Source organism: Malaclemys terrapin, chromosome 5, assembly GCF_027887155.1.
Source record: "Malaclemys terrapin pileata isolate rMalTer1 chromosome 5, rMalTer1.hap1, whole genome shotgun sequence".
In the NCBI taxonomy this organism is placed as follows: domain Eukaryota; kingdom Metazoa; phylum Chordata; order Testudines; family Emydidae; genus Malaclemys; species Malaclemys terrapin.
In genome coordinates this window covers 30,420,172-30,550,425 of record NC_071509.1, presented here as the reverse complement: position 1 = coordinate 30,550,425, position 130,254 = coordinate 30,420,172, and the positions used below count along the sequence as shown (strand labels likewise).

Sequence of the window (130,254 nt, the reverse complement as noted above, 5' to 3'; positions counted from 1 at the left end):
CCTAGTAAGAAACTGCAAGTGGAAATCAGAGGGGACTCCATATAGTCTGCCTTTCAGATCCCAGCCAGCCAAAATGGGGGAAGAACCCATCACTGAATGTTAGAGGAGTCCAAATAAAAACTGAGCTTTCTAATCAATTAAAACTAAAGGCTAGAAATGAAAGAGGACTGCACAATCTTAGTTGGAATTATCATTTTTGACACAGTATGAAACCTCTGGCTTCCTAAAACTTCACAGTTATGCTGGACATGATGGCCACTTGAAGCTTCAAAGAAGCAGTGGAATAGAGTTCTGGTCCAGCTGCTACCACCTGAGCCAAAAGAGAGTCCCCATTAGCTCTGGAATAGAATTTTTGTTGTTCCTATGGAGCTTTCTAGACTTCATACAGCTATGTAAAAGCACCAACTTCTATCAATAAATTAAACAAATTAAGATGATAGGATCTATCTACTAAAAATTGGGCTGTGTCACAATAGCTTCATCCCTTTGTCTCCTCCCTCAACAACTCCACATAGAAGAAGTCTAAGTAAAAACAGATGAGTGAAGAGTGCCTTGAAGGGTCAACAAATCTAGCTTCTGTTGAAGTAGGAGGGAAAGTGAGCTCTGTGGCCAGGAGCCCTTCACAGTGGAAAACCCTGCTGCTAGCGTGCTCCCAATTAAGCAAGTGGGCCTGTTAGTTTGAGTACTTCTATTGATAGCAGCTGCCATGGTGGTATGCTCAGAAGGCCTGATCCAAAGCCCATGGAAGTTCCAAATAATTTCAGTGGATTTTGGATCTGATCTAGAGAGGTGGGGCTGTCCTACAAGGAGCTAGAAGCCCAAACTATATAGAGCTTTATAGGTCAAAGCGAACTGCATCTAGAAATCAACATGCAGCCAGTGCAGCTCATAAGTATATTATGCTTGTGTGAAAATACTGATTAATAAGCAGTCTGCCAAATACCACACGGCTTACAGTTTCCAGTTGGTCTGAAGATGTAGCCACATATAGGTCACAGTGCAGTCGTCTAGCTTTGAAGTGAAGGAAGCATGTAGTGCTCTAGTATGGTTTGCCACAGCAAGAAGAGGATGCAACTTGTTCTTGCCAAGTGCAAATGAATAAGTACTTTTGGGAATTGTAGCTATCCTCTTATCCAGAAGGAGCTGGGGGTTGATGACTCTCAGGCTACGAACCTTGTAATGGGGTGCAGATGAAATTTCCTTTTGGGTGGGGGGCTGTTTTCTTTCTTGCCCTCTCTGTCTGTAAGCAATCTCCACCTCTTCTGGATGGAGTCTTAGCCACGTTCCAATCTCCGTGAGAACATTCCATTACCCTGAGAGGTTAGGAAGAGAGCTGGGTGTCATCAATTCACCAAAGAAACCATAATGCTATTAAGCCTTCTCTCCCCTTGTATACATTGAACAGGAGGGAGGACAAGACAGGCCCCTACCACATGATCTGTGTGATGTAAAACAGTATAGGGCCTATGACACACATTTGAACACCTTATTCTGAAAAACAGAGGGCACTTTGATACCAGGTGGTAGGCACCTTCAATCAGTTAGATTACATTAGGCAATGGTACGTGTACACAGCAGTCAGGTAATTATTATAATCTTGCTTTCAAACATTATAAAATTGGCTATGTTCTATTCTCTAATAACATAATTGTATCAATTAAATTTCCATTTAATTGCTTGTGTTTAAAACTGCAAATGCACTGTTATGAAACTAGCTACCATTTTGGTATGAAAGTGCCATTCATTCATGAAAGGAGCATTTCAAAACTGTTTGCTATAAGTTCAGTGCAGTTTGCAAGAACTCTGTGAATGAATGAACCCTCCTTTGTTTGTTTTAAGTTAACCTGTTGGTCCCCACACTAGACAGGGAAATCCACACAAGTGGAGATGCAGTCTCTCTTATTTTCTTGGCAGACAACTGAAGAGTGCTGGGAACCAGGAAGACCTGAGTTCCAGACATAGTTTTCACCACTGACTCAGAGTTGTCAGGCAAGCCATGTGACCTTTGGGTGTCTCCTTATCTGTAAAATGAGGTTGGTAACAGTCTTACATGGGTAAGTGCCATGAAGACTTGCAGTATTTTGAAACGGTAAAGCACTCAATAAATGCCAACTATTTTTAAAAAGCACAATAAAATACCCAGAAAGGATATGTGTATTACACACGTAATTGAGAATGAAGTGGAGAAAATATGAGAGCGTTTAAAGATTCCACTTATTAAATATTGAATTCCTCTGTCAATCTGTGTGTATTCACAAAGAACTTGTTGGATCAGCTGTTTTATCCTGAATAGAGTAGAGGAAAGATTTTCTTCAATTTCATTTATCTCAGTGGTTCCATACTGTGCAGTTCTATGGACTCATTCATGTGATCTTGGGTGTTAATATCTATGTTTACAAAAGTCTCCTAATTTTGAATGCGTCCAATTTTGGTGCCTAATTTGACACAACCGGGGCCTGATTTTAAGAGGTACTGAGCATCTGTACATCCTAGTGAAGTCAGCAAGGCTTTCAGGTACTGAGCACCGCTGGAAATTAAGTCTTGGCTCTCTTAAATGGGGTATTCAAACACTGAGGCAATTCATACTCTCAAGCTAGGACCTGCCAGTGCTTAAGCCCCTCATATTAAAAAGCAGCTCAAGTGTATGCCTAGATAATACGTTATTGCTTCAAGCTGTTTTTCTGTTAAGCAGCCATTAAATTAGCTTGCCTATGCAATAGTGCACTTTGGTGATTTTTGAGAGACGTATTTAATTTTGTTCTTCTTGGTCACAGCCTTTTTCTGCTTATCAGGTTACAAGCTTGTGTTTTGTGTGTCTAATTTTTCAACTGATATTATCATTTCCAGTAAGGCATTTTTCCATCCACAGAACATATCCTGAAACTAAGTGTGAGAAAGAGGGGTTGGGGAAAATGTTCCTTTCTGTCTCTAGTTGCTGCTGCTTTCTGTTTTCTTTCCAATTGGTCTAGTCTGCACTACACAGGCTGTGTCAATACAGCTATTCTAGTATAGCCCCCAAGTATAGATGCAATGTTTATGATGACATAAGGAGTTTTTCCGCCAGTATAGTAACACTATCTCCCTGAACAATATCAGCCATGCTGACAGAAGCACTCTTTTGTCAGCAGAGCTGCATCTACACTGGAGGTGTTGCTGGCATAGCTATGTTGGCTAAGGAATGTGAGGTTTTTTCACAGCATAGCTACAGTGACAAAACTTTGTAGTTTAGACGTGCTTCTGTCATGCAGTTGCTTTTTCCCCCATTTTTCTTTGTTTTCTTTGGGTTAAATAGGATATAGCAAAATAACAAAAATGCCTCAGCCGTTTCTTTTCAGATCACAAATACATTTTCACAGTGGCACTTGCATGTTGTGTGCTGAATTACATACTACTAGGGACAAAGCACAGAGGAGACAATAGGTATCATCAAACCGCTCCATTGTTAGCTAGTGGACAAGAAATTGTTGTGCTGACAACCTATTCTCAAACTCTTAACGGCTTGCATATACAAAGTTTATTGGTTTCAGAGTAGCAGCCGTGTTAATCTGTATCCACAAAAAGAACAGGAGTACTTCTGGCACCTTAGAGACTAACAAATTTATTAGAGCATAAGCTTTCGTGGGCTACTAGGCAAGAGGCCAGTTATGGATTTTTCAGAACAGTTACCCTACTGTATGTATAAGGCAGCTAGGATGCTTGAATTATGAAGCCCAGAGCCTGTTGGTGAAATATGTTATAAAACAGTTTGCCTAACAAACTACTTGCAGTATGTAGTCAAGCTGTAATAAGTTTCCAATTCCTTTAGACCTACAAAGATTATAGTCAAGAAAGAGAACAAAGAATCCTTTTTAGGACTGGCTACCTCACAAACTAAGCTAGTCCATTATGATTTTGAAGGCTGCATGTCAACTCATGACTGCTGCTGCAAGTAAACATTAACATGTAAACTGTGAGATTTTCCCCCTATTCTTGCACTATGCATGTAATAATGTTGGGTCCTCTCCACCTGGTGGCAGATGGGTTTCTGATGAGATTAAAGAAGAGATCCATCTTCCCCTTTCAGATAACTTTCCACCTATGAGTCAAGAGACACCAGGAAGGCCAGAGTCTTCCTGTAACAGAAAAGGTTTAACAATATCCAGATGCTGATCCCCACAGTTTCATACATCCATTTTACCTGCCGCAAATGGGTCTCCTAGTATAATGCATAGAAGAGTGTTCCATGGACAAAACAGCATGTGCAGGTGCATTAGGGATTGCTCTTATGAGCCTGGAACCATTTCCAACATGAGATACAAAGCACAGTGAAGATATCCTTTGGAGTGACTCAGTCTCTCATTGGGTGGAAATGGAAAGCCCTTATCTAATAGTAGAATCCTCTCTTCACAGTCCACACCCCAAATTCCTGCCCATGGATGAGGAGCTCATTTGATATACCACAGTACACAGGGAATGAGGTCAAGGTTAGAGAGGCTTCAGAACGCTCGTTTCCTATAGAGAGGATTGGTTATGCTAAGACTTCCAGGCTCATGTGTGGAAAAAGCACATCTTGATACAACACAAAACTGTGAAATACCTCCAGAGGCACAGAAAGCTGACGTGTAAATGCTGAAGTGAGATAGATCTTCTGTTAGTCGGAATATCACTCAATCTCCACAGGGCAATCCACATAAAAGCAACACTGAACGCACAGCAAACTGACAGACCACACTGGGTGTCTCTGAAGCAGGAAGTTTCCAGTAGTCAGTGAGCTGGACTACTCCCAAGCAGATCTGTTCAAACATGTGAAACACAACTTCTTAGGTACCAGAGAAGCAGACCAGAAATCACTGGGAATGGATGGTCTGGCTCACAGATGGCAAAATCAAACTTTCCTTCCTCTTCTGTTACTATGAAGAGTGATTTAGAAGATCGAAAAGGAGGAAGACACAGTCATTCTTGACACTCTAAAATGACTAAGATGGCTTTGGTTGTCAGACCTGGCAGAGCTATCCCAGAGTCCTCCAATTCATCTTCTCAGCTGGCAGAATCTGCTTCAGCATCCCTCCTAGGTGCCCTCCTAGCCTCTTGTTGGCCTATAAGTATCTACATGGGGACCAAACATTTAATAATAGGCTCTTGAATCTAGCAGAGAAGGGTATAATGTGATCCAATGGCTGGAAGCTACAACTGGACAAATTCAGGTTGGAAATTTTTGACAGTGAGGGTAATTAGCCATTGGAACAATTTACTAAGGGTCGTGGTGGATTCGCCATCACTGACCATTTTTAAATCAAGATTGGATGTTTTTATAAAAGATCTGCTCTGGAAAATATTTTGGGGAAGTTCTAAGGCCTGTGTTGTAGAGGAGCTCAGACTAGATCACAATGGTCCCTTCTGGCCTTGAAATCTATGAAATATGTTTGTCTGGAGTTGCTTATGCTGCTGTTATCACCATAGCATAAACAGCTCTGACAAACGGTCACCGCAGTCACTGCATTTTCTGGCAGCCTCCTGAGCAGAAGGGTCAACAGCTACTACCAAATAAATCTGCAAAGCTGTCGCTTGGGCATCCTAAACACCTTTTATAAGCACTATAGGCTGCTCCTCCAATCCGCAGTGTAGCAGCATCCTTTGTCAGGAAGTTGTTCTATGCAAAAGTCCATAATAAATTAACAGCACTGATTTTAGGGAATGGAGAACATTTTACTTTTTTTGTCCTATTGCTCTCCCTCACTGCTAGTTTTTCTTTACTGCTCACCACATTGCAAATGTTTCCAATTTGGGAAGAGGTCAGGATCTAGAATGGAAAATTGTTTCCTGATCATTTCTTTTTGGGATTGACCACTACTCTTCTCCCCCCCCCCCCCCCCGCAACACCCACATAATAAATTATTCATGTATATCTGATGGCCTTTTCTGAGGTGTGTATATAGTTAAATATGTTTGACTGATGAATTAGTTACAAGTTTGTTTAATCTTCAAATAAGAATAAGCACTGAAACCCATGGGCAAGATTGCGCTGCCTCCAGTATTTGCAGGAAGAGTGGCACACTCTAAATATATCAGGTAGGGGAAGAGGTTGGCCCCAATAAGGAAATCAGGTAACTGATTTTGTATTTGTTCATTCTTTGTTGTTTATTCTAGTATAATGCAAAAGTTATTCAGCAAATTCAGTTATAATGCAAAAGTACATTGTTGCTGGAGAAACACAATTTAATATTATTTTGCTTTATGAAAACAGCTTTGTTATGAGCACATTACTTTTAGTTGTAGTTCCAAAAGAGGGTAAGAGAATAATTTTAATAGGACAATGATGGTATTGTGGTGGTGATGGTATTGCTCAGTTGTGGAAATTGCCTTTAATAACAATACCTTATACTTCTATAGTATTTGCATATTTCAAAGCATTTTATAAGCAGTAATTAATTTTGTTTTTTAATACCCCTGTGAGATAGGTGAATATTATCCACATTGTAAAGATTAGGAAACCAAGGAACAAAGAAATTTAAGAGCCACATTTTTAACTGGACCTCAACTAGGCTTTTATTTAAGTACATGCAAATATTTGCATAAACATTTTGGAGCACTGTCATCTGAAAGATTCTCTCACTAATACACACAGGTGACAGAACTTGCATATGCAAACAAATGTGGACAAACATAATTCACTCAAGCAGAAGACATCACCTCTATGTGAAGATGATTGTGCTGGAAAAAAATGAATGAGCATCTGTTTGCAGGCTCTCCAATGGAGGCCATGTTTTGAAACAAGTGACAATCAAAGCCACATGGGGATGTAACCCTGGCACTGTTAAAATCAATGGAAGTTTTGCCAATGACTTCTGGGTACTAGGATTTTACCCATGGTCTCTCTGGCAGAGCTAGGAATAGGATCTGATATGGAGACCAGGATTAGACCTATGTGAGGGGCAGGTTACCTCACATCTGCATACTGTGGGGTTCTTGCATCTTCTTCTGAGCCATCTGGTACTGGCTACCATCAGAGACGGGATACTGGACTACATTGAACTTAGTCTGACCCGGTCCGACAATTCCTGTCTCCTCACTCTTAGTCCTTAGCCACAAAACATCCTTCCACTTCTGTTTTAGAATGAACAGATGAAGGGCTACAGTACTTAACTTCTGATTGTGTCTGTGCTATTCTTCCATAGAGGGGAAATCTTAAAAAAATAAAATAAGTTCAGAACTGTGCCAATATTATAATCAATGGATTGTGCACATTAGAAATGAGAGAGGAATTCTGCACCGCAAGCACCGTTTTTTCCCCCAGGTCCTGCTGCCTATAATTTTATTTTTTGAAGTATAAGGATGTGTTCATCTGTTTGCAGTTCTCCTCTCTCTCTCTCTCCATCTCATTAATGCTTTCTTCCTACAGTAAATCTGTCATGGTGCAAAGCAGAGCCAGATATATACAGTATGCCCAATGAATACAAACTCTTCTGTGTGCTAGCATATAGATTACTGTAATTCATGTATCTGAATGCAACAGTGTTTTCTTGGGTTAGTGGTGTTTATATTTAATTAAACGGTTTACCCTTTGATCCTTTTTCCTATAGTATCCTTCATTACTTTAGATATGTTGAAGTATAAAAACAAGCTGATAAGGACTGGATATAAGTAATAATAAAACTGAAGACCTACTTTTTACATTTTCAACCGTTGTACAAACATTGAGGAGTTAGTATTTCTGGGATGGTTAGAGAAACAAAATAAGTATTGGTGGGCTGACAGAAGAGTTGTAAGGAAAGCCAAGAAACAATGTTGTCTGTGACTGTACAGTATGCACCTATATCTAAACTGTACATGTAAAGCCAGGAGCAGGGATCAAAGGATTAAATCTCTCTTGCCCTTCACAGTAATTCTTGTTTGTATCTAGCACCTTTATAATAAATTAGTGTTTTAAAAAATATTTTGAGAGGCCACTGAATAATTTTGCTCATCTTTGAACCCTTTTTACTCCTCCAATCCTGGGACTGCCTGGGCATTAATCTGGTCCCTGGAGTAAATTAGAGCAATCATCAGGGTATTGCTGGACTGCAAGATGTTCTGGCCACAGCAGCAGGGGAGGCACAGAGCCAGTAAGCACTGCACTCCTCCTGTGGGGAGTCCTCCAGAGGCCAGCTCCTCCGACTCTAGGCTTTTAGCAAAATGAAAAAACACCAGAACAGCCAAGAATTGGATCTGCCAAGAATTGGGAACTCCTCTCTCCTTGAAGTTACAAATTAAATACTATCTTTAGAAAAACCGTACTTGGATAAATATGTTTGAAAAACTTAAGGACAAATGGAAGTAGGATCAGAGCAGGAAGAGTTAATTCCGTCACTGTCCCTGGCAGTGCTGAGGTTTAGCACACAGGTAGACACTGTGGAAGTAATAGGGAAAAGTCAGTTCCACCGCATGTGAAATGCATTCTTGCCCTGCTGGTTGGTCAAAAACCAGTGAGGAGTGCCTGGGACCATTGCATCTGAAGATCGTTAATGCCTTGCTGAGAGAGGACAAATTTAGCATTTGAACATGGGCTGGCCCAGCCCAGGCTCAAGAAACCATAACTTTGTCCACAATCGTGCCTATCCTTATATAATATCTGAAAATTTCTTGAGGTGTTAGTGGCAGGCCAACAACTTCAGCAGCACCTAACTTCATCTATATCCTTTCCTATCTAGCTTCAGACCTGGAATTGATTGTGCTCATGGCTATGGAGAGAGGTCAGATAGTCATGCTATTATCATTAGATATTTGGGCAGCCATTCAGAATGCTGACCATGGAGTATTTCTAACTCACCTGCAGGAATTGGTAGGGGCTGGACTGTGTCTCTTTAAACCAATTATCTTCCTTTTGGAGGGATCCCAGAGGGTTGTGATTGGTAGTTGCTAGTCTCCAGAAATCTCCACCTGGGGAGTCAGAGAGGTTTCAGTTTTGTTGTCTCTCTAGTTCCTTTCATATGGGCTGCATGCCCTCAACCACCATCAACCTGCAGGTCAAATTCAAGTTATTTATAGCCCTAATGTTCTAGCACGCCATTACCCCAGACATCAACTCTCTCTCTCTCTCTCCTCCCATCTTGACAGCTAAGACCCTGGGGACGGTTTGGCTCTTGGTTCACAGGATGGAATGTGAGCGGACTAGGCTAAGGCTTTCTTTGAGGTTGGCCTGTGGCTGGAAGTCACTCCCCCCAGACACCCAGCTGAGCTGGAGGCCTACCACATTCAGGACACCTTTCATGGCTCAGGTTCCCCCTAATGGAGGAGTTGTTGAATCATTTGAGCAATGTTAATCCAGCAAATGGATCTATTCTCTCTTAAAGGGGATCGTGCCTTTAGGTTCAGCCCTGATGAGAGGATGGTGTATAGTCCTGCTGCCTCAGGAAGAGCACTGGGAAGGAATTGCCTCTGAGGCACAGTTCCTCTGGAACTCCCTTTTCTGCTGGACGGGTAAGGGGGGGGCAGTGTGTACAGGGGATGTGCTGAGTCATCCCTTTACCAGATGAAGCATAAAATCCCCCTCATAATCTCTGCACAACTGTGTAGGAGAAGGGTTCCAACTAGCCCTCTCCCACCTCCCACCCCATGATCTCTTGCTTTTTGTGGAAGATACTGGGCATGCAACCCCTGCTCTCCCCATCCCACACCCAGGTCTAGGATCCTATGGAGCCATGCAGAGGTGTGGCGATGGGAGCCTTGTACCCTCTTCCTAAATGGCTGTGCCAGGGAATAACTTGCCTTTATGTATGTTTCTGAATGAGGGAGGGAAGGAAAGTGTCATTCATTCCCTTTATAGGAACTCATTGCATCACTAGCTCATTTTTTGCACACCCAGATACTGCAGTGATGGACAGCTTGGGCAAGTTTCTACACTAGAAGCGGTTTTGTTTAGTAAATGTATTAATAAACAGCAAAAGTGAGTGAGCTGTGAAATGGCAAAGTTTGCAGATGACACAAAATTATTTAGATAATTCAAGACAGGAGAAGCCTGGGAGGACCTAACGCATCTAGGGAGTGGGGCAACATGACAGAACATGAAAATTCAATGTTGACAAACGCAGAGTAGTACATGTTGGAAAAGGGCTTGCAAATTAAAAATATTATACCTGTAGCAAAATGAAACACTCCCACTGATCTCATATCACTGTCACAGTTCTCAAAAGAGATATATTGGAATTGAAAAAGGTACAGAAAAGGGCAACAAAAATGATCATGGGTATTGAACAGCTTCCATATGAGGAGAGATTAATAAGACTGGGACTTTTCAGTTTGGAAAAGAGACGACTAAGGGGGGATATGATAGAGGTCTATAAAATCGTGACTGTTGTGGAGAAAGGAAGGAAGGAAGTATTATTTAATCCTCATAACACAAGAACCGGGGGTCACCAAATGAAATTAATAGGCAACAGGTTTAAAACCAATAAAAGGAAGTATTTCATCGCACAGTCAACCTGTGAAACTCTTTGCCAGAGGATTTTGTGATCGCTAAGACTATAATAGGGTTCAAAAAAGAGCTAGATACATTCATGGAGGATAGGTCCATCAATGGCTATTAGACAGGATGGGCAGAAGCTGGGCATGGGCGACAGGGAATGGATCACTTGATGATTACATGTTCTGTTCATTCCCTCTGAAGCACCTGGCATTGGCCACTGTTGGAAGACAGGACACCAAGCTAGATGGACATTGGTCTGACCCAGTATGGATGTTCTTATGTTCTTAAATAAAAAAAGGGTAAGTTAACATTTAGGACTATGTGAGTGACTGTTCATTTCTTGATTGTTAATGGTCTCCAAATGAAGGAGCTGTAGAGTTAAAAATTATCATAGAAAAAAATTGTTAAACAATTTGAAAGAAACATTATAACAAAAGAGCAGCTTTAACTTCCATAACTCTAGTGAGCTGAAACTGAAAACCCAAAGCATCTCTGTTACAAACTCTAGAAGGGAGAGTTGTTTAAGTTTTACTAATGGGTCAGAACAAGTTGCTTTAAAACTAGGAAAACATGAACGTTACTGAGCAATATTTTTTGTAATTTTTCTTTTTTCTTTAACAAATTCTGGAATATCTCAGTATGGACATTTTTGAAAACCTATTTTTCATCATTTAAAATGGTGCAAGCCCATAATATAGCTAAAAACTTCGATATTTATAATACTTTGAACTTACAGTGCTTTCAACAGAGCATCCCAACTTATTTTCCAAACATCAGCTTGAGTCTCACAATGCAAAGGTGAGGAAATGTTATATGTACTAATTATGGAGGGGAACCTGAGGTACAAGGAGGGTGAGCTGCCGTACGTAAACACTTACATGTGTGCTTAACTTTCCTCACAGGAGTGGTCCCAATGAAATCAATGTTTAAGTTAAGTATTTGCACAAGTGTTTGCAGGATCGGGCTCTTAGGTAGCAGTACAGCCCATTGGGTCCCAGTCCCCTGCTCTAATTATATAAAAAAGCACATAATTAAATTTAATGCTGTTTCCACAGTAAGCTCTATGAAGTTGCTATTGCACTCGGCACCTGGTCATGAGAGGTACCAGGGATCCACAACTCATTGATATCAATGGGCCAGATTCTATTGAGAATAAGGGACGTGTTATGTAACTGTTCTTGCAGTCAATAGTGGTTGCACGTACCAATCTGAGGACAGAATTCAGCACAAGTCCTTTATTATAATAATTAATAATAATGCCTGTCACTCATATTCAAGGAAAACTACAATGGAAATCAGTTTCCACGTGTAAGGTTCAGGAGCTGTGCCAGAACAAGTTCGTGTCTACATTCCCTACTACTGTCTCCCCTCTTCCATGCAAAGTTTCAAAACATCAACATGTCGGTTTGGTTTTCAGACAGTTTTCAATTTAGAACTATGAATCCTGATATTCAGTTTAGTATGGATAAGCTGGTGATCCATAAAGCATTCTGTACCTTGCATAGTCTAGATAATGCTTAGTCCTGCTGTGAGTGCAGGGTACTGGACTAGATGACCTCTCAAGGTCCCTCCAGTCCTATGATTCTATGATAGCTCTGGTAATGTAAACATCCCTCAGGTCTTTACAACGAGTGATGACATAGTGTAGAAGGTGCCATCGTTTTGACCGAGGTGTTTGTAACAGCAAGAGCAAACTCTGTGCAGAGTGTTAGGAGTAGTTCTCAATTTGTATTTAAAGACCCATGTCCGAATTTCCCCATGACTCTGTTCCAGGTGCTATAACCATCTCCAGTGCGAACATTGAAGTCACCCAGTAATATGATTTTGTCATTGTTGGGTATGTTTCTTAGAGTGTCACTCAACTGGCTATAGAACAGTCTTTTCATTTGTTCGGGAGCAAGTTGCCTTGGGGCATAGTCACTTATTGTTGTCAGAAAGTTGTTGTGGGACAGTCGTATCCGCAATATTATTAGGCGCTAAGCTATTAACACAGGTTGCTGCGGAATTTTATTAGTGATGGAGTTTTCTATTGTGAGACCTATCCCGTGTAGGCTGGTGTTTTGATCTACCTTATAACCTGACCAGTAGAAAGTGTATTCTTTTTCTCTAGTGTGCCACCGTCATGTAGCCTAGTCTTCGATAGGGAGCAATATCTATTTGATAGCTGTGTAGCTCTTTCGCTACTAATGCAGTTCTGCGGGCTCAATTTTCCTTTGAGTCGAGTAGTATGTAAACGTTCCAACATCCGATTGTCAGTTTCTGTCCATTTTTGTGATTGTTTCTCCCACTTAGAAATGGAGATCCCACTGATCATGGAAAACTATCCAGGAGTCAGTGAGATGTGAGCCTTTTTTACCCCCAAAATTTTTAGGGGCCTCCTTGGATTGAGCCAGGTGGGGCCTTCCAGAATAGGGCCTGCCCTGGTCCTCTTCTCTCAACCAGTGAGAGTCATGCGATCATCACACCTAGGATGCTTCTGTGAAGATTATTGGCTACCGGCTTCCAGCTTCTCAGGCCTGTTGGCACTGCCTATGAAACTAATGCCATGAGTCTTTTGTTAAGGGTTGGTGAATGATGATGGTGAGGTACTGGGAAGGTGGAAACTGTTGATATTAGTAGATTATCCATGCAGAATAGTTTTATGTGCAACCTGTGGTGCCTATCAGGATGCATGCTCTGGGATGCTATAATGTTTATCCAACAGAGATCCATTGGAGAAGGGGAAATCCCATTCCTAGAGCCTCACCCTGGAGGCCACCCCTGCTTTTCATCTGGGCTAAACATCTAGTATCTGGATCTGGGACAGGTGAATCTAGGTGTACACCTTTCATCAACAGCGGGGAGAACAGTTAGGGCTCAAATAACTGAGGGAATCCTAATATGGATCAACAACCATCAAGCCTCAGGTGCCTGGAGGACGACCCTCTTTGGACAACTACAGGAGTCACATAATCAAGTTAGCAGGCATTGGGGGCAGACACAGCACTCTCCAGCTGTCAAGCCTTTATTATTTATTTATTCTAGTCCATTTTATAATTCTTTCTTTTAGTACACTTTGTGAAAGTGTTCGACTTTGTTCAAAATGCAGCCTGTAGTTGTATAGAGAAGTTATGCTATAAGGCTCTTTTGGTCAGACAGGCTGTCACCCATATTGCATCAAACCATAAAAATCTCAATAGACTAAATAATTCAGACAGCAACTAGTCAACAATTAATCTCCCCTGGCTGCCAAAACAATGGTAAACTTATCCTAACAAATTAAGCAGCATGGTCACTGAAATAAAACCTATAAGACATTAAAATTATTGTAATTGGAGAATATTTAGTCATATGTGAAACAAATAATGTACTATCAGGTCACAATTGCCACCAGAGTCCAAACTGAAGCTAATATACAAAAATGGAGATTTTAAAATTAGAACCAATTACATATGGGAAAATAATAACAGATCTATACAAAATTCTGTGTTACATCTATCTGTAGCACATGACTTTTATTTCAGTGTCCTTTCTTCTTGCTCAGTGCTGCTAAATTCCTGAGGAGGGAAAACAGATGCACTTTAGAGAATACCATTCTGAACAAATATCACATTGTTTCATATTTTGAAACAACAAGCTCTGAACTATAGGAGCTGCATCCTACTATAGCATAAATTCAGTGATCTTTTGGCATCATCAAATGCAAATATGGATGGGCAAGGCTGTTAGGGTATGCTTACACTGGGGATATACAAGTGTTAGTAAACATGGTAACTAGCATGTTAGACATGACTTAGTAGCTAGTGAAGACAAGGACAGTCATATTTCAATGTTTTAGCTGGGTCAGAGTTAATCCTAGCTGGTTGTGATTTATTGATAACCCTAAAGTCTCTTACGGTTCACCACAACCATCAACAACTTTTTAAAAGCACAACTGCTCTTGCTTACTTCATGTAAAATCATGTTAGAAAACATGTTAACTACTAAGCCCATGTCTACACAACCACTTATGTTGGCAAAACACACTTCTGAGCAACATAAGTTTCGCTGGTATAAGTGATAGTATGCACAGCGCTATGTGAGCGGGAGATAGCTGACGTAGCTATCACCACTCATTGGGGCTGGTTTAATTATGCCGAGGGGAAAGCCTTCTCCCTTTGGCACAGAGCTGCTACACGAGAGCTCTTCCAGTGGTGGAGCTGCATTGGTACAGCTGTGCGCTGTAAGCTCTCTAGAGTAGACATGGCCTAAGTCTTTGTTTTATTTTCTGCTTTTTATTTTCTCTCTATTTGTATGACATTCTGCTGGAAAATATGAGGCGGTTGGTTAGTTTATGGTCATTTAGTGAAAGGTGTGGACATGACTAAAGAGAAATTAAGAGGGACTGGTGGCTCAGGGAATTGGCAATGGGCTCTAGAGTCTTTTTTGACTTGTGTTACCAATATGAATCCAGCCCCAGATCAAAAGTGACTGAAAATGATTGCTATCTGAAGATATTTCTGTGGTCTCCATGTGAAATGTATCCTTGATTTTAAAGCAGTTACTAATGGACACTTGTCATGTACAAAGTCATCACCACAGTTGACACTAATTAACTCCTGTGTTAGCAGCTTCAGCAGATAGGACAATGGGCAGAATCAGCCACGGAGCCTGAATTCTCTTGGCGGTGTTCCTTATCAATATGGAAATGTAGAGAAGCTTGTGCTGCTGCTGCCTCCATGTGTAACAGGATGGTCTGCACCTTTAAGGGTCTGGGGCCAACCAAGCTTGTTCAATTATCAGATCCAGAGGTGAAGGGGTCAGATGATCCCTATAAAGTTCTGAGAGAGTTGCAAAAGGTAGATGAGTTCCTGTAGTAGGCCCTGAAGTGGGGAGATTGAAGGAAAGGGTGTGTCCTTCCAGCACTGGGAAACACCTCAGGGACCTGTACCTCATAGTGCTCAAGGAACTGCTTTGATTTGGTGTTTGTCTAAGTGTTATGTTTAAAGAATAAAACTGTGCCCTGAGGAAAGGGCCTGAAAGAGACCTGGGTTCAAGGGGAGAGGCTAGCAGCCTTACTATGTTCTTAGGCCAGATAAGAGGGTTTCAGTATTTAGGGTTGTCAAGCCAGTGTCTGTCACGGTTACTAAATTCTTTGAATTAATAAAAAGAAAAAAAGAGTTCTTTGTTTTAAACTTGTTTACTGAGCAGGGTGGGAGAGATGCCAAAAATCCATACATTTCCATAATAGGAAGGATATTGCTCTTGGATTTAAACATACCAATGGCATTTGTAAAGTATAAACAGCCTTAGTCTTTCTGTAAATGTCTTCAGCAGATAGGTGTGGAGTATTGCACCCTTCTTGACTGAGTAATTAAACCCCTTTAATTACTAGAACATGAACAGATTAGCCTGTTTTAATTGTGACATTAATAGTGGCTCCACATATTATAACAGTGCCTGTATTCTAAGGACAGTTTTCTGTGTGCCTCAAATATAAATTAAATCTATTTACTTTGGAAAAAATCTTGACATTAACATTAGACAGCTGCTTAATGTCATTCCTTCAGGCAGTCCAATAAATTTTAAAGGCACACTGGGATGCATTGTACAGTTCTGAATGTCATTCCTCCTTCTGGTCACTCAACAAATTTTAAAAACACACTAGGATTTATTGTATATTTTAAAGTGATGTGTAGGAGATACTTGTATATGTACATTTCCATTCTCTTTTAACAAGATTTGGGTGCATAACCTCCGTGCATTGCTGTAAAATATATTGCCCCAGGTGCCCATGCCTTCAAGTAAACCTACTGCAAACCTGTTAAACTAAAAGGAAAGCTTTGTGGTAGAGAGACTATTCCTGAAGCTGCCCCTTACATCCTGTTAGAGTAAAAGCTTCCTTTTACATCCTTGAAACAGACACCTTATGTGGTGACTAACTCTCACACAGACCACATTGTGCCATCATTAGAGCTGCTCAAATGCTGCAAAACAGTATTCGTGGACATTCGTTTAAATTCCAAATGGCTGTTCACTTCACTCACATTTGTGTCCCTTTGAATTTGCTATTTGTGAATATTTGCATGAATGGCAGGTAGGGCAGGGTCAACATAAATGATTGGGGAATAGCTGCTCTTCATATAAATATTAATATTTGCATGTGGTTAAAGGAATTCATGCATTCTCAAACAAAAACATCCATTATTCACTATTTGCTATTCTCCTGTTTAAAAACATATCCACTTGTGAACAGGAACAATGGCATGTCAGGTAGGTGACACCACAAGTAATCAGGAAATAGTCAAAGTGTATAGTTTGCTGACAACCCAGAGGTTGCAATTAACAAACTGTTCAACTACTAGTTACCCCTCTCCATTCTGAAAATTTACCATTTATTCCTACCCTTTGTTCCCTGTCTTTTAACCAGTTCTCAATCCATGAAAGGAACTTCCCTCTTATCCCATGACAACTTATTCCATGACAGGGAAAACTGTCAAAATCAGCAAACAGTTTGGGGGCTTTGTTTACAATCTGGTGAATTTTAGCATTTAAATAACTCTTTACAAACACCCACTAATTAATCATCACAGCAACTCTGTGAGGTAAGTGGTGTTATCTTCATTTTATGGCTGAAGGAAATATGGCAGAGGGATTAAGTTACTTGATGAAGGCCACAGAGGAAATTAGTGTCAGAGACAGGATTAGACTGCAGAATTCCTTGTTCTTAATCCTGTGTTTAGTCCACTAGACTAGACCATGATGATACGTGTATATCATTGAATTAGGGGGAGGTGTGAATGTGGCCATGGGGGCTGCAGGCCCCAAAAGTCAACTCTAGCAATGGACTTTGTATAAGGACTATAGAGAACGACTGACTGATTTTACAGGTGCCAGATCTACCATGTTTTTATTTAGTTCCAGTATATAACTTATTTTAGTGAGAACTAGGTCAGGTGAGATTCCCAAACCACGCCTTTTCCTTGCTTCTAATCTGTCATTTCCTATGTTTTTTCTGATTCCCAGTCTGTGCCAGCTAGTTTCACAATCTCAACTGGTTCTGTGATCACTGCACTGCCTAACTTCGCCTCATTTCATTAACTCTTGGTGGGAATTCAGCACTAACCACAAACCTTTCTGATTACTTCATTTTCAGTTAAGTAGTATGATTAGCTTCCCAATTGCTTCATCAAACTCAGGCCTGGTCTACACGGGGGGGTTGGGGTGGATCAATCTAAGATACGCAACTTCAGCTACAAGAATAGCATAGCTGAAGTCGATGTATCTTAGATCGACTTAGAATCACTTACTTCGTGTCCTTGCGGCACGGGATCGATGGCCGCCGCTCCCCATCGACTTTGCTTCCGCCTCTCGCCGAGCTGGAGTTCAGCAGTCAACAGGAGAGCGATCAGGGATCGATTTATTGCGTCTACACTACACGCGATAAATCGATCCCCAAGAGATCGATCGCTACCCGCCGATCCGGCAGGTAGTGTAGACATACCCTCAGAGTGCACTTTGCAGCTCCAAAGGCTGAATGGGGCCAGAAGGATGTACCAAAGGTAACTAAATATCAGTGGGTGCATTGGCAGGCAGTTGGGGGCTAACAGCTGGGATGCTGTAACATGTCCCCTTCCCCAGTTTCTTTTCGATGTGCTGCAAAAAATTAAGCAAATTGAACTCCCACGTCTCTCCCTTTTCTGTATCTCTGCCTTGGCTTCCTTCCTTTTTCACACAAACATGTCCTTACCTTTCAAACCACTTCACACACTGGCCCTACCTATATCTTGATCTTTATCTCCTCCTAGTCTCCCATTCTATTTGCACCTGAAGGTGAGGAGGGGAAGCAGAAGACATGCCTCCTGTCCCTTACACCAATTCCCAGTTCATCCCATCACCCATGCTACTTTTTACCCTTGTAAATACCTGCCTACCACTATATGTCAAATGCCCTTCTGCCCATTCAAAAAAAGCTTTCATGAAGCATTCCAGCTAGAGTGCCCACTATCCACTTTGTCTGTTCTTTATGATAGAGTTGATGGAGTCCCATTCCTAATTCTTAACTTATTTGCTTTTGTGCATTTGTCAGATGCTCACAACTTCATTTTCATATTCTTTTGCAGATTAATATAAATTAGAGATGTGGCCCATACTGAAACTCCATAACCAAACGACCCAAGATTTAGGGGAAAGTTTTAGATTTGGACTTTGTGACTCCTTGCTCTCCCTAATGGGCTGATCCAAATTCCCAGATTCAGATCTCAAATATAAAAGATAATATCTACCCATTACATTGAAACATTTTCTTTTATTAAATGCATGTTTTAAACCTTTGGTTGATAGATTATAAAAGCTACCACAAACAGTGTAGCAAACCGCCCATGATGGGCTTGATCCTATAAGGTGCTGTGCACCCAACTCCCATTGAACTCAGTGAGAGTTAAGGGGACTCAGCCCCTTGCAAGATCCAGCCCTTAGTGGATAGGGAAAAGTTATTTAAAGACTTAACAAAACTCTTGGTACTATATGAGAAAAGGTAAGGACTTGGCTGATGTAACATCTAATTTACTCAACCACACCTCTGTCACCCCACTGTAGCTGATTTCATTTGTACTGCTATAAGCAATCACTGGCATCTTTTCAAGAAGGTGTGTCAAGAGTAAATGAATAAGTCACTGAAGCATTCAATTGTGTTGTAATAACCTTGTTGAAGGGATAAAGGTGTGTCTCTGCCTTCATAAATAGCACACTGCTTTACAACTAAGCATGACACTTTTGAAAGAGCCAATATTCCACTTGAATTGCAGTTGGATAAATCCAAGCACTGTGCAAGGTATGTGTTCTACTTATCTTACATTTTCAGTATTAAATTTGCAGTAGAATGTTAATGTCACATAATTTATAGACAAGGTTTTGTGGGTTTCATCATTTGATTTGCCTGTTAAGAAGTATTAGAGCTGTAAATAATGTGCAATGTTTTCTATGGAGATCTAGCTATCATAGGTTTTCATACAGTGCCAATCTCTGTAGTGGGACAAGGAAAAGAAGAGATGTACAAAAGTGATCTCTTCTCTCATATTCTGGAGTCTTCACATTCAGATGAGTAAATCTGCAGGATTAAATTTAAGTATTTACAGATAAGTAAATGCTGAAATACCTTCCTTGATGGAATGCCCTCCCAAGAATATTTAGCTTGCTCACATGGAAACTTAGCTACTGGACGGGGTCTGGTGCAAGTATATGAACTGTTCATCTAGGAATCGCATCCATTGAAGACCAGATTATAAATTACCTACACATATTGTAAATTCCATCATATCATTAGGTCCTGACCTTGCAAGCTGCTTAATATAGCTGGACCTCATTGAAATGAATAAAGAACAGGAGTCCTTGTGGCACCTTAGAGACTAACAAATTTATTAGAGCATAAGCTTTCGTGGACTACAGCCCACTTCTTCGGATGCATAAGTCTCTAAGGTGCCACAAGTACTCCTGTTCGTTTTGCGGATACAGACTAACACGGCTGCGACTCTGAAATTGAAATGAATGGGACTCTGTGCAGATGCCAGGATCCAGCTATACAGAGCAGCTTGCAGGATATGGACTTTAATTTTAAAATTGTGTTTGGCCCACCTTGAATTTGCTGGACATCTACATTTAAAATTGAAGTTATACATAATAAATTAATTTATATTTTCTAGATTTGAGTAGTTTTAGATTGACTCAATATATTGCAAACATATTCAAAAGTGAAACTAGATCTATTTCTTATTCCAAAGTGAAGACCCAATGATTCAAGATACAGCCACTGTCTAGTAACCCAATCCTGCCACTCTGATTCATTTGAGTTGCCCTTACTCTAGTTGTCACATTGAACTAAATAGGACTACTCCTTTGTGTGAGAATTGCAGGATCAGACTCCAATTTCCCAAGAATGAGGTTAAGGCTTTTTATGTGCTGCCCATTAGGAAAGGATTAATTAAATGGTGTGAATGGGTATATCCCATGCATAGCTTTATTCCTCAAATACAATATGAACTAACTTTGAGATGATTTCCAGACAATTTTGTAGATTTTACCAGTAACGTGTCATTTTAATACCATTGTCAGTGAGCAATATGCTATTATTCCTAAAAACTTTAAAAATGCAGCAACTGGATGAACTCCAACATTGTGTGTGGATTTTTTAATTAATTGTTATTTTCAAAATAGGTTACAAGAAAAGCGGAGATCATGAATATCAGAAGTTTTGCACTGCTTTGTGTGTTGATTCTGGTCTCTCAGACCCTAGTAGTTGATGGTGAAACACAGAAGGAAAGAAAAAAAGAAAGACAAAACGGTGGAAAAGGTAGAAAAAAACAAACTGGAACTAAACAAGAGAATAAGAAAGGACAGGAATCCAAAGGAGGTAAATCTTCACTTAAAGGCAAGTTTACAACCAAAGATAATTCTGACTGCACCTGGGCAGTAACTGAAGTAGACACTGTTACCCTAAAAGTAGAATGCAAGAAAGGTGAAAGCAGCTTCCGGTGTGATTTTTCAGGAAGTCCTTCCACCTGTCCTCAATTTGCAGCAAATCAAAAACCATACTGGAAACAAATCTCCCGATCTCTAAAGAAACAGAAGAATATCTGTCAAGACGCAAAAGGTATTCTAAAATCTAAAGTATGTAAGAAGGGGCCACAAAGTGCCCATCTCACCTTGACCAGCTCAAGCTTGATAACGCTACAAGACTCCAGAAAAGACAAGACTGCTCACCATAGAAAAGAGATCACACAGACTTCAGCACCTGCTATTACACCTGAAAATCAGCCAGGGAAAAGTTCCAATGACTGCGTTGAAGATATAGATTACATTGATCAGCAAAAGGTGGCTGAAGAATACTGTTCAGAAACATGGAGATCTTGGTGCAACTTCTTTATCACAATGATACAGGATAAAAAATGCCGATAAGATAATAGAATTCTAGAGTATTGGTAAAATTCTTAGTTACTGAAAGTTTGGTCCGATCTACTTCTTGCATACTGTTCTAGATTTTATATAATGCCTCTGATTTTATATAATGTATATAAGAGCAAAAGAGAACAACTGCAATTTCTGACTTGTATTTCATGCAATGCTCTGTACTTGGTGTTGCTGGAAATGCTGTAGACCTTATTTGTATATAGATTGCTATGCAAATGTTACCAATGGATGTTACAAACTCTGTAAAGATGTATATAAAGCAAAGTCTTCTAATTTTTTCTCTTTGAGCTGTGTTGGCCAAAGTGATGATTTCAATGCTATGCACTTTTTCATGGTGTACAGTACTTTTGACTTCAAAATTGCTAAGGATAATAAACTTCAAAATATATTAAAAATGATTGTTTTTTGTTTTGTTTTTGTGTGTGTGTTAAAACAGATTTCTCTTGCAGTTTAGATATTTGTAGAGGACATATAATTCATAGTAGCAAGGCACTGAGGTGCCTAGATAGCAGTTTTAATAATAATACTTTTGCAGCTTTGCAAAATTGTACTTCCACTCACAGTCAGGGTAAGTATTTTTTTAAATGGGCAATTAAGTTATTGTTTGTTCATTATCCTCAAAGTAAAGAGTAACAAGATTTTGTGCCTGGGCTGATACATTTTCAGGACAATTTTGCAAAGCTTTGCATTGTACTTTCATCCAAGAATCACAGAGATAGAGCACATGTAAATATTATATGCATTTTTGATGGGTAAACTGAGGCACAGAGATTAAGTGACTTGTCCAAGCTCACACAGTAAGTTAATTGAGGAGCAAGAAATAGGCCCCAGGAGTTGACTCCCAGTCTCTGGCTCTAAGAACTAGACCACATGTACTGCACATTGATTATATGTTCTGTCCAAACTTTAACGAAGATTAAATGCCTCACTTATAACTATTATATTTTTACAAAAAACTAAATTCAGTGCATTAAAAATTGCATAACTTTCACTTCAGCTGGGTCTTACAGATTTTATCTGTACTTTTTGACAATGTAGTGAAATTGTGAGAGAATAGAACTTTTAGAAATTAATGTTGAATAATGACAAGTGATTATTGGTAACCATTGGAAAATAAATTAGAAGCAATTAAATGTATAAATCATACATTTCCTGTGGGCTTGGGGTGGGAATCATTATTTGGTCTTATAGCTGGTTTATCGTTGGTCTTATAGCTGATTTCAGCTCTGCAATATGGGTATACTTGGAAAGAGCTGAACATTTTAACAAGCAGAGTTGCCCTGAGCCTTTTTGGGTGGGTTGCAAACCATTTATTTCTGCTTCTCCCCAAAACATAAGCAGTTCCCCTCCATAATGATCACAATGCTTTCCCCAGGGCTGACCTAAAGATTTTTGGGGAGGATCAGTTAGATGATTATTTAACTACCATGGTATTAATTCCATGGGATGCCCACATTGTTACCCAGAGTTGTTTTAACCCAAAGCTCTCGGTAACTTTTACTCTGTGCGAGGTGGTATTAGGAAATAAATCAAGGGCGACACGGCCGTCTGACCGATCGATGGCTGGCACAAACAGAACAACACGAGTGCTTTTACTTAAAGCTAAACTTTACTTAGTCTCAAGCACTTACACACGTCCATAACAGATTAGTGAAACACCCCCAACCCTCGATAATTATCGAACCCGAGCGTGGCTTTTGAGTGGCACTGTGACAGGCTTCAGCTGGCCAGGCTTCCATCTGCCGGTGGGGACCCGAAGATGCATCCCAGAAGAAGCGTCCCTGAAGAGCCCCTCCTGAGAAGTCCAATTACCTCAAACTTTTCCCCCTTATTTATACGTTAGTAATACAATGACATATCCCTTAAAGAAAACTTGATAAGTAAGCAGGGTTAAAAGGTCAGACTCCTTCTGATTGCCAATTAACCAGCGAGATTTCTTTTTCAGAGTGTCCATGACTTTGGGCCCTGACAAACATTCCCGGGGGCACATATAAACAGACTTCTTGGTTTTTTTACAATACACACATCAGCAATTTTAACACTCTTAGCAGGAAGGGTGCGGGGTCAAGCTGTCCTGTCTGTGGCACCCGAAACCCCCGCCTCTCCTGTCTTGTTACACTGAGGCCGCTGCATGACCAATTTACGACTTGCTGACTTAGCTATTTTTGTTAGCAATAAGCAAGAATGGTTCAGTATGGCCTGTTAACTTGACTACTGTTAGCAATACATAATAGTGGTTTAGGCACTTTACTGGTTTTCCAAAATCTCCCCGAACAACATCTTGACCACATCTGCATGCAGTATTCATCCCATCTCAAAAAAGATGTATTGGAATGGGAAAAGGTTCAGAAAAGATCAACAAAAATGATTAGGGGTATGGAACGGCTGCCATATGAGGAGAGATTAATAAGACTGGGACTTTTCAGCTTGAAAAAAAGACGACTAAGGGGGGGATATGATAGAGGTCTATAAAATCATGACTGGTGTGGAGAAAGAAAATAAGAAAGTGTTATTTACTCCTTCTCATAACACAAGAACTAAGGGTCACCAAATGAAATTAGTACGCAGCAGGTTTCAAACAAACAAAAGGAAGTATTTTTTCACACAACACACAGTCAACCTCTGGAACTCCTTGCCAGAGGATGGTGTGAAGGCCAAGACTATAACAGGGTTCAAAAAAGAACTAGATACATTAATGGAGGATAGGTCCATCAATGGCTATTAGCCAGGATGGGCAGGGATGGTGTCCCTATCCTCTGTTTGCTAGAAGCTGGGACTGGGTGACAAGGAATGTATCACTTCATGATTGTTGTTCATTCCCTCTGGGGCACCTGGCATTGGCCACGGTCAGAAGACAGGATACTGGATTAGAACCAGTATGGCCATTCTTATGTATCGCGCCCCCCCCCATTCTGTTTCTGCAACAATAGAGCCCAGTTGCATGTACCTTTCAGTCTCAGCAATCAATTAATATCAGTTTCCATTTACATTGAAAAAGACTAGATATATACTGGTTTTTTTAGTGAAAAAAAAACCCACATTCTTTCATACAAATATCCTCAGTAAGAAGACACTGGTGCTATAGGCTGAATTGTTTCTAAGCAGGATGTTTCCAAAAGTTTGCTCTTGAAAGGCGACCACACTGGTTGAGACTTGAATCCACCATATCACACAGGGTTGAGTTGCTTTTGGCAGAGCAGAACAGAAAAGGAATTTGCTTCAGTAGTCACAGTTTTCTGTTGGCTTTACTCTGAAAGCTCACACATGTACATGGTTTTGCACCTGATTATATTTTATGCCACTTCTTATATCACTACAGGCAAACAAATCCTTTATATTGCAGATTGGCAAAGGCATGATGCTGCTGATGTGGCAGCATGTGCGCACACACACAATTTCTTACTACTATTTTACTTAATGGACACAATTTTATTTACAAAGTCCATCTGACAAGAGAAGGCTTAACCTACATTTGCATTTGCCCCTAATGCCCACTGCAAAGCATCACTATAGAGGAATTGCTGCCACTTGCTGAGGAGACTGGGGAGACAGTATTTCAGGCTCCTTAGAAAGGGGTGGAAGACTAATAATCAGTTATCCCAATCTTATGTGTAGGGATCTTAAGGTGCACGCTGTACCCTCACTCCTGGATTTGAATTCTAGCTGCTAACCATCCTTTTTTGGCAAAGACTACCTGCTATTAGGAGACTGTTTTGACAAGAAACAAAATCAGAAGTGAAGAAAGCATTAGCAGCAGCATTTGGCTCAGGCAATCATACGCTGAGGCAAGCTTGTATGAGTAACTATACAGTAGAGACAAGATGGGTGAGGTAATATCTTGTATTAGCCCAACTTCTGTTACTGGGAGAGATGAGCTGTTAAGCTCACCCAGAGCTCTTCTTCAGGTCTGGGAAATGCTGCACAATAAAAAGATGTACCAGATGCAGCCAGCAACCTATATGATAGTTTCAACTCATAGACAGATGAGCATGTTGAGCTGTGGGCAGGGCTGTCTCTAGGGGTTCCGCTGTTCTAGGCATGCTGGCAAACATCCATCCTTAACTAGCTACACGACCAGTCAATGAATGTCTTGTTACCTTAAGCCTATTCTATCTCTGCCTATCTGTGCACAGTATTGCTCCTTTTATGGCTGCTTGCCAGGTGAAGCTAGGACTAAGCCAGAATGGCACAGCCCAGTGCATGCTCCAGCCTGAGACCCCTCCATGTAGTTAAGCTTGGAAGCATTATATTTTTATCAGTAAATGTCGGTTTCACTGTGTACACACACACACACACGGATGAAAACACATTCCATTGATACTAATCAAAATTTACAGATAGACAAAGTAAGACAAATGCTACTTGAAAACTTACTAGAATTTGATTTAAGTTTATATACTTTGTATATTTTGGCATGTGATGTTGACAATTTGTATTTTAACGGTTTATAAAGCTTTTTTTTGAACCTCAGCATCTACTGTCATTAAATAATTGTCTGACACCCCACCTATAATTTGGCACTCTGTGATAAATGAGATGAGGTGTGCCCTAAAAATCTTACCATCTAAAGGGAGAGGTTAATCCCACTGAGTTCCATGGGGCTATTTGCATGAGTAATGATTTGCAGGATTAGGTTCTTAGTCCTCATTTATTTTCAGGCAGTTATTAAAGGCCCACTACTGCAACTCATGCTGAGAAACTTTACTTACATAACTAAATGCAATGGGCCCACTTACGTAGGATTTATTGACCCACCGAGATGTGCACATGACTACAGTGACTATCCGTACAATGCTTTTGCTCCCTCTATCAATTTTTTCCCTACTGTTAGATAATCTCTCTTCGCTGACTTGTTGCATCGTCTAGTTAGTAAGTATTAATATGGTTCTTCTCTCCATAACTAAGCACCTCACAAAGCACTTGTGGATTTTGTCCTCACAACACCCCCTGTGAGGAAGGGAAGTATTACCCCCATTTAAAATGGGGAAATAAGACACAGGATAGATTAAATGGTTTGGCCAAGGTCACACAGGAAGTCTGTGCCTGAACTAGGAATTAAACACAGGTCTCTTGAGTCCCAGATCAAGAGCTGGCTCATATTAGATTATTAGCTCTTTGGGGCAGGGACTATTGTAAAAAAAGAATATACTGATTAGCAATATCTCTGTAAGAACTGTGGTTTCTTTTTCAATGAAACATAGTTTACTGTGTTTTTATTTTTTTAACTCATGATTTATAACTTGCATCTCTTGCTGAGAAAGAGGTGTAGAATTGGCAGACTTGGAAAATTCATTCTAGTTTCAGAGGCAGTAAAGGTTTCAGAGGGATTTCCTTAAAATGGGGAATAGTCCCAGAACTAGTACCTGCAACCTGTGAACATCAATGAACTTCTTAACTATGCCCATTGTATATGAGATGAAAAAATAAACAAACACCCACAACCAAGAACCCTCAAAGCTTTGTAGTGAAATATAACGTGGAATCGGTGCTGCATCCTATCCAATAGTGTTACATTGTTTAAAATAATTTCCAGTCATCTTGACACACACAAAGTTATCCTTATTTTAAGGGAAATTTTGGGACTGATTTTCAAAAACAGCCTCCAATTGTATGAAAAAACTTTCTGCACATTTTTACACCTGCAATTAATTTTGTGGGCTCAGAAGCTAGCTCATATACATCTGTCAGTGCACCCTGTACACCAGGCACAGAGACTGCTCAGTGTTTTTATTGGTGCCTGCATTTACTGTGGTGCAGCATTGGAGGCCTGAGCTAAGGCTCGTTGAAATGTCAGGTCCTTTTAGCTTTAGTTCCTTTCTAGTTTATTTGTTTCAATGTGTTTTTCACTCACTTTCACTACAGGACACATTTTCTTCAATAACTTTTCATTCCTTTCATGCCCGGCTTTACTCATTCCTCTATTTGGCAGCAGTACCGGTTACACACCTAATCTCACAACATGTTGCTTAATTGCCCTCGAGAGACCAGAATGTGAGTGACTCACCCTTCCTGCTTCCAACAAAACCCAACCTTCCCAAGGGAGCCAACAAGTACCTACCACCTGATATCACCTCACCTGTACCTGGCCAATCAGCGCAGAGGATCAATCTTCAGGCACTACACATTTTACACCATTGCTGTCAGTTCATGTGGACATGACTGAGCTCAGATAACGAACTCTCCTCCCTTTTCCGCCTCTACCTTCTGCTGCTGATGCCCTAGGCAGAGCAGCTTCTTACTTGTTAGTGGCTGCTGCACCTCTCCTGTTCTTGGCACACTTTCCAGTCCGTTTCCATACACTGTTTTGTTTGTTTCCTCCAGGCTATCTCCAAGGGTGATATTAATTTGGTTAGCAAATGAGGCTTAGCTCAAACCCTACATGAAAAAAATCCTACTTAAAAAGGAGGGGAAATGTCACGAGCTTCAGCTCAGAGTCTCCTTGCAATCATAGCATCAGGGTGGTGCAGTTTTATTCCCCCTGTGGAGCATAGGTCGGCCTTTTCCCTTCACCACTATGAATGGGCCAGGGAATCCTATTGATCGCAAGGCCATGGCAGGGAGCCAGGGATTCTGTGCAGAGGTCTAGTGTGTCTGCATGGCTCCTCTATGCTATGTCAGCACAGATTCCTTAGAAGCCAGAGGATACCTCAACCCCATCTGCTACCCTAAAGCCCCCTGAAGGGAAAGTAGAATGAGAGAATTCTGAGGTCAGTGCTATGTACCCTGACAAATCCTTATGGGTTTGAATGGGGATGGTGCTGCAGAATGGCCAAGACCCCCAGCTTGCTCCCTCCAATGCCATGACTCTGCAGATTTGGGCTCTAGAGACTTCTATATTAAGAAGCAACAGGAGGCCATAGCACAAAGCCCCCTTCCACTCACCCCCATCCTAGCTCTGCCCTGCTTAGAAAGCCACTACAAGCGGAAAAGGGAAGGAGAATTGGGGCTCAATTTCTTTAATTAACAAGGCTGTATTTGTCACTGTTTTCTTTGGAAGGCTGCTCCTGTCCCAGGTGAGGGATTTATTAGGCTTCGTTAACCGCTGGTACAGTTTGCTCTGGCTTCCTTCCAAGCTTACTTACTTATTGCCATTGAGAAAGCTAGTTCTCAAGATAGAGCAGTGATAAAGAGCTGGGGAAGAAATGGGGTAGCTTACATGCGAAGACAGTCCATAGGGTTGTTGCCACGTGGCTGTTTTTTAACTGGGTCAGCCTTTGATCATGTCTATCATGGTGTAGTCATGATACATTTAATTAACTTGAAGTTCCCAGTCCACCATGGAAATCACAAACTGACTTACAGATAGTAGACACCTCAAAAAGATTATGTGAAAGGCTGAAACGTGTTCAAAACTGGTTATTTGTACCACAGCTCTATGATGGGTTTGCTTGTGTCAGGCTGGAAAAGGGTTGCACCAGTGAGCCAGAATGTTTTAAACTAGATATTAAATTAAAATCCAGAAATTCTTTCAATCAAATATTATCTTTTAAAGGTGACATACTCTGTACTTCTATGATATTCAAACAGAGAGAGGGTAATAGGATATTATATATAAAAACTAAGATCAGGGAATAAGGTATGTGAAGGTATAATTCTTTTTGCTGTGTGGTGCACTTTTAAATGTGAAGAGACTTCTTGCCTTTCTGCTGGGTTAGGTAAAACCATGAAGTGAATTAAGATGGTGGTTTTTATGGGCTACTTTCTCTTCATGGGGTATTCTGGTTGTTTTGTTCTCTGTTGGTTCCCCTCGCCCCCACCTTGATCTGAAGTAAACCACCCCTGTGGAAAGTCACATTTTGGTTGAGAATCTGTACTGTGCCTCCAGGAGGGGCAGCCCGGGGAGAGGAAAGGCAAAGGTGGCTTTAGGCTGCCCTTGTGCCTGTCCCATTCTGGGTTGCTATGGGGATGCTGTGCCCCTGGCCAAGCCTAGGACTGCCTTTGGGCTATTCTGCAGGAGCTGAGAATACCCTCAGCTGTGGATGCTATAGGAATTCCCCTTCTGCCCCTTGTCCTAAGGTTTGTGAGAGGGTATCCTATCCAGTGCTTGCATTGGGGGAGTTGTCTCCTGGTCAGCTAAGGGACTTTGTACAGCTGCAGCAGTGTACAATGGCTGTAGTAGTGGGGAGAATCCCACTCTTTGTGTATGGAAAGCATAGCAGTGTTAACACACTGTACAGTACTATGCACTCCAGGAAAGCTTTGAATTCACAAATTTTGCATTTTAAACCCTTAACAAACCCTTTAAACCCTTAAACCCTGTACAAATGACACAGAAGCAAGATGATAATGATGATGCCAGTTTATGGACAGGGAAGCAGGAGGTTGACATTAGGATGTTGGACTCCATTTTATATCAGATGGAACTCTCTCTCTTCTGAATTGATACTGAAATAATTCTCTAGCACAGTGTTAGGAGGTCACACTGCTACAGACGGAGTCTTTTAGATAATGACATCTAAAAAGCAAAGTATTGATTAAACTGTGGTCATCAGAGGCCTCACGTTGCTAGCTTTGTAAGAGTAACTGACACTTTTAAGCCCAGGTGAGGGCAATTTACCACAGCCCCCCAAAGCTGAGGGAGCCCTCCCCCCCATTTAGAAAGAATGAAAGAAGACAAGAGAAAGAAAGGTGTAAAAAGGAAGAAAAAAAACCCAACCATGTGGTTAGAGGTCTTAAATATTGTAAGCTAGAGTCACAATGTTGTCAACTTGCAGTTTTCTCTCAAGTCTTGTCATCTTTGGTGTTTCTCTAAAAGGCCCAACTCCTGGAGTGCCGTGATTAGGGGAGAATTTCCAAATTCAGTAAAATAAAGTAAGATTCTAGCATTTATGATTAAAGAGAAAAGCTGGAAAAGGTGACCAAATGCACCCTGTGGCTCAAAGAACAGAAGGCAAATGAAAAGAAGTCCAAATCGATTCATTTTTAAAACTGGCATGATTTGTAAGCCAATCTCATGATTTCTGAACATGTAGAATGTGTCCACACTACAGTTGAGAGGTCTGGTTGCAACATATATAAGCTGGCTGTTCTAAAATTACAAGGTGAGGGCCACCTTCACCCCAGATAGACAGGGCTTCAAGCCCAAATATGTCCCTGGCTCATGCCCCTCCCCACTCTCCAAAGTCCAGGCCCTAGAGGCACTGTCAAGCTGGCAATTCTGTCACCTCAGACTTCTCCAGAAGAAGTAATTTCTTTCCAGTGAGGGCAGGAGGGGTAGATCAAGAGGGCTTGTCTGACCCTGGAATGTAACAGGCCACGCCATGTTTATAAGGTAATGACAGTTGTACAAATTAATGGACTGACACATAACAAGCTTTAGTGGATTTGGACTGTGATAAGGGAAGGCCTGTGAAAAGAGGAGGGGGACGGTGGGGGGGGCTTCCTTCCAAGGTGGAACAATGGCCTCAGTTCCTGGACAGTAGAGTGGAAGGGGTTCTCCTTCGATTAAAACTTCCCCTCCAGCACCGAGTTCAGGTTGGCAGCCTGCAGTGGAGCAATAGCCCTCCTACAGTTGCTGCTAGCACAGGGGTGGCCAAACTGTGGCTCATGAGCCACATGTGGCTCTTTTATCGTTAAAGTGCGGCTTGCAGAGCCCCCACTTCCACCCCCATTCTCCACCTACCAGAATGGGTGAGGGGAGCTCGGGATCTCTGCCTTGCAGTGGGGTGGTGGGATAGAGGCTTCTGCCCAGCAGGGAGGGGGGTTTCAGGGCTTCAGCCCTGCCGGGTGCACCTGCCAGGGCTCGGGGCTTCAGCAGGAGCAGGGTGAAGCCCCAGGCCCCATCAGGTGTGTTGTGGTTCTCGAACTTTTGAAGATTGTCATATGTGGTTCGGAGGGTAAGTAAGTTTGGCCACCCCTGTGCTTGTATATCACAATATCCTTCCTAATGTACATACAGAAGCAGAGTTTATTGTTTGTATCAGGTTCAAAAAGTTTGCTTCCATTAGACAGGTCTAAACCAGCCTAAATACATCATTTTGGTACAGCAAACAGCAATCAATCTTGTCCAATTGCAAGCTTTCACTGCCTTGTTACAATCACCTCACATTTCATCTGCCAATTGCAGGAGCACAGGAGATGACAGTTTAATCTCCTGATTGTTAGAAACACCTTGTGACTGCAGCATTTGTTTGATGTATTGTTGCTCAGATGCTTGGGGTGATGTCCAATTCTGTGATTGGAAAAAGGTGCTTTCATATTTTTATGGGGCCTGATTCAAAGCCTACATTGACGCCCATAGTGACTATAATATTTAATGAGTCTCTTCAAACAAGTCCAGTTCCAGAGGACCTAATCCTGGTCTCTAGGATCTGTGAAGGCCATATGAAAAATAAAGGGTAGCCTTCTAAAATCCAGGAGACTTTGAGCTTAATCTATCTGCTAGTGTAGTGCCAATGTTTGAGTTCTGTTGTTGTCTCTGAGAATGCAAGGAGCTCTTTGGAGCAGAGATCATCTCCTTATATGGTTTTAAAGCACCAAGCACACTGATGGTGCTCAATATACAACAAATAATGGGCAGGTTTTGAAAAGTGTGTTTTTTTCATGCACAAAGCAGGAGTTTTCAGTGCTCAAGCTGGCGATGTGTAAAACCTCTCCTTCAAAAAATCAAGAGTAAGCAACATATCACTACGTCACACTGGGAAAATATTATTAACATATCCTCTCCAAGATTACTTATCGCAAGCAGGGTTTAAATTCAGACAGAGCCGTCCGGAGCAGAGCTCTGATAAATATTTTCAAACTCGTGGGAGCCAAGGCGTGTCCAGAGGGCTGGAGCCCTGGGGTCCTGGGAAATATTTGGTGAGAATTTAAGCCCTGATTGCAAGCCAGATGCACCCCCTGTTGCCCATATTTTCAAAAATGTGCATACCGTAGAACCTTAGAGTTACAAACACCTTGGGAATGCAGGTTGTTCGTAACTCTGAAATGTTCATAACTCTGAACAAAATGTTATGGTAGTTCTTTCAAAAGTTTACAGCTGAACATTGACTTAAACTTTACTATTCAGAAGAAAAAATGCTGATTTTAACCATCTTAATTTAAATGAAACAAGCACAGAAACAATTTCTTTACCATGTCACATCTTTTTTTAACTTTCCCTTTTTTTAGTAGTTCATGTTTAGCACAGTACTGTACTGTATTTGCTTTTTTGGGTCCCTGCTGCTGCCTGACTGTATACTTTCGATTCCAAATGAGGTGTGTGGTTGACCAGTCAGTTTGTAACTCGGGTGTTCAAAACTCTGAGGTTCTACTGTATATTTACTACAGTTGTGTGTGAAATTATTTTTGCATACATAGATGATTGCTGTTACATAGTTTTGAACATTTGGCCCTGTATGTTATACTGTACTGTCTTTCTTTGGCTCCAACATACAGAGTGGCACCTTCCAGTGGGGTGTACCAAAACACACCTTACTTCAGAGAAACTCCCGGATCGGTAGGGGGAGCATGTCCACTATCATACTCTTTCAAGGTGTGCACAGATTGCTGCTGCAGCAGAGAGGACATGGTTTGCCTGGGTTCAGCTTTAAGATAGTCTGAGTATCAGACATACCATAGTTCATTCTCTACTGAAAATCTTATAATAAGAAATAATGGTGGCAACTGTGTGGTACCTGTTGCCAAGTGTTGCATTTTCATGGCAACCGCTGTTAGTAGAAATGGGTCTGATTAGGAATTCAACATCCAAACACCCAGCACTTTGGGGGGAGTTTAGATTCAAAGCCTAACATTGCAAACCTAGCTCATCTCAAATGACAAGGCAATGGTTTTATTATAGTTATTTATTATTTGTATTACTGTACTGCCAAAGAACCCTAGTCATGGACCAGAACCCTGTGGTGTTAGGTGCTGTACAAATAGGTATGTGCTGTCATCTGAATTTCCTTTGGGCTATACAAGGATACACAGCAAACATATAGTGCACTGATGAATTTACAGCCTCTTCAGAACACAGTGACCCAAATTCTCATCTAATTCATGCCACTCACAGTTTGGATTAATGCCATTGCATAGTATGCTTTTCTGGTGGAGTTTGTCTTGGTGCCTGTAGATAACAGAATGAAATGGCCCAGTTTCATCCTGAGTAACACCTGTGTGAGACCAATGGAAGGACTAGTCCAAAACATAAAATATTTCTTAGGCTTTAGTGCTAATTTTATAGACAGAAACACCCCAAGAAACACATTTTTTTCCCCCAGTTGCTAGCAGACACTGGTATTTCTGTTGCTAAGTGTGATGAGGCATTGCACCCATCACAGGGAAATAAAGTGGCTGTAATAATGTAAGAGTTGTACGTGCTTGCCAAGAAAGGCTGTCATTAAAATTATTCTCATGCTAGTAGATTTCATTAAGGCATTCAATTCGGATTTAACTTCTAGACTCCCATCAACATGCAGAGTGTCTCACAAATATCTCCAAGAATGCATGAAAAACGCTGAATTGTTACAAAAACCACAAACCAGCCTGACCAGCTGAGCTCCTCAATCAGCCAAAAAGCCTGCTGACTTCATTGCAGTGTAGTTGTAGCTGTGTCTGTCATTCCCAGGATATGAGAGAGACAAGCTGGGTGAAGTAATATCTTTTATTGGACCAACTTTTGTTGGTGAGCGAGACAAGCTGTGATGCTCGGAGTACCTTTCCCAGACTTGAAGAAGAGCTCTGTGTGGCACAAAAGCTTGTCTTTCTCACCAACAGCAGTTGGTCCAATAAAAGATATTATCTCACCCACCTTGTCTCTCTACAGACTTTGTGGGCAGTTTTGCCTGATTAAGGTCTGCATGATAAAGCTCTGCAGTTTATAAGTTTGTGCACTTATAAACACTTTCTAATGCTGTATCTAGGACCTCTAAATCCTTATGGATATTGCCATTCCTAGTTTCCAACAATGGTATATAAAAATATATCAAAAGATGGCTGAAAATCCTGGTACAGATTTAATGGGAAAAATACAGTACTACTGCTGCATTTTACTCATCCATTTGCTGTCAATGTTGCAAACCACAACAGGGCACTTGGGCTTTTCACTGCTGGAAAATAAAGGGCCAGATCCTCAGCTATGTTGCTGCACTATAGGAACCATACAAGGCCACTGAAGGAGTTCTCCTGCATAGAAGAATCCAGGGTGGCTCCTATTTTGTCCCTTCTCACCCCAGGATGCCAGCACAGGTGCTATAACTAAAGAAAAAGGGGCATGGTGAAGTAGGGTTGCCAACCCTCCCAGAAATGGCCAGGAGTCTCCCAGAATCAGTCTCAATCTCCCAGTTGCTATTGAAAGCAATCCAGGATATTTTAATAGGTCAAAAGTCTGGTCAGTGGCACAGCGAGGCTAAGGCAGGCTCCCTACCTGCCCTGGCTCCGCGCAGCTCCCGGAAGTGGCTGGCATGTCCCTGCAGCCCCTAGGCACAGTGGCAATCAGGGAGGCTCTGCGCACTGCCCCTGCCCTTAGCGCCTGCTCCGCAGCTCCCATTGGCTGAGAACCGTGGCCAATGGGAGCTATGGGGGAGGTGCCTGCAGGCAGGGGCAGTGCGCAGAGCCACCTGGCTGCCTAGAAGCCGCAGGGACATGACGGTCACTTCTGGGAGCTGCCTGAGGTAAGCATCGCCTGGCCAGAGCCTGCATCCCACAGCCCCTCCCACAGCCCAAACCCCAGTCCCAGCCCTGAGCCCCCTTCCTCCCCCAAACTCCCTCCCAGAGCTCGCACCACTCACCTCCTCCCACACCCCAACCCCTTGCCACAGCCCTGAGTCCCCTCCTGCACCCAAACTCCCTCCCAGAGCCTGCACCCCAACCCCATTCCCCAGGCTCAGCCCGGAGCCCCCTCCCACACTCCGAATCCCTTGGCCCCACCCCCCAGCCCAGAGCCTGCATCCCCTACTGCACCCCAACCTCCTTAGGGATCTGAGGAGAGGGAGGGGCAACACACTAATGTTTTGCCTACGGTGGCAGACCGTTCTGAGCTGCCTCTGTCTTACTGCTACCACCTTCATGAAATTTCAGTTCAAATCATCGGCTGGTGAAAATTTTAATGTTATTAAAGATAAGTCATTTCTCCCATTTCTGACTCACTGCATTAAGCATGACAGTGCTAAGACACACCCAGTATAACTTTGCCTAAGCTAATTGAACATAACGTCCGTGAACATATTGGCAATTTTAGGAATGCAAAATGATTTTCTGCTATGACTGTACAATTTTCCAGATGCGGTAATTAGGAATTAAAAAGCACTTACCTTGCAGTCCTGACACATTTTGTGATGCTGTCCATCTGGGGATCAAATTCAACCAGAACCACACAAAAAAGGCCATTAACTTCTTTAAGGTAAGGTTGTTATACTCTATTTACCACCAGCCCAAGAGGTAAAAAGCATGGGAATAAGCAATGAAATCATTCAGCTCCCCATCTACACTTTGCTGATCCATTCATCAGCTCAACCTCAACTGCTTTCCAGTATCCATAGCCCACCTAGCTCCACCCACCACCTGGACTCCCACTGGGCATCCTTGAACTCCAGGCTTTGAGGGTGGATGGGCAAGGGGAAGCAGGAATTTGGTGTGGGCAGGTAGAGTAACTGAGGCAAACTCCTCAGGCCAAGTTTTACCCACTCTTACATCCTTGAAGCCCCAGTGAAATCAATGGGGTTGTGTAACTATTGGACCAAAGACCTCCAGAGCTGAAATATTAGTCTCTAGAGCTGGAGCTAAAGGACTAAATTCCGTATGTGAGAGCTGTAGCAGACTGATATCCTCTGTAGCTCAGGCACAGAGAGGGATACATGATGCACCCTGAAGAATGGATTACAGATACTCTGGTGTACCTGAGAAACAAATCTGGCCCCATCTTCAGAGCTAAATCCGGTGGTTGAAGTATGTTACACAGGAGGTGCGAGTTGGCCAGGAAACAGGTGGATGGTCCTGATGCTGATCCCACTGAAGACAAATGCCCATTAAGTTCAGTGTGAGGCTGTGTCTACATTTACATAGTCGGATGCCAGCAGGAGAGGGTTGCGAAGGGTGGTAGGCAGAAGTGAATCATACAAAGAACAGAGTACTATTAGGGATAAACACTGCTTTCCTCCTTCTCATAAAGTTCCTGGGTCAGTGTTGGAAGTAAATGACACTTTCGGTTATTTATTACCAGGGATGCATGACTTTCAGTGGGCACAGGACTGGGCTCTATCATAAATGCTGTAAGTGCTAAAGTAGAGTAACTTGTCCCACATTATAATATGAGGGAGATTACAGTGGCTGCAAAGTTACTCCTGCTCCTGCTGGAACCCTCTGTTGATAAATCCACCATCTTTCTCTTGGAGAACAGCTGTGCTACAGGGGGTGTTTTCAGGAGGCCTGGATGCTATTGCCAGCTCTGTCACTGATTTGCAACAGGGCCTTGGGCAAGGCATTTAATCGCGTGCCGCGAATTTCCGTCTGCTTACTTTAACTGCTTACCTGAATTGGCAGAGATTTGACAGAAGATGCACAACTGTGCAGGCGACCAGGACTGAAGGGCATCCAATGCACTGAAGCAACAGTTTGTGGAGAGACCTTTAGGTAGCAATGCCTCAGTGCAGAGACATTAATCTGCTCCAGTTTTGCTGCATCAGCTCACCAGCACACAGAGGAAGCAGGCTGATGAACTAAGTATCTCTTCACCAAGGGGCCAGCACATCATGGGCTTTCTATGTAACTGCTGCATTGGTGCACTGGGGAGCTAAGGCAACAGTGCTGTGGAGCCCTTCATTCACAAGTTCTCCCCTAACCCATATCACCCACACAGTTCTGTTCCATCCGCTCTACAAAGCCCCATCAGCTACCCATGCCTCCTCCCCCACCAGTCTCCTCCCCCTCACCCCAGAGCTGCTGACCTCTATAAGAATGTTCAAACAATGTAAGAAGAAAGGTCAGTCTGTCAGTACATTTCATCTGCATCTCAAACCATATTGTCAAAGAAATTGCTTCTGAGTGCAGCATATTTTCATTCTATCCCTGGCACAGTTTCCAACAAGGATGGGTCTTGCTGGTCTGATCTTCTTACTCCCTCTGCTGAACTTTCTTGTGAGAGTAGGTTTGAGAGATGATTTTTTTGGAAGCCCAATGGACCTTCTAGGGCCATGCATGGAGGGCATCCAGTCCCCACTGATCTGGGAGAAGGTTCTGCTTCTGTACCACAGTCCCTGCTGCAGGTAAAGCTATGTGAGAAATCCCATTTATAATCCCCTGTTGTCAGTTGCTCATCACTATCTGAAAATCTCACATTTTGGGGTGGAAAGTGTATATACCTGGTCTTGGCCCAGTGATGAATTCTTCTGAGTAACATTCAGTCAATCATTATAGGTGAAATATATATATGTACACTTTTCCCATTTTAACTTTAATTTTACTGTTTTAGTTTCTGCTTGCACACAAATCAAAATAGCTATGCCCTGACAGTCCTACTCTGTGTTCCAGCCTGCCCAGTCTGCACCCCATCCCCTTGGCAGCACTGAGTGTCATCCTAAATATAAGATAAGACAGTAAGTGAATAGACCAAATCTCTCTGTGCTTCAGTTCCCTAGATGCAAAATAGGGATAATACCACTTCTGTTTAGCTCAGGGCTTTTGTGAGGATAAATGCATTAAAGATGGGGAGGTGCTTAGTTACTCTGGTACTGGGGGGCCATATAAGTAGCCTTGATAGATTATATATGCTCCTGGGAGCTCAGGGTGCATTATACCTCCCTCCTGCACAATCCTTCTAAAGTTTTTGAGCAATGCACGTCTGCACAACTCCCCATATGAGGCTGAGACTTTGTCCCACAATCCAGCCTTGTTAGCTTTAATATAATCTGTACAAATTACAAGAAGGATTAGTTTCAGTGTATTCAATGCATATTTAAAATACTGACTATACTTTGTACATGTTTTGAACTATATGAATATATGCTTCTTTCTTTCAAAAGGGCAGTGGAATTTATGAATTATACTAATAGATGGAACAGATAAGTCAACTGTTTAATACTTCCATAATTTTATTTTGTTTTCCTGCCAAGTCTATCTGTAAATAATCCCACTTAAAGAAATATTGCTGTTATCACAATGGTATGCCAGACACCTGTGCTCAAAAGCTGTCATTTATTAAAGCACAGTTGTCAAAGTTAATTGTTCACTGTTGCCTTGAAATGTGTATTTCCTGATGAGAACAAAACCACCGGTTTGCTTGACAGGTTTTATTGTATAATCAGTGATAACCATCATAAATCCTCCTCAGCTATCGTGAATAAGTGCTAATTATATAATCCGATTGTCCATGTGCCATCAAGGCTGGCTCACTGCAACGCACTTCATTCTGAGCAACACAAATGGCTGATCAACTGCAGAATTTGGCAGCAAGAGATTTGTTTGGTGTAGAGAGAGGGGATTTGTGATGTGGCCTCTCTACTAAATGCTCAGGTGGGTGTAAGTATAGTTTAATATTTTGAGAGATCATGAGGTGTTTTTTTCCCCCCCCCCAGATCATTTAGCACCGGGACGAGATACTAGACACACAGTCCTGAAGAATCATAGAATCATAGAATATCAGAGTTGGAAGGGACCTCAAGAGGTCATCTAGTCCAACCCCCTGCTCAAAGCAGGACCAATTCCCAGCTAAATCATCCCAGAATGGAATCCTCTATCTATCTACAGACGAGCAAGCTTCCCCACACTCTTCTATCACTATGCAGCCACCATGTTACAGAACAGTGGTTCTCAAACGTTTGTATTGGTGACCCCTTTCACACAGCAAGCCTCTCATGCAACCTCCCCCTGTAAATTTGTAAATTAAAAACACATTTTTTATATATTTAACACAATTATAAATACTGAAAGCAAAGTTTGGGGGGTGGAGGCTGACAGCTCATGACCCCCACATAATAACCTCATAACCCTCTGAGGGGTCATGACTCCCAGTTTAAGAACCTCTGTTCTAGAAGAACCATCTGTAGGGTTGAGAGGGTAATTCACTCTTCATGGCCCAGTCAGTCCCTGGCTTCTCCACTGACATTCAGTAAGGGTGCCATATATTGAAACTACTTCTAAGTGTTACAGGTTTATTGGGTTAAAAACTCAACAATGAAATAATGGTCTGAAAAATCTTTCACAATCTATTACTGCTACTTTTGGGGAAGTTTTCCCCAATGGAATAGTGTATTCTAGATACACAAATGTTTCAAAAACCAAAAATGTGTTGCAATACATAATGTAAATGTTACAGTAGAATAGTACAGTGGAGATGTAAGTCTGAGGGCTATATTTCACTTAAAAGGGGCAGCTATTGGGAAGGATGGCATGGTACAGAAATGCACCAATCCCATAGGAATTCTTGGACAGAATATGCCCTAGACTCTTAATATGTAGCAGTGTGTAGGCAAAATTAAAGACTGAGAGAAAACAATAAAAATCATTTATTGAAAAAGAAAAGCAATTCTTGGCTCTTCTGATTTTCTTCCTCTTCCTTATTCTCATAATGCAAATATGTTTTCATAGAGAAACACTTCTGAAATTATTCCACTTTTCTGACTATTCTAATCCACATGGAAATCTCTTAATAGATGACTCATTTTAAGTATCCAGTCCATGATTAACCAATGTGTGTAATAGAATTAGGAACATTAACCATCAGCGATTTTATTGTACATTACCATTTTACATTCAACATTTTGTATTATGACAAAATATGTTCAAAAGCCAATATTAAACTCTCCAACCCTCTTGTCAGAAATAACAGAATTAAAGTTATTGATATATGTCTGAGTTAATCACAGTAACCACATATCAGAGTGCAATTAGAAAATTAAAATTCTGCTTAATGTAAACATTCCCAGTCACAGACCTGGCTAGGAATTACCAATCTGCACCATGAACACCCCCCCGTGCCTAAATGAGTGACAAATTGCTGGCTATACTAGTATTATACCACCTGGGGATTTCCATATTTCAGGAAAGCCCCAGCTCTCTTCCTTTGTGTCATTAGAGTAGCACAAAATGAAGAGAGTCGAAGCCAGACTCTGGCCCTAAGTCTTCAGTTTCATCTGAATCTGAGTATCATGACAGCAAAAAAGAAATATAAGAAAACTATTACAGTTTATGGTATTACGGTATTTGTGCTTGGAAATTGTATGCTACAAAGAAGTCACCATCAACTTCAGAAGCTAAGCAGAGACTACTTATTTTGGGATCTTCCTGTCTGTCTCTATCTCAGTGGTGTCCAAGTCCATGGAGGCCACTTTGTAGACTGTGAGGTTGACTGTTTGCTAAGAAGAAAATATTATATTTGATTCTGAACTGTAAATGTGTCCCAGAGCTGTGCCCAGTGATTTTTAAATGGAAGAGTTGGAATTGGCCCTGTTGCTCCCTCTTCCCCAGCTGCCTCCCACCTCCTCTCTTGCAGCCTCAGGTGTAGGTCTGGTGTGAGCTGCAAGTGCTCTGAGAGTTGCTATCTCTTAGCAGCAGCTGCTCAGCAGCTTCCCTGTTGGCCACCTATTGCAATGCTGGGTAGGGAGGTGAGAGTAGTTCTGCCTTTTCTGGTGCAGGCTTCCCTTCCAGGCTCTGGGCGCTCCAGAGAGAAGAGGAGAGAGCCTCAACCGGTTGTGCCAGACCTAAGGGAGTGCCTAGCAATGGAAGACTGCCCTCCCTCACACAACCAGACAGGGCAACCTGAGAGAGGGGAAAACAGAAGCTGACAACTGTAACTGATTAGGTCTCTTCCTGCCCTGGTACGGTTCAGAGTAGCTTGTGGGCTGCTGTAACTTGTACCATTTGGCAACAGTCTTCTAAGAAACACATTCCCACTGAGGATAGCCAAAGCACAGCTGTTCCAGCCACTTCCCCTTCCCTCCTCCCACACTCCCGTGTGCCAGGAAGGAAGGGAAGAAATGGCTATGGCTCTTCCCGATGTATTCCCTACCCCAGGGAATCCCCAGCAGGGGACTTACAGGTGGCTTCTGTTCCCTTTGCACCACCTGTGCTGTGTAAAGAGAGGGGAGCAGGGCTGAGAATCTGACCCAAGCCACTTATTGTGGTCCTTTTGACCTTTCTGAAATAATATGTTTGGCCCTCAGGCTGAAGAGGTTGGAAGTGTGTGTGTGTGTGTGTGTGTGTGTGTACAGTAACCGCACCTAAAATATCATCTCCTTTCATTCATCTATGAGTGTTGCAGGCACAGCAAGGTTTTCTTGTAACATACAGTGTTTGTATACACATTTATACTATATAGTACTCTATACACATATTCTTGTTCAGTATCATACACAGTTAAGTAATGATTTAAGCAATGTGGAGTATTGTGTGTTTCACTGTACACTATTGGTGCAAAGTCTGCAGTCTGCATGGTCAGGATCACTTGCACACTGAAGCAGCTGAACTGGCCTGTGATAAGACAAAAAAGAAATCCAAACATTAGTCGCTGTTTTGGATGTATGGTGTCATAACTCTATTGATCATTAAAAGCAGTTATCAAGTGCCACATGGAAGTCAAAGTACAGGTTACATAGTTCTGAGCCCATGAGATCTCCTTTCTTAAGGTGATAGAAATTACTGCATAGACACAGCTGGGATGTTTTCTTCTTACTGCAGTCTTAAATCATTGATGCTTTTTCAGTAACACATCTGAATACATTTCAAACATACTTAGACTTGTGGAATTGAAATTTCTTCATTGAACCAATTTTTTGAGTTATTAACAGAACATCATGTTGACTGGCTGACAAAAATAAGAAGCATGCATCCATACTATACTTGCTATAAGTTATGAAACACCAAATGTGCAGCTGATGTAAATTGGCTTGAGTGGAGCAATGCTGATTGCCAGCAGCTGAAGATCTGGCCTGAAGAGTTTTACTGTACACTGAAAATACTACTTCTTGCCCACATTTCACCTAATGTTGGTTTGGGCAGTAGGTTATTATTGATTGATTGAGCTCTGACAGAAGCGCTAAATCATTATTGTCTTCCACCTTGGGGTGCCACTTCTGAAACCCACCAGTGAGTGTGCTACAGGTCCTCCTCTCTGCAAAGGATATGAGTTGTTACAGTCCCCAACTACAGATCCTTGTTCCATTAGCTACAGACAGCGTGAATTCAATCCCCAGTGTTGGCCAGGGTTATATTTACATGAGAACAAAGTGGATGCAAAATACTAAGACTCTCATTTGGCAGCATTTTACATCACACTAGTATAAATGACTCCACAAGGTGCAGGGTGCTCATGAATCAGGCCCAGTAATGCATATTACAAAGAGGAAGAAATGGCTTTGTCTTCCAGAAGGTTAAAATATTACTGCCAGATGGTGCATTTTATCCAGTCATCCTCCTTTGCAGGCCAACTTTTCACTCAGTTAAAGATGACTAAAATTTAAATTATAAAACTCCCAATGGTTTATTGAAATGATTGTTTACTCAGGAAATATTCTTATCAACATACAAGTTCTGCTCTAAGGAAAGCTGTTCTCAATAAATAAGAATTATTCTTGTTCCTAGTTAACAACTTCACTGCCAGGACAGCAATGTCACTACCAAAACTTACTTCCTCCATTTTCTGGATCAATATTAAAGTGCCTTAGCCTCTCTTCCCCCCACAATCACCATGAGCCCTGAAAATGGATACCAGATTACTTCCATATTCTTTATCATGGCAACTGGAAGCAATGGCCTACAAATGGCATTCCTTACCAGTAGCCAGCTTGATGAGTGTCCGACTCTTGCAAGAATTGCTTTTAATTCTTCCTCAAGCTAATAATAGGCATGGGTCTTAGGGGAGGATCAGTACAGGTAGAAAAAACTGTAGGACTCCTGATGCATTCCCACCCTAATATGCACACACTGCAAACGTGCTGTTGTGTCTGTGAAGTGAAGTGATCAGGTGGCTCCTGGAAATTCTCCCACCTCCCCTCCATAATTCCATGTAGTTGGTTGCAAGCAGCTGCAGCTTTGAGTGGTGCCAATGGATCCCCGCCCCCAGCATGCAGCCTTCTCCTGAGTAAGGGAACAGAGAGGGCAATCATAATAATTAATAATACTTAGAACTTCCGACTATTGTTTCTTAAGCAAACCCTCACTAAATAGATGGGCTATACAGCAGGCTCAGAAGGTCAACCAGCAATGAAGGAAGCAAATTCCAGAGTCAGAAGCTAACCACTGAAAATGCAATGCCCCCAGCAGATCAAATCTAGGCATTATGAAAAGTGGGAGCACATCTCTTGTTCTCGACTGCCAAGGCAGAGCGTTAGGAGAGGGATTGACTTTAGTAGCAAGGACTGAACCACAGAGGACTTGAAAGATGAAATTTGCCTGGAAGTAGATAGGAAACTTGGGCAGTCTTTGGAGCAGAGGTGTAATACGAGTACTATTATGACCTCAAACTTATGCCACTGATGTCATTTTCACAATGGCCATCAATACATTAGCATAATAAAACATGCTCTATTTCCTTCAAAAAATATTCTGATTAGGAGGGAAACAGCCTCATTTTATACAAGTAGACTCCAACTCAAACCCAAAGCAAATAATTACCTATAATTGTCCTCACAGGAGACACGCAAGTTTCGTTCCTCTAAGATGCTTTTTAACCTTGTTATGGAGCGACCCGTGCAGAACTCACTGAAAAGAAAAACCTCAGGATGTTATGTGTGTTCTGCATGTGTTCTGAAGCTCATGATTGGCAGACACCAGTGGATTTTACACTATGCTGCCTCATGCTGTCTGACCAAACAAATTGTTAAATGTACCAAAAGGGCAAAGACACAATTTTAGACCTCACTCCTGCCAGCTAATCCATGCCGGGGAGCCGAGCCCCAGTGGCTCTGTGAAGTCCAGTGACTTCAATGGAGCTCCGGGTGTTGGGGTCTGACCACATGGATCAGAGCCTGACTGAGTAGAATTCTAGGGTGACCATCACTCTCTCCTGCAAAAAGTCTTTGTATGGGGAGCTAACTGGGTTGTGAGAAATAATTCAGTCCTTTACACTCCAGCAGGGCATGGGGGCTGCAGAACTTGCCCATTGACAGCTGCTATTCTAGACCATGTGCCCTACAGCCTCAGTGGGCCTGATCTAAGGCTCACTGAAGTCAATGGAAAGCAATATGACCAGGTCCTGTGCGTGTACAGGGGAGAAGAGGGACTGGCCACATATTCATGGATGTAGGTCCCTACTCCAGACCCCGCTCCTGTAGTTGGCCATTCCACTTGCAGCTCCCTCTATGCATCCCTCCCAAAGAGTTTAAGTCGTGTGGAGGGCCCTGTGCTGCTTCTCCTCATCAAGGTAAATTTCTCTGTCTGAATAAATTCAATTGCTAATTGTTAAATGCTCTCCAATACCAGGACTGGTGCTAATTTCCAGTGTGAGATGTTCAGAGCCCACTGGTGCATACAACACAAGGCCAAACTGAAACAAAAACAAAACAGATGTCTGGGTTGGTCCACAAAATACACAAGTGCAGCTACAAGTGAACATTTTTTCCCATCACAAACCATGTAATCAGCACTTGTCTGCACACCTGTCAATATATGTTTAGCAGGCAGTTTGCACCTGTTTGCACCTGTATGTGTATATTTTGCAGGCATACCGTAGATGTCAGTTTCATGAAATTTGGTACATAAGGAATTCAGAATTCATAGATTTTTAAGACCAGTGAGGACTGTTTTGAACATCTAGCCTGGCCTCTTATATAGCACAGGCCACAGAATTTCATTTTGCAATCCCTGCATCAAGTCCATGATCTCAGGGTGTTTCCCATTTGTTAAAACTGGAAAAAACAGAGAAACCTGGTTTCCTTTTGTGAGTCCTATGTACCGTTTGGGAGTTGTCTAGTCCAGACGTGGGCAAACTATGGCCCGTGGGCCACATTCGGCCCGTGGGACCGTCCTGCCCAGCCCCTGAGCTCCCAGCCGGGGAGCCTAGTCCCTGGCCCCTCCCCCACTGTCCCTCCTCCCCCACAGCCACGTGGGTCAAGCGCTGGCCCGCTGGGCAATGTGGGGAGTGCAGCTGGCTCTGGCCGGGTGTCGCGGCTGCAAGCTCCTGCTGCTGGTAAGGCGGTGGGAAGCGGGGGGGCTTGGGTAAGGGAGCGGGGGGTCCTGGGGAGCAGTCAGGGAGGAGGGGGTGGTTGGATGGGGTGGAGGTTCTGGGGGGGTGGTCAGGAGATGGAGAACAGGGAGGGTTGGGAGTGGGAGTCCCGGAATGTGGATAGGGGTTGGGAGGGCAGTCAGAGGACAGGGAGCAGGGGTGGTAGGATAAGGGGATGGGATCCTGGGGGGAAGTTAGGGGTGGGGGGTCCTGGGAGGGAGTGGTCAGGGGACAAGGAGCAGAGGGCAGTTGGATAGGGGGTGGGAGTCCCCCCGGGTTTGTTAGGGGGCAGGGGTGTGGATAGGGGTCGGGGCAGTCAGGAGACAGGGAGCAGGGGGGTTGGATGGGTTAGGGGTTCTGAGGGGAGCAGTCAGGGGGCGGGGGACAGAAATGCATGTGAGGAGATGCAAACTATAATAAAAAACTATCAATCCCAATGACCCAGCGAGGTAACAGGTCATGGGGGCAAATGCAGGACTGCCCCACAAAACACAGGCCAGCTGACAAACAGAATACAATCCTCTTCCTTCACAAGAGTTTCCTAAAGCTGTGGGCTGACACAACATGTGATGTGAATCCAATCAACATTCAGAGCTGACATGCCAGAGGTGTTAATTGGAGAGTGAAGGGGAAACTGCTGTGAGTCTGATGGAGGGGCTTCAGCATAGGAGGAAAGTGTGGCTCCTGAGGGACTATGCAGGCTCCAGAGTATGAGGTAAGAGCTGCTCTGTCTCTGCTGAGGGCGGAAATGAGGGTCATTCTGCTTCTGGGATATCTCTGGAGAAGGGAGCAAGAGCCATGCTAGTGGCACCAGGTAAGTGTGGACAGTGAGCAGTACGATGTGGGGTGGGAGGGGCATTCAGGGAGGCTGTGTGTCTCTGTCAAAGTGGTCATCAAGCTGTTACCTGGGTGACTCCATCCCCATGCTCCATCCCCCTCCTTTACTTTCTGTTTAGTCAGTGGGGAAGTCCTCCCCCCCCCCCGCCTTCTCCCCCTGTTGTGATGCTGTTGAGCAAAAACAACAAGTTTTCAGCCTGCAGTCCTGAGGAGACTTCTTTTTGTTCTACCACTGAGTGGTACCTTTACAAAGGCTGGGTGGGTGAGGAGGCAGCAGCACTGGGAGGGGTGAAGGGTGTGTGTAAGGAGCCTGCACCCTGAACCCCTTTCTGCACCCCAGCCTCCTGCTCCAGCCCTAAACCCCCTCCCACACCCAACTCCCTCCCACAGCTTGCACCCCAAACCTCCTCCTGTCCTGTGTCCCAGCCCTGAGTCCCCCCCATAGCTTGCACCCTGCTCCTGACCCAGGCTCCGAGTGGAGCCCCCTCCAGCACTTCGAACCCCTAGGCCCCAGCCCAGAGCCCACACCCCAACCCTGTGTTCTAGCCTGGTGAAAGTGAGTGAGGGTGGGGGAGAGTGAGCTATGGAGGGACGGGGGATGGAGTGAATGGGGTGATGCCTCAGAGAAGGGGTGGGGCAACAGTGTTGGGTTTGTGTGATCACACAGTTGGCAACCCTAGGCTTATGGAATCACTAGAGCCCCTCTATCGAATTTGTTGTCTGTTCTGTGTGTCCCTTGCCCCCTCGTGATTTGATTTTTGAAATCTGCATGTTTTGGGTTGTCTTCAAATAATGTTTATCTTGCTTTAGGGCTGAGCCCTTTGTGACCAGATGAATTCATTTGTTAGAATGTTTCCTGCTTATTCCCAGTCACGTCTGCCAGTTGATGGCTAGACACTCTAGTGGACTTAAGTAATAAGCAGTGCTGCTGGTGCAAATCAGGAGTAAGTAAATGGAGTTACTCTGTATTTACACCAGAGCAACTGAGATCAGAGGGCCAGATTCAGACACATTGCCAGCATGCTGTGCCAGTGCATCAGTGCAAAGTGTACACCCATGGATCCATGTAGAAGATCCCCTTTGCCTACAGAGTACCCTCACAGACTGCATCACCTTCCACTCTAAGTGCAAGGTGCATTTCTTTGACTGCCTTCTCTAACATAAACATACAGGAATGTGTGTGTAATTATATAAAATGACAACTCCAAAAACAAAGCACACTGTTGTATGTATTTCTCTCCCTGGGGAGACTATGAGGGAGCAGATGTGTGACAGATGTTAGTCATGTCACTTAATGCACTACTGGAAGCTGTTCAGATGCTATGGTGATGAGCTCTCTATAAAACCTATATAGAACAGAAATTCTCTGGTGACTTATGGTCACTGTCTGGTATGAATAGTTTAAAAAATAAACATTTAAATTGTGGGTCTGTTATTAAAAATTACTTGGCAAAACATGGCTTCATGGTTACTCTGCATTGATTGCCTCTCAGTGACCTGTAGAGCATATTTGCTCAATTTTCGTGTAAAAAGATGTTTTCCAACTGCACAGATTTGCAAACTCAGCCAAGCTGTGTTCTTTGTCTGAGCACTACACAGATCTGTTAGGCCTCTGTAGGGCTTCTCTAGGATTGCACAGACGTAAAGAGGTACAGAATTTGAAGACAACAGGGTTACGGAGATGACTATATCCAATTGCAAGGTTAACAGAAAGGAAACAGTTTTGCTCTTCCAGAGCTGTATTGGCTCAACAGAGCTGGCAGTAATAATAATAATATTTTTACCACTTTTTATTAATAATTTCCACTAAAGTAAACAGTTAACTGCATTCAAGGAGCAAAGTTGATGGGTAAGGCAGTGCTATTTTTAGTCACGTTTCAGAATTGAACTGCATTTTAAATTATAGAAACAAAGCATCACACATTATTTTGTACTAGCAAACTTTACCTTGGAGGTCCACCGATGTTCTGCATAAGCCAAATCTGCACTGTAGAAACTTTGTCTGGGTCTAAGTTTAAGATCTCAACACTTCCAAAAATGCTGTAAGAATGGGAGCATGAAAAAGCAACACACATCTTCGCTTTAGAACAAGATGAACAAAGTATGTTCTCCAGTCACTACTACATACTCATGTGTTATCGTTATTCCCAGTGGAGATAATGTATAATTTTCCCATGACATTTTCATGGACTATTTAATTTGTGTAAAGGAATTTCCCCCCATTTTCATTCAGCTTTACTGAGAGCCTTTGGAGCTGTTTGCAGAATGAAACAGTCTGAGGTTCTTTCATTCCTAATGATTTTTCTCTTGTCTAGATTACCAGTGACTGCCACTACTAAAGGAAAAACAAAATCTTTCTGCTTGTGCTAACCACAAGTTTCTTCATCCCTCAGAGTTAGCAGAGGCAGCACCTCCTGTCAGTCACTGAAAGTATGTACAATCTCTGGGGGAGCATAATCCAAGAAATCCACTCTGAGGATAGTTATAATGTGTCGGTCATGTGAGTGTAATATAGCAGAGGAGTCCATTTTGGGCTTACTGCACAAAGTTCTGTGGATTGTGGCCATTTTCAGAAAAAATCCAAATCAAATGCATCAGAAGATGCATAATATAATGGGCCAGATCGTCAGCAAGTGTAAATTAGCATAGCTCCATAGAAGTCAGAGCAACACTGATTCAGCAAAGCTGAAGAAGATCTGGCCCTCTAAGGCCCCAGTCTTGCACTGGGATTTACTGTCGCCAACACCTGCACCAGTACAGAGTCTCTAAGTGAGTAGTAAGACAGAGCCAAAGGCAGTGACCGATTAAGTAGATACCTGTTACTTCTGAATGCTCCAGCTTCTATTGATCCATTGAGCATCACCTGAACCACACCACATGCTTCTTCGGCAAACTAAACAAGCAAACGTACATTGTACTTTAGCTTTACATGAAACAGAGGGTCAGATCCTTAGCTAGAGTAAATCAGCATAGCTCTTTTGACTTCAGTAGAGCTGCACCAGTATTTACCAGCTCAGGATCTGGGCTCACTATTTTACCAGAAGATTGCAGTGAAAATAAAGGGCTATATCTTCTCTCACTGGTACAAAGTTACCCTAAAGCTACATTGACCAACTGCAACTGGATAACCCCATGTAGGGAGAGCCTGTGATGGTGCAAAGCTGGCATAACAGCTCCTGTGCCATAGTTTTCCTGGCTGCTGGTGTAGAGGACATTGCTGTGACTTCCCTGAGCCCTGGCTTCTATGAGGAGTTCTTCTCATTATGTTAAAAAGGCACAAGGAGGCACTCATTCTCTCAGCCATGCTCTACAGCAGTTTCCAGGATGCTTTTAGCATTCAGAGGTTTAAAAAGTCATTGGTTTTAGCAATTGTGATCTTGTGTATTTGTATGAGAGAATGATTTCTATAATTATATATATATATATATATATATATATATATATATATATATATATATATATATATAAAATTATGGTTAATTAATGTTTAAGAACTAATTGTGCTTGGTGCTGTTCGACACAAATATCAAGATGACCTCTGACGGAGGGATCCATTCAAGCAAGAATAAGAATGTCCAAATTATTGTGACATTAAATGTTGTGTGAAACATGAGACCTTAGTTAAAGTCTTGGGAAACCTGTATTTCCAAAAAACACATGGCACAGCTTTCAGTTCTTAATAATCTAATCAGTGTTTGAATTTGATCCATTCAATGTCTTTGGTGAAAGCCGAGAGGAAAATGGCATTTTGAGTAATTTGTGGCATGACTCCTAACAATTTGGGAGGAATTCACATCAGACCTCTGAGATGATCAGACTGTGTTCCAAGGTTTAACTGTTAGCCACTTTTTCCTTTGCTGTAGTTCTTTCATTGTTATAAACACGAATATTTTGATTAAAAGTATTGTTCCAGGATGTAATTGGTCATGATAAAAATATAGAAAAAAGACTACTGGCCATTAAAGTAGGGAGCCATGGTTAATAGTTAAGGCCCCAATCCTGCAATTGGATCTATGTCTGCACAGAGTCCCACTGAAGTCAATGCATCTTGCAGTGATTCACATGCATGGATTTGGTTGTAGGATCAAAGCCTTTGTTTTCTAGCCAATGGAACAGACATACCAGACAAATTTAGATGTTCAGCATTTTAGCCCCAGATTTCCACAGTCTGGGTGAAACCCTGTCCCACTTAAGTCTATGGGAGTTTTGCCATTGACTTGCTTGGAGGGCCAAGATTTTTACCCTCTTTCAACATCCCCAACCCCCAAAGGATAAATTGATGCTAACTGTGATCCTGGAGAAGTTTCTATATAATCCTTACCATCTTGGATGCCATTTTCCAGTACACAGAACTAGGGTTGCTCTCGCATTCACTCCATTTTGGACAAGATTCATAGTTAATTCCTAAAATAAATATATGATGCAGAATAACTAAGATTAGAGAGGAAATTGTCAGACACTTTAATACTGCCTGCAGTGCTGAATAAGAATGGCAAAAATAACTATTGCGCCCCATCACAGCAACAGGCTTAGGTGAAAAGTGTTCTAAGCGGGAGATTAAGTTGAAGGTGTTTGGAAGACTGTGAGGCATTTACAGTTCCCTTATGCAAATTTTTCCAGCAACATTGTTCCTGGTCAGGCTGAGCAGGGAGAATGTGCACTTATTGATGTGACAAAAAGCGTGGGGGGGGGGGGGGGAGAATCTTCCCACATAATTTATTTTGTATTTTTATACATTTCCCTCAAATTTGGGGACAGATTCTGACATCCCTACTCATTCTTAGGCCCTTAGCGTGAACAAGCAACCCCCTTATATTTACATGTGGTCCCAATGACTTCTGTGCAAGTGCAGGAGTCTGCCTGAATGGAGCATATTGCAGGACTGGGGCCTTAGTCTGAAAGTGGTCCCACTGGAATCACAGTAGGTTGCTGATTACTGTAAATAAGGGGGGCAATATGTCACTAGGCTGAGCTCTTTTTGTGCTACTGGGAGCTAAAAAGTGTTGATAAAATTAAGCTGAAAATGAGTGTGTCTTTCACTTTTCCATAACTCAGGCAGGGTAGAAAGGTTCAACAGTTGTTTTGGGCTGAAACCAAGAATGGAAAGTATCCTTTCCAAAAGAGATTTTCTTATATTAGAAATTGGTGAGTGAAAGAAAACCTGGAGTTGTGTGTGTTTTTTGTTTTTTTTAGTTTAAAGGAATCCTTACCTGGACTAGAAGGGTTTCCACACCATGAGATTCCATCAGCCATATAGCCCAGCAAGGTGTCCTCCAGAGTGAGGAAATTGTGATTGGTTTTTGTATAACGATGAACAAGGTCACTTGTCTTGCTCCAAAATAATGACTGTGAGGGAAAGGATGGTGAGTAAGAAATGGCATTGATAGAAGAGCTGGTCAGGAAATGTTTTTTCCAGAAAAAGTTTTGATGATGAAAATGTTTATTTTCCTTTATATTTTGGGGGTTTTGTCAAAAGACCAAAAACTGACTATTTAAAATATATAAAAATTCCAGTGGGGTTTTTGATGAAAATTTCTATTTTTAAAAAAAAATTAATTTGGTCGGGGGGGGGGGGGAAACAATTTTTTCTATTGAAAAAACATTTTGAAGGAAACTTTTTAACCAGCTCTAATTGCTGTCACTCTGCATGCATTTCAACCACACATGAGCAATAAAAAGCCATGTGCCTCTAACTGCATGGCTGCTCTTACAGAGAGGTTCTCTTCTAAATAGCAATGAAGGCCAGAATGATTTTTTCCCATCATGGCCCAAAATGTTGTCCCTAGAAGGAATATTCTGTACAATGATCTTCATCACTGGCCTATAATGAACAGGATTCTCTTATTACTCCCAAAGCTACTTCTTTTAGAACGTTATCTCAAGCCTGAAGTCAGAGTACCTGTAGGTATTTGAGGGTCACTCATGATTGCGATCATTATTATTATTTGTGTTACCATAGTGCCTAACAGCCCTAGTATTGGACCAGGACTCTGTTGTTCTGTGTTTGTAAAGTGCCTCTAGCACAAAACCAAAGAATGTCCATTGTACTAAGCATATACAGATAAGCAGTCCCTACCCAGACAGCTCATCACACACAAATATTGTTACCTTGTTACAGGGGATAGGATGACTCGCCAAATCCAGTAACGGCTGATAATCTTCTATTGTAATATTACATGGGTTCTTGTAAATAAACGCCTTTTGCATTTTTTCCCATATCTTTTGGCAATCTTTGTCTCTGTCAAAAGATAAAAATATATTAAAGGGAGATCAACTGTTTTTAAAAAACAGGTAATCCTCCAAAAGCATAGTTCTATTTCTGTGAGATGCTGCTGTGTTATTACAAGGAGAGAAAATAAATAATGGGTATGGGGGAGGGGCTTACAAAAGGATCCCCATCCCTCTGCTGTGTTTAGGCAATGTGGCCAGACTTTCCGAAGTGCTTATCTCTCATTTAGGCCCCATAATAAACAACCAGATTTTCAACAACAACAAAAACCCTCGGCATGTTCAGTATTTGCTGGATGCTGAGTAATTTTGAAAATCAGACCCCTCTCCCTGTTTTAGGGATTTTATGCTGCAGCCCATCACCATAGTCACTGAGCACCTTCCATGTTTGGGTGCCTAGAAGGGAGCGGAGCTTTTTGTTTGTTTTTTGTTTAAAAATATATATATATATGACCCCAGTTGTAGGTGCTGCACACTTGAACATTTGGTCCTGAGTTCTTTCAAATATCTGACTCCACACAAAGAGAGGTCCAGATTCTACCCTCCTCATTCCTGCTAAGTAGTGCTGTGAGTTGTCCCACTGCAGCCAGTTGGACCGGTCGCCAAGTCAGTGACTGCTTATCATGAGCAGCAAGGGTGGCAGAATCTAGCCCAGAGATTTAACACTTCATGGTACAGAGAAGTTGAATGGTATTGCCGGTTCATATATGTCAGTGGTGCCCAAACTTTTTGTCATGCCCCCCTTACCAGTAATGTAATCTGTTTGTGCTCCCTCCCCCTCCCCATCACTGCACAGCTGGCTCAGTGGTGGAGCTGGGGGCTGAACTGGAGATGGGGAGGAGCTGGGGTTAGAGGTGGAGCTGGGCTGGGGGTGGAGAGGGAATGAGAGTAGAGCTGGGCTGGAGCAGGGCTGGGGCCAAGTGGGGGCAGAGTGGAGCCAGGGGTACTGCAACAATTTTTATAGTGGGGGGGGGGTGCTGAGAGCCATGGAACCGAACTGTTAACCCTGTATAGAATGGAAACTACCTCAAGCCAGGGGGTGTGGCAGCCCCCCCTGCACTCCTAGTTCCAGCACCTATGAATGGAGCTGCAGCTGGGGCCAGAGCTGGGCAGGGTGCAGAGCTGCAGCTGGGGCCTGAGTGGGCCTGGTGGTGGAGCAGGGCTGGGTGGCGCTCCCTCCCCATCCCCTGTGGGAGCTGACCTGGGCCCCGCCATGTGCCCGACCTCCCCCTCCCCCCGCCCCGTTTGGGGATCAATTATATGTGTAGATCCGCTGGTAATCTGAAAATCAGCCTGTGAACCTTCCCAAAAGGAGACCTATATAGGTAGCATCAGTAATTTTATCCAAAACAAAAGGAAGAAACTTTATAAGTATTTAGGGCCTGATTTTGATAACACACCTATTTTACACTGGTTTTATACCTATTGACTTCAGTGGAGTTACATGAGTTACTTGATCTCCAACTTTTGAGCATCCTTTTATCTGCAGTACTGATTCTGGCCTTCTTGTTTGCACTGAAGTCAGGAGTAACTCCACTGAAGTGAATGGAAACACACTGATGTAAAACTGATACATGCGGGAGGGTGCACAACCAAGTAATCTGTGTCTAACTTTGTTGCTTAAGACATTGGCCCATCAGCTAAGTCATCAGTGTGGGAAAGACAACAAGTGAGTGCTGAGTTTCTCCTGTATTGCTAAATGGTAATTCATTGCACTGTGCCAGGCTGAGGTCATTTTTCAATATGTAGTCTTGGAATGAAATTTCTGAGACTTTTGCTGAGCTCCAGTGAAATGTCCCATTTCTAAATCTCACTATGTGAGTCTTGCTGATGCTCTTGAGAAGAATCAGCACCAGCTGTTCTGTTGCATTTGAGGTATTGAATTAAGCTAATGAATTAAGCTAACACTTGTGTACAAACATCAACTCACAATTGTTGTCCGTCTAGTATATTTTTTCCATGTTGTCCATGGTGGATGGAATATCCTCCTTTCTCTGCTCTGTCAAGGCACCAGCCCCTTGACATTTAAATTCCTTCTTGAAAACTCACCTCTTTCCTGTTCATAATAAGTTAGTCAGTAATAGTCACAATGCTATAGCTTTATGTTCTTTTTATGAAAATTAAAAAACACCTGAATTGAGTCACCCTGAGATGAGCATGTCCAAACTGAGCAACTGCATAATTGTAATGCTGTGACCTTTTTCCTTCCCTGACTCATTCCCTTCCCCATTATTTCTCACCACCACTCAGTGTGTCCCATGCAAAAGCTCTTTTTTAAGAAGGACTGTTTTGTGTGTTTTCCCCCCACCCCTTTTGTGAAGTGCCTAGTACTCCTCTGGGCAGTATAAAATAATAATGGAGAGGTGACATTTATTTTAAGGACCTTGCACCACATACAGCTCTACGGCATTGTTACCAGCGGACATCATGGGAACTATGCAGTTTGGTATTTGGTCATGGTGTGATTGTCAAAAATAGTCCTAAGTGACCTAAGGAATGTAACGCCATGACAATACTTTACACTTTTCATCCAAGGATTTCAAATCACTTTACACACACTATTGCATTAAGCTATTCAACAGCTCTGTGATGTAGGGAAGAATTATCGCTATTTCCCAAGTCAATCTAGGCTTTTATATGGTGCCCATCTGAGTATTAGATAGGCAAACTGAGAGACGCTGTGTTGATTTCCTCAAGAACACACAGTACCTCATTTCTAGTCTCTTTTCATGAGACAGCACTGCCTCCATACCACTGGAAAAATCAGTGTATAGTCAAAAGAACGACGAGTACTTGTGGCACCGTAGAGATTAACAAATGTATTTGAGCATAAGCTTTTGTGGGCTAAAACCCACTTCATCAGATGCATGCAGTGGAAAATACAGTAGGAAGATATATACACACATCTAAAATCATTGAAGAGGTAGGATTTAGATTTCCACATCTGTGGAACATTCCTACTTCTTTTACTATGAAGCAGCCACTATATTGGATGGCAAATAAAAATGAGACACCAGAATGGGTATTTTAGAAACAAGGTCATGTCAATAGTTTTTAAAAAAAGGAAAAACCCGGACCATCAGTATGCAAATAGATCCAGCCAGCTATAAAATATTTCATTTCCACTGTCCCCATATACCAGAACATTTATGTTCTAGGATAACTCAGTCTATAAAACTGAGCAAAAAAATTATTTCATTGGTTTGCTTTGAGAAGGACTATCTTACTTTGAATCAACTCTCTTGTGGAATGTAGATTCTACCTCAAATCCTAAAAGAAACCCTGTACATTACATAGGGTTGTATTTATAGTTGGCACATACAAATCAAGTAGTTAAAATTCAAAATTTTCAAAGATAATCTAGATAAGCCCCAACTCCTAGAATATCTAGAATTCTTAAGAGTCCTGTTGTTGACATTGAGGCTTCAGAACTCCTGTGTAGTTCAGAACTTCCTTTTGTACTGCACAGAAGGTAACTGCTATCTAGTGTGAAGTGCTCATTGACTAAAATTAGAGAAGATAGAACTAGAAACTTGAGACATGATATAGATGAAATGGTGATAACACGCACAAAAAGAAAACTGTAAAATCTACTAAAGACTTAAAACTTGGGTCCTGATTCTGCAGGCCTGTCTCTCTTTTAAAGGTTGTAGAATTGGGCTCTTTGACTTACTGTACAGAGTACAACATCAAACAAGATTTAGCTAGAAATTAGTAACTGTCCAATTAAATGGAATAGGCACTGTAAATATATTTTCAGATTGTCCTTATGTCTGTGCAATTTGGGGGAAAGCATTAGCTTATATTTGGTCATGAATTTGGATATTTCTAGTCATCCACCTTTTTAAAGGAAGATTTTATTAATATGCCATAGTTAAATTAGAACCAAAAACATTTCCAGTAAGAGCTATGTGAGTGGTCAGATGTTATATGCACTTTAGAAAAATAGAAAGCCTCTGGAACATTGTATATTGCAGATCTGTATGGGAGTCTGATTGAACTGGCTAACCTTGAAAGGGTATCTGTTCATTTGAAGAAAAGCAAGGGCAATTTTAGGAGGTGGTGTTCTGGAGGCTCATGATTAATATAGTTCTTGGTATTTTTTTTTCACTTTGCAATTTTTTTCCCCCTCTTAAACTGAACATACAGAACCAAATTCATCCCTAGTGTAATTAAATTGATTTTAAAAGTAGTTACACCAAGGATGAATTTGGCCTCTTAGGGTTTCATTTACTTCATAAAAAGTATACAGTTTTAAACTCCGCTTTGGAAAATGCATTTTTAGGGCATCATGCTGTCAGGCGCCGAGTGCCTCCTGTGAGGCAGAGAGCATCCTATGCTCCTGCTGACTGCGGTTTTGCTGATTACACTATGAAAATGTTGTAGCAATGGAACAGAGTTTAGATTCATGACAAACAGTGAAAGTGCTCCTGGGCCCAGCATGTCTGGTTTCATTATGAAGAATTCGCTCCCCTCTGATGGGGCGGCTGCAATGACTCAACATAGCATAAGGACCTTCTTAATTGGGGGGCCTGTGACTTTGGACTGCTCTCCTCCATGCTCAGCAGAGACTTCCAGCAAGGCTAACAACTTCTTTCCTTTGTCATACTCACTGATAGCAAAAGGCCAAATTTTATTTTAATTATGGTCCCTGGGAGAGAGATACAAAGTAGCAGCCATAAACAATCCCCACTGTCAATGGGTGGTTTACCAAAATGTCAAAGGTAGAATATGGACTTTTTATAGTTACTAAATTTTCAGGGCCAGATCCTCATGTGATTTTTAAGATGGTGAAGGGCCATTGTAGAGGATCTGGCCCTTGGTTAGTGGAGTTGCTGTTGCATTTGATATCACTTGTGGGGGGAGGAGGAAGAAGGAAGAATAATGCTTGATGTTTTTAGGGGCACTTATTTATGCTCTTTGTTTATTTGGTCCTTTGTGCATGCATTTATCTGACTTGCCTTCTCAACCACTGTCATTGGTCACTAAAATTAGAAATGCAATTGTGCATCTCCATTATTTGGAAATTTGGCCCATAAAGAGCCATCATTAGGCTTCAGAATAAATCATGATTTTGATGAATGGGAGCAGTTCACACCTCTCTAAGAACTTTGGTTTGCTGTCAGAGTTATTTGCACAGCCAGAAGAGCTAGAACCATATTTTTTTAAGGAGATATTGTGCCCTAAAAGGTCTTAATCCATCATGAGCTAGATTTCTACATGAAATGGACCCATCTGGTCCAGGGGCTCAGTTTGTCAACCTTCTATTAATTATTATTGTTTGTTATGGTAATCCCAAAGGGCTATCCAACCATACAAACAGAATAGTAGATGGTTCATGCCCTGAAGGGCTTACAATCTAAATAGACAGGACAGGCACATGGTTGAAGAATGTAGGTAACCCACAAGCAGAGGGAACAATGTGATGGCAGCACACATCTGTTAGTACCACAGTAATGTTTTGTGAAGAGGGGTATTTAGGAGAGGATCAGCTGAAGGGAAGGGAGTCTGGGGGACAGGGCAGAGGAGAAGAGGGTAAGGGGGAAGGTACTGACTGACGGTGAGATAAAGGTAAGGTGGGAGAGGGGATGGTCAGAGCAAACAGCCAATCAGCACAAGGCAGAGAAAGTCCAGTCAAAACTCTAGAAAATTCTCTGAATGCCCAGAGACCTCTGCTTTCTGCTGGAGTCTCTGGCTGGCTCCTCTCTGCAGCTTTCCCCCAAGACCACAGCGGAGAGGGAGGGGAGGCACCATCTCTATCCCAGTGCCCCTAGAGTGTATGAGGGGTTCCCCTACACAGTTCTACACATCATCCAGGAGGATGCTGGGGGAGAGGTGGCCCCAGCTGGACCCCAATTTACCCCTGCTCTCCAGTGCAGCAGTCCCTGCTTTGGCTGCTTCTGGTCTTCCTGGCTGGAGTCTCGCCCTGCTTTAGATGCTTGTACTGCTGTGGTTGTGGGTTAATAGTGGACTTCTATACCAGATTTTTGGTGTTTTTAAACTTTGGCCTGATGAGTTGGTGTATCTGGGTGTGAGGTGCTCAGACACTACAAAATGCATTTTTAAGTACCATTAGTCTTGCATCTTACACTGGAGCACTCTCTAGTCTGCACAGTAACTGCTGCTTTTTTTCTATACATTTTTAAATTTTTTATTTTCTTTCACCACTCCTTCCCTCTTCAGGACCTGCTCTCTCATCATTACTCTGGAGCAATCTCAAAACCCAGCCACAGTAGGTGTATTTTAGTTTTTCTATTCTCTATTTCAAAGGTTTACAGACATTAGAGCTGAATTTAAGGTGAACACTGCCACCTTGTGGAAGAAGTGAGGGATCAGCAGGAGGTCAAGTACAGAAGGGACAATTAAGCTGTATTACGTGTTTTGAATATTCTATGGAAGTCAAAACACATTAGAGAACTTTTCTTCTTTTATCTTCATTGACACTATATCAGAAAAATGGGTAAGTGCACACAACGGTTTATTTATTGATTATTCATTCTATAAGTGTATGACTGTAGCACCTAAAAGCCTCAGTCAGGAGGGGGATGTCATTGTGCTAGACACTGTACAAATGGATATGAACAGTGGCCAGCCAATACTTTTCATCACTGAATATACAAGGAGGCTTATATCACTTAGGGCACATCTACGTTAGCAAATTTACAGCTCCGGCAGTTACAGCGCTGCTCAGAGAGCGCTGAAGGGAAACTGCTGTTGTGTGTTCGCACTGTCAGCTGCCCGCACAATAGCGTGTTCACACTTGCAGCGGTATTTGGAGGGGTGCACACAGCTATCCCACAGAGCACCTCTTTCTCTTCTGCAGCTAAGACTTGTGGGAAGGCGGAGGGGGTTACAGGGAATCCTGGGTCGTGTCCCAATGCCCCATGATGCATTGCTTTGCATCCCAGAAATCCCTGCGCTTCCGTCCGCACTTGGTGCCATCTTTCAAACGTTTTTGTACTGTGCGTTCTGCCTCTTCGGGCTGCAGGAATGGATCCCGAACTGCTGAACAGTATGCTGTTCGCTCTGACTAACATGTCACAAGTGGCAGTGCAGTTATTCCTTAAACTACAAAGGCAAGAAGCGTGCAACATTGATCTCGCCACGTGTAGTAGCTGACATGAGATTGCTTGTGGCATTCATGAGGGTGCTGAGCACAGTGGAATACCGCTTTTGGGCTCGGGGAAACAAGCACTGAGTGGTGGGATCACATCGACCTGCACGTCTGTGGTGACGAGCAGTGGCTGAAGAACTTTTGAGGAAAGCCACATTCATGGGACTATGTGATGGGCTCACCCCAGCCCTGCAGCGGCGCAAGGACACGAGAATGAGAGCTGCCCTGGTGTTGGAGAAGCACATGGCGATTGCACTGTGGAAGCTGGTTACTCCAGACTGCTACCGATCGGCCGCTAACCAGTTCGGAGTGGGAAAGTTCACCATTGGACTTGTGTTGACGGAAGTGTGCAGGGCCATTAATCGCATCCTGCTCCGAAAGACCGTGATGCTGGGCAGTGTGCATGACATTGTAGATGGCTTTGCACAAATGGGCTTCCCTAACGGCGGAGGGGTGATAGCTGGCACGCATATTCCAATTCTGGCACCAGACCACCTAGCACAGAGTACACTAATTGCAAGGGGTATTTCTCAATCATTCTGCAGGTGCTTGTGGATCACCATGGGTGTTTCACAGACATTAACGCAGGCTGTTTCGGAAAGGTACATGACGCATGTATCTTTTGGAACACTGGCCTGTTCAAGAAGCTGCAAGCTGGGACTTTCTTCCTGGACCAGAAGATGACCGTAGGGGAAGTCGAAATCCCCATTGTGATCCTGGGAGACACCCGCCTACCCCTTAATGCCGTGGCTTACGAAGCAATACATGCGGCAACTTGACAATCACAAGAAGCAGATCAACATCAGGCTGAGCAAGTGGAAAAATGACTGAGTATGCTTTTGGCCATTTAAAGGCCTGCTGGCACTGCCTATATGGGAAGTTGGACCTGGCCGATGACCATATTCCTACGCTTTTAGCCGCGTGGTGTACGCTCCATAATATTTGTGAAGGGAAGTGTGAAAGCTTCAGTCAGGGCTGGACTGCAGAGGCTCAGCACCTGGAGGCTGAGTTTGAACAGCCAGAGACCAGGGCTATTAGAGGTAGGGTCGACTCCAGGCACCAGCTTAACAAGCAGGTGCTTGGGACAGCCAAGGGAGAGTGGCGGCACCTGCAGCAATTCGGGGGCGGCAGGTCCCTCACTCCCTCTAGGGGCGAAGGACCTGCTGCTGAACTGCCACCGCCGATCGCGGCTTTTTTTTGCTTGGGGCGGCAGAAATGCTGGAGCCAGCCAGCCCTGATTAGAGGGGCACAGCGCAAGGCCTTAAGGATCAAGGATGCCTTGAGGCAGCAATTTGAAGCTGAAATCCACTAATATTTGTTGCTATGCTCAAGATTGCTTGTAATGCTAGGAGATGATTGGTGCACATGATGCAATAAGGGGGTTTAACATAATTGTATGTTGCTTTGCAGTGCTCTTTTTGCTTTCAATTAATAAAGATTGCTTTCAAACCAACACAATTCTTTTATTAAAAGATAACAACCGGAGGAGAGAGTCAAACAAAAAAAAAAAACATCAGCAGGGAGGGGGATGGGGGAAGGGAAGGTCCCAGGAGGAGGGGTCCTGGGACGGCTAAAGATTTGGGTATGTTCAGGGATCATATCCAATGTTCTCCATTGGAGTACGATGCAGCTGGTGCTGTACTTCAGCAGGGCCAAACTGCAGAGGGATGGGTGTTGAGTGCAGTGAGTACTGGGAGTCCACAGTGCTGGACTGTGAGGGTAGAGACTGGAGCCAGGAGGTTGATTGTGGGGCTCATGGGAAAGAGTTTTGCAACAGCAGCTGCAGGGGCGGGCGGGCACAGTGCTGCTCAGTTTGAAGAGCTATTCTCACCTGGGCTGTGTCTGCTTGGCGCTCCATAACATTTAAGAGCCGCTCTGAGGCTTCATTCTGGCGTGCCGCATTCTCCTTTCGGTCCCTCTTCTTGCTGTCCCACCACTCCTTCAATTCCTGTTTCTCGGCAGCGGAGTGCATCATAACATCACGCAGAAAGTCCTGCCGCTTTTTAATTCTGCGCAGCAGTTCAGCCGCTGATAACAAAGAGGGAAGCTGGGCTCCCAAGGTCATCTCTGTGACATTTAAACGCAACATTTTACAGAAGCAGTATTGTTTGCAACACTGATGCAGTGCTTTAAAACACAGCCAGTACTCACGCACCTGTCACTAACTGGCTGACCCCAGGCAAGCACACATGAGCCACAAGACCCCCAAAATGGTGAGTAACCACAGGGGCAGGTAAATCACTCTTCCCAGACCGGACCCTGCTGTACACTGGGCATGTAGCTCTTGGGGAGAGCCAGCACTGTAGGGGGGTCTGATGATCATTCTTGTCCCCACACTTTCCACAGGCTGTGTTCTTTATGGAAGATATCTTGCTGCTGAGGATGAGCAGGGAATTGAGGGAGAGTCTTCTCCAAGACTGCAACTTCTACCCTGGCCCCTATGCAGCTCACCTGTGTGCAGCAATAGTAGTCCCCCTCTTCTTCCCCCCCCCCCCCACTGACAGCAGAGTGACGCAGGAAAGTAACCATTAACGGGGCAAGAAACAAAGCAGCTCTGCCGAAGAACCTGCAGCAGCAGATTGCTCAGTATCTCCACAAGAGTTTCCTGGAGATCTGCGGGAGATTGACTCCCTCACTTTACGAGAATCAACCGCCTGTTCCGCTGCTCAGACTAGGCATGTGGTCGGACACAAGCCTGCTTTCTGTAACCCTCCTGCCTGCAACAACTCGCTTCAGTGATTCCCAAAATCAGATCCACTTACCAGGAGCCTCTTCTGTTTGATCTTCACCAATCTCCATCAGCTGTGACTGGCTAGGCTCCTCCATAGTAGAAAAGAGCTCCAGGTCCAGCTCCAGAGATGGCCTCTGAGTCATCCTCTGCTTCTGGGTCCCCCTCCCCTTCCACATCCTCATCCAAGATTTCCTCCTGGCTCAGTCCACTCTCGACTGGCACGCGAGCCACTGAAGTATCCACAGGGGCCTTCACAGTGCAGGTGGGGTCACGACCGACTATCACGTCCAGTTCTTTGTAGAACCGGCAGCTCGTGGGTGCAGCACCCGGAGCGGCAGTTTGCCTCCCGCGCCTTGTGGTAGGCATTCCGCAGCTCCTTCACTTTGATCCTACACTGCAATGTGTCCCAGTCATGGACCCTTTCTGTCATGCATCGTAAAATCAGTCCGTAGGCATCATAATTCCTATGGCTGGAGGGCAGCTGGGGCTGGACAGCCTCCTTTCCCCAAATGCCGATGAGGTCCAGCAACTTGGCACTGTTCTAAGCGGGGGATTGCCTGGTGCGTGGAGCAGGCATGGCCACCTGGGAAGATGCGAGACCGCTGCACACATCACCGAGCAAACAGGAAGGGGACTTTCAAATTTCCAAAGGAATTTATGGGATGGTGATGATGGTTGGTCACCTGAGGGCAGGGCAGTAGAGTTCAAACCGATGACCCGAGAGGTGAGAACAGGCATTGTGGGACACCTTCCCAGAGGCCAATTGTAGCACTGTAATCACCACGCTGTCTACACTGGCACCGCAGTGCTGTAGCCCTGGCACAGAAAGCTTTACATCTCTTGGTGGGGTGTGTTGTTGTTTTTTTTGTTTGTTTTTTTAAAGCACTACAAATGTGCAGTTTCTATGCACTAAGTGGCTTGGCAGTGTGTACACTTCAGGAGTTAAGTGCAGAAAGCTGGTTTACTGCACAGAAACTTGCCAGTGTAGACAGGGCCTTAGTCTTAGCAGGTGACTAGTAGAAAGGGGGGGGGGAGGAATAAAGAGAGAACTTAACACCTTTCTTGACACCTTAAATGACTGTTTCTTGGAGCAGCTAGTCCTGGAAGCCACAAGAGGAGAGGCAATTCTTGATTTAGTCCTAAGTGGAGCACAGGATTTGGTCCAAGAGGTGAATATAGCTGGACCGCTTGATAATAGTGACCATGATATAATTAAATTTAACATCCCTGTGGCAGGTAACACACCACAGCAGCCCAATACCATAGCATTTAATTTCAGAAAGGGGAACTACACAAAATATGAGGAGGTTAGTTAAACAGAAATTAAAAGGTACAGCGCCAAAAGTGAAATTCCTGCAAGCTGCATGGAAACTTCTTTAAGACGCCATAGTAGAGGCTCAACTTAACTGTATACCTCAAATTAAAAAACATAATAAGAGAACCAAAAAAGTGCCACTGTGGCTAAACAAATAATTAAAAGGAGCAGTGAGAGGCAAAAAGGTATCCTGTGGAAAGGGGCATAAAGTCTGGCAAATGAAGTATAAAAATGTAATTAGGAAGGCCAAGTAAGAATCTGAAGAACAGCTAGCCAAAGACTCAAAATAATAGCAAAAAAAATTTTAAGTACATCAAAAGCAGGAAGCCTGTTAAACAACCGGTGGGGCCACTGGCCGATCGAGGTGCTAAAGGAGCATGCAAGGATAAGGCCATTGGGGAGAAACTAAATGAATTCTTTGCATGGGTCTTCAGGATTAATATAATTAATCCATCTCCTAGAAAGGTCATTGAGTCCAGCCTGCTGCCTTCGCTAGCAGGACCAATTTTGATTTTGCCCCAGATCCCTAAGTGGCCCCCTCAAGGATTGAACTCACAACCCTGGGTTTAGCAAGCTAATGCTCAAACTACTGAGCTATCCCTCCCCCCCTCAATGTGAGGAGTTCCTAAACCTGATCCATTCTTCTTAGGTGACAAATCTGAGGAACTATCCCAGATTGAGGCGTCATTAGAGGAGGTTTGGAACAAATTGATAAACTAAACAGTAATAAGTCACCAGGACCAGATGGTATTCACCTACGAGTTCTGAAGGAACTCAAATATGAAATTGCAGAACTACTAACTGTAGTCTGTAACCTATTATTTAAATCCACTTCTGGAGGATAGCTAATGTGATGCCAATTTTTAAAAAGGGCTCCAGAGGTATTCCCAGCAATTACAGGCCGGTAAGCCTGACTTCAGTACCAAGCAAACTGGTTGAAACTATAGTAAAGAACAATATTGTCAGACACATAGATGAACTTAATTTGTTGTGGAAGAGTCAACATGTTTTTTGTAAGGAGAAATCATGCCTTACCAATCTACTGGAATTCTTTGAGGGAGTCAATAAGCATGTGCACAAGGGGGATCCAATAGATATAGTGTACTTATATTTTCAGAAAGCCTTTGACAAGATCCCTCACCAAAGGTTCTTTTGCAAAGTAAGTTGTCGTGGATAAGAGAGAAGGTGCTCTCATGAATTGGTAAGTGGTTAAAAGATAGGAAACAAAGGGTAGGAATAAATGGTCCGTTTTCAGATTGGAGAGAGGTAAATACTGATTTTTTTCCCCCAGGGGTCTGTACTGGGATCAGTCCTATTCAACATATTCATGAATGATCTGGAAGAGGGGGTAAACAGTGAGATGGCAAAATCTGCAGATGATACAAAACTAACTCAAGATAATTAAGTCCCAGGCAGACTGAGAAGAGCTGCAAAAGGATCTCTCAAAACTGGGTGACTGGGCAACAAAATGGCAGAAGAAATTCAAAGTTGATAAATGCAAAGTAATGCACACTGGAAGATGTAATCCCAACTATACATATAAAATGATGGAGTCTAAATTAGCTGTTGCCACTCAAGAAAGAGATCTTGGAGTCATTGTGGACAGTTCTCTGAAAACATCCACTCAATGTGCAGTGGCAGTCAAAAAGGCAAACAGAATGTTGGAAATGGCAAACCACGGCCTCTGGGAGCAGCAGGCAGCTGTGCAAATGTATGTAAACAAATGGTCTGGCAGCCCGCCAGTGGATTATCCTGATGGGCCACAGGTTGCCCACCACTGATGTACTCCACCGCAAGGTGGTCTGCCAAAATTGGAATGTGTGTGTCATCTGTCGCCCCTCCAGAGTTAGGGAAACCTATTTCTGCAAAGCTTCCACTATTTCACACATTTCCCAGAGTTACGGTCCTTCATAGCAGGATATGATTAATTGCCCTGCACACTTGCATTAACGCAGCTCCAGTGGTAGACTTCCTGACTCCAAATTGATTCACAACTGACCGGTAGCAGTCTGGAGTCACCAGCTTCCACACAGCGATTGCTACACGCTTCTCTACCGATAGGGCAGCTCTCATTCTGGTGTCCTTGTGCCGCAGTGTTGGGGCGAGCTTCGCACACCGTTCCAGGAAGGTGGCTTTCCACATCTGAAAGTTCTGTAGCCACTGCTCATCATCCCACACCTGCATGATGATATGATCTCACCATTCAGTGCTTGTTTCCCAAGCCCAAAAGTGACCATCTACCCTATGCAGCTGTTCTGTGAATGCCAAAAGCAATCTAAAGTTGCTCCTACCCATATCATGCAGCATGTCAGGGAACTGGGACTCTTTTTCAGTTAGGAACTTTGCAATTAACTGCACTGCCATCTGTGATGTTTTCATGACAGTTGTAAGAGCACAGGAGAGCAGTGCAGGATCCATCCCTTCTCACAAAGATGCCAGGGTGCACAGCAAAGGCGGCCATTGAAAAATGCCGCGAAAGAAAGCCGGAAGCCCATGGAATGCTAGGACATAAAGCAATGCATTACGAGACATTGAGCCCAGTCCCAAGATGCGTCGTGATCCGCTCCACCTTCCCACAGTACCTAGCAACAGAAGGTATCAAGCTGGACTGTGGGAGAGGTACCCACAGTGCATTGCTCACCCTGTCAACGATAATGCCACAACTGCGGACGTGCTCTGCAAACAGAGGGAGTGAGTGTGAACACAACATTCCGACTTTTATTATGCCGATTTTTGAGTGTCGACATCACTTCTGTTGACAAAAGTTGGTAGTGTAGACAAGGCCCCAGTCTACAGTCATGATTCTCCTTAGCAGACAAAAACCAGCCAAACTTAAACTAGTAAGGGAGGAGTGGGGAAAAAAACAAAACAAAAATCCCTCACTGCTATGAAGTGTAGCAGAATGACTGGGAGAGAAACAGTGGTAAATATCTGTGTAATGCTGCAGTGGAAAGTTATGTTGGGCAGCATTTGTTCAGACAAATGGCAGCTGAGACCTCCAATGCATTTGTGGCAGATTCTCACACACTGAGTGATCATCTCTCTGGTACCTGGGTTGATTTTGGGCTGTGGGACAGATTTATACAAATATATGGTTGAATCCTTAAGCTGTGCAATATATGTAGGGCAACTGAAGCGCTAAAAAAAATACTTTGAATTTCTATAATGTGTCATCAGAGAATCTCACGGCACTTTACCAATTATCAATTAACTTTCACCATACCACCTTGAGGTGAGTGAGTAGATATTATTATACCCATTACACAGCTAACGAACGGGTGCCAAAAAGTGAGGGCTATATTTGGCCCTATCCAAACTCCAGTAAAGTCAATGGAAAGACTTCCATTGACTTTTTTGGGATCTGGATCCAGGCCCATATTTGCAAATAGGAAAGGGGGATAAATTCATCAAATATGCTCATGGTTTATAGTTTGTACTGTATTCCTTATAATAAGAGGTGGGCAATCAAACAGAACATGCGTCCCAACAACTATCTACAGGAATAAGAACGTCCATCCTTGGTATAGACAAATGAACCACCTTGTTCCAAATCCTGTCTGACAGCAGCCAATTTCAGTGTATCCAAATTATCATCAATCCTCATCGTCACACTTAAATTACTGCATTGCATACTTCAACAGCAATAACTGAAAGGAACATAAATTTTTCTTACTTTTGGATTGTAAAATTTTCTTAGCTCACATATTTATTATCAGAGCCAGATCCTGCAGTCATTGCTCCAAACTCCTGCAGACTGCATTGTAAGATTTGGCCCATGATTCTCTTCTTTTAAATTGTCATTTTATTTTATTTTTTTAATGATGTCCCCTAACGACTCCAATTGACTTCAGTGGAATTTGGATAAGGTCTTACATGCAAACAAACTTGTTTTTTATGGATTTGTTTGGTCTTTGAAATTATTCAAAATACTTTGTCACTATATTTCCCATTTGCTTGGAACTGGGATCGAAACACTGTAAAGCTGGTGATCAGAGGAAATCTAAACAAACCTATGCAAAACTAAATTAAAAATAGTTTTTCCTCTACTCTTAAAGCAGAGAAGTTCTGAACTGTGGAATATCCATCAAAGCCACTTTCACATCACAAACATTTAAGATTCCATTGGTAATGCAGGACAACAGCCTTGAAGAAGTATTTATTAACCAAGCTAGTGGCACAGCAGAAAAGAGAGAATGTTTCTATTCTGTTCCAAGTTAAGTTTACAAGAATTAAAATATAGCACTTGCATACCTCTTAAAAAGGGATGAATGCTAGGTATGACCTCTCCTCAGATAACTATAATGATGTGCATGACAAAAATCTAGATGGATAGATATGTCTGTCAGCATAGCATGCAGCGTAGTTGTAGCCGTGTCGGTCCCAGGATATTAGAAAGACAAGGTGGGTGAGGTAATATCTTTTCTTGAACCAACGTTTGTTGATGAGAGACAAGCTTCTTCAGGACCTGAAGAGGAACTCTGTGTGGCTTGGAAGCTTGTCTCTCTCACCAAAAAAGTCAATGCTGTGACCGGTTCGGTCACAGAGACCCCCTTGGGCCTGTCACCTAATGTGCTGAAACTACCTCTGAGCCCGTTTTCTTTGCCAACTTGGGACTCAAGAACCCTATCTTGTTGAGCCCGACATGCTAGCCTGCCGCAACACAGTCCCAGGCAGGGGCGGCTCTATGTATTTTGCCACCCCAAGCAAGGCAGTCAGGCAGCCTTCAGCGGCATGTCTGCGGGAGGTCCGCCGGTCCCGCACCTTTGGCGTACCTGCCGCCAAATTACTGCCAAAGCCACAGGGACCAGTGGACCTCCTGCAGGCATGCTGCCGAAGGTGGCCTGACTGCTGCCCTCATGGCGATTGGCAGGCCGCCCCCCCGATGGCTTGCCGCCCCAGGCACGTGCTTGGAGCGCTTGTGCCTGGAGCCGCCCCTGGTCCCAGGGTCTGAACTACGCCCCCAAAGCTGCAGCCTTAACTGAAAACAGCTCAGCAAGTACTTCTGTTTCCAACACCCAGCTCCCAAAGGGATCCAAACCCCAAATAAATTCATTTTACTCTGTATAAAGCTTATACAGGATAAACTCCATAAATTGTTCGCCCTCTATAACACTGATAGAGAGAGATGCACAGCTGTTTGCTCCCCCAGGTATTACTTACTTACTTACTTACTTCTTAGGGCCGGTGCAAGGCAGTTTCGCGCCTTAGGCGAAACTTCCACCTTGTGCCCTCCCCTCAGCCCTGAGGCAGCTTCCCACCCCCCCCACACCCTGAGGCGCCCTCCCCCCCGAAGCAGCTCACCCCACCCCCGGGAGCTGTGCAGCAGCTCCCCACTCCAGCTCACTTCTGCTCCGCCGCCTCCCCGACAACATCGTCGCTGCTCTAATTCTCTTCCACTCCCAGGCTTGCAGCGCCAATCAGCTGGAAGGCGGGAGAAGTGGAGCGGCAACCGCGCACTCAGAGAGGGGGTGTAGCAGAGATGAGCTGGGGTGGGGAGCTGCAGCATGGCTCCCCAGGCCGTGGGGGGTGGGGAGCTGCCGTGGGGGGGGGGGCCTCAGGGCGGGAGGGGGGGATCTACCGCAGGGCTCCCCACCCCAGCTCACCTCTGCTACACCCCTTCCCCGAGCACACCACCCCCACCGGCAATGACAATAATTGCATGGAGCAGCTGCTGTGCTGGGAGACGGAGTCTGAGCCGCACGTGTCAGTGTGCCACCGGCAGCCCAGCCCAGGAATGCTGTAAAAAAAAATGGGGGGCACCGCTTTTTGGCACCCCCAAATCTTGGCGCCCTAGGCAACTGCCTAGTTTGCCTAAATGGTAGCACCAGCCCTGCTTACTCTGGGTTTGTTACTTAATAAAATCACTTTTGTTTATTATAAAAAGTAGGATTTAAGTAGTTTCAAGTAATAACAGACAGAACAAAGTAAGTTACCAAGCAAAATAAAACAAAACACGCAAGTCTAAGCGTAATATATTAAGAAGCTAATTACAGGTAAATCTCACCCTCAGAGATATTCCAATAAGCTTCTTTCACAAACTAGATTCCTTCCTAGGCTGGGCCCAATCCTTTCCCCTGGTATAGTCCTTGTTAGTTCCAGCTCAGGTGGTAACTTGGGGATTTCTCATGACTGCCCCCCGCCCCTTTTGTTCTGTTCCACCTCCTTTTATAACTTTGGCGCAAGGCAAAAATCCTTTGTTTCTCTGGGTCCCTACTCCTCCTCCTAAATGGAAAAGTACCAGATTTAAGATGGATTCCAGTATTGTGCAACATGGTCATGTTAGAGCAACAGGACAACTATTTGCTTATAAGCCCAGCTGTCATATCAGGAGCAATGGCTGTCTCTGCAAAACACCCGCTGCAGCCTTCTGTGCAGCAAGATTATGTGATAACACAAGGTGGCCAAACCACCAGCCTAGGTGAGACAGACAGGCACTGCTATTTCAGTCTAACATATGCCTCAGAGTGGAGTGCAGGGGGGGAAAGAAGGGGGGTGCTAAGGAAAGAGGTGATAAGTTCAAGTAAAATGTTAAACCGCATCCTGTTATGTATCCATTCCCTTGCCTCTCTCTCAATCTGCATACAAGGCCTTTTGAAATGTTCCTTCCGCATACGCGTAGAACGTATGCATGCTAAGTTGTTTGTTGCTAGGTATAAAAAGGCTTGCTCCACACTTGTAAGGGGCTCTCTCTCTGGCATTAGCCGAGGGGAGCACCCACTCAGCTGACTGGTCAATAAAAACTTAAAGCCGTCTTCTAGACTCCCGTGCCTCCTTGGGGTAATTGGGCAGCTCCAGGGGGAAACGAGCCCATTTGGCTAACAGTCACATGTCCTGTGAGACCCCCTAGTCTCCATTCTTCCACGTACCCCAGAAGGTTTGCAAGTGAACGGAGCCATTCACACGTGATTGATTCTGAAGTACCCTTAGTAGCTTCCACTTAACATGGTTACAACAGTAATACAAATTTATATCTTATTCTCCTAACTCCAGACAAAGAAATAATATATGCAAATAAGATGAACACACTCAGTAGATCATAAGCTTGTAATAATCCCTTACAAGAGACCTTTTGCATAAAGCATATTTCAGTTACATCATATTCACACTTATAAACGTATTTTTGCAAAGCATATGGAGTGTAACATCACAGGTGCAATAAAAAATATTGCCTCCCTCCCCTGCTTGTCTCTCTAATATATCAACACAGTAGGAATTCCTTGAGCAAAGGAGATTCAAGGCCAGAGTGCATCAACACACTCAAATGAGATCTCGCTAGAGACCTTAAGTAGAGTCTCAGTACTCGGATACTTAAAGAGCTGGATCCTTTGCTGGTGTAAATTGGAATTGCTCCATTGACCCATAAAAAAATGCTGTATAATGAAATTATCTTCACAGAGACTTATTTTGTGCTACAAGTGTTACTATGTTTGTCCATAGCAACTGTTCTAGATAAAAGGTTGCCAAGTGTGGTGGGTCGTAACCTCTGTTTTGCAATTGTTCATTGTTCAGCACTTTTCTGAAATGTTCTTCTATAAGACAGAAGTTTTCTAGGCTTGTTGGGGAGGGGAAAATTTAAAAAGGGCAACATTAGGTGGCATAGATGAAGGGGAAAAGTCATGAAGTATAGAAATTAAAGTTGTAACAATGAGTAACTCAGCCACATTGTGCATATGTGGTGTTTGCTAATCTTGTTTTTCATATTTAGCTTAATATATTACTGCAAGTCTGATCAGTCCTGCTTCTTTTGAATTCAGAGACAAAACTCCTACTCACTTGAACAGGGAAGCCCATCTTAATAAGGGAGATAGTGTTGCCTGATGGACAGGGACTAGATTGGGACTTAAGAAACCTGCGTTCAATTCCTGGCTCTGCCACTGCTTTGCTGGGTGTCTGTGGACAAGTCACATCCTGCCTTGTGCCTCAGTTTCTCCATCTGTAAAACAGGGATGATAATACTGATCTCTGTAAAGCACCTTGAAATCTATAGATGAAAAGCACTAGATAAAAGTTGTGCATTATTATTGTTAAAAAGGAAGGAGATCATGCCCTGAACTGAATGTACACTAAATTAAACAGGACTGGCACTGTGGCCAAGTTAACACTAATAGATATATAACACTATACATTGTGTGCATTTGGGTTTATTTCAGGAGTAAGTGATGATGGTATTGTGGCACTTTGGGGATTTTGCTTTGCTGAAAGACAAAAAAGGAATATGTAATACTCAAGGAAATGACTGAAGAGATGATTAATCATAGAAACCGTCAGAAAACAATCTGGCAATACTGCGAGTATGGTGAAGGTCATAAATGATCTGGAAAAAGGGGTAAACAGTGAGGTGGCAAAATTTCCAGACAATACAAAACTACTCAAGATAGTTAAGTCTAAAGCAGACTGCGAAGAGCTACAAAAGGATCTCACAAAACTGGGTGACAAAATGGCAGATGAAATACAATGTTGATAAATGCAAAGTAGTGCACATTAGAAAACATAATCCCAACTATACATATAAAATGATGGGGTTTAAATTAGCTGTTACCACTCAAGAAAGAGATCTTGAAGTCATTGTGGATAGTTCTCTGAAAACATCCACTCAATGTGCAGCGACAGTCAAAAAAGCGAACAGAATGTTGTGAATCATTAAGAAAGGAATAGATAATAAGACAGAAAATATCCTATTGCCTCTATATAAATCTGTGGTACACCCACATCTTGAATACTGCGTGTAGATGTGATTGCCACATCTCAAAAAAGATGTATTGGAATTGGAAAAGGTTCAGAAAAGGGCAACAAGAATGATTAGGGGTATGGAATGGCTTCCGTATGAGGAAAAATTAATAAGACTGAGACTTTTCAGCTTGGGAAAAAAGACGACTAAGGGGCGATATTATAGAGATCTGTAAAATCATGACTGGTGTGAAGAAAGTAAATAAGGAAGTGTTATTTACTCTTTCTCTTCACAGAAGAACTAGGGGTCACCAAATGAAAATAGTAGGCAGCAGGTTTGAAACAAACAAAAGGAAGTATTTTTTTACAAAATGCACAGTCAACCCGTGGAACCCCTTGCCAGAGGATGCTGTGAAGGCCAAAACTATAACAGGGTTCAAAAAAGAACTAAATAAGTTCATGGAGGATAGGCGCATGGAGGATGGTGTCCCTAGCCTCCGTTTGCCAGAAACAGGGGATAGATCACTTGATGATTACCTGTTCTGTCATTCCCTCTGGGGCACCAGGTGTTGGCTACTGTCAGAAAATAGGATACTGGGCTAGATGGACCTTTTGGTCTAACCCAGTATGGCTGTTCTTATGTTCTCAAACAAAGCAGATGTAGGAGGACAAAGGGATGTTGGTGAAGAAGTTTTGACTCCAAAATTTCTGATCTTTGTAGAAAATTTAGAGACTGAGAACAAGTATTTTCATACAGTGTGAGGACTTCAATCTTGAAATCATTCAGGAGTAGGAAGTTGTGGCTTAGCCAGGAGCTGAAAGTCAAGATCAGCAAAAGGATTGGGGTGGTTGGAAACAAATATGTAGAGCTGGGTGTTATTGCAGAAAATTATGTCCATGACTGAAGGTGTTTAATAAGATTGCTGGAGAAGCTCCTCAAGATCTTCTGGGTGCTCCATAATAGAGAGAGAGCTGTAAAACCTGCATTAGACATGAAAGAACAGTGTTTGTTGAGGTATGATTTTACAGTGTGTCCATGAGGCACTGGCTTTGTGATCAGGGTGCTCAAACAGAATAGTGATCAATGTACACTTGTATCAAAAATGACATTAATGTCAAGTAGGATCAGGAAAGAGGAATCCAAGATCAGAGCTAAGAACATATAGCTAATACTCTTAGCCATCCTCTGCATGAACATTACAGATGTAGGTAAGTTAATATAGTCCCGCCTTCCCCCTTCCCTCCAATAATGTCAGTACACCTTCACCCCGTTATAACACAAATTCAGATATAATGCGGTAAAGCAGCGCTCTGGGGGGGCAGGGTTGTGCACTCCAGCGGATCAAAGCAAGTTCGATATAACACAGTTTCACCTATAACGCAGTAAGATTTTTTTTTTTGGCTCCCGAAGACAGCTTTATATCGGGGTAGAGGTGTATTTCAAATGGAAATTTCCTGTTCACATTGTTTTAAAATGTTAATTGTTTACATTTTTTTTCTTGTTTTAGGAGAAAATGCATTTTTCTATGTTAAGAATAAATAAGTTTGTCCTCCTTAAATAGCTATTATCAGGTCCAAATTCAAACAATGCTTTAGGTTTTGTTTAAAAATAATCTTTTTGAAAACCTAGGACCAGTCAGCATGACTTAACATGTTTTCATTCTTTTGTTTTGTTTTTTTAATTTATTTAAACAAACAATTCCTTGCCAAGTGTTACACCCTTGGTCTAGTGCAGGGGTGGGAAAACTATGGCCTGCGGGCCGGATTTGGCCAGCCGGCCATTTTAATCTGGTCCTTGAGCTCCCGATGGAGAACAGGGTCTGGGGCTTGCCCCACTCCAGCCGGGGAGCAGGGTCAGGGGCTGTTCCACGCGGCTCCCAGAAGCCATGTCATGGCCCTGCTCTGCCTCCTATGCGTAGGGGCAGACAGGGGACTCTGCTCTGCACACTACCCCCACTCCAAGCGCCACCCCTGAAGCTCCCATTGACTGGGAACTGCAGCCAATGGGAACTGCAGCCTGCAAACAGTGCAGCGCACAGTGCTGCCTGGCCACATCTCCGTGTAGGAGCTGGAGAAGGGACATGCCACTGCTTCTGGAAGCCATTTGAGGTAAGCACCGCCTGGAGCCTGCACCCATGAGCCTCTCCCCATGCCCCAACCCCCTGTCCCAGTCCTGATCCCTCTCCCACCCTCCAAACCCCATGATCCCAGTCCAGAGCACCCTCCTATATCCCAAACTCCTCACCCCCAGCCCCACCCCAGAGCCCTCACCCCACATACACACACCTCATTCCCCTGCCCCAGCCCAGAGCCCCCTCCCACACCATGAACTTCCCATTTCTGGCCCCACCCCGAAGCCCGCACTCCGAAAAAGAGCCCTCACCCCCTCCCACACCCCAACCCCAATTTTGTGAGCATTCATGGCCCGCCATACAATTTCCTCGGGCCAAAAAGTTTGCCCACACCTGGTCCAGTGCATGAGAACCTGTAAGTGACTAGAAACTTGCTATTGCGCAGGCAGCTGAAGTTTCATTTTTGTTTATAGTGTGTTCACACTTGCGGCACTTGCAGTGGTATTCAGAGTGGTGCACTCTGGGCAGCTATCCCACAGAGCACCTCTTTCTCTTTTGCCGCTAAGACTTGTGGGAAGGCGGACGGGGTCGCGGGACATTGTGGGTCCTGTACCAGTGCCCCATGATGCATTGCTTCGCATCCCAGCAATCCCGGTGCTTTCATACGCATTTGGCCCCATCTTTCAACCATTTGTGTATTGCATGTCCTGCCTCTTCGGGCTGCAGGAATGGATCCCGAACTGTTGACAAATATACTGCTCTCTCTGACCAACATGTCACGAGTGGCAGTGGAGTTATTCCTGTAGCCTGATTTAGGGTGTACTGATAATATTAATTTGGATAATATGGGAATTTAATTTATTATTTTTTTTATTTAATATTAATAATCATAAATATTAATTAGTATGGGTCTTAGGCTCGCCAATCTGTTTGATCAGAAGATAAAAGTTCTTGTCCCGAATTAGGCTCCACAGAATTTACAAAGGACCCTTGGGGGATATGACAGGAAGGTCACACTGAGACAGATATAGCCTTGAAGACTTTTCATTAAAATCAATAATAGTAAGTAAATGGTAAAATACCCAGAGTTACAAAGTTACAATTGCATTACTGCTATTCAAAAGATGCATATGTTAATATAGTATTATATGCAACAAAACTTTGGTTAACATACTCACACCCTTCCTTGATAACCTGGTGGTAAGAGACGCAGGACCAGCCTTGCAGTTCAGGTTTCTCAATTCTTGCATGAGGGATGCAGTGCTTAGAAGAAATCTAATGCTAAGAGCTATCAAAACTAAATTAGGGTTTACTTGACTAACTTAAACTTAAAATCAAAACCTAATAAACAAAACTAGGAATAAAACTTAGGGAAATCAAGCTTAGCCTAGTTCCCTTGAAACTTAAAGTTTAAGAAGTATACTAGTAGTCATCGTAAATAGATAGAGTAGAAATAGAATGTACGTGACAATGATAGAGCGGAGTAAGTGAGAATGGAGATGGAGTACTCTATCGAGGTGGGTTATCTCTTTTATAGGGCAAAGTGCTGGAAATCCTTCTTCCTAGGCCCAAATTTCATTCCTCACCCACAAAATGTTAGGGTACACTTACCCGATAGGCTAGTTTGTATGTGCATATTGATGACCGGTATGTACGCACATCAGTCTCTTGTGGTGTACTTGTTAAGTCTGTGGGTACAACACTGAAAAAACCCCTATGCCATTCTCCATTGTCTATCGGTCTAGATAAAAGGTCATAGACATAGATGTGGGTACTTATCTATTTAGGTAACAAGATATAGGTCAACTTTGCTTTCTGAGTAAAAGGTCTTAATATAGATATGCTAACTTTGCCTTGGCCTAACGTACAGGATATGGCCTGTAGGTCTCTTGCATTACAGCCAAACTTACTTTAATATAAATCTATAAACCTATTACAATAAACCAAATACTTAAACTATGAGAAAATATATATAAAATATAGTTAGTCCTATAGGATTCATTCCTTAAACTACAAAGGCAAGAAGAGTGCAACATTGATTTCGCCACGTGTAGTAGCTACGACACGAGATTGCTTGTGGCATTCACAGTGGAATGCTGCTTTTGGGCTTGGGAAACAAACACTGAGTGGTGAGATCACATCATCATGCACGTCTGGGATGATGAGCTTTGGCTGCAGAACTTTCAGATGAGGAAAGCCACATTCATGGAACTGTGTGATGAGCTAACCCAGCCCTGCAGCTCAAGAACACAAGAATGAGAACTGCCCTGCCGTTGGAGAAGCGCATGGCGGTTGCACTGTGGAAGCTGGCTACTCTAGACTGCTACCAATCGGTCATTAACCAGTTTGGAGTGGGAAAGTCAACTGTTGGACTCATGTTGACGGAAGTGCGCATCCTTTTCCAAAAGACCGTGACTCTGGGCAACGTGCATGATATTGTGGATGGCTTTGCACAAATGGGCTTCCCTAACTGCGAAAGAACAATAGATGGCATGCATATTCCAATGCTAGCACCAGACCACCTAGCCACTGAGTTCATTAATCACAAGGGATATTTCTCAATGGTTCTCCAGGCGCTTGTGGATCACCGTGGGCATTTCACAGACATTAACACGGGCTGTTCCGGAAAGGTGCATAACGCACGCATCTTTCAGAACACTGGCCTGTTCAGGAAGCTGCAAGCAGGGACTTTCTTCCCAGACCAGAAGATCACCATAGGGGAAGTCGAAATGCCCATTGTGATCCTGGGAGACCCCGCCTACCCCTTAATGCTGTGGGCATACACATGAGCCACAAGACCCTAAAATGGTGAGTAGACACAGGGGCAGGGTAAATCATTCTTCCTGGACCGGATCCTGCTGTACACTGGGCACATGCCTCTTGGGGAGAGCCAGCACTGTAGAGTGGGCCTGATAATCATTCCTGTCCCCACACTTTCCACAGGATGTGATCATTATGGAAGATATCTTGCTGCTGAGGATGAGTAGGGAATCAAGGGAGGATCTTCTCCAAGACTGCGGCTTCCGCCCTGGCCCTGGCCCTGGCCCCTATGCGGCTCACCTGGGTGCAGCAATGGTACCCCTATCTCCCCGTGATGGCACAGTGGCGCAGGAAAGTTACCGTTAATGGGGCAAGAAACAAAGCAACTCTGCTGAAGAACCTGCAGCAGCAGATTGCCCAGTATCTCCATGAGAGTTTCCTGGAGCTCTCTGAGGGAGATTCCCATGAAGTGAGGGAGTCAATCAACAACCTGTTCCACTGCTAAGATTAGGCATGCGGTGGGAGACAAGCCTGCTTTCTTCAACCCTCCTGCCCCCAACAACTTGCTTCAGCGATTCCCCAAATCAAATCCGCTTACCAGGGGCCTCCTCTCCTATTTGCGCTTCACCAACATCTGACAGCTGTGACTGGCTAGCCTCCTCCTGGCTGCATGCATCTCTGACCTCCGAGTCATCCTCTGCCTCTGGTTCCCCCTCAACATCCTAGTCCAAGATTTCCTCCTCGTGGTTCAGTCCACTTTCGACTGGCACGCGAGCCACTGAAGTGTCCACAGTGGTCTCCGCAGTGGAGGTGGGGTCGCGCCGAGTATAGTGTCCAGCTCTTTGTAGAACCAGCAGCTCGTGGGCACAGCACCAGAGAGGCAGTTTGCCTCCTGCGCCTTATGGTAGGCATTCCACAGCTCCTTCACTTTCACCCTGCACTGCAGTGTGTCCCGGTCATGGCCCCTTTCTATCATGCACCGTGAAATCTGTCCGTAGGTATCATAATTCCTAAGTCTGGAGTGCAGCTGGGACTGCGCAACCTCCTCTCCCCAAATGCCAATGAGGTCCAGCAGCTTGGCATTGCTCCAAGCAGAGGATCACCTGGTGCGTGGAGCAGGCATGGCCACCTGGGAAGATGCACTGAGACCACTGCACGCATCACTGAGCAAACAGGAAGGGGACTTTCAAAATTCCAAAGGAATTTATGGGGTGGGGATGATGGTTGGTCACCTGAGGGCAGGGGAGTAGAGTTCAAACCAACGACCAGAGAGGTGAGAACAGGCATTGTGGGACACCTCCCGGAGGCCAATCACAGTGCTGCAATCAACCAGGATGTCTACACTGGCATCGCGGTGCTGTAGCCCCAGCGCAGAAAGCTCTACGCCTCTCGTTGGGGTGGATTTTTTTACAGCACTGCAACTGCGCAGTTTCTGCACACTAAGTGGCTTGGCAGTGTGTACACCTCGGGAGTTACAGCGCAGAAAGCTGCTTTACTACGCAGAAACTTGCCAGTCTAGACACGGCCTCACAGTGTTAACACACAACAGTGCTCTCTGAGTGGTGCTGTAACTCTGCCAGTGCAGACATGCCCTGACTGTACACTTTCAGTGCCCTTATTAAAAATTAAGTAAATAATATACCTATTGAAAAGACTGTTAAGCTTTAAAAGTTATTTCAGTTTAATAATTGAATGCATTTTTAGTAATATTGACAAGGAAACTTCTTTCTTTTCTTTTTATTAGGATGTCCTGATCCTGCAAACACTTGTGTACTGGCTTAATTTTACACATCTGAATAGCTCCATTGGCTTCAGTGATACTACTCACATGCTTAAAATTAAGCTTATGCTTAAATTATCACAAGAGCAAGGTCAAGGCTTTATCATGACAGTTTCCTTTCAAATACTGCAGATTTTAGACTGTGTATACAGTAGTCTCAGCACTGGATAGCAGAAGGCAAGATTTGTTGATTGCTGCAATCTAGCAGGAAACCAGTTAATATTTTGCTAATATTTTGTTTAAATTATGTCAGTGCCATTATGTAGCGGGGGCAGGCACATAAGTTAAACATGACTGCACTTCAGCAGGAAAATGTTGACTCTGTAGGTGTAGGGGTGGAATTGTACTGTTTAGAATGGCTGTCCTGCCTCAGCCCTGCTCCCTCCCACAATACAGTGCCCAATCCATGTTGAATTCCGGGGCAGGGGGGTGATATTTTGCAGGGCTTGGGAAAAGGCAGGATGATGCTTCCCTTGCCAGACTCCTTGCCTCTCCAACAAGGAATCCCTGGCTTTTCAACCTCTGTCTGCAAGGAGGAAGAGAAGTTGAGACCTCCTCCCCTTCAAGATTCTGCTCAGCTCTGTCCTGGCCTACAGTCTCTGCTTTCATATCTCCTTTCCTGTTCCCCCTTCTGCTGCAAGAGCTCTTCCCAGCTGCTTCTCTAAATGCCACTTCTATATCTTCCACTTTTGTCTGGCCCCTTCAGTGCAAGCCTTTACACTTGAAATGCCCTCTCTCTCCAACATGCTTTAAGTATTCAAATCCTAAGCTCCTTAGGGTAGGAATTGTTTCATCCTCTATATAATGTACAGCACCAAGCATACGGAGGGAATTCAGTAAATATATGTGTATGGAAGATTTTGCAGAGTATCCCCAGCTCTAATCATATGACCAGTTGCAATCAATCTTTTTACACAAGCCTGAAAGCTCCATGTGTTTACAGTGAACTTAGGCAAGTCCTCTGACCCACATTACCACAATATCTGTTTTGCATATTTTAAAGGAATTTCTCAATGTTCTTCTCACTCCCAGAAGGAAAAAAGCAACTGAATAGAGATCTTTCTTAAAAATGACTTCCCAGCCTCCTGCGCTCTCTTTCACATACACTCACATATTTGGTTATATGGGTTAAATGTTATATGCGACATTAGTGCTTCACAGATTGCAGTTAAACTTCACTGCTGTCACATCCACACATTAAAACTTACTAGACTCTGGCCCAGAGTTTCGATGTTTGGTTCTATGAGATTTTTGAAGGAGGCGCACATTTATATGTGCGGGCAGAATTTGCCCCCAAATTACTATTGTTTCACACTCTCATTTGCTGTGCTATTTTGTGCACCCTTAATCCACTCCCAAAAATGTTCAACAGGATGTAACCAATTTTAAATCTGACTTTCTATGTTTTGCTCCAAAATACTTGTAATAAGTTCTAATTCCTCTGTTTTCCTTGTTCAGCTGATAACACGGGATATTGTTTCAGTTGAAACAACGAGGAGTCCTTGTGGCACTTTAGAAACTAACAAATTTATTGGGGCATAAGCTTTCGTGGGCTAGAATCCACTTCATCGGATGCATCACTTGAGTTAGTAGTTAGCTCTTTGCCTGTCTTTGCCATTAAACCATATTATGCATGACTGTAATTATTGCTCACCTCAGCTCAGGGTTCACTGTTGTGATGTAATTATAACACCGCCCGAGGATGACTTCTTGCAGATTTTTAGTGGTCCCTCTGCCTTTCCACTGTAGCAGCTCCATGCTAGTCTCTTTCATTCCATTTGCCAGCAGCACAGCAGCCAGCACAGCAACAATTGTCACTATCAGGACCATGATGATCACTAAAAGGACGGTACGCTGCCGTGTCCTGGAGGACCTGTTTTGCAAGGGCATCGTAGATTAAGTTTGTGAACAGCAGCAGCAACTGCTTTCCCGGTCACGACAGAAAAGTAGCTTTTTAATGTGTCAAATGGCACTCCCCCCTCCCTCTCTGCCTTCACACGCTGACTGACGTGGAAGCTAACAGTAACCTGCTACTTGCTGGGCTGAAATACCACATAGAAAAAGGAACAGCAATATTGATTCAGACCTGAAACACAAAACGTACCCAAACCAGTGGGATGGTTTATGCACATTTGCAATCTTATTAGCAGCATCTGTGACATTAAAGGATGTTGCAAAGATAGCATAGTGTCACTGGAGTTTCCTTGCCTAAATAAATTAATGGGTCGCTTAGTGTGAAAGACCCACCTCTGATAGTAGCCTGTCCCTGATGTTTCAGAGGAAGGCCATCGCCCACCCATCCCCTCTCTACAACCTCCCTGCTTCCCACCATACATGCAATACTGCGGGCAGACTGAGCAAAAAAAGAAGTGGAAATTATTTTGTGCCTTGAAGTGGGAGGATTTGCCAGGCTTGTAACTTTTATTCTAGCTACTACAAAGTGACTGCAGATACTTTTGTTGCTCTTCAGTGTTTAATCCTCTCTGAATCTTTTAAAGCTATTTTGCCCCATTAATATCCTGTGGCAGTAAATTCCACAAGTTAATTGTAGAATGCCAAACCCTGAAGTCCTTACTTGGTAAAGCTTGCAGGGAATAGAAGTTTGTCTACAGACAGAGCAAGTAACAATTGTGTAAAAATGGTCCACGCTGTCTGTATTTAATTTTGGAAAATCATTTCCTCAATTTTAATTTGTGTCCCCTTACTCTTGCGAATGTAAGCATGAGCACTTTATTCACCCGTACTTTGTCATTGATTATTTTATATCCTGCAGACACACTAATAAACATCAACATCAACAGTGGCTTTTAGACAATTTTAACCAAAGCCAAAATATTTTCCATAGTGAGAAAAATATATCTGAAAAACACATTTTCTTTCTCTTCCCCCCCCCCCCTTCTCTGCATATAATCTTGGATTGATTGTAAACCACTTCTAAGCAGAACCCTGTTAATTGTGAAGTGTTGTGGCTATGCTATAAAAGCCGATAGGGTGCAAACTATTCTCTGAGATTGAAATTGGTTTCTTATTCAAAGGCTAAAAATTTTTCAAAATCATCAATGCAAGATTTTTTTTTTAAATTACACTAAAATGTGATTGCATTTTATTGCCATTTATATTAATAATTAACTATTGATTAACTCATAATTATTTATGTATGCAGTTTAGTTGCAGCCATGTCGGTCCCGGGATATTAGAGAGACAAGGTGGCTGAGGTAATATCTTTTATTGGATCAATTTCTGTTAGGGTATGTCTACTTACATTTTATTGCGCTCTAACTTGCTGGCTCAGGGATGTGAAAAATCACCCCTCTGAGCGCAGCAAGTCTGAGCGCTTTAAAGTGCTAGTGTAGACAGGCTCAGGCTTGTGGAGGTGGATTACCAGGAGCACTGGGAGAGCTCTCTCCCAGCGCTCGCGCACGACCACACTTGCACTTCAAAGCGCTGCCACGGGAGCGTTCCCATGACAGTGCTTTGAAGTTTCCAGTGTAGACATACCCTTAGTGAGAGAGACAAGCTTTCCAGCTACATGGAGCTCTTCCTCATGTCTGGGAAAAAGGACAGGAGTACTTGTGGCACCTTAGAGACTAACAAATTTATTTGACCATAAACTTTCGTGGGCTACAGCCCACTTCTCCTGTTCTTTTTGCGGATACAGACTAACACAGCTGCTACTCTGAAACATGTCTGGGAAAGGAACTCCCAGAGTCACAGCAAAATGCAGGGGTGAGGAGATTGTTTAGCATAAGTAGTTAGCACATATTGTAAGGGGCCATTCAAGGTTCAGTGGCCCATTAACAGCTCTGTAGTCATAGGACAAAAAGGAGAGGGTTATTGGGTAAGCCATAAACTTACCCACTCTGTTCAGTCCATGATTTTCGGTGTCTTAACAGAGTAATGAATTTAAGCTCCCGGGCTCCTCTTTTGAAAGTGTTGTGCAGGTTTCCTGTGAGGATGAGGACTGAAAGGTCAGATATAGAGTGATCACTTTGTGAAAAGTGTTCACCCCTCAAATGATGGAGTATTTTTGTCTTACCATTTTCCTGTGAGAGTTCATTTGAGAGCATGAGGGTCTGGTTTCACCCACTTGGTACTTGTTATTGGGGCATTTAGTACACTACGCTCAGGAATGAACTATATGTGCTAACTACTTATGCTAAACAATCTGTTCAATCTTACATGTTTGCTGTGACTCAGAGTTCCTTTCCCAGACATGAAGAAGAGTTCTGTGTAGCTAGAAAGCTTGTCTCTCTCACCAACAGAAGTTGGTCCAATAAAAGATATTACCTCACTCACCTTGTCTTTCTAAAAAAAGAAGAACAGGAGTACTTGTGGCACCTTAGATCCATATATATGCATCCGAAGAAGTGGGCTGTAGCCCACGAAAGCTTATGCTCTAATGAATTTGTTAGTCTCTAAGGTGCCACAAGTACTCCTGTTCTTCTTTTTGCGGATATAGACTAACACGGCTGTTACTCTGAAACTTGTCTTTCTAGTAACTACTTAGGGCTTGTCTACACTTACATTTTATAGCGCTCTAACTTGCTGGCTTAGGGGGGTGAAAAATCACCCCTCTGAATGCAGCAAGTCTGAGTGCTTTAAAGCGCTAGTATAGGCAGGCTCCGAGCACTGGCTCAGAGCTAATCCCCTCATGTAAAAAGAAGAACAGGAGTACTTGTGGCACCTTAGAGACTAACAAATTTATTAGAGCATAAGCTTTCGTGGACTACAGCCCACTTCTTCGGATGCATATATCATGATATATGCATCCGAAGAAGTGGGCTGTAGTCCACGAAAGCTTATGCTCTAATAAATTTGTTAGTCTCTAAGGTGCCACAAGTACTCCTGTTCTTCTTTTTGCGGATACAGACTAACACGGCTGCTATTCTGAAACCCCTCATGTAGATATGCTCTTATTCAAATAAAGAAATCGGCTTTGACTGGCTTTACGTGACAAAATACTTCTTGAGCCATCCCAAGTAACACATTCCTGTGACATGCCTCTCCCAGAACCGATTCTTTATTCTGCTGACATAAGTCGTCTTAATTTGTCACAGAAATTATATAGACAGTTCAAGTATTACAGCTGGATTTGCAACAAATTGGTTGAATATTGTTTTTAGATGTTGTATGTTTACTAACAAAAAAATTGCAAAATAGAAAGAAGGGTACAATATTTGGCAGAATTTTGCCCAGAAATGAAACTTCATCTGTGGGAGTGACCCAAGAAGTATATTGTCACACACATCCAGTCAAAAGCCTAGTTCCTTATTTGAGTAACTATTTATATATATATATATATATAGTGAATTAATTATGTATATAAATTATAATAGAATTCAGCCACATTTATTTTGATGAAATTTCTAAAAATTTTATCTTCTGTTGATAAATTTTAGAAAAATTTTTACCTTTGAATATGGAACTGGGAACAGTAAATAAGGAACCATCTTCAACCATGTATGCCATTTCGGACTAAATCAAGAATTGCGCTCTCCCCTTGTGGGTTCCAGGACAATCTGCTCCAAGAAGCAGTCCTTTATGGTGTCTAGAAATTTTATCTCTACATCCATTCCTGAGGTGACATGTACCCAGTCAATATGAGGATAGTTGAAATCCCCCATTATTGTTGGACTTCCTGCTTTTGTAGCCTCTCTAATCTCCCTGAGCATCTCACAATCACTGTCAACTTCCTGGTCAGGTGGTCACTAGTATATTCCTACTGCTACACTCTTATTGTTCAAGCACGGAATTTCTATCCATAGAGATTCTATGGCACAGTTTGATTTATTTAAGATTTTTACTTTGACTCTGCTTTCTTTCATGTATATTGTCACTCCCCCACCAATATGACATACTTTGTCCTTACTATATATTTTGTAACCTGGTATTACCATGTCCCATTGATTATCCTCTTTCCACTAAGTTTCCGTAATGTATCCTCATTTGATGGTAGGCACTCTGGTTCACCCATATTAGTTTTTAGACCTCTAGCATGATTTTTACATTTTTCCAATATTCAGTTGTTTGCCTTCATGTGTTATATTTAAATGGGACTCTTTGATGTTTGACTGTTCCTCATTAACTCCTACCTGTACTTTACTAACTTCTTTCCTATTCTCTTTGCTAGGATGTAGAGTTTCCCCTTTAATGAATTCATCCCTAAGGGATGTGTTCACCTGAACCATGTGCTCTTCCGCACCTGTCAGCTTTTCCCCAGCCCTTAGTTTAAAAACTCCTCCACAAAACTTTTTAATTTGACATGCTAGAAATCTAGTTCCATGTTGGTTTAGGTGGAGTTCATCCTTCCTGTATAGCTCCTCCTTTCCCAAAAGGTTCCCCAGTTCCTAATAAACCTAAAACCCTCCTTCCTATACCATCGTCTCATCCATGCACTGAGACCCTGCAATTCTGACTGTCTTTCTGGTCCTGCATGTGGAACTGGGAGCATTTCGGAAAATGCTACCATGGAGCTCCTGGACTTTCATTTCTTACCTGGCAGTCTAAATTTGGAATCGCTCATACCTTTTCCTATGTCATTGGTACCTACATGTATCACAATCCCTGGCTCCTCTAGCAGTGCATATGTCTGTCTAGATGTCTCATGAGATCTGCCACCTTTGCACCCGTTCGGCAATTTACCATGTGGGTTCTCCTGGTCATTACAAACCGAACTATCTATCTTTCTAATAATCTGATCCCCCATTACTATTATCTGTCTCTTACTAATAACTGGAGTCCCCCTTCCCACAACGGGTATCTTCAGGGCAAGAGGATACCATGACATCATCTGGAAGGAGGGTCCCAACTATGGGACTGTTTCCCTCTGCTCCAGCTTGATGTTCTCCTTCTGCAAGATTGTCATTCTCCTTAACAGCACAGAGACTGTCAAACTGGGAGTGGGACCACTCTATTGTGTCCCTGAAAGTCTCCTTCATATACCTCTGTCTTCCTTAATTCCTCCAGTTCAGCCACTCTGGCCTCAAGAGCCTGCATTGTGTCTCTGAGAGCCACAAGCTGCTTGCACCATATGCACACATTCTCCGCCTGTCCACTAATCAGGTAATCATACATGCTACATTCAGTGCAACTAACTGGATAGCCCCACTCTGCTGCTAGACTCTGCCTGCATTATTTTTACTCTTGCAGGGTTTGTTTTTGTTGTTTTGGGACATTTTTGTGAGGGAGTTGGTTTTTCTTTTTCTCTCTCTCCCCCTCCTTTGTTTCTTTTGTAGGGACTTTTCTGGTACCCTTCCAGTACTTAGGTTATAGTCCCTCAGCCACCTTCTCCCCCTGCTACTGAACCCTCAGTGCAGCCAAACTCTCCTAACCTTGGTAGCTCACTCAGTCGAGTGCTCTCCCACTCTGTCATGGGGCTCCTTATGCTCGAGAACTGGACCTGGAAGGAATGCCTCTCACGCTTCCTCTCTAAACTCCCCTGTTTGCTGCTGCTGGTCACTTAGGAGCTGGATTTTTAAACACATGTTCTCCCAGTGTTAGTCTGGCCTCCTTGTCAAAGGACCCTAAAGGGGTCATGGATCAAGGGATAGCAGGCTAGAGCCTGGATAGCGTAAACTCAGCCTAGGCAACCACTTGGCTCAGCACACAGCCCCCAAAACAGACCACACTACAATCTTCAGTCAAGCAGGAACACAGCAAGCAAGTCAGCACATAACAAACAAATGAAGTAAAGAGACAAGGTGAGTGGGGTAAAACACACCATTCAATAACGTGTAGCTCGAAACCTTGTCTCTCTCACCAACAGAAGTTGGCCCAATAAAAGATATTAACTCACCCACTGTGTCTCTCTAGTATCCTGGGACTGCACAGCTACAACAAACAGAAAGCCTCACCCCACAGATCAGGTAGTCTCTCCTGACTCCTCCTTTACCTGGAGAAGTCCCTCAGAAAAGTTCCTTGTTTGTTGCTCCTGTTCACCAGTGAATAATTAATTCTGCAGTGCCTAGCATTGTACTAGGTGCTTTTCAAAACAATTGATAAGACTCCTGTCGCCAAGAGTTTACAGTCTAATCTTAAATGTGACACATGAGTAAGGATAACAAAAGGGGGTTGTGGCAGGGGGTGATGAAGGTATCTCTTAAGCCAAAGGGATTCTCTGTTTAAGAATGTGATGATTCTGCTCTTGATTTAATTCACACATACTCACCACTTCTTGACGTGAGTGCTCTGGCAGAAGGGAATTTTAGGAGGGAACTGATAAGGAGAGGATAGTGGATTAGAATCAGCTAGTAGGGAGAAGGGAAATATTTCATGGGCAGGAAAAGCATGGAAGGAAGCACAGAAGTGGGAATGGGACAAAAAAATGAAGAGGGGTTAATTGTGTTTTTTTTTTTTTTTTTTTCTTGTAAGGCTCATGGATACTAGAATAACTTGTGGATACCTAGGTATTCCCTACCCCTTTTCTAAACAAAACAAACAAACAAAAAAGGTAAATTATTGGGCAAGGCCAAACAACTCAAACACAAGAATAGAGTGGTGCATTTTCATATTATCTATTTCCTGATAACAAAACTGCTGGGAGGGGCCACGCAGAAACTCAGCTGGTAGGAACAGAAACAAGCCACTGTAGCAGCTACAGCCATAAGGAAGCAGGGAGCTGAGACCCAACCAGAGTTACTCCTCCCCTCCAGCATCCCGGACCCAGAACTCTGCAGGGGAGAGCCCCACTCTGGGGAGACCAAGGCCATGTGGTGGATGCCCCCACCATGTGAGCTCAAGAAAGAGAGAAACCACAGGGAGGCCAGGCCTCCTCCAGAAACTCGGCCAGGAGGAGCAGCTGCAGCAGGGATTGGGGTATATCATCAATGCCCAACTGCTTTCCTTCCCCTGTCCTCTTCAACTCGCTCCTGCCCCTTCCCTCATGGTCTCTCCATGTCAGCCTCATTTCAACAGCCTTCCATGCACCATTTCTTCCTTCCTCTTTTCCTTCCTCTTGTCCCTACTTTCTCTCTATTTAGCTACTCCCCTCCCAATAAAACCTCACCCCAAACTGTAAAAGTAAAATAAAAAGAAACCAATGGAAAAAATGTATGGCACAAAAATTGCATTTATCAACCACCACATAGTTCACTTTTTTTTGGTTCACTTTGTTTCTCTTATCTATATAGGCCATGCCTACACTGCAGTTAGTACATCACTTGTGCGCATGCATACATGGCTCCTTGTGTCAGCAGTGCATGCACTCACCAGGAGTTCTGGTGTCAATGCAGAGTGCAGTGCCCCATAGAAAGAGAGATCCCACTGTTTCAGAGTAGCAGCCGTGTTAGTCTGTATCCCACTGTGCAACTTGCCATCATCCAGTGTACATCCAGGGCTGAACTGAGTTGCGTGGGGTGACTGGGAACATGGGGTTTCCAGTTTGAAACTGTCTCCATCACATGTTATCTGTATCCCATAATTTTTTGCACCTTTTTTTCAAAATCCCACAACCCTGTGTGGCCCTACTCGCTGTCCACCATCTCTAACAGAAGCATGGAGCCTGCACAGCTCTACACTAGTGTCATGAACCTTATAAGCACAGAGCACCCAATCCTGGAATATTTGCACAGCCACAAGAAGAACTGGATCAATGAGGAACATGATGATTCCTTGGAGAAGAGATCGCTGTGGGACATAGCGAGAACCAAATCAAGGTTGTTGGTGGCATTCATGGAGCAGCTGCAGATGGGAGCACCTCTGCTGGGCCTGAGAAACAAGCACTGACTGGTGGGATCACATCGTAATGCAGGTTTGGGATGATGAGCAGTAGCTGCAGAACTTTTGGATTGGCAAGGCCACATTCCTGGATCTGTGTGCTGAGCTTGTAGGGATATTAAAGAAGATACTAACAGTGATTCCCCCAAGTGACAGTGACCCCCTTCATAATTTGACCCCCACACTTTAAAATCCAACAGTTTCACCAAGTACAAAAATCTCTTGGGTCTTCTGTTAAAACTTGTAAGCTACGGTCTGTAGAAACCATTGATTATATCTATCCTGTGAAAGATACTTTATTACTATGTAAAACTTACAAACAGGTTAATTGACTTTGTTCTTGAAGTAATTGATACAATGTAAACAAACACTATAAGCCGTTAAGTGACTTTCACTTCATTCAATGGCTCCTAGGACAGACCCCCACCCTCTGTGATTAAAGGGCCAGGAGTCTCAAATAAATTAGCACACACCTTGAAAGTGGTGAAGACAGTAAATTAAAATATGGTTAAGATATGGAATGTATGCTGATGAATGCTTGATATACATGAATGGTTAGGGAGGTGCCAGCCTAGAAAGGGAGTATCCATCGGCCGAAGAATGTGTAAAGTGGATGACCAGACAACCCCCGGAGGGTAAACTGGGATCCACCCCGTCACCTGGAAGGAAGAGAAACACAAACTTTAAACAGTTTGGGGCCACCAGGAATGTGTCCAGGAATGTGCCATCTGCTGATTGAGTCAGCAACAGCAGGATGAAACAGCTCCCATATACTAACATAGGAATTAATTCCTATAAGAATGGACTCTCAAGACTGAGGATTTTGAGTCTCTGGTTCTGCTGCCAACCTCCAGGAGCATCAGGTGCATCTGAGACAGACTCAGCTCCATCCTCATGACCAAGACACCTGGCCAGTAACTTGGCATGAGCAACTTCTAGGCTGGTAACTATAACACCTATACAGCACTTGAATGAATGATTGTGTGAATGAATATCTCTCTCTCTCTCTATCATATATGTGTGTGTGTGTATAAGGAATAAGTAGTGATAGGAATAAGTAGTCAAACAACGTTGTTTACTTTTATCTTTTGCTTTACCATTATATTTACAATAAATGTGGCATCTTTGCCTTATCCCTCTTAATAAGATCCTGCTGGTTTTTATTCTATTGGTATAACAAGCAGCTTTGGATTTGTAACAGCCCGGTTCCTGAACTAGTGGAGTGATAGATGGCATGCATATCCCTGTTTTGGCGCCAGAGTAATCAACAGAAAAGGCCACAATCACTAGGGATGCTTCACCGACACCAATGTGGGCTGGTCGGGGAAGGTGCATGACACTCACATCTTTAAAACAGTTTGAAAGCTTGTCTCTTTCACCAGCAGAAGTTGGTCTAATATCACCCACCTTGTCTCTCTATTTTTATAAGCTTTTTCAAAGGTCATTTTATATGGGTATCGGTTCTGAATATCTGATCAGACACGTATATCCACAGACACTGGTCTATGTGTGTGGGCAGAAGTTGAACACAGAGTACATGTGTGCACACCTGCCTGTGTGTATGCCTTACTGGGGTTTCAGAAGGGTTTGTGAATGTTGTGTGCACCTTTGAAATGCTTTTATGCCGTCTTGTATCACTCTTGTTCTTTGTTATATGCAGATAAGGTTCCTGCACTTCTCATGGACATTGCAATGCTGCAATGCATTTATTTTATTTTATAAACAGGTATTGCTATGACAAATGTGCTGATAATTTTCCTGACTTCTTATTTGTGGCTGTAACACAGACTGGAGCGCCTGAGGCTAGTCAACCCTGATTTCTAGAGATACGCCTGGATTGGATCATATTCTTCCTTGTAAAAAGCAACCAGGAAGCTGCAGAGAGTGAGAAGCGTTTTTGTAGGGAATACCTGGGGTATTTGGGAGCCAAATTGGAAGGCTGAGCTCCAGCCATGTAAAACCTGAGAGTGGTTGTTGAAACAGAGGAGGGACGACAGGCAGGAAAGAAGAGTGAGGCCTGGCTCAGCCCAGTTTAAAAACGAGTTAAGTACTTTGTGTTTGTTTTGTGGTACTAGGGAGAGACTGCACTGAGTTTTGTACATGACAGACTTTGTGGCCAACCTGTGTGGAACTGGCAAAGGGTGAATGAAAGGGACCAGGGAGAAGAATAGCCCAAGTCCCAGAAGGAGGGCTATGGGGTTCCCTTAGTCAAGGGAGGGGGGGGAAGTTGGCCTATTGGGTCACTGGGGACTATGTGCAAGACTAAATAAACTAGTCCCCACCCAAAAGGGGTAATTTTGTTTGAAATACTGTGGACTGTGCCATTCTTAAGGGGCCCTGAAGAGAAGGAAACAGGGGCAAGAGTGCTGCAGAGTGATCTCTGCCCATGAGGGGGTGCTCACGAGGGGGCTGGCCCTGGTACAGGGCTAAGATATTTCTGTGTTTATATACCTATTCATCTTTGAAAATCCAGGCCAGAATCCTCAGTTCCAGTGAGAGACAGGTGCCACCACTGGGGCTGGGGGAGGTTACAGTGCAACAGTATCATTTTAGTTTCAATTATTGAATTTGTCTTTGATACATAAAAAAAATAATTAATGGAGATATCCCATCTCCTAGAACTGGAAGGGACCTTGAAAGGTCATTGAGTCCAGCCCCCTGCCTTCACTAGCAGGACTAAGTACTGATTTTGCCCCAGATCCCTAAGTGGCTCCCTCAAGGATTGGGCTCACAACCCTGGGTTTAGCAGGCCAATGCTCAAACCACTGAGCTATCCCTCCCCCCATAATTCTCATCTCTCTGGTCTCACTGTCATGACCTACTTAGAGTGGGCACCATCACTTGGGTCTGAACTGCTTTGTCTGTGTCTAACTTCAGTTGAAAGCTCCTTGGGACAGGGCCCAGGACTTTGGTTGTCAGCAGAGTTTGAATTTAGGACCTTCAGCGCTAAGGGCATGAGCTGCTTGAACCAAAAGAGTAACTCCATTAGCTGAAAGCTATAATAAGTTTTTATCCCCATATGTGAATTAGCCGCTAGAAGAGGACAAAGACACACTGTGTTCTACTTTGGGTTCCACAAGCACAATGCTGACTGAACAAATAATAAACCCAATACTCTTCCACCCACTCTTATTTTGATAGTCCTATATATTAACCTCTTCATGTTTTTTCTTTAAAATGCTCATTTAAATAAAAATGAAATCTAAAAGAGAAATTTCTACTTCCCACTAACAGGATACCAAATATTGCAATGCTGAAGCAAAATGATATGTTGTGTTTATAAAAGCACATACAGTAAGGTTATGCTATTATCTCTATTTACTTGAAACAAAAGATTCCTTGTGAAGTACAACATATAAATGGTTGTAGATTAACAAGGCAGTTGGGTTTGATGGCCTTATTCGCTAATCTGGCATTGCAGTGTTTCATCACTTTATGCCTTTGTCATGCAATTTGTTTTGTTTTTAATTCTTGGAAAACATACTTAAGCATTTTACCTATTTGCTTGGTTGTACATAGAAGCTGGTTGGGTAATTGCAAATCTGGCCTAGCTTTTTTAGCATGGTTTGAATACTAAATAAGTGGCACTTGTTGTTATTGGCAACAAATGACACAAACAGTATTTGTTAAATCACATGCCAGGACTAGAAATCAACTTTGCTTCCTTTGCAGCTGAGGTTCTTTTATCGTAGAACCTCGAATTCAGCTTTTACTGTGTTCTTTGGAGAGTAACTAGTTTTGTGTCTGATTTTATATCTAGTTAATTATTTATGAAACAACAGTGGTTGCTATAGTAGTTAAGGTTTTGTGAATGTTTCCATTATAACCTTCTGTTTTTGAGTCACCCTCAACTTTCTATAACTGTCACATTTCAGGCTTTGGCGGCGGGGGGTGGGGGAAGGGGGTCTATGCTTTCAGGTGACTTACTGTGGAAAGTTTGTGCAAAATCAGTTCATCAGTAGTTTTGGAGGAGGAGGATGGGTGTAATGAGGGAAGGAGGGGGGACGAAGAAGAAATAGAGTTCCCCATTTGAAAAAATCTCGGACAGCACTGCAGCTGAAAGAGTGAGGAGTATTAAGCTATAGCTTCATATAGAAATAGTACCCACTGAAGAGATGCCTTGGAATGTTGTGATAAAAATGGAAAGTCTTTGATTTGACAGAGTTATGAACCTATTAAAATAACTATGATGCCAACACTTGTGATTTTATCATGAGTTCCACAATATCTGGTGTTTTGCTTAAATCTCCAGCTCCTGGAATCATATTACACACAAATCTCAGCTTCCATTGCAAAAAAAATAGTATGTTTTCATAAGTTATTTCTGATTTACATTGCAATAAGTGAGATTAGAATAAGACATCATGTTTGAATCTAGGGTATGTTCCAGCAACATGATAAAATACAAGGTTCCCAGCTGTACACATCAACATTACTCTGTGATGATAATTCTTTGTACTTCAGTGTTGCGCTCCTCTTCAAGTGTGCATGTTCTAACAGGCAATGTCATGCAGACTGCTCCAAGCCCCGGTTTTGAGACAGAATTGTTAGAATGCGCCTCAATGATGAGGCAAAAACTGGTGTAGCTTAAGTCTTAGGCCATGTCTATGCTATAGTACTACAGCAGCATAGCATAGCATGGCACTGTAGCTATGCCACTGTAAGCCCATAGTGTAGACAGTACACAGACTATGGTAATGGAAGGAGGTGTTTTCCATCACTGTAGGAACTCCACCTTTCTCAGTTTTCCATGACCGGGGTTTTCAAGTTGTTGGGTGTTCTCCCATTACGTTTAATGGTCTATCACTTGTCTTTTCCTGGGTTGTGCAATGCTAGGTACTTACAGTTAGTCTCCTCTGGGAGAAGAGCAGCCCCTCCCTGCTTGGCTGACCACCTTCCTGTTGTGAGATGGAGCAGCTGAATGTAGCAGCACGAATTATGAGCATAGTTTTATATTTATACAAATGCGTAAATGTATAACCACAGTCTCTATACATCTCTTAATAACCATCAGGTTTAGAACATTACGAGCTTTCATAAAAGACATTACTTGACATATCTTCATATCTGTATATGACCAGTTGATTCTGTTGCTTATTCTTTGGGGTTCAGACCTCTTGTTCTCCCCCTGGGGTGTCTGGACCCTGAGTGTCACAGCCACTGAGTTTTTACTGAGTTATTTTAGGGTGAGTTTGGCTTGTAAAGGGTTCCCCAAACTTTCAGAGTTAGGGACCCTCTTATAGATTAAGACATGTTTTGTTTGCTGCTTCCCAAGACCTCTACCCCTAATCATGAACAGATGGAATCTTGTAGCCGTAAGCATACCAGAAATTACCAGCTATGAATTGGTGAAAAGTGAACTTTAATAAGAAAAGAAATGTAGAATTTTAAAATACACCCAATTTAATGTGATGGATGAATCTGTCCTGTTAATGAAGGAATAAGGATAAGAAATGAAGGAATTTCCCCCACCATGAATCACCACAGTCGGAGAGACAGAAAGGAAAACAAACAAAACAAAACAAAAACAAAAATACCCCCACACCCCTGTAAACCTTTTTAAAAGGAAAGGGGTTTGAAGTGAAGGCTATCCAGAACTGAGGGACAATCTTAAAGGCAGGGGGCTGTCGGTGAACACTAACTCAGTGGTCTCCACATTTTTTATGCACGAGATCACTTTTTGAATTTAAGATCAACCCAGCATCTACCCAACCTCTCCCTGAGGCCCTGCCCTGCTCAGTCCATTCTCCCCCATCTTCACTCACTTTCACTGGGGTCGGGGGATGGGGTTCGGGGGGGGGTGCAGGCTCTGGACTGGGGCCAAGGGGTTCGGAGTGTGGGAGGGGGCTCCAGGCTGAGCCTGGAGCAGTGGTTCAGGAGTGTGGGGTGCAAGCTCTGGGAGGGAGTTTGGGTGCTGGAGGGGGCTCAGGGCTGGGACAGGGGTTGGGGTGCAGGAGCGGGTGTGGGTTCTGGGAGGGAGTTTGGGTACAGGAAGGGGCTCAGGGAGCCTGCCTTAGCCCCGCTGTGCCGCTGGACTTTTAGCGGCTTAAAATCTCCCGGTTTGACTACAGTAGTCACCTGGAGATATGGCCTTATCCCAGGAGACACCCAGCAAAACCGTTAGGGTTGGCAGCCCTATCTAATAAACATTTTTCTATGCCTTAAAAATTCCTGATTTTTCAGGGGTTTTACCCTCAGAAGATCATCTTAGTGTTCCTGGCAGACTAACCAGAGTAATAATAGTACTATGTGTAATGTAAAAATACACCACTCTCTTGTAAGTGACACAATAGCTTTTTTTCTTCGAAAGTGTTTTCTTCCCCAAATAATCACACATTCAAAAACATTGTCAATGTAAACACTCAGGAGTAGATTCTGCTCTCAGGACATCAACGTAAACCAGGAGTAGCTCCACTGAAGCTAATGGAATTATACATGTATAAAATTAACAATGTTGAAATCAGAGCCAGGCCCTCAGAACATGCATGGCTGACATTTATTTATGCAATAGAAACACTGCTCTATTTAATTTAATAGACTTTACCCAAATTATTTTTCTCAACCATTTGTTCTTTCATGTGATATTGCTAAAGAAAGAAGTTGGGTTAGGTTGTCTTTTCTCCACCCACACACCCCCATCTAAGAATGTATGCAGGACAATGAAAAGGTCACTGCCACCATAAAAGGAAAATGGTAACATTATTTGTCTTTGCTCCTTTCACGCTTTTCCCACAATGTAGCAGAATGCATAGAAAAGGGTAGCACACTGCAATCAAAATAGTCAATGTTTTACTGAAAAAAGGGAGACTTTCTGCTTGTCTACATTCTATAATCACTTCCTCTGTCTAAAACTCTGGCAGTGCACGAATTAGTATGTACACCTTTCTTATCTAAGGTCAGGCTTCTCAAAAGGAATCAGGATGAATGGAGAAAAAAATTGTGTAAATATCTCAGGAGCAAATATTATCGATTGTGGGAAATGCAAATAATGAGTTTGTGCTGCCATTTTACAATTTAAATTATATTTGTGACATCTGGTGATTGCAACCTTCTGAACATAGCTATGCTGTCCTAAAGTTTAGGGTTAGACCAGGCCTTAGTCTGGCAAGCTTTCGGGCTCAGGGGTGTAAAAAATCCACTCCCCTGAGCTCCATAGCTATGCTGACCTAAGCTTTAAGTGTTTGAAAGGGGTTTGAAGTGAAGGATACCCAGAACCATGGGTGGCAGGTTTGTAGAAATTTTGGTGGTGGCAGGGGAGAGGCGCAGTGAAGCGGGGGGAGACATGCGGGGGAAGGGGTGGCAGGCGGGAGCCGGGGCCCGCTCCAGGCAGGGCCAGGGGAGAGACCCACCTCCAAATATTGGTGGAGCAGGACCCCTAGCCCTGAATATTCCTGGAGCCCGGGCACCACAAAACAATATAACTCGTCGCCTATGCCCAAAACTGAGGGACAGTCTCAAAGACAGGGGGCTGTCGGTGAACACTAACTCAGTGGTCTCCACATTTTTTATGCATGAGATCACTTTTTGAATTTAAGATCAACCCAGGATCTACCCAACCTCTCCCTGAGGCCCCACCCTGCTCAGTCCATTCTCCCCTTCCTCCATTGCTTTACATAAGACTGCCCTGGGGAAACACAGGATCCTCAAATATCAGAGGGGTAGCCGTGTTAGTTATCCTCAGTTATTTTCAATCAACAATTTATTGCCACCATTTGAAGAGAAACCTGACTCTCAGAAATACCAGGATGAAAATGGGATGAAAAGTGACAGGTCTTTCTTAACTAAGGATTGGGTATTCCTTCTTCAGAGGTATACACACTCTGCTGAGTTCTTGCCTAGAAAAGTCAGTTATAGGATCCTGTCACTGGAGAGGTCTCTTGCTTTATCTTGCAATGGCTCAGTCAGTTTTGTTGAAACAACACATCTTGGATGAAGCTGTTGGTCATCCTCCTGCCTCTGGACTAGAGTCCTCTCAGATATTGACAGTTGAATTTCAGTAGGTTGCTGACAAATATATTGTTTCTTTCCATGAAGTCTGAAGCAAGAGAAAATTACTCCAAGTTTCCTCCTTGGGCTGGGAAGACCATTTTCCAAGTTTTCTAATTAATCTAACTACCCTGACATGGAAGTTCATATTCAGCCTCTGGAAATGAAGAGTTGAGCTTATGTAAGTGTCCAAAGATGTCAGCCAGGTAAGCTAAACTTGGGGAGCAGAAGGAGGACCAGAATCTGGTCATTACCTCTTAGAGACAATGGGCCAAATCAGTCCTGCCATACATGAGCACATCTCCATGACCAGCCAACATGTTGTAGAATACAATTTGCCTTGTCTACACCAGGGCTTTAAAACCTCTGAGTTAGAATGTGTTAGGGTATGTCTACATTATCCGCTGGATTGGCGGGCAGCGATCGATACAGCGGGGGGGGAGGTCGATTTTATCGCATCTAGTCTTGACGTGATAAATTGATCCCTGAGTGCTCTCCCATCGACTCCTGTACTCCACCGCTGTGACAGGCGCAGGCGGAGTCGATGCGGGAGCAGCAGCTGTTGACTCACCACGGTGAAGACACCACGGTAAGTCGATCTAAGTACTAATTATTCATGTAGCTGAAGTTGCGTAACTTAGATCGATCCCCCCACAGTGTAAACTAGGCCTTAGTTAACATGTTAAAATATATATACCCAGTATTAATGTTTGCTAGCACACCATGTGCAGCTAGATATAGATCTCTAATAGTGTGTATAATAAAAACCCTGAAGAAGAACAATTTTGCCATCCCTCCCATAATAAGCATTTCACTTATGAAACCAAAAACTGTACACTGGCATGCATGACACATGCCTGCCAACCACCTGCATGGAGGCAGCAGCACCCAGTATTTTCATTCTTTTGGACCTTTGGAGCATAATGACCTCTCTGGTTTGATTGACTGCTCCACAGAACTGCTATTGAGCCTTTGGACGAGCCAGAGCTTTTTGGGAGACATGTCATTATTTCACAAAAAGGCCTGTCTCAAAGTATTCTGGTATGTCTTTTATACCGGGCTTCTGAACCTCTCCCACCAGCCATCTCCAAAACATTCAAAAATGATTCAAGCTTCTCCAGACATAAACAACAAGGAGTCTGGTGGCACCTTAAAGACTAACAGATTTATTTGGGCATAAGCTTTCGTGAGTAAAAACCTCACTTCTTCGGATGCATCCGAAGAAGTGAGGTTTTTACTCACGAAAGCTTATGCCCAAGTAAATCTGTTAGTCTTTAAGGTGCCACCAGACTCCTTTTTATTTTTGTAGATACAGACTAACACGGCTACCCCCTGATACTTGACTCCAGACATAAGTATTTCTGAAGAAAGTAGGAGGATTTTCTCCTAAGGGGAAGATGAACATAATGCAGTTCAGCATGTTTTCTATACCAGGGGAAGTTTCTGGTCACTGACCAGGTTGCTTTGTGCCTCTAGCAGGGCAAAGGAGCCTTAAAGCTGGCAGAACTGGCTCTACGGTGATTCTCCTGGCATACAGGTTGTGGCCGAAGAGGAGGGGAATGGTATGTACTGATGCAGTGATGTATGCTGGCAATCTTTGACTGAGGAATGGCCCCTTGGTGCAGGGCCACTACAGTTGGGTGTAGTTTGGAATAGGTCTGATACTGCTCTAAATCATGCTGGGGATCGAACTGACTCCCACAGTGGTTCTCAACCTATTTACCATTGTGGGCCACATCCAATACTACCTCTGTGGCCCTGAGGATGTCACATGGGCCACAGGTCTCTGCTGATTGGGCCGCAAACGGCCCATGGGCCGCAGCGATTGATACAGCGGGGGGTTGATTTATCGTGTCTAGTCTAGACACGATAAATCGATCCCCGAGTGCTCTCCCGTCAACTCCTGTACTCCACCACCTTGAGAGGCACAGGCAGAGTCGATGGGAGCAGCAGCAGTCGACTCACCGCAGTGAAGACACCACGGTAAGTCAGCCCACTGTGGCCTAGCCCTAAGGATCAAGGAAGTGCAAAGGTGGCTTAGAACCACCGTCCTTGTCCTCCTAGCTGTGCTGAACATAATTATGACATACTTGAAAATCTGCTGCAAGCACTTGGCAGCCTGTTAACTGGTCTGCTTTATTAGGTCTCTTCCACCTAGGACTTCGCAGAAGCAGAACAGTCTGGAATATTCAGTGCCCTTTGAGTCCTAAATGAACAGGACTGAGATCTTCCCTTCCACCCCCACCCCATGTCTTTACTTCAACCTCAAATGGGAGGTCAAAAGCAGAGAAACTAAAGTTAAATGAAAAGTGTCTTTCCTTCTCATCAAGATTTGTGCTTGACCCCCAGAGACACAATTTCATTTTCATCATCAGCTGCTGAACTTTCCTGGCTGATCTAGAGCCTTCCTACTCCTTACATTGTTGGTAGGTTGTTCAGCGTTGTTTTTATGGAAGAATATTGCTGTCCACATACTTTACTTAAGAACCATGATAGCACTGCACAGCAATGTCTGCAGTGACATTTTGAAATACTTCTCCTTGGTAGTATTTATCCCTTTTTCTCTGAGCCTGCTTGATCAGGGAGATCTTACCAAATCCTGTACACAATACTGCTGTGTTTACATTTTTGTGTTTCACAATGAATTGCAGATGGTGCAATGGGATTGATAACCCAACACTTCTCTTTAATCAATGCACTCACTTGATAGGCTTAAAGGAGTGGCCTGTCTTTTTCGTGTGCTGCGTTCCTGAAAGGGCCCTGGGGTAGCTTCAGACCTTAAATTATACATTTAGGGGAAATGATTTCATAAACTGGTCAGGTTAATGTGACACCAATGAGCATCAGATGAGATTTGCTAACTAAATACATTCCAAATACTCTGATTTTTGTCAGAAGTCATGTGACCTTAGGGTGACCAGATAGAAAGAGTGAAAAATCAGGACAGGTGTGGGGGGAGGCGGGGGAGGGGTAATAGGCACCTATATAAGAAAAAGCCCCAAATATCAGGACTGTCCCTATAAAATCAGGACATATGGTCACCCTATGTGACCTATTCTGCAGCTCATACACCCACAAGAACCCTTTTTGCTAGTTTCTGCCCACCTCTGTACTTATATAGGGTCAGATTCTGCCACCCTTACTGCAGGGCCGGCTCTGGCTTTTTTGCCGCCCTAGGCAAAAAAGCCACCCGCTGTCCCCCGTCCCCCCCAGTGCGGCAGGGATGGGCGCCGAGCCTGGCCGTGGGCCCGCAATCCCCAACCGGCAGGAGCGCCAGGAGGAGGGCGGAGAGCCTGGCTGGGGCTCTCCGCTGTCCCCGGTGGGCAGAGCACCGGGGGTAGGGTGGAGAGCCCCCGGCGGCCAGAGCACCGGGAGGAGGGCGGAGAGCCCGACGCGGCTCTTCGCTCTCCCCGACCGGCCGGAGCGCCGGGAGGAGGGCAGAGAGCCCCTGGTGGGCAGAGCGCCGGGGGGAGGACTGCGAGCCCAATGCGGCTCTCCGCTCTCCCTGACCAGCCGGAGCGCCAGGGGGATGGCGGCCAGCTCAGCCGGGGCCCCACCGCGCCGCCGCCTCCAGGCGCTGCCCCAAGCACATGCTTGGTGGGCTGGTGCCTGGAGCCGGCCCTGCCTTACTGACACTGATAGCACCTCGCTGAGAGAGCAGTCCCATTTTAGTGGCAGCATAATGTACTGCTAATTGAATTCACTGCTGTCACTGCTAACCCTCTGTACCTTTCAGATGTTCCTTCCAATCCTGTATAAGGGACAAATGCTATCTCTTCCCCTGCACAAGATACTGGCTGCAGCACAACTGGCACGTGTGTTCAGGCCTGGTCTACACTGAGGTGGTGGGGGGGATCGATCTAAGTTACGCAACTTCAGCTACGTGAATAACATAGCTGAAGTCGATGTACTTAGATCGACTTACTGCTGCCGCTCCCCTGTCAACTCTGCCTGCACCTCTTGCGGCGGTGGAGTACAGGAGTTGATGGGACAGTGCTCAGGGATCAATTTATCGCGTCTAGTCTAGCCGCGATAAATTGACCCCGCTGTATCGATCGCTGCCCGCTGATCCAGCGGATAGTGTAGACATACTAGACGAGGGGTCGGCAACGTTCAGCATGCGGCTCGCCAGGGTAAGCACCCTGGCAGGCCGGGCCGGTTTATTTACCTGCTGATGCGTCAGGTTCGGTCGATTGCGGCCCCCACTGGTCGCGGTTCGCTGTCCCGGGCCAATGGGGGCGGCGAGAAGCCGCGGCCAGCACATCGCTCGCCCATGCCGCTTCTCGCCGCCCCCATTGGCCCGGGATGGCGAACCGCGGCCAGTGGGGGCCGCGATTGGACAAATCTGCCGCGTCAGCAGGTAAATAAACTGGCCCGGCCCGCCAGGGTGTTTACCCTGGCGAGCCGCGTGCCGAACGTTGCCGACCCCTGTACTAGACAATGGAGCCCTGGCAGGGGTCTGCACACCTTGTGTACCACTGTGCATAGCTCTCGGGGTGGGGGTGGGGTCTAGTCAGTAGTCCTGCATACAAACTTGAGGGAGGCTTGGGGGTGGGAGCTAGTCAGTACATAGAGGCTAAGCAGGAGTCTTGGAACAGGTGGGAGGAGGATTCCATTTCTCCCTGTCACCTGACCATGCCATTCCCTGATACCTCCCCATGTCAAAAGCATTTTTTGTGGTTCAGTGCAGGGTGGAAGATTTAGCCCTAAGAGCAGATGGAATAGTCATGAATGATAAGTGTAAAACTATCCAACAGCCCTTGGAAAGTGTGTGTGTGTTTTTCAGATCAGTCCCATCCATGGAGTCATTTTAAAGACTAGATTAGGCAAAGAATGAAGAGTGTAAGCTTCTCAGAGCCATGCCAGTGTCTACTTTCAAGTCTGTATGATACCTAGCACTGTGGTGTTTCTGGGTGCTACTGAAGCAGAATCCTGCACTAGAAAAAGTATATACTAGAGAAGACCTAACAGGTCTTTTCTCAGCTCTAATTTTTTACCATAAATTGTTACATAGACTGTATACTTGATTTATTCTTGAAAATATAAGCCAAAACATAGACGGTAAGACTGGAGGAGACCTCAAGAGGTCATCTAGTCCAGTCCTCTGGACTCATAGCAAGGACTAAGTATTATCTAGACCATCTCTCACAGGTGTATGTCTAGCCTGCTCTTAAAAATCTCCAATAATGGATATTCCACAACCTCCCTGGGCATTTTATTCCAGTGCTTAACTACCCTGACAGTTAGGAACCTAAACTGTCCTTGCTGCGATTTAAGCCCATTGCTTCTTGTCCTATCCTCAGAGGTTAAGGAGAACAATTTTTCTCTCTCCTCCTTGTAACAACCTTTTATGTACTTGAAAACGGTTATCATCTCCCCTCTCAGTCGTCTCTTCTCCAGACTAAACAAACCCATTTTTTTCCATCTTCCCTCCTAGGTCATGTTTTCTAGACCTTTAATCATTTTTGTTGCTCTTCTCTGAACTTTCTCCAATTTGTTCACATCTTTCCGAAAATGTGGCTCCCAGAACTGGACACAATACGCCAGTTGAGGCCTAATCAGTGCGGAGCAGAGTAGAAGAATTACTTCTCCTGTCTTGCTTACAACACTCCTGCAAATACATCCCAAATACAGAATGATGTTTGCTTTTCTTGCAACAGTGTTACACTGTTGACTCATATTTAGCTTGTGATCCACTATGACCCTGAGATGTTATGGGCCAGATCTTCAGCCAGTGTAACTTGACTTCAATGGAGCTATGCCAACTTACAGCAGCTGAGAATTTTGCTCACATTTCATATATATTTCAGAATATAGTGACAAAGGCAATACAGAAAGGATTTTCTTTAGTTATTTTTGCTGTGTTTTGAAAGATCCAAGTGTTGGACTTCAGACCGCTGTTTACTCAGGAGTTACAGATCACATCAGTAATTGTTCCTTTTGCAGTAGTCATTGAGATTTCAAATGGTTTGATAGGTGTATGAAAATTCTTTCTCTTCAATCCCAGGCACAGGGGTTTGGCCTGGAGTATCTGTGAATGTGATAGGATTTTTAATCAGACTCATGGAGAAGCTTCAGTGGGTATAACTTGAAGCGCACAGGCTTGAGAATCTGATTTCTCTGCCCTGAGGCATCTCCAGGTGTCATGGCTATAAAGTTATAGCTTGTTATGGACAGATAGAGAGAGATTTTTAAGGTTAGATCTTCAGAAGAACTCTATCCTCCAATGGCTGTGGAAACTGTTAGCAAAAACATGGTATGAAGAAAATGGGAGATCTGTATTTTTTTAATAAATACTATGGATACCTATCTCTATTTGACTATGATCATTCTGTCTGCCATATGGTGCAAAGAATTGACTCAGGCCTTGGCTACACTTGCAGCTGTATAGCGCTGTGCGGTAAACCTGTCTTCGTACAGCTGAGTAGGGAAAAGCGCTGCAGTCTGTCCACACTGACAGCTGCCAGCGCAGTGGTGTGGCCACACTTGCAACATTTGCAGCTGTGTTGGAAGCGGTGCATTATGGGCAGCTATCCCAACATTCATGTGGCTGCAACGTGCTTTTCAAAATGGGGGGGGGGGTGGATTGTGACAGGGAGTGTGGGGGGAGAGAGAGTGCTTTTTGGAGCATGCCAGCTCTCTATTTTGCAAGTTCCGAACTCCTGGCCCCCTGCTCATTCATTTACTCACTCCAAGCAAGCTGCAAACTGTTTGCTTTTCTCTGTGGTTCGAGCTTTGAAACCAGCACTTCCGCATTCCTGCAGCTGGTCACAACAATGGAGATGATTGGCCACTTGACAAGGTGATTAGTACAGCGCTGCAAACGTTTACAGTCACACCCGTGAGTCGTAGCCACTCCGCTGCAGCTGTTATTCCTCTCAGAGGTGTGGAGTACCTGCAGCGGTGTACCCAGGGAGATACAGCACTGTAAGTGCCCTGCCAGTGTGGACGGGGAGTGAGTTACAGCACTGGGGGAGGCTTTACAGCGCTGTAACTTGCAAGTGTAGCCAAGGCCTCAGTCTTGGGTGTGTTTTACAGGTCCACAGGAAGCAAAGTCAGATGTTGTAGATAGCCCAATTACTGGTGCTTAACTGACAATACAATTGTCAGTTCCTGTTAATGCCCCCCACCAAGCTCTTATCATCAGGCTGGCTGATAACCCGGAGGAGAGAGAATGGGGAAATCCAAATGGGGAAAAAATGAAATGAAGGCCCTTTGAGGGGTTAAAATCCTCGTCCATAAAATGTAAGAGGGAAACAGAAGGGGATAGTGACTTCTGGGGAGACAATGACCCTCCAATCTCAGATGTTGGGGTACGTGGCATAAGTTGGGCCTATGTAAGTCTTGAATGAAAGGCTAAATTTTATGTGAAACAATATGCATGTAGGCCTTTCTGTTTTAACCCTTTCCCTCTCTGTTTATGTGTCTATGGATAAATAAATACTTTGTTTCAGAGAAGCTGTTCTGAGTCATTGCATCTTCATACTGTTCACAGGCCCCAAATGAAAGTATCTGGCAGGTCCCAAACTAAGTTAGGCTTGCTAAGGCAACACCAGTCTCAGAGTGGGGGTGAATTGCAGGATTCCGCCCTGAGAGAAGTACAAGGCCTGACACTTGGAAGGGGTGCCCACAGGAAAACTGAGTGAAGGGTTATAATACAGCTTATGTGCACCATGGCACCTGGCAAAGGAGATTTCCCCAGACTTCACCTGCATAAAATAAACCTTTGTGTGTATGTTTAAATATTTACACAGTCTGCTGCTCTGAGTCACACTTATGCTTAACTCTCTTCCATATGACACATCATATAGTCTACTTGTCTTTGCTCTTCTTAAAAACCATCCTAGCAGCTATTTGCTTATTTAACCCAATGCAGGTGAGTGATACTGAGAGGGCCTTGAAAGCAGGCTCACAATGGGAGTCCAGAGAATTCATCTTTCTTTCTGGAAATATCAGCATCAGTGAGAAAGGTCAGAGAGCAGAATGCATTGAGGATTCAAAGAGGGAAGGCAGCTGGCTGGAGTGAAAGGGATGCTTGGCTGTTGCCACTTTTCACAAAAAGATAGGAAAAATAAAGGTGAGCTAAACTCTTGGAGAAAGGCGGCACATTACTTCAATATGGGAATATTCCAGGAACTGAGTGAACAGCAGCACATCCAAGGGTTTGGATTTTTTGAGATTGAAGGCCCCCAAAATAGTGATTCTCTGGATGTTTTTTTGTCAGTCTTCAGTTGACAGGTTGGAAGTTAGGCAACCAGCTGCAGTTCATGTTGCTGTCTCTCTCTATAATATACAGTATATAGCACTCTGTTGGCACTCTGTATTTCATTAACTACTGCTACTTGTTTGCTGTACCTCAGCAAAACACACCATGCCACAGAATTGGTGGCTGGAACCACGCTGGTCTATATATACTGTTAGATGCCGAGACAGACTTGGGCATAGTACAAATAATAATCTCTGTCTCCAGAGATCAGGATAACTACTATACTTCAAAATCTGTTACAGACACTCCCCGGGTTACACAGACCTGACTTACACAAATCCGGACTTACGGAAAAAGTTCTGCAAAAAGAACAGGAGTACTTGTGGCACCTTAGAAACTAACAAATCTATTTCAGCATAAGCTTTCATGGGCTACAGCTCACTTCTTCAGATGCATAGAGTGAAACACAAGTACTCCTGTTCTTTTTGCGGATACAGACTAACACGCTGCTACTTTGAAACCTGGAAAAAGTCCCGTAAGCTTTTTTTTTGCATAATTATCGGGTATACGTTCCCGACTTATGCAAAATTCAACTTACACAAGGTGTTCTGGAACAGAACGCTTGCGTAAGTTGGGGAGTGTCTGTATAAAGACTGGGAGTGGATGCGCCATTACATGAAGTAAAACTATTTCCCCATGCTTTCCTCCCCCCCCCTTACAGTTCCTCACATCTTCTTGTCAATTGCTGGTAATCATTATCACTACAAACAGTTCTTTTTCTCTCCTGCTGATAATAGCTCACCTTAACTGATCACTCTCCTTATAGTGTGTATGGTAACACTCATTGTTTCATGTTCTCTCTGTGTGTGTGTGTATATATATATATATATATATATATATATATATATATATATATATATATATATATATATATATCTTCCTACTGTATTTTCCACTGCATGCATCTGATGAAGTGGGCTGTAGACCACGAAAGCTTATGCTCAAATACATTTGTTAGTCTCTAAAGTGCCACAAGTACTCCTGTTCTTTTCTGTATTTAAATGCAGTATACATTATTAAATAAAACCTACTGTCTGTTTTCCCTTCTGTAAAATTCCAACTTTCACTATGCTGGTGTAAATGTTGAGGAACTGGATTGAAATGAATGGTATTACATCAGTGAAGAGCTGATGTGAGAAGAGAAAGCCATATAGGCTTTCCTTTACAACTGATTTCAGTGGGGATTGCATGAGTGTAATTGAGGACAGAATCTGACCGATCAAATTAGTCCTGCTCTTAGAAGAAAGGCCAGGTTTAGGAATGGGAGTTTCTCTCATAAACTGGGGCTGCACAAAACCTGGAATTAGGAAACATCTGTAAACCAGAAAAACTTGTAAACTGCTAGAACCACCCTGAAATCTGCCTAAACTAAGATGCAGCACCCTTATCTCAGCTTACACCATCTATGACTAAAGCAGAACAAATTTGAATTATTTTTGGCAAGTCACCTCAATAAAAAATGCCTTTTATTCTAACAGGGTCCATTCTGTCCCTTCTTGCTCAGTTCAGCTGCAAGTTTCAGTGCATTGGAGATTGAGACACTCACATGTCACTTCACTGTCTGTACATCACTCCAAAGTCAATGTGACAAAAATAAACTTTAGCTGCATATAAAGTCCAGGGAGGTTGACCAACTGTCCTTGTACAGAGTTGTTTGACAACCATCCCGTATATTTTCTCTTTAGAACTTATGGGGCAGATCTGTAGGAGGAGCTCTTACATGCCCCCTCTTACTCGTGTCACCTCAAAACCTTTGGGTATGAACTTGAGACCTGGTCCTCTCACTTCCACCTCCCATCTGGTTTCTGGGGAATGCGTGTGGTGTGTCTGACTGATATTGAAATCCCATGCAGTGTCTTTGGGGACCATATTGTATGCTTATGAATGGTTTAAATATCACTGTTGGCCAGGGACTTTATGCAACTCCAACAGAATGGGGAGGGTTACTGCAGCTCCTCCAGGAACTAAAAACAATGGTGCTGGGGGGGGGGGGGTGATTAACGTGAATCTGGAAAACCCAGTTTGAACCAGTATATGCACACCTCCCGGGAGTGGCATCTTTCTGGGGTTGCTAACTACCTGAGTGATTAAGAACATAAGAATGGCCATATTGGGTTAGACCGATGGTCCATCTAGCCTAGTATCCACTGTTGAAAGACAGTAGCCATTCTTGTGTTCTTAATCACTAAGATAGTAAAGATCTCCAGAGAGGTACTTTCTGCTGGGAAGGTATGCATATACCAATTCAAACTGGGTTTTCTGGAGACCAACAGACAAAGTAATGGCTTTTGATATAAAAAGGCTGCATTTAAACTGACTAAGGACTTTCTTTCTGATCCAGCAAACAGAAAGGACATCCTGTCCATGGGCAGCCCCAATGGTTGCTGAAGCTTGGGAAGACTTTGGCCTACTAGGGCCCCATAAGACTGATGGGTGACCCTGGTATGTTCAGTATGTATTTAAATCTGTTTATTGTTTTAATATGTTTTTCTCTGTAATGCTTTTACTTTTAAGAATAAAGGTGCTTGCTTAGAAAGAGTTGTGTGATAACTTGTAACTGCTTGATAGCCCTCAGAAAGAGAGAGAGGAAAGCACAGGTGCTGACCTTTAGGTAGACTGCTTGCTGGGGATATCACAGTGTAAAGCAGGGAGCTGTTCAGCCTTAAAACCCTCGGTCAGAAGGGAGTGGGGCAAGGGTCCCTGCCCAGAAACAGATGATGCCTGGAGACCTGAGACCTGACTGGGAAGTCCTGGAGTGGACCACAGAGGAGAGGATACAGGTGCAGTTAGCTGAAACTGTGACCGTTAGTATTTATATAGTGCTCTACACACTTAAAACACAGTAACATTAACGAATGGATTCTCTCTCCACCTTCTTGGGAGATAGGTATTTAAGCATTATTATCCCCACTTTTTAGACTGGGAAACTTGAGGCAGAAAGAGATGACTTGCCCAAGGCCACACAGCAACACGTCACTGCCCAAGTCAAGATTATAATTCAGGACTGCCTTACTCCAGCCCTCTGCTTATTGCTTCCAGACACACTGGCTCCTCTAAGGGAGTTGCTTTTAAAGTAGGCCTTGCTTCTGGTCACAGCTTAAAATTCTCGCTTTTCATGTTTTCTTTTTTTCTCACAAGTGTCTTTATTGTACATCTGCATACACTGTTGTTTGCTAGTAGGGTAGCAGACCATGAGTCATTGTGGTTCCTAGATATAAATATAAATGTGGTCCTGGTAAAGAGTTTCTTATGAAGCTTGAGTACCATAATTGCCGGTGACTTAAGTGATGGTTTAACTTGAAATTACAGAGAACAACAATTAGTGATTCCCTGGAGAAACTGCAGTACCCAAATGTCTTTTACTTGCATTGCTGGTCTACTGGCATTGTCTTCCTCTTGAGTTCAGTTTTCCACTGTTTGTGAATTTGCTATATGGGTGGTGATTTTGTGTGATTTGTGCTACTGGATTCTAGTCCTAAAAAATGCTGAATCCACACCACTCCCAGTGATTTTACACGGTCCACATGGTATTGGGGTAGTGGGTACTCCGCACCTCTCAGAATTAGGCTTCTGGGGAGCTTTTTTCAACAAATTTATCAAGTGCTTTACCCTTGTCTAAGAAGTCTTGTAATAAATCACATCTATCTCTACTACTTATTTGAGAAAACCTGTGGGGAACTTGTTGGAAATAGTAATCTGATGCAACGTGATTCTCAGTATACTGGAGTCTTCTTGATGCTATACAGTAAGTTTTCAATATTCCTTAGATTAGTTGAACTAAATCTACATTTTTACACTTGAACACACATTATTCATATAGAACTTCTCAGCACTTCCTACAATGCATCTGATGTCATGTGGGACTGGCAGCACTTGCTGCACTTCTAGGTAAAATGTACAAGTGAAAAATAAGAATGGCCATACTGGGTCAGACCAATGGTTCATCTAGCCCAGTATCCTGTCTTCTGACAGTGGCCAATGCTAGGTGCTTCAGTAGGAATGAACAGAACAGGCAATCATCAAGTGATCCATCATCCACTCCCAGCTTCTGGCAATCAGAGGCTAGGAACACTTAGAGTATAGGATTGCATCCCTGACCATCTTGGCTAATAGCTACTGATGGACCTATCCTCCATGAACTTATCTAATTCTGTTTTGAACCCTGTTATAGTTTTAGCCTTCACAATGAGTTCCATAGGTTGACTGTGTGTTGTGTGAAGAAGTACTTCCTTCTGTTTGTTTTAAACCTGCTGCCTATTCAGATTCTTAAAGCCAAAAGGTGGCTAGTTAGAATGCTTAGGTAATATAGGTTGCTTAAGAGTCCTGGGCCTGATAGTGGTGGTGTTTAGCTAATCTCTTGATCAGTTCCATGGTAGAACACACAAAGCAGTGGGGCATGACAATTTCTGACCTAAAGGATAGTTTGGATATGTGATTGTCATTAAAGGAGGAAGAGACAACAACATCTGTTCCTCACAGCTCCCAATGTAATATGGTACAACATGCAAGTGTGCTAGTAAGAGCCTGACCTTCATGTCCTTGTTCTGGTCATCTGAGATGTGTCAAGGTTACAGAAGGTTAATACCCCTGTGACTCTACTGGCTATTGTTAGGGAGAGAGAGTTTAGAGAAAAGCAACAAAAATGAGCTGGGTGCAGAAGGAACATTTCAAAGGGCTAGCTAAGGTACACATGACAGCCCAAATTTTCAAACATATACCTACCTGTTGCTGTCTACGCTTTTGCAAGTGTCTGAATTATGTGCACAAAACCTTAATGCATGAGCCCAAGCAGGGTATTTGAAACATGCAGGCTGGTAAGGCTATAAATAGTTGAAGTGTGTGAACACCAAGGCCCCTGAGATGGAATTGACTTGATTACTACAAGAATCAAGACCAGAAAAATAAATTACAATTTTTGCTTGCTATTGCATCTTTCATGCTCACCATGTGACAGAGTAGGAGAGTTAAATAATATCAGCGTGGGAGGAAGGAAACTTCTTGCTAAGCTAAATGAGAACATGAACATTCCAATAGCTCACACTCAGCTTCATTGCTAACAAGCATACATAGAAATTAGCAGTGAATATGCAAAAAAAAAAAGAGTGTAAAATTCTCTTAGGAAAATGCAAGTATTTTAATTTTCTTAGATATATCCCACATGGTACAGCCACAGTCTGGAGCAGGGGTTGGCAACCTTTGAGAAGTGGTGTGCCAAGTCTTCATTAATTTAAGATTACGTGTGCCAGTAAAAGGTTTCACCTGCCAGACTGGCAGCACGGGTGACAGACAGAACCCCAGACTGTCAGCGGGCTCATCCCGCTGCTGGTCTGGGGTTTCGTATTCCAGGCTGGCAGCGGGCTGAACGGGGCTGGCGGCCGGGAACCCGGCTAGCAGCAGTGTGCCACAAAATATCAGCCCACGTGCCGTGTGATCTGGAGGTTTCAGTGGTTGGGGATAGACAGACACCCTGGACCTTCAGATTGTAGATGGAGCTAGCTCAGCAGACAGTCAAGACTGTGCTTGGTGTCTCCTCACTGCAGCTGGATTGAAAACAGTTTTCCAGTCCTGCAAAAAAAAATTGAGATTTCAAGAAAATTTCCTGTCTCAAATCAGGACAAAAACCTCAAAATCTTGAAAATGTTAATGAACAGAAAATGAGAGAGAGAGAGAGAAAAAGGTTTGGGTCTATCGAAATATCGCATTTAAATTTTGACCATTTTTAATTTACGTTTTCCCCCTATAATCTTGCATTTCAAAACAACGTTGTTTTGAACTGGAAAAATGGAATTTTTCATTTAAAAATGTCTAAACGAAACATTTCAACAACTTCAGTTTTTTCCAAAATGTTTTCACGTAGAGAAATTTGCCAAAACTGACCCTTTCTTGCAAAAAGTTTTGGTTTTGATTAATCAGTATTTTCTAATGAAAAAATATTTTCTCAAAAAATTGCCAGCCAGTTCTACTCCTCACCCTGAATAGATTTCAAAGGATCCTGAGTGAATTTCCCTGATCATAGATACTTGATGCCTCACTTCCCAAGTGTTCAAGATAAGCTCTGCTGATGTGACAGGCCTTGGGAAGTCAGCTGGTTGTTGGTAATCCAAACAGCAGAAGCAACCAGCTGAGGAACTGTGATAGTGATGGATATCGTGCATGTGAAAACAATGGGCCAAATTGTCCATTGTGTTACTCCTTGTTTTGTTATTTACACTAATACAAAGTGAATTTAAGATGCTACCCAAAACACCCATTCACACAAGGGATAGCATTTTACATCCAGTCTGCACTCACTTCTCAGAGGTGCAGATGACATAAGGTGCATGGCAGGGGAGAGTGATGCCCAAGGTCCTAAGGCAGAAGGAAACCTTTCAAAAACAAGAAGGCAGTTTTAAAACGGATCCAAAAATGGGTAGGGAGATAATGAAGCTATTTGTGAATAGGGATGGTGTGGCCCTGGTTCCTGATAGGTGAATAAAGGGGCAGTACCATTCATCATGGGATTCTGGAGAACTGGAATAGGGTGAGGCCACAGACAAGGAGGGAGTTACCCAGATAAGGAGAGATGAAGGCATGGATGAGGCTTCCAGCAGCAGAGGAGTCAAAGGCAATGTTACATAGGTTCTAATAGGCAGACTTGCAATCACAGGAATTAAGGGAGGAATTACATTCAGAGAGGATAATGCCAAATTTACAGACAATGGAGGCAAATAGAAGGATTGAATTATGTACATTAATTCAGTGGGTTAAAGCAGATCTCAAAAACAAATGCTACAAAAATCGTGTAAATGAGCCTGCTCCAGCTGCCGCCTCTGGCGGGAGATACAAGTCCTCTTTGTGTTGAAGGTGCAGACCTGAAGAAAAGAAAAGAAAAACAGGATGCTAAGTACATATCCTTTTAAATACCAGAGCTTTGTAGCCAGGGCTGAAGTCCAAAAATTAAGCTGAAAATTCAGTTCCAGAAATCTTTGTACAGTGACTCTGAAATGACTCTCAATGCTGCTCAGCTGTCATGGTTTTATAAACAGGAAATCTGTGCGCAGAATCCTGCATTAACTATATGTCCTTAGTACCAGACTGCATTTGGAGTGCTTTCTGCTGATGTTTGTACGCTCCCTACTGGTCAATTTCAATGCTAATGTGTCACAGATAATGATTACAGCCTGAGAGTCCTCACAAGAGGCACAGCCGAAGTGTGGAGAGGGGGTAAAAGGGCATTTATCCACCTTTGGACTTCCAGGATTCTGAGGTTGAGCATGGCCCCCAGTGTAAGTTAGAGTGGTGCCACACAGCAGCCTCTGGTCACTGCCATTCCTGCTCTGACATGGCCACTTCCCTCAGAATGCCTATGTGACAGGGGTTTTAAGTGCAGAATAAAGACACCTAAATCACTTTCCCTGACCTATGTGCTGAGGTTGTTGCCTAGGCACCACTTAAGCCAGCTATTCAGCTGCTTTATGGCACTGAGCCACTGTAAAGAGGCTGCAGTAGAGCTTGTAATAAAGACCTGAATCTCTAGTTTCAATGTTTATTCTTTAAGTGTAAACATGTTAATTGTGCTCTTGCCTGGAATGTGTCTTTAATAGTGAAACAACAATTTCTGTAAAAGCTATTTGTCAATAAATTAAATTATCAGCATATTTAAGAATTGGGATCTATTCATGGAGTTAACAAATTCTGGAAAGGTACTCAGAAAAAATTCAAATAGCTTAAGTATCAGGGGGAGCCATTTTTAGTCTGTGTCCACAAAAACAACAAGGAGACCGGTGGCACCTTGAAGACTAACAGATTTATTTGGGCATAAACTTTCGTGGGTAAAAAAACATCTGAAGAAGTGAAGTTTTTTTACACATGAAAGCTTATGTTCAAATAAATCTGTTAGTCTTTAAGGTGCCACCGGACTTCTTGTTGTTTCAAATAGCTTAGGCATTCAAACAAATCACAATCCACTTGGTGGATCTTCTGCAGGGGAGAGAGGAACCTAAGATCACTGAGGAGGTTATTTGTTGCAGATTTTTAAGTTACTGCTACATGGGAGTATCTTTTTGCTTTGATTTCTCATTTTAGCCTACTCGTATCTCAAGTGGAGCAGTGACTGGGCAGCCATCACTACTCAGCGTGTCATATGGGATGCCCTTGTTCCTAGTGGTGAAAGCTGTGGGGGCTATGCAATGATGCGGAGGAAGGCCATTGGGGTGGGCCTTGAAGCCAAGGGCGCAGGCCGTGGTGGAGCTGCCACAGATGGGGAACTTAGTGGTAGTAGCAAATATTCAAATGAGAAGTTTGAAAGCCAAAGTGGAGAAGGTTCCATGTGAACAGCAGTTGAACATGCATCAGGATTTTAGTATGATCATACACAGCTGAATATAAAAGGAGGAGGAGGGGAAGTAAGACCCATTCTTGCAAGGCACGTTAGTGGGAGTTGAAGCATTCAGCAACATGCAGAATCAGGGCCAGCACAAGGAAGGTGCTCTGTTATTACAGACATGCTCAGATACTGTGGTGATTGTGGTCATATAAGTACTGAGACAGATAGAAGGGAACAGGTGGCTGGTCCCATGCTTGCAGTGACCGGCAATATTAAAGAGATGGTATACTCAGCCCTTAGGTGAAAAGAACAAGACACTAACTGTTTCCAAAAGGTTTCCTATCCAGATTTCCTCAGTCAAGGAATGTGCCCACAACACAAGACTTTGAGTAATATGGTCTAAACCCGTGGAGAAGAGAGAAATGACTGGAGGATAGCTAATGTGATGCCAGTTTTAAAAAAAGGCTCCAGAGGCAATCCCGGCAATTACAGGCCAGTAAGCCTAACTTCAGTACCAGGCAAATTGGTTGAAATTGCAGTAAAAAACAGAATTTTTAGACACATAGATGAACTTGATATGTTGGGGAAGAGTCAACGTGGTTTTTATAAAGAGAAATCATGCCTTACCAATCTATTAGAATTCTTTGTGGGGGTCAACAAGCATGTGGACAAGGGTGATCCAGGGGATATAGTGTACTTAAGACTTTCAGAAAGCCTTTGACAAGGTTCACCAAAGGCTTACCTCACCAAAGGCTCTTAAGCAAAGGAAGCAGTCATGGGTTAAGAGGGAAGGTCCTCTCATGGATCAGTAACTGGTTAAAAGATAGGAAACAAAGGATAGGTATAAATGGTCAGTTTTCAGAATGGAGAGAGTGGTGTATCCCATGGGTCTGTACTGGGACCCATACTGTTCAAAATATAAAATATCCATAAATGATCTGTAAAAAGGCGTAAACAGTGAGATGGTAAAATCTGCAGATGATACAAAACTACTCAAGATAGTTAAGTCCAAAGCAGACTGGAAAGAGTTACAAAGGGATCTCACAAAACTGAGTGACTGGGCAACAAAATGACAGATGAAATTCAATATTGATAAATGCAAAGTAATGCACATTGGAAAACATAATCCCAACTATACATATAAATGATGGGGTCTAAATTAGCTGTTACCACTCAAGAAAAAGATTTTGGAGTCATTGTGAATAGTTCTCTAAAAACATCCACTCAATATGCAACGGCAGTAAAAAAGCGAACAGAATGTTGAGAATCATTAGGAAAGGGATAGATAACAAGACAGAAAATATCATATTGCCTCTATATAAATCCATGGTATGCCCACATCTTGACTACTACGTGCAGATGTGGTCTCCCCATCTCAAAAAGATATTAGAATTGGAAAAGGTACAGAAAAGGGCAACATAAATTATTAGGGATATGGAACAGCTTCTATATGAGGAGAAATTAATAAGATTGGGACTTTTCAGCTTGGAAAAGAGATGGCTAAGAGGGGATATGATAGAGGTCTTTAAAATCATGACTGCTGTGGAGAAATTAAATAAGAAAGTGTTATTTACTCCTTCTCTTAACACAAGAACTAGGGGTCACCAAATGAAATTAATAGGCAGCAGATTTAAAACAAACAAAAGGAAGAATTTTTTTACGAAATGCACAGTCAACCTGTGGAACCCCTTCCCAGATGTTGTGAAGGCCAAAACTATAACAGGGTTCAAAAAAGAACTAGATAAGTTCATGGGGAATAAGTCCATCAATGGCTATTAGTCAGGATAGGCAGGGATGCAAAACCATGCTCAGAAGTGTCCCTAGAATCTGTTTGCCAGAAGCTGGGAATGGGCAATGGGATGGATCACTTGAACTTGTTCTGTTCATTCCCTCTGAAGCACCTGGCATTGGCCACTGTCAAAAGACAGGATACTAGGCTAGATGGACCACTGGTCTGACCCAGTCTAGCCATTCTTATATTCTTAAATCATCCATTAAGAACTCAGAGCATCCAAAAGAAAAGCCCTGTTAAGCTCAGATTTCTCCAGCTAGCTAATATTGTCAGTTTGTTCAGAAAATTACTGGCTTTTGGGGGCTGTGGGTTTCACAAGTGGGGTAGAGACTGGCAATCACTATTTATTTTCCACTTAGGAGCAAAAACCTTGGCAATCACTCAGAGAATAAGAAGTCCATTTCTTTTAAATCACATCAGCTCATACGCTATTACAACCCTGTACATGGTATACAGCAATAAATAGATGTCGCTGTAAGCTTGGAACAGGTTGGTTTCATCATCTGCTACCTCAACACAATCTGCTCATATTGATGTGAGCATTTGCTGTCTCTCAAATCCTGTTTTCACATGTTCAGTGGTTGTTGCCAGGGCATAATTTTGGGTGATGGAACCAAAAGGAACACTCTTGCGACTGTCACATGCCAAGATAGGGAAAAGCTATCCAACGGAGAACGCTGCTGGGGCAGAACACCACTACCAGTTTCTGTAAGATATAGGAGTTTTAAAGATGAATCTTATATCAAAGGCCTGTGGAAGCACTATCCCTGCAATCTCACGTATATCCTTCTCTTCCCTGTGCTGAGTGAAAGTGCTCTTGGAATACCTATGCAGTGCAGGAGAGGGTAGAGTGTGCCCAACCCAGCAGCAATAGCATTCCTCTGCTGCCTGCCAGTGGGAGAGCCATGTGATGTTGAACACTAGACAGTCCTATGTACTCTGTGCTTGATGCACAAACCCAATTTCTGTATATTATATACTTGTCCTAGGCCAATGGATTATTACTACAAAATATAGGTCACTTAGGAGATATGGCTTTCTTAACCACCTGAGCTCAAATTCAGCACTAGATATTTGTGTTTTTCCTTTCAACCTCAGGTGTTTCTGTGTTGGGAAACATTTTTGCAGTTAACACAAAGAATTCTTCTGCCCACCCCTTGGGTTAAATTTATCCATGATGTACTTTGCTGGATTTACAGCAAAGATGAGTGTGTCTACTTGTGTATAAGTTTCCATATGTTTCTCATAAAAGTGTATTGGTGAAATATAAGATCTCTGAATGTTTGGATATGAATACTGTACCTCCTTGAAATTGGGAATTGAAAGTTACACTGTACATAATTGGACAGGTGCTGTTATTTAGATTTGCAGTCTTATATTTGATTTATGATCTCAATTTTATTGGAGAATGTTCATGGAAAGCAAATTTTGCATTTCTAACTATGAGTATTTGCAAGAGAGACTTGATTCTAAGAGTTATGCTCACGCAATCAGTGGATAGCAATATACCATGTGGTCTGTGTGTTCAATCAAAACTAATCAACACTGCTTTAATTATGAATATCAGATACTTGCAATGAAGTGCTTGTGCACAATTTATAGAGCAGGAATTGTTTCCTGAATAATTTCAAAATAATATATTTCAATACAGCTGTCATGGACAAATTGCAATAAGTAGGACAGGTGAAATCTGTTGAATAAATTATTAGCTGTGAATTATTCCTTTGGCTCTAATGGCGTAGAATTGGATTGATTTTATTTACCATGTTTACTTACGAAACAATGGAACAATCAGAGTGATTAAGATAATCCAGGCACTTTAACAGCAGTACAGATCTGTAATGAAATTAATTTATTTATAGCATTACTCAGTAAGAAAACTAAGCAAAACAAAAGAGGAAGTGAAACAAATTGAATGATGTTATAAAATGAAAAGATGCACAATTTGGATGCCTAAACCTTCCCTTCTTAATGGTATTTAATTTAGAATGAAGCTCTGGGTATCACAGTAAGTACAGCTACCATAAGTAATTCTGCGGACATGAGAAGGGAATATTAACGTATAACTGTTATTCAGATTTTAATTTCCTATTTGAACTGATAGCTCTAAGTGGAAGGGACCACGCCATCTTCTGTATCTGATATCGAATGAGGATACTGTTGCATTTAATAATAAAATTACAAACTGTACGATTGCCATATCAATGGAGGTGTGCTCAGATGGCTGAGGAAGGTGGCATTATCACTTCCAGAAGTCAATTTCTTACTAAAGCTACAACATAATAGATTAGTGGGTCCCCGGTATGGGAATATTCATGGGTAGAAGTAGGTTAAAATTTCTGAAAAACCCTAGCAAATACCTCATATTTATTAAAGAAATTCCACTTACTTGTAATTGTCAATGCAGGTGATGTCATAACCCATAGTTTTGAGTCTTTCTTCTAATATTTGTACACTGCCTCTCCCACAGGAATCCCTGTAAAAAGAGATTTGTACAAAGTCTTTTATTAGTTAACTGTTTATTTTGCTAATCTCCATAGTGTCAATTGCTATGGCAGCTAGGACTTTAATTGCAGAACCTCAATGTTCTACAATTGGAGCAGATTTTTTTTTTTTTTTTTTAAGGGAATTTAGTAGTAGGTTATAGGAGAATTTCAGCAAGCTGGCCAGACTCTGGTATCTTGTAACCAAACAGCAATGCCCTAGAAAAACAAGTCTACCACCAGAGGGCAGCTGCCTGTTGGACTAATACAAATTTAGAGGGCCTCATTCTCCACTACATTGTATGTTGTACACTCATTTACACCTGTGCAAAGTTGGTGTAAAATGCTACCAAATCAGAATTCACCATACGCTTGTATCAGTGGTACTGTTCTATATTTACTTTGCAACAACTGGAACTTTGGCCTCAGCCCCTTTGGACTCCACAGGCTGTACTTGGGTCCTTCCTCAATCACTTAGAACCCCTGCTGTTGGACATGAGCATTCTGACTTAAACTCCAAAATGGAGTGCTTCCCCAACCCTTAGCTCCTGTGGCTGGGTAAAAATTTACTTCAATTAACTGAATAAAATAGTAATGGCTTATCAAGCGTTTTGGTCCAAGTAAGCATCTTAAAAGTGCTGATGAATATTTTAATCTCCCAGGATTGCAGAATCAGGCAGGAAATCTCCCAAGTTCAGGCTCTCAAAACTACTAGTAGTTCTTGTTGGATTGGTCACACGTACCATGAGAAGAGACCTTATGGCATTTCACCACTTCTACTAATTTCCAGAACCATGAACTGCAGAGAGCTGTAAACCTGAAAAATAATGCACTGCGGACAGTGAAAAGACATTTTTCAAATCTCAGAGTTGGATTTGGGATTTAGATGGTTCTTATTTAGTCTAACCTGTACTTGCCTTGCCCTCACTTAAGCCCTGCTCCATAACAGCTTCTTACACAGACCTACTGACTCAGCAGATTTAGGGCCTTACATTATTTTTGATTGTGCCTAATTCTGGTCACATCAATTTTATATTTTAAAAAGACTGTACACCCTCCAAGGAAGGCACTGTGGTTTCTTTTGTGTTTGGAATGCATCAAACACATTTTGAGTGTTTCTGAAATCTAATAATAATAGAGAAAAATAAAGTGAAAACTCTAAAAACAGATTCAAAAGAGGAAAAACAAGATTAGGGTTTTTTTTAAGACCTATAACTTACAAGTCAGGTCCCCCAATGTCATCCATGACCCAGATTTCAATTCGTGAAATTCTGTCTTTTTGGAAGTTAGGCACTTCATAGTCTGCAAAAAAACTGGTTAAAGAAAACAAATATTTAAAACAACATAGAACAGAAAAGATCTTTCTCCTTCTCAGTAACCAGGGCTCTGATTCTTTTCCCATTGATTTAAATGGGAGATCTGGGTTCAGGTCATTTGTACCTATGGTTTCTTTTGGGTTCATTATCAGAGACAGAACCAAGATACTCAAAATTGGAATCAGAATTTTGTATTCCCAAAGTTTATGGGTGTATGGATCCTAAGTTTGTTGTTTTATTGATTGTTGGTCTTAGCAGGATGGAGCAGGAATAAAATTCTATTAATAAAGATGTGAGTGGAATAAGGGTTTAAAATGCAGCACTTATAACAAACCACTAGGTATTTAGTAAAAAACAAACAAACAAAAAACCCTTCAAGAGCAGCCTTTCTTCAGGCACAGTATGGGATTTGTTTTTTAAAATAGAAGGAAGAGTAACAATTACAAGACAAGTATATTAGTAGATATAAAATCACAGCAGTAAGTCAAAAAGGTATAAAATACCTAGCATGGGAACAAGTAAGACCATAAGAGAGGTTGTTGTTTTTAAATCTGTCCATTCTGACCTGGGAAGAATCCTCCATAGGCAGGTTTGCTCATTGTTAAACACTGTAATATTCAAAAGTCCAGATATAGGAGGGCCAAATTCTCTGCTGGAATAATTCCACTGAAGTCAATGGAGTTACACCAACTGATCTTACATCTGACCGGGAGTATGTAAATAGTAAAATATTAAACCAGATTTTTCCTTTTACATACAATCAGCCTTACTGCTGCAAGGTTAAGGTCCATTGTTTTAGGGAGTGATTTATCAGAGCAGATTGAGTCATTAAGAGGGGATCATTTTTACTGGCAAAGAGAAGAGGAAGTTATCTGTATTTATGTTTTGTGACTTTCCTGTCATAAGTTCTGAGAACTTTTGTATCAGAAAAAAACGTCTTCTGTGTTCCTGTGTCTAAGTCTTTGTGACTACTAGTTGTACTATCGAAGGCATATCCAAAAATAATTTCAATTAAACTGATGATGGCCTAATGGAAAAAATGTCTTTAAATAGGATAATAAAAGCACAAAGTGTGAGTTTAGAGTTCTCCAAATCTAACGGAGGGACCATTTAACATATTGCATTAAAATGTGTTCTAAGGCATCGGTCTTAAAAAAACAAAAATAAAACAAAACAAAAATGTATAAATTAAGGATTTGGGCCTGATTTTGAATGAAGTCTCATCCCAGCTTTCTTGTTCATGCATGTAATTATGCCAGGGCACATAATGATGGGTGCAGTTACGTGCAGGATGTAACTTAGATCATCTAAGTTAGATGTCTAATTGCTTGATATAAAGGCAGCTGCATGATATCTGTTGTGCCTGCGTAACTCTGCAAAAAAATGTTACCTGTGATTATTTGCTTCTACAATTGTTTTTTTGAAAATCTGGCCTGTTGTCTTTTGAAATATAGTTTGTCTTGACAGAAGAGAGCAAGGATTCTACAGGAATTATTTGAAGTATTTTGATTTCTGTACTGTACCAGCTATATGGCCTAGAACAGAAGAAATTTTAGGACAGAATGGACCACTATGATTATCTTATCGTATCTGAAGTCCTGCAGAATACAGATCATAGAATTTCACATAGTAATTCCTGCAGTGGAGAGAATTATTTTTACATACTACATAAGTGAACACTATCACACTCAATAACCTGTGGTTGAACTCCTGCATATCTTTCAGAAAGACATTCAATATTGATTAAAGACTCCAAGCAATGATGAATTTGCTACTTTCCTTGATAATCTGTTCCAAAGGTTAAACTGAGAGTATTATGTTGGACAAGAATGGCTGTTTTAACCACTGTTAAATTAATCACAGCATATTGTTTAAAAAAGAAATAGATTTTACTTTGTGCCAACAAGGGAAGTCACCTGCTCTAATCATCATTCAAATAGGAGCTGTATTCCCTGTGCCCTGACCTATATAATCAGACTGTCACTTGGCCCTTAGAATTTGTTAAAACGTCTCTCTGTTCTTTATCAAAAGTCTCTATTCCTTTTCCTTGTGATTTGTGAATTATCTAATATTGGAGAGCAAATGAATCAGGCCTTGTGTATAGCAACACAAGCAACCACTTGTGACCTATTTTTTTGGAGTCTCCCTGGGTTTTGTTTTCTCATTTAGGCCTAATTAACAAAGAACTTAAGCTTTGTCAAGTTCCACTTCAGTGAAAAATAAACAAGTGCTTAAAGTTAAGCATGTGCTTTGCTGAACTGACACCTTGGCAAGTGTGGTATTCCATCTTCAGGGAATCAATGGTCCCACAAAGTCAAAGCTGTTAACATGACTGTTACTTTACAACATCAAGAGTTCTAAACAGGATTTGAGGTTCCAAGGATAGAGATCTCAGCCTGCTTAGTCTCATGGCAACAGTCATCTTTAAAAACCTTTAAAAACACAAATGGGGAGAAAAAAATTGTAAAGATAGAAAATGCATTGCTAGCCATCTCACTGTTGGAGAAACACAAACACAGCATACGATCTTATCAGCCACTTGGAGACCTGGCAAACTTGTACCAGAGTAGGGCTGTTTAAGGCATTGCTTTTAGCTTCCTTGATGGTCAAAGCTTCAGAACAGTGTTGCAAAAGATGCAGTTGTCTTGGCCTGCTAACTCAGACTCTTTTTAAACAGAAGGCAAAAAGAGAGAAATAGGAAAGAGAAGGCGAAGAAGGAAAAATGACACCTGAGGGAGGAGAGGAGAGTGGGAAACCAAGTTTCACATTCCATGTGGTGTTCAGGATTTAGCTGAAATCAATGAAATTGCTGAAGTATGTAATCTGTGTCTCTCTCTGGCCTGGTCAGGTCAGGACAGCGCTCTCTGATCAGGATGATGCATTCCCTATAGTGTAATAGTGGATTCCTGAGGTCTCATGAGACAATAGGGGTGGCAGCCATGATGGTTGAACTCTCTCCTTTCAGTCTACCTGTACTCTTTTAAGGACCGTAAAAGGGGGTGATGGGTGGAATCGCCCTTCCATGTCATTATTTTGTCCTCCAGTTAGGCCTATTTGCTGACACAGCAATTTTGATCCATTAATTTCTGATTCTATTTTTCTCTTGTTTACGTGTCATAATCTCAACACAGTCCTTGGGTGGAATCAGTAGACCATTTTGTTTGGACTAATTCAGGGTTTTGCTTTTATAAACAATGTTGTGTAACAGCCGAGTTTTACTTCTGTTGCCTTTGACAAATTAGAATACAGGACTCTGCACAAGAGGCACCCAAGTGCTTTCTAAAATTTTACTCCAGGTCTAGTTAAAAAAAAAAAAAAGATTGGCCTTGAGGCCACAGACTTCTGAAAATTATTCACTTCCACAGCTTTGTGTGATACAATAGCCGAATGTTTGATTTTTCTCAATCAAACCCTAAAATATTAACACAATATTATTTTATTTTTCTTACCCTTTGACTGGATAGGCACCCCCTATCGCAGAACCATTCAGCATAATGTATATTACCCCAGAGCTCTGCTTTGCATACTGCAATAGATAACAGATGATTATTCTTCATAACATCCCCTATAGATTTTTATATACAGATTGGTACTTTAACTAAATAGTCCTGGCCAGTGGCGGGGGCCATAAATGAAAATGCTCAAGTTGCAAAACCACCATCAAAACTGGTTCCCTAGCTGGCAGTTGCAGTAGAGAGGACCAGAACTTAATGGCTATAAAAGGTGATCTGTCTTCTCAACCCTAGAACTGATCCCTCTGGGCCACTCTGACAGATCAGTATGAGAAGTTTTGCACTGCAACTCTGTTATACTTGCTGTATTTCCATCTTCAAGACTGTCAATCTGGCACCTTTCATGAGCATTAAGATCTCGTAAGCCTTGTTTTCTCTAGAAAAACGTCTATTTTAACACATTCACTAACACATTAAAATCCTAGGCAATCCGTAGTTGATCCGGACACAGTGGTGAAATGAGGACATGGATGGATTTTAAACTACCGGCCACACCTTTTGTTAACTTGAACACGTGGAAGGGGCACTACCTGCATAACCCATACTCTCATATACCAGTCATGTAAGTGGTTCCAGTGCAAGGGTTACAATTTAGATCATCTGCTTAATCAGCCCTAGTCAGCTCTTACTATGTAACCCATAACTCAGGGTGGCAGCTCTCCTTAGCCTACCTGCCCCGGACTCAGCTCACTCCAAGTCCTACCCACTCCCACACCTCTATGAGGGAAACAGAAGGTGCAAAAGGGCGGGAACTCCAGCCTGCACGGATCACAAGGTCTGACCCTATCCCATGAGCCCAAGGTCCATCACCAACATCCAGGTCTTTTACTTCTGGGAACTGTTCATTTTATCCTTTTAACTTCACTGAAAACTGCCCACAAATTGTGACAAATTAACAACTCAAGCAAGTGCCTCAGTTAGATACTAAGCACATTCTTAATTAACCTACTGTGAATTGAAGGTGCTGGGAAGAAGGTGAAAAAACTCCCCAGCCTCACCTGAAACAGAGGTGCAAGAGGCTTCACATGGGCTGTGCTCCAAGTTAAATCTCTGATCTGGGGGGATGCAGGCCAATCAGCTCCCCTCCCTCCAGCTGGCCAATAGGTGCCATAAAGACTATAAATGGGGGGGGGAAGGAGGGAGGAGCTACCCAGTGTCCCTCATCGAGTGTTTCCCTCTCTTGCTGCTGGAGCTGTCCTCTTTCACTGCCTGTCCAGTCATCTTCCGCCAACCACTGAGGTGTGTGGGTGGCATTTTTAACACATAAGGTAGTCAACCTTATGCTTTTCCTCCTTACATCACACCTTTAAGTTCTAGTCAATACAAGGCCTTAAGGGTATGCTACACTAGAGGTAAAAACTCCAGAAAAAAAATCTTTTGGCCCTACTAAAGCTTTCTGAACTATCCATGGACATGCTTAATGAATGTAAATTGTATGATTTACAGTGATTGATGCAATCTTCCAGAAAGATTCTACTGCATTATTTTCACACTCTTCTGTGTTAGGGCAGGAATCATAATTAAATCCTGTGGGAAGAAACACAGTGCTCATTATTAAAGATATGATGACAGGTAGGAAAAGAAAATCTAAAGTGGCTTTAAAATATATATTGTATGTGTTTTTTGTTCTAGATTCTGCATGGTTGGAGATCTGATAGGATATCCATCCATAACAGTACTGCACCATTTCTCTCCTCCTTTTCACTAGCCCTTACATTTTGTACAAACAATGACATGCTATGGTCTCAAAGCACAGACCCCTGTGTCTGTGGAAACTGCTCTAACTCATGTCATGAAACTGGTCTGGTGCAAAGAAAGCCCCAGGATCCGGGAAATGAAAAGGTGACATAAATCCACCATTGCAACATCTCCCTCCAAATTTCACCATGTATGCTTCAGCTGCAGCTTAAGTGTAAATGACTATACAGTACAAGCCAGTGGAGAATCGGGACACTCACCTAAATAACCAGTAGTAACTCCCCTGAAGTATGAGAGCAGAATCAGACCCATATCTCCAGTACAAAGCAATCACTCTATCTTTTTAGCCCCACCATGAATTTATAACAAACTTTTTATTATTATCATTTCTTGTCTGACCAGTATCGTTTGCTTGTCCACACCAGTTCAGGAAATCTCCAAATGAACCAATTAAAGTATCACACAGAGGCATGTAGCGACGAGTTCTATCAGAATAGCTAGTGACCAGCAGATGGTTATTTTCCCAGAACAGAGACTAGGGAGAGAAAACAAAACAAACCATCTTTTGAATGTGTATGCATGATACGTCACGGCTGTGTGGCTGGCAAAACATTTTAAATCATGTTTTGAAATTATTTCTCAATACTTCAGAATCTCACAGATGGTTTGTTCTAATCAAACTAATATCAATTAAATACTTTTAAAACAATTCTACACTTCTTCAACTAATAAAGTTATAGGGACAAAGTTTGCCCTCACAATGGTCTAAATCTGGCATAACTTGACAGTGGATTTTTGGGGGGGATTTACACCACTGTGAGAACAGAGCCATAGAAGGACTCGAGGCGTCTAGAATTTGCCTGACTTGAGCTGACAGGTTTAGGAAAAGTTAGGCATATAGATACTAAGGACTTCTCTATATGGAGACTTAGTGTGCAGCAAGCCAGGGTGTGAAACTACAGTGCACTAAGTGACCATGTGGACCCTGCTGCCGTGCACTGAAAGTAGCACTATGGAACTTTTAGTATGTGGCAGCAGGGTCCACATGACCATTTTGTGTGTGGCAGGCTGGCATGCTGTAGATTTACACCCCAACTGGCTGCGCACAAGTTGCCATATAGACAAGCCCTAAATACAAGTAAAACAAAACTAAGGTCTGATCTACACTACAAAGTTAGGTTGGCTGAACTACATGCCTTGTGCAATGTAATTGTCAACCTAAGCCCTGGTGCAGACACCACTAGATGGTGGAAAAATTCTTCTGTCGACCTAGCTACTGCTTCTCAGAGAGGTGGATTTACTATAGCAATGGAAGAACCTCTCCTGTCCCTGTAGTGTCTACACCACAGTGGCGCAGCTGTGCCACTGTAGGGTTTCTAGTATAAACATACCCTTTGCACTGGTGACATTGAAATTAGAGAGCTCACTTGACAGATTGAATGAAGATATTTACTCGTAAACATGCATAAGATGGGTTTTGAGGTTGGTTTAATTAAAGTGCTTCGAGGGCTTTTATAAACTTTCAGCTGTTCAATTGGACACATACTTATTTGTAATGTGCTGACCAGCTTAAAATCATAATTATGTGGTTGCAAGTTCAGTATTGTAGCAACTAATTCTAAACCACATTATATTGCTCTGACACTTCATTGCTGTGGGGTCAAGGACTAGAACACTGGTTCTCAACCTTTTGGTCTGCAACCCACAAAGTGGGCAGAAAATCATTGCATGGCCCACCATATCAAATCTGGTCAATTTTGGACTGCTAAATCAGGGTAGAGATGATAGATGATCATTAATATACCATTCATAATCAGTACCTTGTTAGGTGGAATTGTGTGCAGTGACAGGTTAATAAATAACTCATAGTCCGATGGTAAAATGTTGCAAGGATCTTTATTAATAAAAGCCTTTTTGAAAGCTTCCCATATCTCTGTACAGTTCTTCTCACTATAATAATTAAAACAAATAGTAATATTATTTTCCCATAGCAGACCAGCAATATGTGCTTTGTTCACAACCTCCCACAATCCCCAAAGGAAATAAAACTAAGATTATTAAGGTGGGGGGAAGTTTGTGATAAATTAATGAAATCATTAGCCTATCAACTAGTATCTAAGACATGAGGATTTGCACTAGGATTATTCAGCTAGACTCTTATAATAATTCAGCAAAAACCATGGACGGCATAGTATTCATAATGAGACTTGCTATGCAGTACTGTAGAACTAGTGAAAATGGGATTTATTACTCTAAAATGTTCTAACCCCAAAAGAACCATTTGTAGCAGAGTTTGGCCACAGCGACCAAAGTCTCTAAGTGACCCTAGATTACAACTGAAACATAGGATTCAGGGATCTCATTATCCCTTTTCCTGCTAGATCAAAGACCCGTCTACTATAAGAAATCATTTCCCTATATAGGTACTTGTAGACTGTGATCAAGTCACCACTTAACATCTTCACTGACTTCAATGGGAATTTAAGTTTAGAAGTAAATGCCTGAACAATTCATTTACTGCATATTTTTATTTTCATTGCTTGTCATCTCATGTTTGAGCAGCATGTAATACAAAATCAAAAGTATTATTCTGCTCCCCTACTGAAGATATTTTAATTAGCAACTACTTGTTGAAACTATGGAGTGGGGGTGGGGAAGGCACATAGATAAGCGTGATTCCTGGCAAACTTAATACAGATAGCAACAAGTTATACAGGATTTATTTTGTAGTAGTCAGCTAAAGAATGAGCAGTAATCTACACTGACAGCCAATGGAATTTATAGAACCATGTGTGTATGTATTACAGAAGTGTGTGTATGCATGAATATAGCATTTGTTTGTTAGAAACCTCCATTAGAGTAACAGTGAAACTTTCATTATAATCCCTTATTTTCACATGTTCATAACATTCTGAAAAATTCTTCTTTTTTGGCTGAAATTTTTCCATGCTTGGTCTTAATCTGAAGGTAATTTGTGTAAATGTTTGAGCAAAATCTATACATCCATTTATGAGTTATGTGAGAATGAAAAAAAAATGGGGCGGAGCAGGGGCTTTGGGGAAAGGAGTGGAGTGGGGGCAGGGCTGGGGCACTGGGAAGAGGTGGGGCTGGGGTGGAGCAGGGCCGGAGGCCATGGGGAAGAGGCGGAGCAGGGGCTGGAGCAGCATGCAGCTGCGTAGGGCACCAGGAAAATTGGTGCCCCAAATTTCCTGGTGCCCTATGCAGCTGTGTATGGGTAGGGACGGTCCTGTCGGTATGGCTCTATAGGATGGAATATCTGATTTTTCAGGTTTTTTTTAAATGTAGGAAATTACATTTTAAAAACCCCTACATTAAAATAATGTTAAGGTTACAAATCAAGCACTCAAAAAATAGGAAATGTCAGAATAAAGGTTGCCTGTGTAACCTTAATTCAGCCCCTTTGTGCATATGCATTATGATAAAATCTTTAACTAACACCTACTGTTTTTTTCCACAAGGCCTCTGCCTTATTAGTACACAGGCTGGATGATGCTCTGGGGATGAATCAAGGCCTTGTAGTAAATGAGGCTGTTGCCTATAGGACCCCTGCCTCAGTGATACATAAATTGGAAGTTGTGTACTGCTGGGGATTACAGGAAGAGAAAGGATGATCTATTTAAGGAAGCTGAATGCCATACAGGAGAATTAGATTCCATACTGACTGTGCCACAGAGTTACTATGCCATGCTGGGCACCCTTAATTCTGGCATTTCCTAACTTTTGAGTGCTTGACTTTGCAATCTTAATATTGTTTTAATGTCATTTTGGGATACATATATGTATATATTATGTGTGTGTGGGATCCAAGACACTAAGATGGCAGACTTATGCTATCTAAAGTTGCAGTTCATGAAATATAACATTTCAATGTGCAGTTTCATAAAATATTGTTCAAAAATGTTTACCAGACTAGTTTTAATAATATGGGGTAAAATTTCCAAAAGTGCCTTAGTCTCACTCGCACTATGTTAACTCTAAATTTTGAAATATAATTTGGTGGATATGAAAAGGAAGAGGAGAGAAGATTGAAGATTCAGTAGGGGCAATTAGTCATTTGAAACTCAAATTAAACAAAGTCTTGAACTTCTGACAAGTTTTATTAGAAGGCAGACTATTGCTACAGAAAAAAAGCCCAAATGTACAGTATTAGCATTCATTAAGGCCCAAGACAGAGGGCGCAGTCTCTACCCATGTAGTAAGCTAAATTCTACTTTTATTAATACCTATGAATAGCATGAAATCAAAAGGTCATATCACAACACAATGTAGTTCTATAGTTGATACACTGTACTGCATCACTAACCAAAATTTAGATTATGGAGCATTTCTCATTTTATTCAGTTAAAGCATTCATTATCAATTAAAGAAATAACAAGATCAACCTAGGCAAAAGTTTCTTATTGCATTACTCCAGTAAGAGTTCTCTTATCTTTTTTCCAGCAGGCTGCAGAGGCTTTCAAATTACAACCTTGGAATCTGTGTATCTTAAAGAATTCTCAGCTGGATATTAAGGTAGAAATTCTTAGATGTTACTCCAGCCAGGCATTTCCAGAAGACTTCTGCTCTAATCTCCTTGGAACTTTTTGTCGTCGTCTCCCCCCCCCCCCCCCACGCCTTCCTACAAAATGTTACATTATTCAGAACAGATGAGTGTCTTATAACAACAAGACACTTGTTTTTTGTCAGAAAGGTGCATAAGCCTTGTTTTAATCTAAACATTCCAGTCAATACCTAATTTTTTGCAGGATGAGCTCAGAATCTTAGTCTTTGTTAAAACGTGTTCTAATGAAATCCTGGGTCACACCAATTTCAGCTAAAATCCTATTTAAGTCTCATCTCAACATTTTCACCATTGTTATTCATATGGGTCCACAAGTCTATTGCATCATTCATTGGAACTAGAATTTAGGGTTAATGTAATACAGTTAAAGTTACTATGAGAAACATGTCAATATGGCCAGGTTTTCGCTGTCAAAAATTCACATACATTACAACATAAAGCACAAGAGGGTTAAATTAGCTATCCCATCCCTTCAGCTTTTTTCATTAGGGTCCCTAAAGTATAAAAGAAAAGATCAGCTAAAACCTGAAGAATTCCTGAAATATTGCTCTCCCTCCCCCCACCCAGATGCCTTTAATATATTTATTTTTACTAGATTTCTTAAAGATGAATTTTGGATTTCTCAACAACTACAAATATGTTGGTTTCAACAGGACTATTCCTATGATTAAGACTGTCATATCAGGTCCATGATTTGTAAAACCATTAAAGTGTGGAGACTGATTCAGAAAGAGAAAAGTACTTACCCAACACTTGGATTCACAATTCTAATATATTCATAACACCTTCCAATTACAATGCTCTCCAGGTTAGATGTGGTACCTTCACCTTTCCATTTCTTCTTCCCATCTATTTCTGTGGGTTTAACATAGTCTTTACTGAAAAGAAGACCTACTAGCAGAGACAAGAAGAAGCTTTTCATCATGAAATTGTGAGAACCAAAGTCAGAAAGAAATAAAATAATCAAATGTCCAACTGGAAAAGAGAAGACTGCAGTTTTATGCTTGTGTATCAATACAGGCTGTGGACCTGCACTTAAATGATTCTAGGTGCAGAGTCAGATAGAAAACAAACTTTATTGTGAAATGCAACAGCTTCCTGGAACTATTGCAGAGCTAAAACTCCTTAAAAAATCAAGCTTGTAAAACTATTTGTACTATTGCCATCTTGTGACTATTAGATAATATTACACCCCCTCTAAACATATCACTAATGTACCATTAACAAAAATTCAGATTTGCTGAATACTGGCAATCCTACAATATACTGAACATGGCAATTTGCTCTAATGAAAATATTTTAATACCATTTGATTTCAAACAGTGTTACACTTCTTACATACCTTTTTCTACTGACTGCACAATTTGCTGAAATAATGTCAAGAATAAACAGAGAGACAAGATGAGTGAGGTAATACCTTTTATTAGTCGAATTTCTGTTGGTGAAAGAGACAAACTTCTGACCTGAAGAAGTGCTCAGTGTAGCTTAAAAGTTTGTGTCTTTCACCAACAGAAGTTGGACCAATTAAAGATATTACCTTACTTACCTTGTCTCTAATATCCTGGGACCAACACAGCTACAACAATACTGCAAAGGATGAACTGCAAAGGAACACACAACAATTAAAACACTAACTTCATAACAAGAGTTCACACATCCTAACTCTCAGATGGTCTTACA

The 130,254-nt window shown here is 42.7% G+C and overlaps 3 protein-coding genes across 11 annotated transcripts; 1 reads left to right on the top strand and 2 right to left on the bottom strand.

The window, feature by feature from the left end:
- The first annotated feature begins 19,106 nt into the window (after positions 1-19,106).
- FGFBP1 (fibroblast growth factor binding protein 1) lies at positions 19,107-21,741 on the top strand. Its single transcript, XM_054030035.1, has 2 exons — positions 19,107-19,211; positions 20,591-21,741. Exon 2 carries the CDS (start codon positions 20,612-20,614, stop codon positions 21,329-21,331), a length of 720 nt encoding a protein of 239 aa, XP_053886010.1. The 5' UTR covers positions 19,107-19,211; positions 20,591-20,611; the 3' UTR covers positions 21,332-21,741.
- An 18,004-nt stretch (positions 21,742-39,745) lies between these two features.
- Positions 39,746-86,767, bottom strand: LOC128837595 (ADP-ribosyl cyclase/cyclic ADP-ribose hydrolase 1-like). 6 transcript variants are annotated; one of them, XM_054028831.1, is made up of 9 exons: positions 86,716-86,767; positions 80,575-80,793; positions 52,362-52,491; positions 51,464-51,599; positions 50,575-50,657; positions 49,070-49,146; positions 48,201-48,293; positions 43,868-43,954; positions 39,746-41,725 (listed from the first exon to the last, which is right to left on the bottom strand). In XM_054028831.1, exons 2-9 carry the CDS (start codon positions 80,748-80,750, stop codon positions 41,650-41,652), a joined length of 858 nt encoding a protein of 285 aa, XP_053884806.1. In that variant the 5' UTR covers positions 80,751-80,793; positions 86,716-86,767; the 3' UTR covers positions 39,746-41,649. The 6 variants fall into 6 exon arrangements, with proteins under 6 accessions (XP_053884806.1, XP_053884807.1, XP_053884809.1 ...); XM_054028832.1 differs by lacking the exon at positions 86,716-86,767 and adding an exon at positions 82,776-82,829; XM_054028834.1 differs by lacking the exon at positions 86,716-86,767 and adding an exon at positions 54,412-54,537 and having other exon boundaries at positions 80,575-80,613.
- Positions 86,768-110,370: 23,603 nt separating this feature from the next.
- On the bottom strand, positions 110,371-130,031 carry BST1 (bone marrow stromal cell antigen 1). Of its 4 annotated transcripts, none has more exons than XM_054028919.1 (10): positions 129,321-130,031; positions 125,813-125,942; positions 124,392-124,527; positions 123,739-123,821; positions 122,232-122,308; positions 118,687-118,779; positions 117,373-117,459; positions 116,760-116,819; positions 111,616-111,737; positions 110,371-110,451 (listed from the first exon to the last, which is right to left on the bottom strand). In XM_054028919.1, the coding sequence occupies exons 1-9, from the start codon at positions 129,497-129,499 to the stop codon at positions 111,617-111,619; spliced, it is 966 nt and encodes a 321-aa protein (XP_053884894.1). In that variant the 5' UTR covers positions 129,500-130,031; the 3' UTR covers positions 110,371-110,451; position 111,616. The 4 variants fall into 4 exon arrangements, with proteins under 4 accessions (XP_053884894.1, XP_053884897.1, XP_053884895.1 ...); XM_054028920.1 differs by lacking the exon at positions 110,371-110,451 and adding an exon at positions 111,177-111,251; XM_054028922.1 differs by lacking the exon at positions 111,616-111,737 and having other exon boundaries at positions 110,389-110,451; positions 116,747-116,819.
- Positions 130,032-130,254: the final 223 nt, after the last annotated feature.

What these genes read in the sequence shown, in the direction of transcription:
- FGFBP1 (XM_054030035.1), top strand. Translation starts at nt 20,612, where the DNA reads ATGAATATCAGAAGTTTTGCACTGCTTTGTGTGTTGATTCTGGTCTCT.
- LOC128837595 (XM_054028830.1), bottom strand. Translation starts at nt 80,810, where the DNA reads ATGCCCTTGCAAAACAGGTCCTCCAGGACACGGCAGCGTACCGTCCTT. An exon ending in ATCCTATCCCCTGTAACAAG is followed by an intron (nt 51,600 to 52,361) that starts GTAACAATATTT and finishes TTTCCCTCACAG; the next exon opens with TCATTATTTTGGAGCAAGAC. An exon ending in AACATCGGTGGACCTCCAAG is followed by an intron (nt 43,955 to 48,200) that starts GTAAAGTTTGCT and finishes TTTTCTTTTCAG; the next exon opens with TGAGTTCTGCACGGGTCGCT.
- BST1 (XM_054028919.1), bottom strand. Translation starts at nt 129,499, where the DNA reads ATGATGAAAAGCTTCTTCTTGTCTCTGCTAGTAGGTCTTCTTTTCAGT. An exon ending in ACACAATTCCACCTAACAAG is followed by an intron (nt 124,528 to 125,812) that starts GTACTGATTATG and finishes TTCTCTCCCTAG; the next exon opens with TCTCTGTTCTGGGAAAATAA. An exon ending in ACCTGCATTGACAATTACAA is followed by an intron (nt 116,820 to 117,372) that starts GTAAGTGGAATT and finishes ATTTCATTACAG; the next exon opens with ATCTGTACTGCTGTTAAAGT.